At 40.2% G+C, this 144,179-nt stretch overlaps 6 protein-coding genes across 11 annotated transcripts; 4 read left to right on the plus strand and 2 right to left on the minus strand.

The window, feature by feature from the left end:
• The first annotated feature begins 2,994 nt into the window (after window positions 1-2,994).
• Window positions 2,995-30,822, plus strand: prickle1b (prickle homolog 1b). 2 transcript variants are annotated; one of them, XM_055054609.1, is made up of 8 exons: window positions 2,995-3,231; window positions 22,293-22,493; window positions 23,138-23,251; window positions 25,329-25,466; window positions 27,401-27,604; window positions 27,686-27,872; window positions 28,154-29,152; window positions 29,246-30,822. In XM_055054609.1, exons 2-8 carry the CDS (start codon window positions 22,305-22,307, stop codon window positions 30,202-30,204), a joined length of 2,790 nt encoding a protein of 929 aa, XP_054910584.1. In that variant the 5' UTR covers window positions 2,995-3,231; window positions 22,293-22,304; the 3' UTR covers window positions 30,205-30,822. The 2 variants fall into 2 exon arrangements, with proteins under 2 accessions (XP_054910584.1, XP_054910583.1); XM_055054608.1 differs by lacking the exon at window positions 2,995-3,231 and adding an exon at window positions 16,970-17,558.
• A 422-nt stretch (window positions 30,823-31,244) lies between these two features.
• pphln1 (periphilin 1) lies at window positions 31,245-94,896 on the minus strand. Of its 4 annotated transcripts, none has more exons than XM_055054612.1 (11): window positions 94,810-94,896; window positions 48,503-48,547; window positions 47,400-47,464; window positions 47,052-47,264; window positions 46,777-46,838; window positions 46,043-46,159; window positions 45,551-45,729; window positions 44,895-44,978; window positions 43,356-43,411; window positions 38,562-38,699; window positions 31,245-32,983 (listed from the first exon to the last, which is right to left on the minus strand). In XM_055054612.1, coding segments are annotated over exons 2-11 (1,182 nt in total). In that variant the 5' UTR covers window positions 48,504-48,547; window positions 94,810-94,896; the 3' UTR covers window positions 31,245-32,716. The 4 variants fall into 4 exon arrangements, with proteins under 4 accessions (XP_054910587.1, XP_054910588.1, XP_054910586.1 ...); XM_055054613.1 differs by lacking the exon at window positions 94,810-94,896 and adding an exon at window positions 73,264-73,285; XM_055054611.1 differs by lacking the exon at window positions 94,810-94,896 and adding an exon at window positions 49,093-49,146.
• zcrb1 (zinc finger CCHC-type and RNA binding motif 1) lies at window positions 49,165-52,081 on the plus strand. The gene is made up of 8 exons (XM_055054615.1): window positions 49,165-49,281; window positions 49,389-49,482; window positions 49,605-49,633; window positions 50,466-50,577; window positions 50,670-50,777; window positions 50,853-50,962; window positions 51,039-51,114; window positions 51,827-52,081. Exons 2-8 carry the CDS (start codon window positions 49,399-49,401, stop codon window positions 51,968-51,970), a joined length of 663 nt encoding a protein of 220 aa, XP_054910590.1. The 5' UTR covers window positions 49,165-49,281; window positions 49,389-49,398; the 3' UTR covers window positions 51,971-52,081.
• yaf2 (YY1 associated factor 2) lies at window positions 53,367-67,414 on the plus strand. 2 transcript variants are annotated; one of them, XM_055054617.1, is made up of 4 exons: window positions 53,367-53,509; window positions 53,873-53,998; window positions 64,602-64,757; window positions 64,835-67,414. In XM_055054617.1, the coding sequence occupies exons 1-4, from the start codon at window positions 53,484-53,486 to the stop codon at window positions 65,085-65,087; spliced, it is 561 nt and encodes a 186-aa protein (XP_054910592.1). In that variant the 5' UTR covers window positions 53,367-53,483; the 3' UTR covers window positions 65,088-67,414. The 2 variants fall into 2 exon arrangements, with proteins under 2 accessions (XP_054910592.1, XP_054910591.1); XM_055054616.1 differs by lacking the exon at window positions 53,367-53,509 and adding an exon at window positions 53,628-53,759.
• Window positions 68,648-75,287, plus strand: gxylt1b (glucoside xylosyltransferase 1b). The gene is made up of 7 exons (XM_055054610.1): window positions 68,648-68,918; window positions 69,669-69,882; window positions 69,965-70,096; window positions 70,183-70,434; window positions 70,524-70,647; window positions 70,785-70,957; window positions 73,385-75,287. Exons 1-7 carry the CDS (start codon window positions 68,716-68,718, stop codon window positions 73,544-73,546), a joined length of 1,260 nt encoding a protein of 419 aa, XP_054910585.1. The 5' UTR covers window positions 68,648-68,715; the 3' UTR covers window positions 73,547-75,287.
• Window positions 94,897-99,647: 4,751 nt separating the features above from the next.
• pdzrn4 (PDZ domain containing ring finger 4) lies at window positions 99,648-130,949 on the minus strand. Its single transcript, XM_055054900.1, has 9 exons — window positions 130,522-130,949; window positions 112,072-112,337; window positions 111,511-111,613; window positions 107,400-107,498; window positions 105,311-105,373; window positions 103,458-103,559; window positions 103,122-103,241; window positions 101,381-102,445; window positions 99,648-101,292 (listed from the first exon to the last, which is right to left on the minus strand). Exons 1-9 carry the CDS (start codon window positions 130,588-130,590, stop codon window positions 100,720-100,722), a joined length of 2,460 nt encoding a protein of 819 aa, XP_054910875.1. The 5' UTR covers window positions 130,591-130,949; the 3' UTR covers window positions 99,648-100,719.
• Between the last annotated feature and the right edge of the window lie 13,230 nt (window positions 130,950-144,179).

The raw sequence follows: 144,179 nt of genomic DNA on the forward strand, positions 1-144,179 counted from the left end.
AATGTCAGTTAAATACCCAAATTCATTAGTCACATTAATGACCCAGTGTCTAGTTTTGTAGTGTTTTTAATGTCCAGATATCAATTTTCAGAGCTCTTCTGAACCCCTTGGCTGACGTTTTCATGTATTACCGCAGCTACTTCACATTTGTCTGCCGCAAATTAATCACCAAAGGTGAGCTGTGATGCAAAAGTCCAACAGCTTTTTAATCCCCAAAAACATGAAAAATCTGGGATAACCATGCCGGCCGCTGAACGACAGATGGCGTGGATGCCTTTTATCCATGAAAGCCAGATATGCTGATAGGAAGATAACCCGCCTTACGTTGCAGTTTGCCATTCACTGCACATGACACCTAAGCCAGCATCACAAAGTGTGCAGACCCACATCAATCTGGATTGTTTTCAAAGCAGTGTTCCATAAAGATGATGGAGAGAAAGCGAGATCAGAGATCTACAAACCCGCCGTGCCCGACTCTGTGGCTTTTATCAACCAGGCTGCGGTTCCAAACTCCAGAAGGTTGCAGGGTCAGGATTTACTGACCCGGAGGCCGCTTTTGTGCTCTCTACACAGCACTGATCCTCGCTTCCTTTCCAGCTGCATGCGTAGGCCTATAGGCTTACCTTTCATGCCCTACTCCCCTTTACTGTGTCTGCTGTAAATAGGCTTACAATGTCACAGATGTCTGTGAGAGGGAACACAAAGAGCTAAGGGGAAGCACAGAGAGTGGCTCTATGCTACAGTGAGGTAAGGAGAACAGGAGAGTCACCTGGACGCAGAAGATGATCCAATTTCCCAAGAAAAAGCTAAGGTGCTGTACGCAAGACCGCATGAAGTTCGCACAACACTCTCGGTAAGTTAAGTGTAAGAGTAAACAAGCAAAAGTATTCCTAAAGTATGATCTGTAAACTGCAAATCAAGCCGTCAGGACGTTGGAGCTGCCGCCAGCAGGGTGAACGAGGGCGTTCCGTGCGGTTCTTACTGTGTGGGCTCGCTGGCTGGCAGGGACAATGAGCCATACTGTTTGACCTGCCCCAGTCTGTCTCACTGCCAGCTTTACGGACATTCAAAAAGACCCACGCTCGCTCTCCCGAATTCAAAGCCTGGAATGAAAACTCAATCCAAAAGCTGAGCCCTGTAGATCAGCATCTAAGGCTCCGACTTCATCTTTGGCAACACAGCTAGGGTGGACCCTTTGACCTGTGGAGATAGGCACAAGCCCCTTGTAAAAAAATAAATAAAAATGGAAAGACATTCCTATACATCTGCAACCGTCCATACTCTAGATGCATAGGACCAAATCTTCAGGTGGGCATCTGAGCCTGGTCGACCATATGAGTCACCTTTGATTCTTATGTAGATTTCCTGAGGTCTCAGTAAGTCACTGTGCTTTCTCAAAGGAAATCAGTGTTGGGTAACAACAACCAGTGCTGCTCTGCATCCCCACTGAAGCACCTTCTTTGGATGAAATTTTTTTTAAAGCCAATCACTTCCTCCAGTTAACAAGTCCACAGAGTAAAATCACTTAATAACCTACTCTGAACCTATGAAGTTTAGTAACTTGCTCTTACTAAACTGCATGCGAAGCAGATTTTCTTTAAGAGAATCACTTTTCTAATGTACGTTTTCCACCACAGTGGTTGGCAGCGCCGCTCACACCGAGTCCAACTTTCAATGTGGCCACATGTTTTCGATAGGGGAAAATATTCCCACAATTGTTCCACACAGGGAACAATTGTGAATTCTTTAACTGGGACCCTGTTCTTGCTTATACTGTATGCATCTTATATTCACCTGGAACAACAATTGGTCTTCTCATTTGACACTTTATAAGGTGACAGTAAACATAGAGGAATATTTGCTCAAGAAAATGTTAAGTCTCTAGCTTTTCCAGAGTTCTAGCTCCTCTCTTATAGTCCATTTTCCTCAGCTCAAAGGATTTATGGCTTTGGGTTGATATGGTCATGGAAGACGGTCTAGCAAGGCTTCTAGAGCTGGAAGGCCAAAATGCCAATGGTCAGATGTGTGGTACGGCATTGCCAGCTAGTACTGACAACATCTCATTTGTGAAGTAAAAGTAGCAGTACTGACGTTCACATTTGTTTGGACAAATCATTTTAGTTCACGGATTCAATGCTTTTAGAGGTATTTGGTGCAGATTTCAGCCTTTCCTAATCGCATTTTCAATCCCACTCTTGGAGAAATATGCAAATCATTGCTGCCGTTTCATCCTCACTCGCCTACACATTCCTACCGGAGTGAAACCACGTAAATTAACTTTGGAAAAACCACAGCTGAGCACTGAAATGCAACAGTAAATGATGCAGGAAACACAGTTTGACATTTTCTTTCCAAGAAAAGAGCAGGCGGTCTTGTGACTCAAGTTCACTCGGATGTCAATTAACGGCTCATTAAACCTGCAAGCAAAGGAGTGTGCGTTGTTTTACAAAATGTGCTGGGCGTACTGGTTTTTCTTTTATAGTTGCTCATACAGATCATAACCAGCAGTGTTTGTCTGTATAAACCATGTGCACCACTGACCTTAACTTATTAGGACTGAATTTGAGGAGGCGTTTAGTGTCATGTTGTAGGATTGTGTCAGTGAAAACGGATAGGAAAGAACAGCTTTTCATTCCTTCATTCAAACTAATTTATCAGTCAGTCTTGTTTATCCAATCTAAAACTAAATTTGCATACTCACTGAATAACTGAAGCCAAGAGCATTTTCTGATTTAATTGCGGCAATTTTACTATTAGTTTGAACTTCTCTTCTCAACTTTCCTAAAAGTGCATGCAAGGCATAAATGTTTTTCTTTTTCTTTCTACACCTCTAAAACATATGGGCTCATGAATTGGAACCATACAAAATGTTTAGGTGCCATGCGTGCGTATGAGTGGGAGGGAAACAGAGGCGTGGGGATCTGCGCGTCTCAGCCAATTGGCGCACAGCTCCACAAATGTGTTTTCTGGGCGCCAGAGCTGCGCATCACTCTAACCCCGTGGTGCGCCCCTCACTCAACCTCTCCCCGGTTCTGCGCATCGTCATGCACCGAGACACTTCGTTCCTGAGTCCTTCCATGACTTGAATTGTAATTTTTATTATTTTTCATACTTTCATTCTGTTCTTTTTCTTTTTTTTTGCCTCCCCTATTTGCCCGGATGCGTCAATAGTTGTGATTTCTACACTTTGATTTACGGATTACTGCGCCAGAGTTGTTCGCGTCTTTGGAGGTGAGTGTTTCTTCTATGAGGTCTTGTGAAATTTAGCGGTAATTTCAACTTTTTTTTTTTTTTGTTAACTGTCTCTGCTTATTGATCGACTTTAGTTTTAAAATGCATGCTGGAAAAGTCTTGCAGGGGAAGGCTGCAGTTTACGTTATCTTTACCAAGAATACTTTTCGACGTGAATGTGAGCGTAAAGGTGCACTAAATGTCGGGTTCCGTGCAAGTTTCCAGATGTGTGGACTCAGCTGTTGCTTGTCACTCAGGTGAGCTCGTCCCTCTCTCCCCGCCCCTCTTTTTTTTTTTTTTATTCTTGGCGGTGTGTTTTGAACTCTTGAGAGACCCCATCGGTGTCGAAAGAACGCATTACGAAATCCACAGAAACTCTACGAGCTCCATCTCTGCAACAGCACCGTGCAAAAAAAAAAAAAAAAAACGTCTTCCTCCTCTCTCCACGCTACAATTTAAAAAAATATTTTACTGTTAGATTACCAGAAAATCGATTATTTATTTGTCTTTTTTAAATTGTATTAATTTATTAATATCTACATTTTTCCTTGTTGTGAAAAAAAGAATTTAGATTAACTTTTCTCTTAAAAAAAATAAAAAAAATGAGTCCAGTGGTGGCACCTAGTGGTGGCAAATATGCTGTACCAATGTTTGGTGCTTTCTATGTTGTAGAAATATTCCCAACTTTTTTTTTTTTTTTTTTGCTTTATAAATAAAAAAAACTATTTAAAGCGCAGCAACACTTTCCATGCAGCATGTAACCTGCCTCGCAGTTCGCAGGTCTGGAGGTGTCACCCCCATCCTACCCACCCCTCCCCGCTGTGGGAGGCAGGCTGTGCTGGGGGTATACACTCTCTGCAACGCTGAGCCTTTGTTAATGAGTATGTATCCCTGTCCCTTCTCTGTGTGTGGCACCGGCTCCAAGTGCACGTGGATCCAGGTGTCCATTACGTCTACTGTTCGTGCGCGCAGCGAGTGTGTTTATGCGCGCGCGGTAGACATAAGGTGCTTGGACTCACGAGTTAAGCTGCTGTTAATTGGTTAGCCATTTGGACCACAGGGGAGACTGGAGTCAGGATGACGTCAGAGGGATGTTTGTCATGACCACTAGTCTGCTTGCTGCTAATATAGATTCCCAAAAGACCCCATCATAACACTCCCATCCATAATTATTATTATTTTTTAATACAGGAAGTTAAAAACTGGATGCCAAAGTAATGGAGTAATAATAACTTCCAATGAAAATGTTTTACGCACCACCAGACACTGTTAAAAATGATTTAGTGTGATATATATTGTTGCTGCTGTGGTTGGTCAATTTCAACCCCCATTTCGGGAAAATGTGCAGCGACTTGAAATACTTCCAAGTTTGAAGTAATTTGTTGAAACAGTTCGAAAGGAAGTAGTCCTATAAGTGCTGAAAATTGTGCTCTACATGAACTATAACAAATAAACACTACTGAGAGATTTATCTCAACATTGTCACCACACACTAAGCCTCAAAATCAAGAATTCCACACTAAAATTTTCAACACACTACAAATTATTTGGCACACCAATGGTGTCTGTTTTTTTCCCCAAATCACCTTCTTGCCTCCCAGTCTGGTTTTCAGCATCGTGCATCCTGGGCAACGGTTTCTGGTGAACCAGAAAGTTGCTCTTTGCCCATCTGACAGCCGAACAATCCGAGTTTTATTTACAATTTCCACACCTGAGAGGTTGCGATTCTGTTTCAAAGGTCCATTAAAGAGCTTTGAGAAGATTTGGAGTCATTTTGCTGCTCATAAAATCACTTTAAAGAAGTAGTTAAATATTAACAGACTGATTATTAGTGCTTCCCTGTCTTGCCAAGAAAGTTAAGAATGATTTCCAAAAATCAGCACACTTAGTTTTTTTCTTAATGTGGGAAGTTTAGCCCAGGAGCTTTTTATTGGTTTAACAAATAGTAAGTTGGGTGAAAAGCTGAACGTGCCAAAGGAAGGAAGGCAGAAGGATGTGATGCAGATCTTGTTGAGATGACCCAAGAGTCCCAACTGTAGCTGGAGAAGCGCTTAGACTTCTGAAGGCCTCATTGAAATTTTATTACAGTGCTTTTATGACAGAACTGCTTGTGTTGTGTTGGTGGACAGTTTTCAACCGGCAAACTTGTTTTACAGGAGCTTCACCAACAGCTCTCCTCTTTTTTTTTTTTTTTCTATAAAACCCAAAAAGTCACAGAGGAAATCCAGCTTGGAGATTGTTTTGATATTGTTGGACACTTTCCTGGAAAACCTTTTTTTTTATTGCTCTGCAACCAAGCATGCCTGATTTAGCACAATAAGGTCTTGTGGAAAAACACATCGTCTGATCGCAGATGTAACACCGAAGAGTTCAATATGGACCCGGATTCTGCCGAGAACTGCAGAAATCAAGTCAGAAAGAAATTTAAAAATCAATTTTTCTCTGTTTCTACTTTGACTTCAAGAACATTCTGTTCCATAGATTTTGGCTTTTTGAGCAAAATTGCATCAGGATAAAAAAAAAGGAAAAAGAAATACACTAATAAGAACCATGAGCTCAGATTGGAAGCCTGAGTGAATTTATTTGTGTTAAAGTAGAAAAAGAGAAGCACAAGAGACTTCCCTTTAATAGCAAGTCTGCACGGTTCTGTACAGAGTACGGTACACCATGTGTGTGTACAAGACAGTTTGTTCTGTCATACTGCAAAACAATCCACTCCATAAATCATTCTAAACCTTCACTTCCATCTTCTGTCCAGCACAAACTCATGTACACACGCACACACAGCTTCGCAAACAACTCACCATAGTCAGTGCAAAGGGCCAAAAATTAAGGGGCCAATCGGGGGAAAAAAGTGAAGGTGACATAAATACGATGAGATTACCCGGTTTATGAGGTAATTAGTTCTAAAATTGTTCAAGCTAAAAATAAGTAGGTGCTTTTCAGGTAAATAGAAAAGCAAATACGTACTCTACGTTCGCAGAGTTTCTAGAGAGACAGTGTTTTAGGCATTCTTGAAGGAAGTTGTTGTAAAGTGGTGCATCACTTCCACACGCTCAGTTTGGCCCTGAAACACTCGGGGACCTTGCTGCGGTACGTCGCATACATAGGCACAAACCGGTATGAGATCCGCACGTTTCAACAAATCCAAAAAAATAGAGCCGTCCTACACAATTTAGACGTAAATACACTTTTCCAAACAACTTTCTGGAGCACGCCGTCCATCAGTTCGTTTTAAAAGTGTAAAATAGTAAAGTTCATGACAACATTTGGGTGATATTTTTCTGCAGTTGGTTGGGTGTTACGTAGGAAGGAAAGAATAAAAGTTCAGGTTGGGATTAAAATCTGGAAATATGAACGTTTCTCTTATTACCTTGCACACACTTAGAAGAATGCACAAGATCTCTCATGCATGTAACAAAACCTAAAGGCCCAATTTGAAAACTGATTGTTAAAGTCACAATAATATCGATACTATTTACTTTGCTACTCATATTTATATAGAAATCCTCAATAAACAACTATTAAAATTACTAATCATTTCTTAATTACCACTAACCACTTTATGCTTGTCAGGCATCAGACTTGGTCAGGGATTTTCATGTGTGTGGGAGGGCTTGGTCAGTAGTCCTTCATGTACAAACACTTAGTGTAATCTTTGTGCTCATTGAGTGGTTTCAGACCAAACCCTTCAAGCCGCATTGGCTCCAGAAACCTAGTATTATGGTTAGTTTGTGGGTTGGAAGAGTAATCCAAGGCTTAGCAGACTAGGAGACACTGAGTAATGGAGTCGGAGGAAGAGTTACGCTAAATCCTGTGTCAGAAGTCGCAGCAGGAGTTGAGATGAAGTTGAGACGAAGTTGAGACGAAGTTGCCCGCAGCGCTTTCCGGAGCAACACAAAAACGGCGATGCTGTGAGGAGAAGGGCTGCCGTCTCGTGCCCGCGAGTGAGAGTTGACACGGCACCACCTTAATTACCTATACACACAGCTCTATTTGATGATGATTAAAGCCGGCCTCACATGTCTGCTCAGACAGTGCAGAGACGGAGACATTAAAGACAGCGATCATTAGATGGTGATAATTAAAAGACTTTAAAGTTCAAGTACAAGTATAAGGTATAGATAGAAGTAGAGCATTGTATAGGGAGGCAAAACTGCTTCGAAGAGAACGTGTAATTATTTCTTATCAAATGGCCACCCTGGGGGGAAAACACAAATGATAACTTTCTGTTTTGTTTTTGATTGGGGACAGAGATAAAACGGTCCCCAGAGCAGATTCTGGGTTGATGAGTTTTACTTCCAGCCAAACAACATTGCTCTTGTGGTGGGAAAACTAGTTTTATTTTTCCTTTTGCTTGTTTTCTTGATCATGCTTTGAGTTTTGAGCTTCCCAATAGGAACCACTGCTTTGCCAGAATTATTCTCTTGAACTTTTTCACATTTTGTCACATAAACCTCAATGCAGATTATTGGGATTTGTGTATGAATACATCAGACATGATTACAATTTAGAACAAAGTATTTTTATGAGTTGACATTGTCCAATCAAAGATCAGATCTACATCCACTCTACTTTTACAAAGCACTGTATTTCACACCTCAGGGTGTTATTTAGCCGTAGCCGACTAAATAACATCATGGGGAAACGTTGCCTTTTGCAAGAAAGCCGTAATTGAGCCAAAATACATGAGGTGTGCTTGTTATTATAGGATTGAAACATGACTCAGCTTCTGCCTCTTCTTAAATTTGTTTCATGTGTTAGACATTTTCCTCTTCAGGCAAGGACAGACCCTTTCAGTGAATGTCTCAAGACAGCTCCGATAAAAGACGGTTTGTTGCTCACTCTCTTCGTTTTACCATTTTCTCTTTGTTTTAATAAGTGCTTCAATTGTCTGTAGGGACAAAATGACATCATGAATTGTGAATTTTGTTCTTTAAACGTTAGAAACATGTTTTCGAAGATATTTAAGTACTTGTGAGAAATGTTAAGTGGAACCTGTTTATCTTTAGAGGGGGTGGCTGCGTCTCTCGAGTCGTTCCCTGCCTGTCACAGTTTCTCCACATCTCTTTACAATCATCCCAGAGGAATAGTGGGTCTTTAATTCATTCAGAGAGGAAATGACTCCCTCGAATCTGATGCCACCCGGAGTCAGGAAATGGACCGGTGTGATAAATGCAGCATAATGAGGGTGGAGAAAATTACAGGATTTTCACAGAAATTTGCTGAAAGCTACACATTTTTCCTTTACTTGTCCAGAAGGGAGATTAGTTATTTTTTCTTTCTTTAAAACATTGGCTCAAGCTAAAGGAGAAGTCTTTCCACTGCCAGAAGGTAACGCAGTAAATGTTTCAGTTTTCAACGCAAGGCTGAAAACAACTTTTAAAGTGACGGAATACAAAATCGAACTTGTAATCAACTCAGTTGTATTAAAACAAATGAGCATGTATGGCTTACTTAGTCCTGTACTGTCAATACATGTTTGAAATATTGAATTCGAAATATTGAATTTGAAAACCTCAGTGACATGTAGCGCTCATCAGCCATGATTATATTCAAACGCTAGTAGTACTGAAAGAACTACCCCTGGCTGAAGTCTTGGAGCTTCACTTTTCCTATTAGCGTTAATGTCGAGAAACTGGGCATGTAATACATTGATACAGTCTGGATTTTTTTATTTTGACCGCCACACTTTCTTCTGGCCTGAAACTCATTTGTTTTGCCTTACTTCTTTCTGATTCATAGATCTCAGCAAAATCTTTGACATGCCTTATAAATTATTAATGCTTAGCAGCAGGCAATGGTGGTAATAGTTAACAATAATAATAATAATTATTATTATTATTATTATAAATGTTTCGGTGAACACAATTCATAATGTTCCTATAATTTCTACAAGCTCTCTGCTGCCCCCAAGTGATAAAAAATATTGCTAAGATTCCTTCATTTACAAGAGAACGTAGTTATATTCAATAAACTAGAAAGTGAGAATTGCTTGCCAGATTTTAAGGACTTTCTGAAAACAACCTTCTGTATTAAAGAGTTTTTAGTAAGCCCACATTTCTGTGCTAATATTTTTTTAGTTGTCTGATGCAATAATCCAATTTAAAATCTTATGTTTTCATTTGCTGTAAGTGGAAAGTCATAATAAAGGTTTTCAAGAATATTGTAATAATTTCTGTGCACAACATCTTTATCTTACAGCGATATCTTCCCTATAGATGTGTTTTGCTACCCTTTACCTCTAATTAATTAATTCAGTCTAAATTTGAAATTCTGCACCTTGCTATTCATGAAAACATATTTCAGATAGGAGAATAAAATAAAAAAAAAGTTTGGGACTTTCCAGTTACACTTTGCAAAACCTAAGAAACAGTAATTTGTCTATTATCTCCGCTTCACTGCTGTTAGACGCTAACATTTAATTCAACTTTGGTTTTGTTTGTTGTGAAAAGGTGATTAAATGGCCGCTTGCATTAATGAGTTGGTACATAAATGTCTTAGGTGTTCACACAAATGATCTCCAAACCCCAACAGTAAAGTAGGGGCTGAGGGGAATCATTATCTCCAACCAGCCACCCATGAAATAACAACATGTGGGGCCCTGTTTGTGTGTGTGCGGAGCTGATCTGCATTTGTGGGCCGGCATGTGTTTTTTGTTTATTCTATAATTTGCATGTGTGTATTTTAGTGTTTTGGTGGTGTCCTCTTTAAAGAATATCCCCTGTATTCCACAAGTTAACAAAAATGCAGACTGATGGGTTACATCTTGAACTAAAATGCACTTTTCGGCCACATGGGAGTCTCTGATTTGCACATCGTTGCAACAATGCTCAGGCTCTGCTCTGAACTTGGTTGAAACCCTATCGTTTGGTTCAGAGGGACACAAATATGTTGTATATCCCTCTTATACTACTTCCTTCCCGTAGTTGTTTCCCATCTGTTGCAGATTAGTTTCAGTGTGTTTAGAGAGAAAAGCCTGTCACCGAGCAGGACTGATAGTAAACCCACAAGTCAGAACTGTCAGGTAGGTCCGAATTAACAGAGGCCAGCTGAGGATATGGCAATCGGAGAGGTTGGGGGGAAGGGGGCACTGCAGGAAAGAGACGGACAGAGAGAGGGAATGGGGAGTCTGAAATTACACGGCGAGACCACCAAACGGTTCATCTGTTTACCCACTAAGCTGGACCATTACTTGAGGGCCAGTGTGGAATGCCAACGCCGATTTCCTGGCCAGATTTAAGGGCGGAGGACAAACACCCTACAAGACATGCTACGTCGGCTCTTATGATGGGGTTTATTCAAGCATCGCAAGATGCTCAAAGCAGTTGTCCCATTACACATAGCTTTGAAGACCCTCTTGGCATTTAAATTTTAAATGTTTGCTGGGCCTTGAGGCGGCTTTACTCTCACCTTCTAAAATGTCTTTCAGTCTAAGGTGAGAAAAAAAAGTGTTTAGGAAAGGGTTTGTGGTTCCACACACACCCTTCGCTGACACTACGGCATATTGAGAATTGTGCAAGCACATGCTGTCCCAGCTTTAGTAACGAGTGTGACAAAGTGCCTCAGGGCTGCAAACTTGGTCCGACCTGTCGTCTTTCCCAGCCCTTGTTGTGTTTGTAATGTTAAATCGTGGAGGGCGGGGGGAATAAAAATTTAAAAAAATACGGTGTCGGTTGGGTAATACACAAATATATAAGTGTGTGTGTCTGTAAGTGATGTGTTTGTCTGGTCTGGTTGAGTGATGTACCAAACCTCTGGGGTCCTATTATTAAGGCTATGTGTACACAACCCCCCAAACCATGCCCAATATCTATCTTTATCCCTCTGTCAGAGAGGAATTCACAGATACACCAATTTACAAACAAGCTTTTCCCTAAAAATGTGATGCAATGATACTCCTTGATTTGCCTCACTTATCAAACACTTCTTGTTTTTCATGCAGTCAGTTTCTCACGATAGCAAACTTCATGGATCTGCATTGAGTGGCATAGTTCATTAAAGGTCCTGTTTGACATTGCGTAAATCACTGGGACTGACGCTCACAGCGGTAGAGGGACTAAATAAATCACTCCTAGATAAATCAGAGTGATAATGTTGGCCAGCGAAAACAAAAACAGACTGAATTTTGACAGGTGCACGTAAAGTCGGCCATTTCTCTTCATCTGTCAAGACAAACAAGACAATTTAGTTTCTTATCTTTTGCTGTCATCTGTTAGTTTCAAATACATAAAGTCATGGCAAGTTTCTTTTGTGATTCTTACCAAGCAGCTCATGTGAAATGTGTCCCAATAGTCTCATTACCGAAAGTGATGTCAAAGTGTGGGCTGGATGATGTGAATTTGCTAGTTCCCACATGACATTTCCAAAGAAGTGAGTTTACTTTCCTTGTGAATAGCAACACCTGCATTTGTGAAAATAAAGTCTTACCAATTGTTTGTCCTTTTATTGAGATGCAAAAGAAAGCGTCCAACAGACCAGATTTTTGTCCATCTGCAAAGTAGCGTAGTGTTGCGTCATGCATCCTGATCACCCAACGGCTGTGGCTACTTTTTTAATTTGACGACATGGAAAGCAATTTTAGCCTCACTTTTAATGTAAAACGATTTTAAAACTGCAGTAGCCAACCATGGTTATCAGAGCTAATAGCTCAACTACCAGTTGTTAGTCTAAAAAGCATAACAAAAGCTCAATAAGATCTTACAAACCACCATCGCTGTCCATATTTTTTTTTCTTTATGACTGGAAATATCTTCAAACAGCTAAGCTTATTCTTTATGCAAGTTGGGGATTAGTGCCGCAGCCTTCTTTCCTTCTTTCACTCAACTGACTGACACCGACTGGCCAACACACCACAAAAGCTCATTTTTCTTTTTAAAGGAACATCATGGTGCAGCATTTTCATCATTTTGAAACCCTCACTTGTCACAATTTGAAATATACTTTAATTACAGCAATTGGACCGTGTCAACTCCAGTCTGTTCTAGAGAATGCAACTTAGTTTTAGGTTGAAGCAGGCAAAATGATTTCAAAATGCATAAATCCCCCCAATCCCCACATGCACAATTACACACACACACAAAAACACCCCTTTCAAAGCAAAGGGTAATTGACCCTATGGCTTTTATTAAAGAAGGAATGCAATGATCAAATTAGAGTTGGATAGGAGGCACAAGACTGTTGTCCCGCACGTCTATGACAGTTATGCATTTCCATAGGTCTCCGTTTTATTTGGTCTGGTTAGTCTGTAGGTTTCTCTTCATTTTGCTCTTTATTAGACAAAGTCTTCAGCCTCAGGTATTGCTTGCCAAAATTCAAAGTGAAGAAGTATAACTGATCTAAAAGCTGATTAACAATGCTGCATTCTTTCGGTATACATGCATGCTGCACTATTGATCGTTCTGAAAATTATTAATACATGTATTCTGTTGCCGCTTCACAATAACTACAGCAACAGTTTTGATTTTGTCAGCCATTCTTTCTCTGAAAACTGATATCCACCCAAGGCAATAAAGAACATCATCTTCTGAAAGGTGGCTCTAGTCGCTGAATTTCTTACCACTATTGCGGTTTCAAAAGAAGTTCAATGCAAAGTTTTAAAACCCAATTCCTGCCCGTGCTTCCTTCGCAGTTGACGATTTCCTGCGTTTTATAGTTCTTTTATTGCCACTTCTGTCATCCTGGAGGTGTGCGGCTAACACCCTGCCACGGTTAACAAATCACGGCAGAAAGTTTTACAGCTCGAAAGTTAAACCACACTTGGAGAATGAGTGTCAACGAATATTAACACTGACCCGACGGGACGAACTACAAAGAAGCTCCGCAGACCTGATACGGCTGTGGAAGAAGGCAAGTTGAGCCGGCGGGCCTTGTTAGGAAGAACTGAAGGTCTACTTTCTTGCCGTGAAAGGCCGCCGAGAGGCGTCTGTCAGCATGGAAAAGTATGAATGGGTTGAAAAAAGAAAGAAAAAGAACGGAATCAAAGTGGATGTGAATTGAGATGTTGCTCTGAGGGTTTTATGTGAATAAAACATAAAAGCCTCGAATACACTTCAACTGTCAGATAAAAACTCTTCCTCATAGAGATGTCTGTTTATTTTCACTGTGTCAGCGACAACGGCGTGTTGATCTCACGCCCTTGCTTTTAGAATCATGGGTCTACATCGCACATATTTGTGACTTCGACAGAGTGCGACCACTTCAGTCACTTTTAATTGTGCGGAGCGGTATGCACAGTCCTGCATACACCATTGCGTCTTCGGACTTTATTCAGCTTCTGGAACAGTCTCTGCTCCGTTTGAGTCGGGCTTTTATGACAAACTGCCCCACGACACGTTGAGACATGCAACTGTCCTGGTTGATCTCCGTTTCGAACCACCAAACAAATCTCTTCGATGTCTTCTTCAAATGGCCGAGTAAATCTATCCTGACAGATTCCAGGTGTGAATATCTGGTTGAATGTGAAAGTAGAGTACAATGGAAGAGGAGCATGTTTTCTTAGTAAGCCATCCCTCCACAATACCAACCAAAAGAAAAAAAAAGAAGAAGCAAAGGCCAAATTATCAGGTAGGCTCAGTTCCTAAAGGCAGATAAAAGGTGCAGTCATGAAGTGTATGGAAGTGTGCCGGGTGTCTGCCTCCAGTCGGTGTCTAGTTTCAACTTGGATTTCAGGTGCAGAAAGCAGCAACTAGGTCTTGTCTGAACTGCCAGACTTTAGCTTTTGCCAGGGGAAGATAGCTTTCCTTGGAAAGCTACTGAGGAAACTTGATCAAAACATGTCACCCCCAACTATTTTCCAATTTGACTACGTTTAAGATTAAAAGTATACTTGGGTCCAAAAAAAGCTTGGTTGGAGTCGAGCCCTTGGTAAAGAATGTGGAAAAAGTTTTTATCATCTGAAAATCTAAACAGCGTTCTGTTAGTAAAAGTGAAAGAAATTTATAATTTTATCCATGTATAATTACATAAGGTTATTGTAAAAAAAGCCAATCTACATGTATTTTTAAAAAATGTTTTTCCCAAAAACCAAACACTTCTCCTCTCTACTCAGCACTTCCAGACGTCTCATAACAATCACTGAAACATCAGAACTTGCAGACAACTTTGTCTCACTACAGAACGGTCAAAAAATGTGGCTTAGAAAGGAATGTTATAAAATGATATTTTTAATGACAAATGCCACAGAGTAGCTATACTCTTAAAAATATAACTGGAGATTATCACTTCCTTTTCCCTGCCTTTTGCCAAGAACTTAGAACTTAAGGGGAAAATGATTTTACTCTAGCTGCATGCAATACTAGCCTGGTTCCGAACAGCCCTTTGGCTACACTTTTTCTTCATAAATTGCCAAATGTATGAAGACTTCAACTCTCAAACAGCGCAGAAAGTTGAAGTTCAATATTCCTCCCCCTCCTCATTGCTGATTGGCCGGTTGAAATTCTTCCTGAGAAATCCAGCTCAATGGGAGAAAGCCCAGACGGGGCACCATAGGAAGATGAGAATCGAGAAAAATTCCATGAGAAGGAAATGGCTAAGCTAATGCAAAGCATTCGTGTCCTGATACTTGAAGGAACGGCTGCGACTGTTTTCTTGCTTCTTGGTGTTAGTACACCACTGAACCTACTTTAAAAATGCACAATGTTTCCATCTGGTATGACAAATGACACCACATTTACCGCTACAGTTTGTCTCAACCTCTTAGATATTGATTAAATACAAATGCTGGATCCTCACGCTATAAAAAATAACAGAAATAAGGACAAAATTACTTCATTCTTAACACATAAAAGGTTTGGGATGTTTTGGATATTTCAGTATTGCAGAACTATTCACCTGGTTAGCAAGTGCATGATATTCTAATAAGTGGTACTCTGACTGTTGACCTTGCTGCTAGAATTTAGGAGTTTAACTTCAAAAAGGAAAACAGATTATTTAATGTATTATGTCCTTATTTTTGCACTGTTTGCACTCTTTATATTTTTTTAGGAGGAAGCCAAAGAGATGGGAAGGTCAGTTGTGTTTTATAAAGAACCATAGGTCTCTGGCCAAGAGCCCAGACCAAGTCAGAGAGACAGATTTCTGTCCATTGTCTGCCATAAAGCCACTCGTCCTCGGCCCTGTCGTCTATTCATGCAGGAGCATTCTTCTCCCACTCGTTCCCTGTTTTCATTATTAGGATTAAGCACCTCGCTGTCAGAAAGAAAAACAGAAGTTGTCTTCTCCCTACCCATCTGCCCAAATAAGATCTGCAGAGTTTCTGAAATGCATATCCAGATGAGTATCTCTGGAAACCCAATGCGAAACCGCTCTGAGTGGGGGGAACAATGAGAAGCTTTTGCACAGCACTGCCAAGAGCATAGGAGAACCTTGGAGCTTTTCTGAAAAGTTTAGCCTGCGATGTAACATGACTTTCTAAAAATATAAATCGGAAGACCAGAAAAAAAAGAAAAGAAAGAACTTATCGCTCTCACACTCTCCCAAGCTAATTAGCAAAGTGAGTCATTTCTCATTTCCAGCAGGTTGTGGCATGCGACAAACAGCTCCGCTGCCCTGTTCGGGAACCGATTTTGTTGGCTTGTCAGAGAAGAAGGCATCATTGTCCGCCAGACAATTGAGTCAACTCATTTCTCATCTTTGACTGTTTAAATTGTGAGAGGCTTTTCAACCTCTCACAATGATGGATGGTGCCGAACCTGATCAAATAATCACAACAAACATCTCCAGGGCTCATCTGGAAACTTTGCTTTAACTCGTGCGGCGGTCTCGTGGACAATCCCGAGTGATTCCTTCGGAATGATTTTCTCCGCTGCAAAATATGCCAAATCGTTGAGTTTCCTGAAGCGAAGTGGTCCGTGACAATAACTTCATTGTGATTGTCTGAAGTGAGAGATGAGAGCGGGGGACCCCTCTCCTCTACATCATTCAGACCTCTAAAGGAAGAAGAAGCGCAGAAGGACGTCTGCATGGGGAGGGTGTGACTGGACGGAGGACCGACCATGAGAATTTCCCGAGATGGATGAGACTGGCTTGAGAGGAAGCGGGGTTAATATTTAACTCCTGACTCACCAACAAGACATGAGGGATTTTTAGCTGCTTTTTAAATGCAGCTAAGCTGTAAGCTAGGTGTGGAAATGATGCCAGTGAGTTTGGTCAAATTATTCTCTGCACAAACCAAATATCTGGGAACATATACCACAATAAAGTTTACTATAAAGCTGTTGTTGCGAGTTCGGAGACAGTTGCCACCTGCTATCATTAGTGCTAGCATTGCAAGGGGATAGTAGCAAATATTCTATGGTGTCAGGCTTTAAATCAATCATGCCGTCTTTGTGAAAAAAAGATCTATGCTAGAAGTCTTTGAGTATTCCTTGCACGCAGAACCATGAGTAAACAATCTGTTTCTGTTCCTGAGATAATGGAGCAGATGGGCTAAACGCACCATAAAACGTTTATTATGACCCTAATATAATCAGCAGCTGAATACAAATTAATGGAAAACTGGGAGAAGAAATTGTCTCTAATGGATTAGTCTGGACTCCCACAGAGACAGAGAAAACCACAACATGCAACCGTTTGGCATCAGGACGAGGAGTTTCATGCAAATGAATGTGTCGAGGAAAGACGATAAAATAGAGATAAAGTTTCCTGTACGCAGCACAAAATACTGCACATTCAAGCACTTAAGCTGGTATGACGAAAGTGGACATTTGTCTACTAAAAGATTTTAAAACGGAGACAAAAAGAGAAGACATGTCATCAGCAATCATGCAGCCCAATGCGGTGCTGCTGGCTGCAGGGCCCGGTGTTATGCCGGTGGAGGAAGGGAATGTGGAGATAGAGACGATGGGTGAAGGGGGTGTTGATTCTGAAGAGTGTTTTCGTGTGTGTGTGTCTGCGAGAGAGACTGAAGTGCAGAGACAGGCGATTTGCTTTTTAGGGCAGGAATAAGGGAGGGGCTGACGAGGCTTGGCTGCCCCAAGAGCACACAGTCACAGTGGGATCAGAGATACAGCAGATAGAGACGTCACCTCTGCCCTCCCTGCTCCCCTACTGGACTTGAAAGTATTTAGACTGCCGAACGGGTTTTCTCCTCTGACTGCTTCGGAGCTGCTCTTTGAGACCGCTATGATAGCTGAATTTGACTTTTAAAAGCCTTCTGAAGGCGGCTGGAAGGAAGAATTGTTTTCTGACTGATCTGCATCCGATTAGAGCATGAATCCGTGCTGCAGAAAGGTGGCCAGAGCTGGGAAACTGAATGACTGGGGGATTTTTTGAAGTTTGTTTCGATTTTGTGCAACGGTGGAGAGAGACAGATGCTTTTAGCAGAGGTAAGACTAAGCAAGAGTGTAAATCAGTCATGGAAAAAAAAGCATTTTCTCAGATTCAAGTGGCCTCATTTAAGCTGTGTCAAGTCTCCTGTGCATCTCCTGAAATCGTTGGTCTTTTAGTTAACTCCCACAAACTGTCAAAAAGAAATGTCTTCCATCTTTGAGCTAATATAATAAACTAATAGACTTCTATCAGTAGATCCCAGCACATTTAGACAATATGAAAGTGATTTTGTTTTTCATCAACTCTTTCTTGCTCGCTGAAGCTTTGACGGATAGATACTTTTATGCTTATCTGCCCACTCAGGGTATGTGACGCACGTATGTGCGTACAAGCTCAGATCAGAACAGCAGCACAGCTAGCCTATAATGGAGCTTAGAAAAGCAGTCGAAAACACAGCATTTTGTTTTGTAATTTTGTCATGTGGCAATGTTTTCTTGTTGTTAAAGACTAAAGTAAAACACTCCATACATGTTTTTGGGACCTCAGTTATTTTGTCACCTGTCAACTAACTTTGTTCCGGTTTATTGTGTCGGTTCAGCTTGGAGTTCGTGTTATTACAGCTTATTGCTCCTGAAAGCCACAAAAGTGGAAGTTTATAACTTTTATGAAACACTGTTAAATGGGTTGAAATTGTCCATGATTTGTTTACCTATTTATTTTTTGGTTATGTGGCAACTAATTTTGTATGTATGTATGTATTCTGTGTCTGTAAAAGCTAGTGGTAGCACAGCTAACTCCTACAGAAACTTAGAAAAGTGGCAGTTTAAAACAAATGAATTGTTGCTTCAAAAGTCATTGAGTTGTATAGTATGTATTTATTCTTTTGTCATCTGGCAACAGGTTTTCTCTATGCCTATTGATTTTATTGAGGTGCAAGCAAGCACTGAAGCACAGCCATCTGCTAAAGGAAGTTAGAAAAGTAGGATGTTTGAAAAAGTAGCAGTTTAATACAGTTGCTAGTTATTACTTGAAGGTGTTTATTTTATTTTTTATGCTGTTGCTACTTTGTGCATACTATAAACATCCACATTTTCTTTAACCTGCTTTTGGACATTAGCATAGTGAACAGTTCCAGGTATTTTCCAAATAACTGACCTGAAATGCAATACAGAAATGCTGACCAAGGTTATTATGATTTAAAACTATATTACCCAATCGAAGTTATATAAACACATTTTTTTGGGGCATAGTATTAGGATTTAAATTTGTCCCCCGCCAAAACAGGGGAATGTGATGTATTTTCTTGATGTGCTTTAAGTTTGCCAGCAAGGTTGGGGGAAAAAAAAGAAAAAAAACTTACATCTGGCCTGTGTTTACGCCAACACGATGTTGTGACTCTAAATGGCTGTTTGAAAAAAGAAAGAAAAGAACTTTCTCTTTATAAACTCCTCGACCTCATTCTCTGTCTCTGCAGTTCCCCACATCTTGAAGAGGAATACCTTTTTTGTTTGTGTTTTTTTTTTTTGACAAAGACAACCATTGTGTTATTGCCAAGTGGTGACATGGTGAAATGTGAGTTGCTGTGTATATTGGCTCAGGAACCCATAGTCACCTTTTCCTCGTTGTTCGCGCGACGAGAGGCAGGGGAGCTGATTGGCAGACGCACATTATGACAGTGATGAACGAGGGCGCAGCAGCTCAACTTCAAAGTGAAGTAATGAGGGATTGCTTTTTTTTTTTGATAACTTTTGTATAAAGTACATAGGATGGAAAATACTAAATAGTTTTGGTAACTCAAAAAAAATGTTTTCATGAGAAATAGACATTTTTCCGCCTCCCAAAATTATTGGCGTGTAGATAGGTTCAAAAGCCTTACAATAAATCACCAAGTGACTCATCCTTGCAGCAGCTCTGAGATTTGGAGATTTTTTCCACAGATAAATGTGGCCATAATATACTGTGGCATTACATTGACATAAAACATACGGTCCAGTGATTTGCATTTTCACTCTAGGCTTTTTATTTAAATTGTCAAGGTGACTTGGGTCCTAATCCAGCCCTACTGTTATAATATAATTTTGGTTGTTTTATATATATATATATATATTGTTATTTCTCTGTGGTTTAGAGTGATAGCTGGTATTTTTCATTGTATTCAAAGTAATTCAATATAGCTTTTGTTACATCTTTTTTTTAGAAGGTAATTGTTTTTCATCTCTGGAAATTTGCTCATTTCATGTTGGACAAAGTACTGTGTAAGTAATGTCATCTGCATAGCATGCCACACTAACTGGGTTTCATGCCATTTATTTATCACTTATCACACTTATTTCCTCTTGTGTCATTGTCTTTCTTCAAGTGAACACAACCCTCAAATTAAAAGTTGGATTTGTTACACTGTCAGTTTATGCAATGAATTTGATTATTGCCAGCTTTGCACCAAATTAATGACACAAACCTATTTTTATAATTTTATTTCTTTTACGTTTTTCATCTAATCTCGTCGTTTGTTGGGCTTAACTGGTTAAGAAGAGCTGATATAGGACGAGCAAAGACAAAAGCTTCTGCTTGACAACACTATCTCACGATTACGGATTAGCCACCGAGGAACAAAGCAGTGATCACATTCCTTTTAGTTCTGTGATAAGAGCTGCAGGCTTGCTTTAAACTACGACTCTTATCTGCAAGTTCTACGTTCTGCCGCCTTGTATGCTAATTGGAGGAATGCTTTTTATGCCCCGAGTGTTGTTCCTGAAAGCCTGGGAGTGATATTTTATGTGAAACAGGCCTCTAGAGTTGTTAAGTGTAGGTCATTTTTATAGCTTCAAAAATGTTTGTTACTTTAGCACAAAATAAGGTAAAATGTTTATTACCTAAAAGTGTGTGTCTGGAGATTTCTACAGATGTGATTCATTTACACTTACAATCTTGGAAGTGGCACTAGTTGCTGTAATAAACGTATGAGAGAAAAACATGCTCAACAAAACCACATGACATAAAAATCCTCACAATTTGAAATTTACATGCGTTTGTCCCTGTCTGTCGACACGCAGCGCATTCATCCAAAGAGACTCGCCGGCGAGGAATTTTACAAGTGTAATTAGAGGTATTGAAATTTCACACTGATAATTATAGCTCAACGCAAACTACCAAGACGTGGATGTCCCTCAAAATTCTGTTCTTATGTAAAGCATCTAATCTCCACACAGTTTTGAGGAGGGTGTATGAAATTTGTTTTTCAACCCAAACAGACAACTCTGGTCTTTATTTGCATGTGAAAGATGCAGAGTTTGGGTCCTGTCTGCACTGGAAAGTGGCTTTTTCGACACCTTTAGTTCTTGTTATCGGGCCGAGGGACCTGGAGAACATAACCGCTGCGAGATAAGAAAGCTACTGCTGAAGGTGGAGGAGGGTGAGACGGAGTTGGGGAAAGACTTGACGGGCCTCCAAGCAATAGCTGGTCCAACCGTTCTTTTTGTTTTTTCCCCATAGAACAAAATACGTTTGCAATTTTCCTGCATGTATATTCCTGCTGCAGTTTGAATGTGTGTTGTCTTGTAAACTGTTGCGTCTGAATAGCTTCACGGGATTCAGTGCAGACTGTTGGATTTTGCGTCGAATGAAGCTGTTCACGGCTGTGTTCACGTCAGGCTCTAAACAGTAGATTTGTTTACATTGTGTGCATATTAATGGAAACTACGTTTTATGAGAAAGATTTGTCTGATAGTTTCTTTGTCCAACTTTGATCTACAATTGATAAACTGCATAGTAGACTGGGAGTGGCATCTTTTTTCTTTTTTTCAGACTTAGAGTTTCAGGTTTTATAACTGAGTGTCATATCTAAAAGGAATCGCTGTGTGTAGAATTATAAGGCTCTTTTTGCTGTAAATGTTTTTTTACTCTTTGCACATAACGGCTAGTCAATATGGTATTCTCACAGTGGTTATACATTGTTTGTATTTACTTGTTTGTATGTCATTTACTTTAGTGAATATTTATTGTGGAAAATGTCATATTCCAATTCCTTGAAGACATAGGTAAATAGAAGTCCCTGTAAAACTCCACTTAAAGTCATGTTAGGTTGTAGAGGGTCTTTGAATTATTAGATAATCTGCAGATTATCTAAATTTAACAGCATTTTCACTCAAACGTAGTAATTTAGAATCACTCAATTTTATTACTCTGACTCGTTAATTCTTATCTTAATTTATATATTTATTAGGTTTTCTTTATCATGTTTTGTGACAAACCGACTTTTTTAAACGTTGTAAAATATGTTATTTGTTCCCTTTGTGCCAATTCAATAATTAAAGTAGCTTTCTAATCTACCCTAATCCAATTATAGTCCAAGGTTCTTGTGGCCGTGGCCACCAGTTGGCCACCTCTGCACTACGCCCCTGCAAATGTTATTCTTGTGTTTAACAAGTGAACTGACTTGGCGCTAAATTGAGGAGAAACTGTTTTTATTTCACTGTTTGTTCTTTGCTCTTGGAATGTTTTGTTTCCAGCCAGAATGTTAAACCCTCACAACGCTGCCAGGGCAAAGGCACTTAGCTCATTGAGACACTCAAACAAACAATGCAAATTGACCGATTGCGAGTAATTGAAAAATAATAATTGCGAGAAAATCCAATATCAGCAATATTTCAGCCAAAATGGATGACGAAACGGCAAAACACAGACATTTGTGTATAATTAGGTTAAAAACGTGACGGAAGCAGAGTTTGACAAATAAAGGGCCCCACTTCCGCAAATATTCAATCGCCACTCTATTCTGTTTGTCTTCACAGCACCTGGGCGCAATGAACCCGGAGCGCAGCGACAGAAGGGAGCGAGCCGCACCCAGAGGGCCAGAGACGGAGGCTCGTTCGGGGGGTAAAGCGGGGAAGATTGTGTCCGTGGGCTTCCAGAGGAGCTCCACCTCAGATGACGACTCTGGCTGTGTGCTTGAGGAGTACGCCTGGGTGCCGCCAGGACTCAGGCCTGAACAGGTAACAGCCTTCCAAAGGGATTTAATTTGACCATTTGGAGAGACGTACATATAATCTTTGTCTTTAAGGGTATGTTCTAGAATACCAATCTAATTTTAGTGTAAGATAATTTGCTGACAAAGCCCAAAGACATCAACACACGTAAGTAGAGTTAAATGTTTAAAATTGGTTCCTATAAGCAGGTGGTTTAGTTCAAGTAAGGATATTTTGCGCCGACATGCCCCGACACTGAGCATCTGCTCATCCATATTTAGCTGTGTTTACAGGGGATAAAGACTTCACTTCAACTCAGTCAGAAAATACTTTGCCATGTTTCCTTTTGCCTCCAAGGACATGCAATCACCTTTTGCACTGGCTTCCGCTTCTCCTGTCAAGGGAAATTAACTGAGGCAAACATTAACATTTACAGTCCCTCACTGTCTGCTTTTGTGTGAAGAGATTTCACAGTCGGGCGCCTGTGACTAGATGTAGATTGTCATGTTTGGCCCGTGGAGTCACAAAGGGAAGACACACACCGATATGCCCTCCTGACAGCCTAAGACTCTCCTCTCTTTGATGCCTTTAAGCAATCAAAACAAAGGAGTTCCCGTACGGCCTGGCAACGGTTCAGAACTGCTCATGCATGCGCCTCTCTCCTTCTCCAGGTCCAGATGTATTTCGCCTGTCTGCCAGAAGACAAAGTGCCGTACGTGAACAGCCCAGGAGAGAAGCACCGGATCAGACAGCTCCTCTACCAGCTCCCGCCACACGACAACGAGGTACAAAGACTTCTTGTTCAGCGTGCGACAAGAAAAACAGTTATTCAGAAAAGAAGCAGAGCAAATGTTCCCATGACACATTGAATACTTAATTAGGCAACAATAAAACTAACTTTTCATATTGTTCTGTTTGTTATGACCGATATTTCTTTTTGTATCAGGCTCCTTTTAGCTTTTCACTTACAAAATGCAGACTTTGTTGTCCAACTTTGCATGTGCAAGTTAATCCCAAGTACATAGAATATTACAAAAAAGTATTTTTATTTTGTTGCGCAAAATATAAAATAAGACTGCAATGGCCAAAGGCGCAAAAACGGAGAAGAAAACCCAAACCTAAAGAATGTAAAGTTGGGCAGTGATGCCCCTGCATCTAAAACTGCTGGCAAAAGAGTGAAGAAGGCGGTGTAAAATAAGGAAACTTTAATTTCCTTATTTTAACGTAGACTTTATGTTGATTAAAGAGTGGCATCTCAACCATTAATTTTTGTTATCCTTTATGATCATGGCTTAATGAAAACATCAATTGAATCATCCACAAATAGGATCAGTCACAAAGAGTCTTTGCAATTCAAGCTGGCTATCCATAGATTAATCTATCCAAGAATATTGATGGAAAGTTGAACGGAAGGAAAAAGTGCTTCAGATGTTTGGTAGGTCCAAAATTAAGGATTTCTCATCACAACAACCAATATAAACCAAGAACAAAACGACCCAAATGACCAAAGAAGGGTCACATTTTAAGCAGAAAGTCAAGGTTATATTTTGTAAACCCTTTGAAATTACTTGCAGAACTGCCGGGAAGCCTAGTAAAGAATTATACGAGTATATCCTCCATCGAAAGATTTCACAGTGCTGCTCCAAATCTTCCTGAAGTTCTTAAGAAAAACAAAACAAAAGAGCTTCATCCTCCTGGTTTTATGTTGTAGCTGTTTTTGTCAAAGCAATCAGTGACAACTAAAGATCCAAAATCTTCTAAGTTTCATACAGGAGTGAATCAATAAAGGTTAAGGATCTCCCCATGCAAAAGGCTGCACATTGAAGCGCCTACTCATACACAATCAACAGCTTAGTTGCCCCTAGATGTGTGAGGAGAGTCCTGGCACACAACAGGAACATGACACAGGAGTTGAGCAGACAATACACCAGACTGGGTGGTGAATTAATGAATGAACTGGCTGAAAATTTCTAACAAAAATAAACTTTACATCACAGATGCTATCCCTCAAACGCAGCAAAATACAAACGTGTGAACAGTAAAGCAAATCTCTTTTGTTTTCTCCGCTTATGACGTTCAAACCAGCTCCCCTCTTTCTCACTGACGACACGAGAGTTGATATTAGGTGATATGATGGAGGGTTAATCACCAGCTGACTAACAAGAGGGGCTGGCAGGGGGTGCTCTGTGTGTGCACATTTGGAAGAGAGAACAACTTCTTCCAGTGTTTGGGCAGTTTTATGATGTTTGCTCGCAGCGCTGGCAGCCTGGGGAGGCGCAGTGATGCTGGCTTGAAGGGGATAAGACGTGTGCGTGCGTGTGGGAGGAGAAAGAGACAGAGACAGCATCGCTAGCTGTTGTTTAGAGATCAACTGAGCTGGTTGTTAGGACAGCCCTGCTCTTTTATCTGAGCCTTCATCCTCCTCTATAAATACAGAGGAAGCGTTTGTATATTGTTAATGCCATCCTTTCAAAGCAGCCTTGGGCAGAGAATTAGCTTCAATTAAACGCTTTCTACAACCATATTTGGAGCTGCTTCACCCAAGCACAGAGATGAAAGCAATGCTCTCTGCTGGACTTGCTGCTCATTTAGCTTTGCACTTAAAAAGTGTACAGTGTGACCCATATATTTATATTTCACCCCTTTTTACTAATCTAAAAAGCCAGTAGATGACAGAAAACCTGCTCTCTAAACATCCCATCCTCACTCTGAAACATGGTGGTGACGGCGTCATACTTTGAGAATGATTACGAGAGTTAATGGGAAAATGGATAGGCTTTTTGGTTGTAACATAAAATGTAAACAATTGACCATTATTTCTTGTAATGCCTTTTAATTCTTTTCTTTTGTCGTTTTCTCCAGTTGCGGTACTGCCAGTCGTTAACGGAGGAGGAGAAGAGGGAGCTTCAAATGTTCAGCACCCAAAGAAAGAGGGAGGCGCTGGGCAGAGGGATGCCAAAGATCCTCCCGAGAGCCCTGCAACACACTCGCTGTGAAAACGTATGAACCTCCCCCACACACACACACACACACACACACACACACTCACACACTGGCATATTACTGTGCACATATGCGCTGAGGTGAGATAGTCACAAAGAAACCAACCGGAGGGCCTTCAGCCATTTAAATCACGTCAAGCCGGTCCACTATCCTTTTCTGGTCCTGACTGGCTAATATAGTCGTTTTAATCACTGACATAAACTTCCTCATTAGGGCGGGAGAGGAAAAAGGGAAATTGGAGGGCTCATGTTTAAACCAAGTGGAGAGGCCATTTTCCTCATGAGGAGCTCAGCCAATTTCCTGCCAGCCATCTATAACCCAGCATGAGAGACTGCAAATAAGTGACCAGATTAATTAGTAATTCTCGAACAGAGTCCTAAAATCAGGTTTTTATCCAAACGAGTCACAGTATGAAGCAGGCAATTCCACATTAAGTGCTGTAATTAGAGCATGTGGAGCATCTTGACATTTTGAATGGAGTCGGGTTGAGCTCAGGACAAGAAGCAGTTGTGTTTGCAGATACAGTAAACAGAAACATTAAGTGCTGCTGATCATATTTCTGAAAAAAATAAATAAATGCCTTCCTTTGTTTCTCGGAACGTAAATATTGGTGTTATGCAGCTTCCGATGCGAAGAGTGACTCAACCACATCCTCTTCCAGGCGTCCTGGAGGGAGCAGATGAAGCTAATTTCCCCTCCCCGAACATTCAGATGCAGTCTGTCACCACTCAGACACAGAAGCTAAAATGGAGGGGGGGATGCAAGGTCACACACATGCTCCCAGGATTCCAACGGACGCCATACACACACGTTGGACCGGACATGCATATCTTTACGGCAGCTCTGCAAACATATGCTATTGTCAACCACAGGCCTTTTAATGACAACACTAACCTCATCGCTTTGCTAGGCTTGGCTTGTGGTGATATGCAACACCACAGTTTTCAAGGCCCCAGTCTGTCCAAAGTGGTCATAATGGCTAACAGCTGGGCATGCTGTCCCACAGTACCCTATGAATGCCTTATAAATATGCCTAGTTATATAAAGACTGCATGTTCAGGCAGGCTTTAACGATCTCAATGGAGTCATGAGACCTTTTGTCAGAAGGCCAAGGCCACTTTACAGACTAGAGGTTCTTTCCTACGAATTACTGACAATTGGACGAGGCAAGAAAAAAAAATAGTATAGGTCCCCAAATAATCTTTAGCTTCAGTATGTTCAAAATACGTTTTTGCTGTCTTTGCGAAAATTAAAACTTAGCAGATATACAAGTGTATGTCAATGAAAAGTGAAGTTCTAATATAAGAATGCCACCGAGCTGCAGGTATGTCTTTGTACCGTACTGTAAACGCTCCCAAGTTCTTCGCCTGCAGTTGCTTTTCTTTGGATAAATCACTCCCTTCGTACAGAGTGGCATGAAGGCGGACAGCCGACCCCGCTGCTGAGGTGTGAAGGAAGTCGATCTTGCTTTATTAAAGGCTCAGCTGCATTGCTGGATCTGGTGTCTAACACAAGGAATGCCGCAGCTGTAGATGCATCCGTCTTTGGTGGCTCTTGAAGCACTCACTTAAGCCGCAGTTCGCACCTTGTAAATCTCTACAAAGACTTTGGCTTGGATGGGGTTCGCTTCATAATCCACTCAAGCCTGCTGTTTTTAATTCATTTTACCTTCCACTAAACCTTTCGGGAATATGCTTGTGAATAGTCATCTTCCTTGCAATATCCTTTTGTCACCTACCCCACTTGTGGAGGGTTTTGAGTGACGATGATTGGATTGGCAATAGAGGGAGAATTTCTTTATTGTTATACTCTAATAGAATAAAAACTTACTGATTTAATCCATTCAACATGCCTATTTTGAGGTTTATTTCGCAATCTGCCTTACTTAGATTTGCAAGGAAGAGTAATTACCTCCTGTTTGTGTTTGACAGTGTTGTGGTGGCATTAGTGGAGGGGAGATGGCCATTTTTGCCTCCAGAGCAGGGCCAGGTCCCTGTTGGCACCCAGCATGCTTTGCATGCTCCATGTGCCAGGAGCTTCTGGTGGATCTCATCTATTTCTATCAAAATGGCAAGATCTTCTGCGGGAGACACCATGCAGAGCTCATGAAACCTCGATGCTCTTCTTGTGACGAGGTAATTGGCCCGATTATGTAACTAGCAACTGTTGTATTTTAAGTTGATGCAAACTAACAATGGTTTTGCAAATATACATAGATCATCTTTGCAGATGAATGCACCGAGGCCGAGGGACGTCACTGGCACATGAAGCACTTTGCCTGTTTTGAGTGTGGGACTATGCTAGGTGGACAGCGGTACATCATGAAAAATGGACGGCCCTACTGCTGTGGGTGCTTTGAGTCGCTGTATGCAGAGTACTGTGAGGCCTGTGGTGAAAACATTGGTAAGTCATATTTAAAATCTTGAGAAAAATTTTGTGACAAACATATATCTATGCATGAATTTGAGTGTTAAAACATGAAACTTGTGGCAGCATTTGTGTTCATTCCAAAGCTCAATCTACCAAGTAGCACCTTGAGTACAAATTACTCGTTAAAAATAAAAAAATTACAGCTTTAATGTAACAAAATGTGGAACATATTGAAAAAAGATTCCATATCAATGCCTGGACAGACACATGAAAACAAGATCACGGTAACACGATTCTTACTTTAATTTCTCTAGGTGTTGACCATGCCCAGATGACCTATGAAGGCGTCCACTGGCACGCCACAGACCAGTGCTTCTGTTGTGCTCAGTGCAAGACATCTTTGCTGGGTTGTCCCTTCTTACCCAAGCAAGGGCGCATCTATTGCTCAAAGGCCTGCAGCCAGGGGGAAGATGTACATGCCTCAGACTCATCAGATTCCGCTTTCCAGTCAGCCCGCTCTCGTGAATCCCGACGGAGCGTCCGCATGGGGAAAAGCAGTAGGCCCGCTGAACAGTGGCGACAGTCACAGCTATTTAGCCCTCCTACTACAGGGAGGGATTACGAGCACAGGTTTGGGGAGGGTGAAGAGGACAGAGATGGCGATGGTGACATTGATATAGTGGGGAGCAAACTAACCCGTCTCAGTCTGGAGGAGGAGAGGTTCTGGAGGGAGCGGGAGGAACAGGATGCTGGTGGAGAGGAGGATCCAGAGGAGTGGGCTCAGCATGAGGACTATATGACTCAACTCTTGCTCAAGTTTGGTGATCGTGGCATGCTGCACCAACATCAGCCACCGTCCTTAAAATCACCAAGCCCCAACAGTGACTCAACGCAGGTAATAAGTATGACAGATCCCTGGCTGAAGTCTGATTCAAAACCTGTGGGTCTTAACCCCTCGTCCCCCGCCCCCAACAGTCCCACACAGAGCCAGACTTCTGATCAGTCTCGAGCCAACAGCCTCAGTCCAGGCTTGATGGACAAGAAGCATCTACCTGAAATGTACTGGGCCCAGTCACAGGACGGCCTCGGAGACTCGGCATATGGAAGCCATCCAGGTCCTGCCAGTGCCAGAAAGATCCAAGAGCTAGAGTATGACCAAGAACAGGATCAGTCTGGAGTAGGAAAGCAGGCTTTTTGGCCAGATACAAGGGAGTGGTACGAGGACTCCCTGGAGTGTATTGCTGACGAGCTAAGGAAGGCTGAGAAGGGTGTTGGAGACTCCATGGATTCCCTTGCTTTGTCAAACATCACTGGTATCTATAATGCTTTACGTCCTCATTCGGTTCTTCTTCTTTTTGATCTCAAAAACACATTCTAACAAATATTCCTTTTTCACTCTATTTCAGGTGCATCACTGGATGGAGATGCACCCACAGTCTACAACCTTCATGGCATCCAAGATTCTTCCATGACTGTTGAGTGCGAGAAAATGAGCAACATGGGAACATTTAATTCATCCCACATACACCACAGTGCAAAGTCCCTAAGTCTTAACATGGAAAAGAGAGTCGAGGAGGCTGAGAATGGGATAGGGCTTGGAATGAGGGTTGGTGCTCCCACAGGACTTCACGCAATATCTCCACGTTCAGAAGGCCTCCCCGGATCTTTTGTTCAAGCTCCGGCTCTAAGGAGGAGCAAGTCACAATCCAGGCCTCCTCAAATGGTCAAGTTCTCAGAGGACACAGTGGACAATGGATATAATGATGGATTTGAGGTTAGTGTTATGAAACATCCCATGAGTGAGAAGCCACAAAGGAGGGCGTACTGCCCAGAGGAACCTGGCAGAGCAAGAAGCCACTCGACAAGCCACCACAGCAGAAGCAGGCCCCAACACCGCCGTCGGAGTCGGCGCCACAGGAGCCGCAAAACTCGCTCGGACAATGCGCTTCACATGGTACCTGTAGAGAGGGCGCAGAGGCTGTTTGAGCCTCAGCAGCAGGGTATGGTAAGTCCACCATATGGTGCGATGCATCTTCAGAACCCTGCACACATGCTGCCGCTGGCCTACTCCCAAACCCGATCTGACTATATGCTCCGTAGCTCCAACCAGAATGACCCGCAGTTTGAACATTTCATGGGTCTCCACAGAGATGAGGACGACTGGTGCTCAACTTGCTCTTCCTCATCATCAGACTCTGAGGAAGAGGGTTATTTTCTTGGCCAACCAATCCCACAACCCCGAGCGGTTGGGCGCTACTATGCAGAAGACTACCCAACAAGGGTGACCGCACTCACGGCCCTCAGCCATGGCTCACAGACTGGTTGCAGAAAGGGCCATAGCTCCAAAAACTGTATCATTTCTTAGCGAACCAGGCCATTAATCTTATGAGGTGCACTACACAAAGCAATATGGTGAAGATTTTTAATTAGGTCTGTCATATTCTGTAAAGAGGCCATTACTGAGCTGTTTAGACACTTGTTACGTGCATGCAAAGCCGGTTAAAATGTTCGACATTGATAGGATTTGAAAACCAGTGGAAGTTTGGAATTTCACCGAGAGGATTTTATGTTCAGTGAATAGTTTTGCAATGGTAAATATGGCATATGGTAAAAACATTTTTGCCCCCCCAGAGGTTAACAATGCAAGTAGAGCCAAGAAGCTAACCAAATAACTATTTAATGTTTAACTAAGACAACATAAAAATGTAAATAAGTTAAAATTTCAGCTCTAGTATTTTATACTCATTTAAAAGTGTAAAAAGCGTTTTGCTTGAGTGGGAGGAATCACCAAGTTGTCCGCAGAAAAAGGCCACATTGTTCCCTGTTTGATGTTTGCAACACCTTCCATATTATGTAATCACAAACCATGTACAGAACTGGCAGCAACACACCCGTATTTGCACCTGACCACCAGCATTGCTCTAAGATAACCAGCGTACGCTCTGTGATGTGAAGGTGCTTGCAATAAATATTTTTTCTCCAATTGTTCAAGAATGCTCTGCTTGAATCGGATTACACAATTTGTAACACAATGGTTTTTGTTTTTTTTTTCTAATTTTGATGTCAAGTCGACAAACTTCATAAATACTGAAACAAGAAGGGAAAACAAGAAAATATGAAAGCAATGCAAGCTAGGTAGTCTTGACATTCAAAAGCCAGCAAATGGCTACAATACAAAAAGCTACTCAAATATGTCTATAGACAGAAAAAGTAAAAAACAAAAAACTGACCAGGTTTTACCGGGTTGCCATTTTTCCCTAATATTTGCACTTGATCCCACGAAAATTGCGCAAATGTTTTTTTTTTCTATACAAAAACGTACTATTGATCTTTCTAAGTTGAAGGACAGCCAAGTTATTTCCGGTTTTAAAGTAACTTTTGCAAAAACATAACCAATAACTTCACTTCAATGGAGTGTTTCCAAGTTAGTAACTTGGTAACAAAAAAATTGTTTATTCTAGAAACTTCTCCAGCAACAACTTTCGAGTCATCTTTTTTTAAAGATTCTTTTCCATTTTGAAACACTGCCAAACAAAAAATGGAAAAGACAAGAAAAAAAAATCTCAAACTGCTCGTTGTCTAGGGGCATGGATACATGACAAAAAGACATACTTCTCTTGCTCTTCAAAAGGGGAAACCGATAAGAGTTCAAAGCCAAGCAGTCCTTGTTTCTTATAAGTCAAGACATGGTGACAAAAACATAGAGGCTTGCTAACATTAGCCACATCTACACTTGCAGCCTTTTTTAAGCTGTCAAAACTGAAACTGTTGGGTGAGGAATTATAAAAACCACCAAGTGACGGTGAATGATAATTTCTTTAACAAAAGTCGTTTCAATAAAAGTTAAATACCTCTCCTTTTAAATACAACTGAAGTACCGTCTTTAATTTCTATGGTTTTTTTAAGCTGATCAGGTTTGTCAAAAAAAAATAAAAAATCTTTACGAGTGATCCATGAATTCTTGTGTCGCTGAGTTACAAACAAGACAAAGAAAATATAAAAATAAACAAAAATAAACGGGCAACTTCTCCTCGTCACTTCAAAATGGCAGAGACATCCCTGACTTTCTATTCTGCAAACATATGGGACATAATTTGCTTAGAAAGTCCTTAAAATGGGAAAAAACCCTCCCCCAAAAAACATGCAGTCATTCTGGTAAATGTGTGATAATATTCATAACTGCATGAGGATTTTTACAATGTAACTTCTTTAGCCCAATTACTTGAAGTCGGCCTATCTATACACTTTTGATTTAGTAATGTATAACTTCTGGTTTTCCTGAAGTATGAATCTTAAAGGCCTTTTTCCTTTTCAGCCACTTTTCAATAATGGGAAAGAACATTATATCTTTGCAAGACATAAGGATGGATTTGACTCTTAATATTTTGGGAATATCTAAAAATGGTAAAATTTTGTGCATTTTGGTTTTTAAGAAATGTCAGATTGAGAAAGGCAATTTCAAATATTTTAACAGTACAAACTTTTACGACGACTTGATTTCTGTCTATTGCAGCACCGAGTGATACATATTTATTCAAGTTACATATCAGAAAACAAAACTTTCATGCTTCAAAACTGAAAGCCATATTAAACATCATAAGAGTCATGGAGACTTGTAGTTTTTAAATATTTAAACAACAACAAAAAAAAAAACAATCTTAATGTTTTTACATTTTTTCATAGAAAACCTGAAGGTAAAAATGGTCCATTCAAAAATAACACTGTTCGCTCCTGCGACGAGTTCCTCAGGTTGCTGTGACCTGCAGTATGTTCAAGTCCAGCAATCCTAAATCTGAGCTGTTAATAATAAAAAAAAAAAGTAATAAAATAAAAATCCTCAGTCTCACATTAATCGGAATGGATGTAGACGAAGCACATCAGAAAGAAGACGAGCTGTGGTTCACGCTGGTTTTTAAGAGTTTCTGGGTCATGGCAGGAGTGACAGAGTCAGAGACGGATGGTTCTGGAAACCGGACGTCCTCATCCAGCTCTTTGATGAAGTGCTTGAGGTCCTCCAGGCAGCGCTCGCGTATCTCCCCGAGGTTCTCTCTGAGCGGGACTTGCAGCTGCTTCTCCAAGCTGGGATCCTTTGCCACCAACATTTTGACCACCATTCCAAACGTCTCGCAATCCTGCCTGTAGATCTGAAGGACAGGGAAGTGTGATTACTTTCTTTTTGCTATAATAAAAAACTGAAGTTTTCACATATTATTTATAGATTATTAAGCCTCTAATTTGGGGGTGAGGAACCGCCTCCATCCTTCTCTACCAGTCTGGATGCAAACACTTCACAGCACTACACTTGAGCTTACAAAGCAGTGTCAGAACATAAAAGACTTATTCTTCTCTTGTATTTAATGAGCCCACTTGAAACAAGCTGAGAAACAATAGTAATAATAATTTTTAAAAAAACATTTAATTGGTGTTTAGAGGTTTCGTCTGGCGTTAAATGAGCAAAGGACATTTCTGTGCTTCAAAATTCTCCACAGTGAAGTGACTATCATTTCTACACGTGTTGGAGTGGTAAAACAAAAACGTTGCATTGGAAAAGCATTAGACTGTTTACGACTTTTCACATTTGAACAAAGTGCAACCGCAAACTATTTTAGTGGGATGTAGCAAACGGTCTGTGTGCAGTTTAATCTCAGTATAAATTTAGCAGCTGTGTGAAGGTTTTATTAAAAAGGATATTACCCCAGAGCGAAATACGATGTCTTTCTGTAGCAGGAGGCTGTCCCAAGTTGATGGTAAAATGGAGGACAATCCCGAAAGCAAAAGGCTTTTAGATGCTGCAGAAGACTTTAGACTGCGGCTGAGATTTAACACCCAGCTGGATTGGTCAAGACACAGCCAGAGCAACGATGGAATTATTCAGATAGATAAAAAGAATGTATCTTTTTATTGATCTGAATTACAGATTCAGATTTGGTCCAGTCAAAGACCAGACTAAATCAATACTTATGCACACTCAGTTTCCAGATTTTTGTATCCAAATTTATTTAGAAAACGTCTGAACTTGTCAATTGAAGAATGGGCTATTCTAGACTGAAATCCAATATTTTAAAAATAGTTTTGAACTTCATTTATTTTTATTTATTTTTTTTTAAATAGTAGGTTTTGTTAGTGTTCTTTGTTGGAATTTTAGAGCAGATTCAAGAACCATGGGTCTGAATTTAAAGTCGTCTTGAGGGCAAACACATCCTTACCCAACAGATCCACACCTGGAAAGTAGCAAAAGCTATACAGTTTAAAACTGCACAGAAAATAAGAATCAGCAGAAAGATGGGCAAAAAAACCAAACAAACAAACAAACAAAAAAAAACATAAAACAAAGAAGGCATATCTAAAATACACTCCATCCAATCTGATTGAAACACATTCCAGAAGAAACATTGGTTATAACTGACAAAATGTGAAAAATACAGAATCGACATGTATGAATATACGTTGCAATTTTCCAAGATATAAGCATTTGCGTGTGCCAACAGGTTATCCAGGTTAAAAAATTGCATTTATGGGCCAAAAAACTGACACCATTTCACAACATGACATTTAATTAGCTAGTCAGCCTCATCTATCCCCGAGTTTTCTTTTTCTTGAGTCAGAACAAAATTAATTCACAGACACTGATGAGGTTACACAAGTAAATGAGCTAGAGGGCTGATTCACAAACACAACTCATGTAAAAATGCATAAATACAAGTATGTGCCCATCAGGCTGTGTGTTGTAAATTAGGCCAGGCAAGACAGAGTTTCAGTCATTCACCAACAGCGGCGTCTGCACCGCGGGGCGCACTGACTCACCAACATATTTATAGATTTTCACGTCGTTCCTAGAACACAACGCGCGCTCGCAAGAGAAGAAAGTTCCAGAACGGAGAACTGCTGCTGTCAAACAGGGTTTTATCTATTTGTAACATTAGGATAGGCTTTAAAAAGTAACCCACAATCGGAAAACAGAAGCAAGTATCTAATATATTCTATGATGAATGGAACGTTAGCAAGAGTTGGACAAAACCTGAAGGCTCATCGGTCAATATTTATAACCCATTAATACATCAAAAGTGATAATCCTCAAAATAATAATAATAATAAAGGTGTGTTAAAAAGCCTTCACATGCATATGTTTGTTAAAAGAAATCATGGGCGTAAAAGAAATAAAATTTTGTTTCTCTTCCCCAGATAGACAGATTAGGGTAAAAATGAATTTTCACTATTTACATTTCAAAATTCCATTCTTGTGTACAGTAGAGGTTGTGTGTGCAACTCAAGAGTGAAAAAGAAGTAAATAAATCAATGAGTTTCATTTAAACACATTTTGTTGCAGCAAATATAGAACAAAAGTAGTAATTTGAATGTCAGATAGACAACCTGTTATTTACCAGAGGTTATTTGCATAATAACTTCACTTAGTGGAATAATCAAGTCTAGAATTTAAAGATTTCTCTTAGACTGTGTAAGACACTGGTTGGATTAGTTTACATGTACTGTGGATTTCTCTTTCACCCTTTCCTGATCAAAATGACCAGAGAACAGTAACTAAGTAATAAATACTAAGTAACTAAGTGTTTCAGGTTAGTATTAAGCTCTTTGCTTAATATGACCTGGACCCAATAAGTCAAAACCTTCTGCAAATACTTGCAGAGGGAGGGGACAAAAATTGGAGTTGGTTTTTAAATGATTTACTTTAACAATAGGAAGAAACAGTCACATCAATCACTTCAGAGGAAACGTACACTGGTCATCAGGATACAGTTTCCAAACCAGATGGTGACATCCTGTCCTTTAAACTGGGTGTGTTCCATACACACCTTGTGTATGTATAACATGAGTTGGGATGTTATTCACACAACGTCTGCTGGTCTTACTCAGCAGCTAACTATTCATACTATTCTCTCAGGATGTGTTCAATCAAGTGTGCGGACAGCGGCTTCTATGAATACAGGAAGAAGCCGTTCCTACAAAACAATGTGCTGAAAATGAGTCCCACTTCCTAAAATCCATCCGGTTATCCAATCAGGAATAAAAAAGAAGTAGTTCTTGACAGAATAAGAGCTTCTTTCTTAAGAGTCCTTGTGTATTTACGCTCCTCAAGTCACCCAAAAATCAGACAAAATTATTGGAAAAATGTATCCAGATTTAATATGAAAGGTTTGGTAAAATTAGAATTAAAAAGAAAAAAACATTTTTAAAATGTATTTTTAAAAAGTTGCAAAAAAAATCTTCATGACTAGAATTAATTTCAATACAATCCAAAATCTACCAAGTAAGGTTTTCTATTGCAGTATGTAAATGCGCAGTATGAAAAAAATGACACCATGACTGTATCTAAATTTACAAGAGATATCAGTTTAACATTAGCAAAAGTATAACTATTACAATTAGTAACATTCGCTTTATGTACTTTATACATACATAAGGTTCTCATATTTACCTCACTTCTTTATTAACACTATAAAAAGGCATAAACTCATCTGTCATTGTTTTGGCAGCTTTGCAGAGAATAATCAGATGCTTAGAATGCCAGTTCAATAAGTCTTTATGATTCTGCTGATCATCGGAAACCTTTCCGCAACCATCAGTAAAATCCTAACAGTAATAAGCTATTCGGATTCGTAACAATGTAAGAGTCTGAACTCAAGAAGACATGCTATCAGAAGAGCTATAAACCAAAGTATTTATACATGTGCACACTTAAAAATTATTGGAGCCGTTTTATGTTTATATGACAACAAGCATGGTATTTTGAAGGCGGGCATAAACGTTTTAGGTTGTGTGTTTGTATCTCCCCTTCGCCAAAGAATGTAGATTAAGACAGACTGAAAAACAGGACAACCATCCCCATCCAGCTCTGCAATCTTTTTAACAAAAACAGACAAAGCGCTCAGCAGTTCTTCTGCGGCCAAATCTATTTATACTCCTAACCCAACGACATAAAACTGCCTTTGTTCCACAGCCTGGGCAGTCAGGAGTAAAACTAACCCCTTTTATAGCCTGCATGCCTCGTCACTCACGCCAACCACTACGGCCGGGTTTCAGATCAAGCTAGCTTCAAGATCGAGGTGGCCCGTTAAGGTTTCAAAGTCAGAAGGTTGCCGAGTGTTTTTAGGAGCTGCTTGATTCTGTGCGTTTGTGTCTGTGAGGGCACTAAATCAAAACGGAGAGCAGAAAACCAAACATGTGGCCTCACATGACAACTGGCCCACAGTTGTCATGTGAGGAGGAATACTGCTTTGACTCACTGCAAAAGTGAGGGTAATTGTGTTATTACAGCGTAAAATAAACAAAGTCCCTTTACCTGAATGTTAAAGGGATGATGGCAAATTATGGCCAGCAAACCTGACGAGTGCTCTCAGACATTTTATAGCTGCTGGTGGAAAGTCGGTGTGAAAGCAGCTCTTAGGTTTTAGTTACTGAACTGAGTTGCCAACTGTTCAAAAATTAATTCACCAACTACGAGGAAAAGGAAGAACGCAGTAGAGATGTGTACCTTATGAGAAATGTTGATTAAATTACTTTTGTCTGGCAGGATTATGTCCAAACAGTCTGTTCTCTTATGGAAAACTAAATGACAAACAACCTTCAAAATCTGGAAATTATAAAAGCTTCAGAGAGCAACGACAGAACAGAAAGCTGGAGTTGCAGAAGTAAAAAAAACAAAAAAAGACTAAGTAAATATTTAATTCCCTCCCCAGGCTCCCCCTTTCTAATTTGTTGATATTTGACAAAGAGCTCTGATAACATAAAGCAGGACACATTCTGAAACAAAATCTTGCATTAAAATGAAAAATCTGACCTACAGAGTCAGCCACATGTATCAGTATAGAAACATTTAACGAAGATAGCATAATGACACATTGAAACGTGTTAATTAACTCTATGCTTTGGGTTCATTTTTCTCCCCGAAAAATCTTCCAATGTGAGATTATGTTGCTTACCAGTGAGAGGAGGCGATTAAAGTGGCCCGTCACGTGAGTTAGAACGAGACCACAAGGCCTAAACAGTTGGGCTGTAAAGCAGGAGGGAAGCCCCGGCGTCAGCAACAACACTGCGACAAAGCTGCAGGCTCACTGGTGCAGCTCGACGTGAGAGAGTGAAATGTGTCCTCCAGGGCAGAGTTAGCTCAGGATTTAATGGTTTCAAGTAAACCAACGGTAGCGTTCACTGGTCCGGGAACGGCCTTCATCAGACAAGTGAGCACGTCTGGAACCTTTAGCCTGGGGTGCTGCAAGCTCTGTTAAACTTTGCGTTTATTGTGCATGAACAGCTAGACCCAAACTTTGTTCAGTTGCAAGCATATCAGAACTGTTCCAAGAGCTACAACACAACTTGACACTTTTATAAGGAGCAAAAGCAAAATAGAAAAAAAAAAATTCTGAGCTTCAGAACATTATAGCAGCGTTTGCAGCAAAACCAAATCACAAAATCTCAAAGTGTAATCTTGAGTTTCTACACAGTATTAGCAGAATACATGGGCTTCATTAGCAGTGTTATTTTTTTTTATTTAGTTTATCCTAAGTAGTAGTATTTTCATTTGCAAATCAGATCAAAAAAATTTGAGATCAGCTCTAAAAACGTCCTGGAAAGATTGTTATTAGCCTTATCGGTGCAATGTAAATGCTTCCATCTCAGCACCTTTCAAGTGCAGCACAATAAATTAAAATGTGATATTTAAAAATGGCAGATCACTAGTTATAAGTAGAATCATTGCACTACAAGTACCTTTTCTATCTCCTTGGCTTTGGCTGCGATGGCCATGGTTCGCCTCTCTTCTAGGTTCTCTGTAGACTTTTTGCCGTCTTCAGTGACCGAAGCCACGATTGGTTCCTCCTTTTCTGCCTCTGGAGGATTACTTTCCTCCTGTAGGGAGAGGAGAAGAGAGCTTTATGTGAATCCTGGCTTTAAAGGATGCTAAGAAACAGAAAAGCAGATTTAAAAACAAGACTTTGAAGCAAAGGAAGACTTGGAGTGTGGTGGGTCAGTAACCTGAAGCCCAGCATCAGTGGATCACCACGACCTGACCTACTGTTACTTCTTTTATAGGAAGCCGAAGTTGATGAAGCATAGCGGAAAAGGCTTTGGCTTTACAGCAGTTTTTCCAACATGAAAAGTCAGAGTCACTTATGACAAATGAGTAAGCTCAACTTTGAACTACAACTACAAAGAAAAGCAAAAGGGAACATTAGGATTCCTGTTGATGTTTTCATTGTGTATCAAAGTTAATCTAATAATACTCGAGCGGTTTCTATTTACTGACTTGTCAAGTTTTGGACAGGAACTTCAGAAACTGGGAAGCATCACAACAAAAATCAAGCTTTCTAATGAGCATACTGGAAATTGTGCATAAATTGGGACGCATTTCTGCTCATTTCCTGATTCTACGAGAGTTTGACAGCCAAGGAGCAGAACTGCCCAACCAGGACTAAAGTTCACTCATTCATCCAGGGGAAACGGGCAACGAAACAAGTCATCTTTCATTCCTAGAAGTTCAAGTAAAGACATTACAAGCGACGGAGCATCAAGTCCGGCTGCGGTCTAAAAATGAAAAGCACAACTCATAAGGAATCATCCAATTATTCCTTCCTATTCAGTGCTGAGCGTAGCTCCAGGGAGAAGACCTACGTACACGCTTGTGCACATATGAAAGATCACATTTGTCAGGCTTTGGCCTCCTTTGCTCGAGTTAATAATGAAAGCAACCATAACCGAGCCTTATTTTAAGTGGCTGGAAAAAAAGCTCAACTGGGTTTGCTCTCAAGTCAAAGCTTATTTTTTCCACATATAGGGAACAACGTGAATGTGGTCCTTTTTAGAGTATACGTGACAAAAAAACACGTAAGAACAAAAAGACATTTTCATTCCAAGATATTTTTAGCTTAGACAAACATAAATGCCTGCATGGTCTAAAATTAAATAAGGATTTATGTTTCCAATGTTCTAACAGTCTGCATTCATCGGAGATGTATTGCTGCCATTGCCAGGGATTTTCTAAACATGAGACTCCAAGCACTAGTACTGACTGAGAAAGTAGTGCTTTACAATAAGGTGATATTGTAGGAATAATTGCTACAATGCAGAAGCTATTGCTTTATATATCGAAAATGAAACAGATAAAGCTTATGATACCTCGTAAATATAGAAACAAACTTTTCCCCAATTTTAACCACAAACTTTCTTCATTTTTATAGGAGTTTTCTGTGAAAGATCAACATGAAGTAGTTGTGAAGTGAAAACAAACAGGTGAACCTTTAAAAAACAGCGGCATTTCGTTTTCAGACCCCTTTCCTCAAATACCCTGAAATAAAATCCCACGCAAACTATTCAGCACTGCTTTTCTAAGTCCTGTTAATTTAATCTCAGTAGAAATAAGAGACATTCTGTGAAGCTCTCAGAGGCTTTTCAGAAGACGTTAGTGAACAAACATTGTCAAGAAGAAGAAGAAACACAGCAGACAAATCAGGGATACCGCTGCGGTGAAGTTCAACGCAGGGTTCGGTTATGAAACAATACCCTCGGCTTTGAACATGTCACATAGAATCAATCCATCTCCCAAAAATGAACAGAATATGGCACAACTCTAAACCCACCAAGACGAGGCCGCCCACCTAAACCAGACAAGGGGAGCATAAATCAGAGAAGCAGCAAAGAGGTCAGGAGAAAAAGCGGGAGAATTTGGCAATGGAACAAACTAAACGTCCAGAGAAACCTTTGTTGGAAAAATAAGCGGTAAGAAATCCTGTTTAGAGTTTGCTGTGGAAAATAGCTGCACTGATCATATTAGAGCTCAAACCTTCACCCTGAACACAGCTTCCCCACCATGAAACGTGATGGAATCTGTGGAAAGCTCTGAACACGGGTTCAGACTCTCTCTATCCGGTCGGACTCGGCTAGAGACATCTTACAACAAAGAATGAACAGAGTTTTCAAAAATGGGCAGAACGGACTGAGTTACCCTGTAAGACTTGCAGCTTTAATTGCAGAAAAGGTGGTTATACAAATAACTGATTCAGGGTAATTAAATAGAAGCGCTCATGGCAGTTCAGTTCTTTATTTCTGAAACTGTGAAAAACAATTCATCCTTTTCATTCACCTTCACATGTCTGCACAGATTTCCATTGGCCTACCCCAAAAAATAGTACTGAAGTTCATTTGTGATTGTAAAATAATAATTAAAAAAAGTTCAAAGGTTAAGAATACTTCTGCAAGATGCAAAAATCCACGTATCTTGTTATTTTACGTGGTCAAATATGACGTGGCAACAAAGAGGATTTTTGTGCAGAGATGAACCTCCTGGTGACCTTTCCTTTGTTCCAAATCCAGCTCTCCACCCATAGACCACCTTGGCTCACAGCCAGAGGTGGAGCTGCTCTATAGTTACCCTCTTTGGTCTCTTCAGTCAGAGATGGCTCCAGAAAGCCTGCCTATGTCTGTGTGCGTGTGTGTGCGTGTGTGTGTGTAGAATGGCCACAGCAGGCAGTGACCCAGTCTATTAGAACAAGCTTTACTGAATGTGCACAGCAAAAGGCTTTCATCTCTGCCAACTTTATGGGCATGTGCCCCAGGAATGGATCAACAATGCACCGCAGCACAGATCAAACCCAGCAGAACCACGTGTTTGTGTGTGTGTGGAGAGGTGGGAGAGTAACAAACTTATCACAGCATTGATTGAACGGGACATGCGTCAGACAGAGGCATGTCTGTATCTTGCAACAACTCGTTCGTTACCCCGCTGTTTGTGTTTGTGTGTGTTTCTTTTTTTTTTTATACTTCCAACTAAATACATTCTTGCAAAATGCACACCGTCCTCTCAGTTTTTAAAACTCTCTCTCTTTGTCCCCAACATAAAAAAGCAGCTTTTGATTGTGGCTGTGGTAGACCAGACCTCTTCTGAACTGGTTCAGTGAAACCACAACACCATTGTGACCATAATTTAGCCGTTTCATTGGGTTTTTGATTAAAGTAAACTCACCACAGACTTGTAAAATGCTGCAAGTCAACTGCTCTCAGCTTCACTTTAGGGAAATGAGGTCGGCGCTACAAAAGCAGTCTGGGATAACGTTTTCGGAATGTCAAAAAGAGACTAAATGACTAAATGCCAACCAGTATGAGTCCCCATTGCAGATGTTTTTTTTTACCTATAAAATTATTTTTTCTTCTACTGTACCTGGAATATTGTTTAACTGAGATTAGAAAAACTTGTCTTTCTGTTAATCTAGTGATGCAGATATTTGAGCCATCTACTTCATAACCCATTAACAATACTCTGTTATAGTCAAAGTAGTTGGAAATGCTGAAAAAATTTGCTTGTTTTTGAGATGAAGCACAATTACACAAAAGTTTTCCTCTCTGAATAATTGCATTTCATTTTAGAATAGTATTTTTAAAAAAGTGTTTTGCTAAAATTTCCACTACAAAAGCTACAAGGAGAAGATCACGGTGGGATACAAACAATAAATGGAATAGTTTGAGTGCTTTTGCACATATTGTTATCCATCCACGGATTTTTCTCACTTTATTATTTATGGCATAAATTCTGTCTACAATCCCCAAGTATTTTAATTCCCTTCGAATTTGTTTAAAAATAAAAGTCAAGTACACCTACAAAATAACAGAAGACCGAATCAATATTGGAGTAGCAAAAATCGTTCAATTCCAACACTCAAAAACATATATAACTTACAGGATTACACAATTCTTTCAGAACATTTAATTTTTTTGCTCCGAATCTGAATGAGGCGTGAAATACAGAAGCCTCTCAAATTCAAGTCCAAACGTTGTTTGCGAGACTTGTGTGGCACGTCAACGTCTCAAAAAAAATTAAACGTCCAACAGACTCTTGATCAGAATAAGGAAACGATTGTTCAGTGTAATCAGCATAAACACATCTTAATGAGCTCTGTTGGGACTCCGCTGTCTTTGCGGTCAAGATCATGTGATAAAGTTATGACTCGGGCTACTGACTTAACCCTTTGCTTCTGGGTGGCCTCTGCTGCACACACAGGCACACACAGACACACACACAGCTCCCTAATCACAATCACATCTGATCTTATTTACCCTTTTCTGTGCAGCTGAAGATGGATGACATGAGCAAAACAAACTACTATTTACAATTTGGGCAGGAGAGTTACACTAAAAGTAGTTTTTTAAAACTTGGTCAACATTTGAGCCACTTTCCTTTACCGTTATCAGTCCATCTGACTGAAGTCTGCTTATACCACAGATAAACAGAGTGCGGGCCTGATGGCTTTTTATGCTGCAGCTGAACGCTGCTTTAAAAGCCATTAGCATGCTTCGGTGGGACTGAACGCTCACAGCGAGGATGGGATTTAAGAAGTTCCAGATGCACCCTGCTGGACGGCGTCGAAGGCAGAGAGCATGGTAACCGATTAATAAAGTTGTTTTGCATAAGAAAATTTAAACCCAAGTTGTTTGTTTGTTAAAAACAAAGGGTCCTTATGCTCCACTTCCCTCAGAATATCTTTAAATTTAAGCAACCGTTCCTTTGTTGCTCACCTTGTTTGATGTCGCACTCTGTGGGGAGCCTTCTCGTGACAAGCCAGGAATTTTGTCTGTAATTTGAGGAAAACAAAGAAGAAAGAGAACAAAGGACTGATACATCAAGCTTTAAAACAGCAGCAAACATGAAACATTATCCACCACAAAAAGGAGACTCAGGAAAGCGGTTGAAAAAAAGTGATGAGAAGCTGGGATTCGATGATGAAACTGGAGAACAAGAAAGAGGCGCTTAGCTTTCATAGCTAAAACACAGCAACGCGTTAATTGTGGTCTTTAACATAGTTTTTCTTTCTTTTCCCGCATTTAAATTGTTTAGGTTTTCTGGGTCAATTAAAAAAACTAAAGTAAACCCTTGGTGCCCAGGAAAGAAACATAAAAATACGCCAGTGAAAACACAGGCTTCATGAATATCCATCAGGCACTCTACAGTTTCTTCCTACTACTTCCCCCGAGCATTAGCTGGTGGCATCTTTACGATCCCTGACAGACGGGACGACAGCAATGAGGAGAGGGGTTTCCTGCAGGACACGTTTCTGTCAACTCAAGTTACTCAGACTTAACCGTTTCATTTTCCATTCATTTGTCCTGGAAACCGCATCTTTTACTTCCTAGAATTGGTACGACTGATTAGAGAAGTATAGTGGGATGAAAAGAAATGTGTGTTTTGTTTTAGTTATGCTTTCTTTCCAACAATTGCTTTTGCGAGAATAATTGTATTCTTTCAGAGCTTTTGCCCTTTTTTTTGTGGCGGTTAAGAAACATGTGATGGACAGTGTATTGGTCAGAAGAATTTGAACTAAACTCAAAACTATGACCCGGTCCCTTTAATGAAAGGTTTAGTCACGTTTCTCGGTCTTAAGGCCATTTTATCATGCACCCACTGCCAGTTGAATCATTACCAAAACACACCATTACTGTTCTGAAATGTAAAGAAAGCACCTATACTAATCAAATACTTATTCTACAGGACAAAAGCTCAAAGTGAGATGAAAAGCACAGGATAGCACCAGCTCTCAGAGCAAATTGGAAAGTTAAAGGTTTGAAGGCAACAATAAATAAATAAATCATGCAGCACTTGAAGAGATACTTTAGCACTTTCATGTGTTTTTAATTACATCTGTCAGTGAATTTTGACAAAACAAATATATAAAAAAATTGAATTCTACTATAAATTAAAACTATTGTAACGACAGTGAATGAGAGGGAACAATGAAATGTGCTAATGTACCTCACAACAACAAGATGAGGTGACTTCCTTATTCTAATTAATGATTACCCCCCACTAGGTTATTGTATGTTTAAAACTCATGAGATAACTTGCTTAAGACCTGGGTGAAAAATATACTAAAGTGAAAAACAGCTGAAGTTTCTGGGCTGGCGTCTTAACTTGAAATGTTTACAGTAAATATCCCAAGTCCAGAATGTCTCAATCCGTTTAACTTTGCTGCAATCCTCGTCATGTTTTGTGCACTATAATAATGCAAAAAAAGAACATCACCCAGGTCCAAGCTCGCTCACGTGAGTTGGTGTACAGACCCAAAATGTCATGTCCGCTCTGAGGAAAGAGCGCCCCCCAGAGGTGCTCAGAAACACCTGTGTGACTCTCTGGACCGTCCAAATCTGGAAAAGCCAATCAGCCAGATTGTCAGTCGAAGACACAGAATGAGGTAAGGCAAACAAAGATATGGAAAACAATGGATGTACATTTTTTGACAAAACATTTGTTTTTGGGTTTGTTTTTTTTTTCTGTTGAACGATGCCTACATGTATTCAATCTTTTGGAAAATGTAATTCGATCTCTCATGAAAATGCTTGACATGCTTATGTTGAATGGACTTTTTGAAGGACTTGGTCCAATAACTAAATAATTAGTAGCTTGAGGTCCACAGAACAAAATATCAAAGCAAAGTAATGAATTACTGGGAAGTAGAAAGGAAATCTCAGTTTCAATACTTTTACAAAGAAACTGAAATAAAATCTGAAAACAATGTTGAATTTTCTTTTCACAGTAGTTTTGGATCATCCCAAAAAACCCAACAAACTGTTGTAAAATATTAAAACATTCAAGATTTATTAATATCTGAAATAGAATTGTAAATGGTTCCTCAAGCTATTTATAACCCTGATTTCAGAAAGTTTTAAAATATATATATATATATATAAAAAAATAATAATGCATGTTTTGTACATACTCTTGCCTTGCTGCGTGGAAAAAGGCAGGTTCTTTGCCCTGTCTGGCGAGTAGCCTCTGCTGCTCACGCTGGAGCCAGAGCGACTGTGAGGGGAGCGGGCCACCTCGCGGCGGACTGGGGAGCGTTCTCTTAGGGGTGGAAACAGGGCTGCCTTCCTCCTGTAAGGATCCCTTTCCTCCCTGGAAAGATGAGAGACATTAATTAGTCTTATATTTGTCATATTCCAACATTTCCAGCAGAAAATTATTCTCATTTGAGGTTAGATCCAGTAATTTGCCACAATTTCTATTCAGGGTTCCAGTTATTCTAAAAAGCAGAGCAAAGTCACCATCTAGCGTTCACTATGATGTACTGAACTTCATTTTGGATGAAAATATTGAATTATCTATCCAATATGTTGTATCTTCAGCCTCTAATGACTTTCTAATATTAGCTTGAGACAGTGCTAAGAAAGGGATTCCCAGGTCGGTGATCAGCAAGTCCTTTTCATACCCTCTGTCCAGGTTACGGATGGCTTGCACTAATGTGTCTTCCCCGCTTTCTGGGAGCGATCTGGCAGCTGGATAAACACCCTGGCTTCTCACATTGGGAGGTGGAGGTACGCGAGCACTGAGAGGAGAAAAAATAAATTACAACTGCATGGCGTTCGAGGAACAATGCAAACAGTTTTTCTGCATTGCCAGTTCATTCACTTGTATTTTTTTTTTTATCTTCTCTGTTATTACAAAGTATAAATATCTTTTTTCATTAAAACAGTAATAGAAGCTGTTGTGCTGGAGGCTGAAAGGAATGTTTGGGGTTCCCTCCTGTTCCTGTTGCCCTTATCAATTTGATCTTGAATAAAAGGAGAACAATTAAAGAAATTTTAGATTCTCCAACTCCAAACTAAAGTTTCCTAAATTATATGACCATCATCTAAGCCAATGTGTAACAATGGGTGATCAATGAAATATTAAAGCTTTGGTATTTACGACTAACTCACCACTGTGGTGCAAGAATGAGGTTTTCCGATGGAAATTTACAAAATGTGTTCACCATGTCATGATGCACAATACTCTAAAAAAAGAGTATTGTGCATCAATACTCTGCCTTAGAGTATTGATTCACAATATTAGAGACATTAATTAGTCTCTAATACTCTAAGAAAGAGTATTGTGCATAAAATCCTGGCAAGCAATCTCAGACTTTAGCAAAAAAAAGAAAAAAAAAGAAAGAGAAATAATTACCCAAACTCCAAGGATCGTCCCGCATGAGGGTCTTCTCTCGGTACTCTGTAGGGAAAGTCTTCCTACAAAAATTTTTTTGAAAAACACAAATAATTAAAAAACGAAATGCAGTAGATTAAGGTATTCTTTGTATGCAATTTAATTTTCATCAACACTTAAAAGGTAGAACGACTGCACATAAACAACGCCAAACTCAATAATGCAACATTTCATCAAAGGAAACATTGATATAGCAAAGCAAAAAAGAATGGACAAAGGGATCGTTTTATTTTTACCCTTCGTGCTGGTGGGATCGCTCTGCGCTCAGGAAAGTGGTGGCCTTCCACTTGGTAGCCCCTCTGCTCGTCATGGAAACCTCGAGGGCCGCCTCCATTCGGGTAAAAACGGGGACCTCCTTCATATTCATACCCGCCTCGACCGTACTCATCCTCTGGTCTGCCAAACGGGCCTCTCCTCTCGACGGCTCCGGCTGCCCTTGGATATGGACCCTAAGCAAAAGCATGGAAAGTAAGAATTCTTGGAAAAATAATTGTCTAAAAAATGGTTTTGTAGGAATAAACAAAGCTTGCAGCTTGTGCTCCGAATGACAAGGGCAAAACAATAGATAATCTCTACACACTTACTGGTCTTTCTTGCATAAAGCGGTCTTCATACACCTCCCGTATACTTCTGTCTCTTCTGTACGTCACTGTGAAGAGACAATCATATAAAAACATTGCAGAAAGGAAACTGAGTGACATATGTCAGGCATTTAATTCTTGTAATTTTAATGATGATGGCTTAGAGATAATGAAAATAATAATAAAAATAAATTAGCAGCTCCTGAAATTAAGACATTACTTAAGATCAACAAAAACGGATAATTTACTGCATCAGTGGTGGAGGATATGGCATGCGTTTCTAATATAGAGTCGACAAATGCTTTTTTTTAAATAGACATTAAAACACTTGTGTTACTTTAAAAATCACTGAAAGGCTCAGCACCATCTTCCAGACCACCAGGATCTTCTGTTTCTGGACTGCTCTGCGTCTCCAGAACCAAAAACAATCATGGAGAAGCAACATTCAGATTGTAAGCACCACAAATCTGGAACAAACTTCCAGAAAACTGCAAAAGAACTGAAGTTGCTTTAAATCGAGCCCAAAATCCCACCTGCTTAAAGTTGCTTTTGAACCATAATAAACAAAAAACTGAGCAACATATTTGACATGTATTATTTTGGTGATGGGACTCATCAAAATGCAATGCTTGTTCAATTGTTGACTGCATGGTGTTTTCCTCAACACTTTGCGTTTTTTGCATGCAAAGCACCTTGAACCGCATTGCTGCTGAAAATAATCTGCAAATAAACTTGATTAATTGAACTTCTCCACAATATTCTAATCATCTAACATAGCATTGATTTTTCACTATTAGTTTGCCATAATCATCAAAAGTACAAAAATAAACACTTGACACAATTCTCTCCATGTGTATTCAATCCATATAACTTATGAGTTGTACTTTCTGAATGATGTGACAAAATACAGACATTTATTACACCACCACCACTTGTAGTTGTACTGTTGCCAGATTCCCTAGCCTGCTCCACAATACATAGAGTAGAATTTACATGTGCACATGTTTGTAGTAGTATTGTGGTTGGGATTGTGAAATGCAACCCTTGTTGTGTTTACTTGTCCCTTAAATGGCGCCTCTACTATAAAGGCTTGGTTGGTTACTTACTTTTCAGGTTAAATGCTTTTCGGGAAATGCGACCTTCAAATCAATCTGTGGAGAGATTTCCAATTGCATAAATAGAACAGGTAACATTTCTGAAGAAAGCTTGCACAATTTTTTTTATCTGAAAACATACGTTGATAGAAAGATTTACAACACAACATAAAGCTGGAATGCAAGATAGCTCAACGTGAAGCTTCTAAAATGTTATTTTACCACCAAAACAACTAGTTTCTGTTTAACTTGACCGTATTGGTTTGGGCTTGTTGTCCTAGAATATCATAATGAACACCTCGCCTCTACCCTGTTAGCTGGGACAGCCACTTATTATCACAACACCGTTGGTTTTAATCTATTAAATACACCAACTCAATGCAGAATAAAAAAGAAAGACGAGCTAACTGGGCTAACCCGTCTGTGCAGCAAACAGTCTCACGTTTTGTTTAACGTAAGTGCAGGTTAGCTTTCACTCACTAGCGCATAAATTACCCACAACAAACCTGTATAGCACTTCTGGTCGTGCACAGCCAACCGTATTTTAAAAAGAAAGTTAAAAAAGCAATTTCTCTGAGCGGAAAATATCAAAACAATCTCACCTCTTACTATCGTTGAGCTAGCCTAGCCTTTCAGAGTTGCTACACGAGACGTAGTTATCAGAATGAATGCGTCATCAAGCTGCGACGAGCAGGCAGCGTCTCGTTTCTGTTAGCTTCGTTATTTTGAAACACAATCTTTTTCTTGTTTTGACATCACCAAACTGCGGTTTATTAGTGGAATCCACATAGGTAAGTCCTGTATTGAACTCACTTGCGTAAACCAAAGCAACATTACAACACTGAATTGAAATTGATAAGTGATCTTGCTCTTTTTTATTATTGTTTTGAATCAATAGCCTGTCCACTATGAGTGGTGGATTAGCTCCAAGCAAAAGCACAGTTTATGTATCAAATCTACCATTCTCTCTGACAAACAGCGACCTGCACAAGGTAATATGGCTTTTTTGAAAATCATTCTATGCAAAGAGTCTTAGTACAGTTAATATCGACATATCTTAGTCAATTAATATGTCAGTTTTTGCACACCAACATACATATTTGGGTCTTTGCAGTTATTCACCAAGTATGGAAAAGTCGTGAAGTAAGTATTGTCATTTTTGTATCTTGTTTTATAACCATTCCTCACATGAATTGAAATGTTATGTTAATTAAAAAAACAATAATAATTATTATTATTATTAAATATAGGGCACTTAGATGTAGATTTGCCCTGCAGAAATTTACCAAATGCAAAGTTTTTAAAAAAGCTATCCTGAAGAAAAACCAAATTAATAATAATTGTGTTTTGCTTGCACTTGGTAGTACCATAGGTTTTGAGCCAAACGCCTAGCAACACAAGGCACCTCAAAGAAACCAGAAAATTGGGTTGGCTATGAAAGCCTGGTCTGTTCATCTCTACTTTTTTGACTGCCAAGTGGTTAGATATTTATTTTTTGTACTTGTGTACATAAGCTGTTCTGCATCCATTATTAATGGGGATAATTATTAATTTATTCATGTGGTCAATTTTGGTGGGAGTAATGAACAAAGCAGCAGTCCTGAAGTACTACAAAAAAATGTCCATGTGTATTTTTTGTTTTGTTTAGGTTTTTTATTTTTGTTGGGGTTTTTTCAGTAACTTTAATGTTATTTTGATTAATACAGGCTTCCCTGACCTCCTTTGTTACTTATTTGATGTCACCAGATGCATTTACACTTGGACGCTTTTAGAAAAAAAATTAAGTTAGTGTTTAGCCTTGAATACATCACAACTTACATAATTGTAGCAAAAGAGAAACAAAAACATTTCTATGTAATATTACTCTCATTCTTGAATTCAAGTTGGATTGATTTTTATTTTATTTTATAAAAGTCTGGCTTGTTGCATTAGAAAACATTTGATCTGCTCACAATTTCTGTGCTGTTTATTCCAGGGTTACAATAGTGAAGGATAAATTCACCCGACAGAGTAAAGGAGTGGCGTTTGTCCTCTTCTTGGACAGAGAAGCAGCTCACAATTGTGCAAGAGCAGTGAACAACAAACAGGTAAGCAATACTGAATGACTGCTTGCATAAACTACAGATTTCTGTCAGTGTTTCTTTAATCTAAGTTAGAAGAAATTTCTTTATCCACCCAGTTGTTTGGCAGAACAGTTAAAGCCAGTATAGCTATAGACAACGGGCGAGCAACAGAGTTTATAAGGAGACGGAACTACACAGACAAGACCAGATGTTATGAATGTGGGGTGAGTGAACACCCCGACTTTGGGAAAGGCAGACTTGTAGGGATGCACGTTGTAAATTCAATCTATGCATTACAGGAAACGGGACATCTGAGCTATGCATGTCCTAAAAACCTTCTTGGAGAGAGGGAGCCACCAAAAAAGAAAGAAAAGAAGAAGAAGAAAAGGCTGCAACAACCTCAGCATATGTAGGAATTGTATTATAGTGAATAACAGACCGTATTTTTGTATAACTTGATATATATACATATATATTTCTTTTAGTGAGGAAGATGAAGAAAGTGAAGAGGAAGGAGAAGACCCTGCCCTGGATAGCTTGAGCCAAGCCATAGCTTTTCAGGTAATTCTCTGCATTGCCATATGTGTGACCTACAGTATTTATATTTAGCATGTATATAAGAAACATCTCTTGCTAGATTCGCTTCTGTTAAAATCTTGCCATAAAAAAGAGAAAAATATCCAGAAAGTTTTAAGAAGTTCCATTTGCAGATTACCACAACCTATGTGGCAAACATATGGAACAAGGTTTTCTTGTCAGATCAGACCAAAATTTAACTATCTTGCCTACATACAAAGCAATTGGTGCAGAAAAATGAACACTGTGTCTCACCCTCAAAGTACCGTTCGTACAGGAAAACAGGATGGATACTTTTGTTCGAAAAGTTGGAATAATGGACGGTGCCAAGAACTGGTCAATCTCAGAAGGAAACTATATTTAGGGACAGCAAAAACTTTAAATGCCAAAAATCATGTCACATTGCCTCAAAGTCACCAATCAACCATTTAAGCATACCAGCATTTATAGTGCAAGAATTACAAAACTATTGATGAAAATAAAGTTCTTCAACTTTTCATGAGCCAATTTGTTCAAATGGCCAAAGTGACCCTCTGAAAAATTGCAATCAGAACAAATAAAAGAAAAAAATATCTGTTCTCCCTCTTTCATGTACAGTCTAATGACTTGTCTCTTTGACACATTTTGTTTTCCAGCATGTCTAATATGGTAGAGTTTATATCAGCTAACAAACTGTCTTTCTGGGGTGTCTCTCCAGCAAGCCCACATGGAGGAAGAGGAGAAGAAAAAGAAAAGGCAAGCGGAAGAGGACAATGCCCATGCCTCGACATCCTCAGACTCTAAGAAACCAAGGATTAAAAAGAGTGCATACTTCAGTGATGAGGAGGAACTGAGCGACTAATGCACAGACTTTTACACCGCATACATATATATTTATCAAATTGTTTTCTGGTGAAGTCATGTTTTATATTCTTCAGATATTTTCTTAATAAAATTAGCTTTCTGATGTGTGTGTGTGTGTACTGTACATATTTATTGCTGAAGGCCGGTGCTAATTAAAAGTTTAATTCATATGGGGAATAGAAGAAAGATATATTTCCTAACACTTTGGCAAAACCGACTGTGAAGAAAAAAAAAATTAAATGCTTTTCAGTTGGCAAATTAGTTCAGTTGTTTTAGAACCTGAAACAGGAACAAAGTAAAGAATTTAATTCAGAAGAAAGTTGAACGGGCCGTTGTCAGTTTTCAATTATTTATTTCTGTTAATTATGAGGACATCTAATAAAAACATATTTAAGATTAGAATATCATTACATCACCCCAATAATGAAAAGCAAAACCTTAAAGGTTGTTGTCAAAAGGCATTTTTAATCCAACAACTCATATTCTAATTTATTGAATATGGATCACAGATGCAGAGTGACATCAATGTTTTGTTACTTGTCATGAATTACACACATAGAAAATAAAACAAATCACTTTCTTAGAAGATTTAACTATTACATAAAGACAATAAGATAGGATGGAGACATGTCTCACTTCTTTAAGAATTACCCACTACGTCTGCAAACTCAGTGTTATAAAGCACTGAGTTAGCAGAGTCCTGAGTCCATCCATTTTGCCATTTATTGGAAAGTTTAGTGGAAGCCAGTAATCACTGTATACTTGAAGGGACTATGAAGCATGGCCGGTTCAGGAGATTTCTGCTGCTGGAATCGGTGGTTCAACTCCACACACCGATGTGCCAAGGACAAGTTGTAATGGTTCCATTTCTTGTTTTCAGCATTGAACCAGAGACAATATCTGACGCATCTCATCTGATCTAAAGAGAAAAGTGACTGAACTGTTTAGCTGTTCTGTGTTTCCAGATGAAAGAAAATCCCGCATTTTAAGTTGGAAATCAACCCAATCTCCTCCATAGCACGCTTTATTGTTGCAGTAAAACCAAGCATTGAAAGGATATAAAGGACATATTTTACAATAGGAAGACATTCCACATTTTAGGTTTTAATTTTCTGTAAGCGCTGACCGGAAACATTGAAACATATCAATCTGTGCACAGTGATTCTGTAATAATTATGAACTTAACTTTTATAATGCGATTAATTAAATTCTCATCAATGTAGATGCACCTGCAATTCGTTTCCGGTACAATTTAACAAGGACGATTCACTATCAGGAGTTTCCACGGTGTCCCTGAACGCAGCATTATTCATCAAGAAGCGGAATGTCAGCCTCAGGAAATAACCGCACGCTGATTGGCCGTTTCGAGTCACGTGGCGATTTCCCAAGCGGAGTTTCCACGACAGCTGGAAGCCGAGCGGGTAAAAGGCGCATCGCTTCTTTCCTGGGATAATCGGAAAATAACACGACTTCTGCTCGTCCCAGCTCCTCCAGATAAACCCTGGTCTGGCATGGGCGACAAGCGGAGCCCCACAAGGTAAATATTTTAACCAGGGGAGGGGAGCGGACACAGAGGCAAGCCCACGGTCCACGGAGGGGGGGGGGGGAGGAGGAGAAGGAGGAAAAATGGGCTTTTCTCTTTCGGTCTCTCCCTCTCCTTCTCGTGTATGAGCGCGTGCCATGTATCCTCGCTCGGGTGTTAAAAAAAACCTCATCGCAATTACAGTGTCAGATCACGGCGCGCGTGCAGATGATGGTTTCCTGAATCCTTTAGGCTTTTACCAGAGGTTTGTTTCGCTATCCGAAGTCACTCTTACCCCCCTCATTTTTGCTTATAAACTCATTATTTTATATTATTATTATTATTTCTCCTTCATTTCCACATTTATTGTCTTCAAAGGCCGAAGCGTCAACCGAAGCCCTCCTCCGACGAGGGGTTTTGGGACTGCAGCGTGTGCACCTACAAGAACACGGCAGAGGCTTTTAAGTGCATGATGTGTGATGTGAGGAAGGGGACGTCAACAAGGTAAGGCGATGGATATGGCATGAGGTTTTATGCGTTCGGGTGGGCATTAGTGGGTCCCCTGGGAGGGAGGGATGGCTGGGCTGCCCTCCACCCCCTTACATCAAAACGACACTTAGTCACGATCACCTCTCTCTTTTGCTGCCTTTGCATAGTTCAGAAAATGCTTTATTAAGCATTAGTAACACATTCAGACCTTCTTCCAAATACAATTATGGCTTAAAAACTGTTAACAGTTGTGGGCCACGTGCTTATTTTTTAAAGTTGTTTTTGTTTGTATAAATGGTGGGTTTGATTATTTGGCAGTCTACAAAATAAGAAACATTTTGATTTTTTTTCTTTTTTTTGTGACGTTTTTATATCTTGATTTGTTTCTATTTGACATTGCTTAACCCGATTACAGACTGTTGCTGCAAAATGAAATCAAATCTTTTTTTAATGCATAGTGATGTACAAAAGTGATGTTTCTGGTAACCTTTGTTATTAAATATTGTACAGCATATCCAAAACTGTTCAGAAATATCAGTTTTGTCAAATAATAGCTTTAGGATTAAGATGGATTTTTTTTTTCTTTTCTTCAGGCTTAATTTTAGCTGGACGAGGATGCTAGGAGTCAGACAAATAGCTAAAAGATGGATAATTCACTGCTCTTACAGCTTAATCCATTGACCATTTTGGATGTGCACTGGTGGTTATCTGTCTAAAAGAAGGCTTTTGTACTTACTGCTAGTCAAGTTAAGGCAATTTTGGCTGCATGGTAACATTTCCAGTTGAAGAAAATGAGCAAGACATGAAACACCTCTTCCTGAGGTTCAAGACAACAATCGGAACGCTTGTTTAATAGCGCAACCATTTCACTAAAACATTAATGTACCTTGCAACTCGCCCATGCCTATAGGGGGGAACCAACTTCTTTCAAAACAATATATACACCCTCGATAGATGGGTAATTACCCACACGTTGATGGCATTAAGGTGCAGAGTTCACACTAGAAATTGGAAGCAGGAAATTGGAGTTATTCCTGAGCGGCTCTCTTTGAGAAGGAAAAACAATACCGAGGAATAAAGGAGAGGAAGTGTAGCAGTGCACTCCTGCCGTGGGACACGGTGTGTGTGTTGTTCCATGATCTCCCTCTTGAGTGAATTACTAATTCTCCTTCTGCATTAGCACAACTTTCTCAGTGATTATACTATCTAAAACAATGGATCTTTGATGGCCTTTGTGGTTATTTTTTTCCCCTGCGTGTGTAATGATTCCGTTTATTTCTTTGTATGTGCGAGTGGGAGGCTTTGTTGTAAAAAGAGCAGCTGCCAGACAGACAGCCATAGCTCATTACTATGCAACAGCTTAATCAGCCTGCTGTCGGAGGGACACACACATGCACGCTCTTGAGCCCAGATGCGCCCATCATGCAAATTTTCAACATGACTGCATGCATATTCGCAGGGTAATACACATACACACACACAGGCAAAAAAAAAAGGAAAAACTGGAGTTCAGTTGTTGAAAGTGGTTGAAGCAGCGGACATACTGCTGTCGCCATGTAGAGGACACTTCATCGACTCATCAAAAGTAGCTTTCAGCGCTGCCAAGAACTTGTCTAGATCCTTATAAAAACAAATGTGACATTATTTGCCTTCCCCATCTTTTTGTTTTGGTCCTTCAGGATGTTGGCAAGGACACAACTCAGAATTCCCCTCCAAACCACAAATTCCAAAAACATCTCCTGTGTTTTGGAAGACATGCATCTGTAATCTCTTCTTTTTGCACATCCTCAGGTCTTTCACAGTGTTGCCTTCAAAGTGTATTTGGAGTGAGTGCCAGTATTTGGGTTTGGGAACTGAAAGAAGGTTGTGTTTCTATGTTGATTCATATGTTTTGGACTCTAGTACAGATTTCTCCTGGTACAGTACTCTAGATTCTAAAAAAATCTTGATACTTCAAAGTCTATGAGCCATGCACTTTAACAAGGGTCTTATGTCCTGTAGAAATGACCCAGCCATATAGCATCAAAGATGTTCTTGTTCTTCCTGGGCTTCACACTGAACCCACATGGAGTGTTTGTTCAATTTAAAGCTCAGTCCTAGTCCCAACCGACCAAATCAGTTTCTGTTGAAACTCTCAGTTGGTTTAAGCAAACTGCATGTTAGCATTTGTGAAGGGAGGAACGGAACCAAACTTTTCTGTTTAGTGATCTGAAATGTCACATCTCGCCAAGAGAAACAGAAAGTTTTCTCGTTAGAAGTTTCAAGAAACTCTCTTTTCAATTCATATTTTGGCTAAATATATGTGCAGATATATATTTAGAGGCATTCACTTTAAATAGATTGCTGCTAAGGGTCTCTTTGAAGGTCATTATTTTGCAACCAAAGTATTGAAATACGGTGACACTAATGTGAAAAGGCTGCGCAGATATTAGTGACCAAACGCTTCTCTTTGAGCTCTTTGAAGGTAAGCAGATTTTTATGCTTGGTACTTAACAAGAATGACTGAGCCGTAGTTGTGAAGCAATGAATTCCTGTCTGACAGAGGCATAGCGTGTGCACATGTCAGGAGAAGCCTCTCACAACAGCATCTAATGGGACTTTAAATCAGCCTATCACACAGTAACAGCACAGGGTTGACATGTGAAATATCACGAAAAAAGATATGAAAGCATTTGCTTGTAGACTTTAGTCCAGACGTCAGGATAAATGTTTTATGCAAGCAAAGCTCAGCACATCTTGTAGAGTTTAGCGCATCTTGCAGCCTGGATTCCAGTGGCGTGGGAAGATGATCTGCTGCAGGGGGTCCAAAGCCGCATGCTGACTGAAAGCAGCGAGACGAGCCTGTGATTTTGATTGCATCCAAGCAAGCGCACATCAGCAGAACTGGACTCTTATCGGAGGTAATGGTGTCTGCCGACGACAGTTTGACAAAGTGGGAACTGGCTGATGCTTCACTAATGCTGTCAGCAACTCAGAAGTCAGATTTAACGAAGCACAACCTGCAACACGCAGAACGTTTTGGTATGTAGTGACTTTGCAAGAGCATTTTTACCCCTTGCATACTCTATTTTGTGTTGATTTCTATAAAATACGACACGACTTGTTTCTGTAACGTAACAAAACAGGAGAAAATCTAAGGGGTTATGAATACTATTGCAAGGCACTGTAATCGTGTTTCTAAATTTGAAGAGGTAGAGAAATGACTTTCTTGCTGCAAACCGAATGCAGTCATTTGTGCAAATTAATACAGCAACATGGTTGCTCCTCTACTGCTTGCTTCTCATTTACAGTATTTAATCAAAGGAGCCGTAGAGGAGGCAGCGGATGAGGCACTCATTAAATTACCAGTTTGCTGAGAAAAAGCGGGCCAGATTTTTATCTTCCTGGAAGTGCTTGGGCTCAGTCCCAGTTTTTTGAAAACAGATGCTGAATATGGAGGTCATGGAGTGGTAGTATTGTTGTGCTATTTGATAAATGAGGGACAAAGAAACAAGTTACATGGTTACACAGGTTCTTGAGCAAGGCACAAGACCTTCATGCAGCCAGGATGACTCGTTCCAAAGCTCTTGAGTATTCATGGAAAGCTACTAAGCAACTTAAAGTCGGTCTGATGTTTGGAATCAAAGCAAAATATGGAATAAATGCTTCCGACAGGGAGCGTTAAGGCCTAAAGACTCTTAACAAAACATTAACGTGGCGTAATAACCTTCTCTGGCATCGACTTCACCTGTAACATTTCTGAGCTGACGAGTCAGAGCCACCAGCGATGCACTGAGCGTTTCAGATCTTGTTTTGCAACATTACAGACTCATTCTGCAGGTCAGAACAGTGAGCCTGCTCCTGTTTGTGCTCATCCCTCTCTCTTTGCATTTGCCGTTTGCTCTTTTATTTTTTCTTCTCCTCTCCCCCAGAGTCGAACTGAACCTCGGGCACCTTTCTGACAGAATGACTGATGTGCAGGTTTTTCGAGAGCTCCACCTAAACAAGCACAAACTATTCTGGCTGACTGGGAGCCTGTCAGTATTTGGCTTTTTTTTTTTTTGGTTAGATGTTTTTTTTCCCCTAAAGCTCACCCACACAGTGAAGGTGCAAAAGCAAAAAAGTTAAGAAAAAAAACAGTTGTTTTTCTGTTTTCCCCTTATTAAGGTTGGTAATATGTTTTTTTTGTTGAAACATCTGACAAAATCTCTAAATATTTTTTGCAGGGTTGATTTAACTGCCCAAAAACCAAATGGCAACTGTTTAGCTCAGCCTTTTTTCAGCTTCTCCAATGAGGTAAAATCAAGGGTTGGTAGAAACTTCCTAAGTATTTATAGCACCAGGAACAAAATCATGTTGTTAGGACATAACAGAGTTCCACTGTAATATTCTTGTCAATTTTTTTCTACTGATCTATAAATAAGCAATGAACATGTGAACTGCATCATATCATCAACTTATACTAAACAAAATACCAGCTGACCATAAATTTTTATGGTCCAATCAAAAGCTCATTATTTCCCAGGTGGAAAAGTTTCGTTTCATATCAACTTCCTGCTGCATAAAATGGAGGGGAAATTATGGGTGGAGTTTGTTGCATTTTTTAGGAGAGGTAGTGGCAAGGTGGAAGTGAAGCCTATTTTAGTGTAAAGAACTAAATCAGAGGACTGCAAATATGCTTTTGTTACCTCTGATTCTACCATGCTGTAAGTATTTGAACACGCACAAGGATTCTGTCCTGAGGCTCACTGTTTTGCTTAGTTTGAAAGTGTAAATGTGAGCAAAAGTGGTGGATTTATGTCAAAATTTTTGTGAAAAGGCCTATGGATTTTTATCAGATGGAAAAATGTGTAAAATAAGTTGGAGATTAATGCATCTGTTGTCTGCTTTCCTATTGGGATAGATTCTTTTTCAGACTGATTTTGTTGTTTATGGCTTTCAGCTAATTTCTTTTCCCAGAAAGCTTGAATATTACATAAGCTCAATAAGATGTATTCTGTTTTAATGAGATGCCTCTGCACATGTTGTCTTTTCTCATGAGAAACGCTGCATGCAAGCCACAGTTTTCCCCATTTTCCTGCTTTTATAGTGCCTGTGTGTGTGTGTTTTTCTCTCTAATTACTCAGAACTGTGATGTTAGCGGAGAATAACGCCTCAGACAGTCGCATGTTTTCATCCCCTTAGGTGCTGATAAATTCCTTGGTTTTCTTTCATTGTCCTGCCGAGCTTTTGAGGCTCAAGTCATTGAGGAATGAGTGTTATTAAACACATCCACTTCTCTTTTGTGCTGGCTTTCTCTGAATATAAATGGATGCCATGATTACATTTTCTGCTAAGTGTCGCAGATGAGTCGTTAGTGTGGGTTGCCGGTATTAGCGCTCACGCATTGCACAGACAGAAAGTGTACACCTCGGACAACGATGCTAGCTGTTATCACATCAGCGCAGCTCAAAAATTATAGCTGCCCGATAAGCCTGTAATCACTGATTATGACACCGATGCATGACGCATTGTGTGTGAAGGCAGGGGATTGTGTGCAGCACAGTGTGGTCAGTGGGCTGCAGAAGGTGTCATAAACCAAAGGACAGAGAGAGCCATCTGTCTCTGTATTACACACACACACACAAAATGGTAGCATGTACAGGCAGGAAAAGACATTAATCATCGGGTTGGAGGAGCTCCCAGGAGCAGCAAGCAACCTGCTGCTAAAAAGACAAAACACACACACGCCATCATTGAAGGTAATCAACAGGGTGGAAAATATGCTATTTCACAATCACCACTGAATAGCGAGATGAGATTTCCTTATAGCTGCCCACCACCGTACTGGATACGTACATGCAGACCAACAGCTGTTCCCAGGGCTGTTTGCCTGTCACAGTGTGCTCGACAAATTATGGCTCGTAGTTGAAACATCTGCAGAGCCATGCTTTAGATCCAAATCATTAAAAGATCAACAGTTCAGCAGAAAAAAAAGATCAAAGTTTCCGTGCTGTGTAGAAAGATTCCTTTCTAGCCCTTGAAAAGGGATCATATGTGCTGCTCCCTATTACAGTTTAGATAATGAATGGTGTTTTTGTGGAGATCTGTTTTCATCCATTTCCTGTTACTCTTTGTTTGCTTTTTCATAAAGTTTATTTTCAAAGGCATAAGTGAGCTAACTCCAGTTAAATCACTGACGCAAACCTACATAGATGAAGAATTTTTAGTCTATACAATAGAGGGAATCTCCCTTATTTATGTCCTCTCGCTTACAAATAAAAGAACGGCCTCTGAAATGATGAAAAACAATAAAATATGTGCTCTACAAAAAGCAAATTAACCTGTAAAGATATGGGAATAATTCAATGTGGAACTACCAGGTTCACATCCTCCTCCAGTTATAGTCCAGACCTTGAACCTCACTGGAGGGCCTGGAAATGCAAGGTATTCAGTTGTTACTGACATTGCTGAGAAGTCCAATGCTCATATGGGCTGGTTATAATGAAGGTTTTGGGCCGAAGATTACCTCAAATTTAACCGTCACTCCTACTGCTAGTTTTTGAAATACATTTTCATCCAACTGTAGTGCAAAACACATCTGCATCTCTCAGGAGGACGACTGTGTAGGGTTAGCTACACGTCTCAGAGCAGCACCTGCAAGGTTCAATCAATCTCCTACATTCCAACCTTTTCACCCTCAGGCAAATTTCAGAAAGCTATTAAAGAACATTATGTGCAAGATGATAAGGAGGCCTTTTTTCATACATCTACTTAAATTGTAAGGGGGCTTATTCTTGGTTCAGTACATTATGATTTAAGATTTTGTTGCTCAATTTAGTTTTTGAACACACACTTTTTCCCAAAAAAAAAGGCAGATCAATTTTGGCCTTTCTAAATTATTTTTGAAAATAATATTCAACAGGACAATTCCTTTACTTCTGGTTCTTAAACAGGGTTTAGTTGATGTGCCAAATAAAACAGCGACATTTTTGCGGATTAAGAAAATTTAATTTAAGGGATCCACTAAATCTAGCATATTCTATTCCACAGTTGTCTGTGTTTTGTACACTTTCACTAACATTAGATTGTCCAGATGCCAAAAAACTATAAATTACATACGAGTACCACTTCAGCACTGTTTAGTGGGGAGAAGAGATGTTATGAAACTCAGAAAGACCTAATAATTGCATCAGAACGTTTCAAAGATCACAATAGACACTTAAAAATGTGTTGTGCCAGGTAAATGTGCACACACACTGTTTATAAGTCTGTCGGCAGCAATAAAGTTACCATCTGTTTCCAGCCCAGGCCATTAGTGGAGGAAGAGTGTGAGGTCAGTGAGTGCATCGGAAGGAGGGAGAGGAGTGTGAAAACCCACACTGAGATAGTGATAGATAGCATGTGTGTTTGTGCACAACATATTCAGGATAAGGTCACCCAGAGTTCCCGGTCAGTAAAATGTGAGGGTTCAGGTTTTTTGTTTTAACTGTGCACGGTACAGGATAAAGCAAGTTAGTCTCCAACCATCTCCTTATTCTACAATGAACCCTTGTTTCAGTCTTTTGGAGGAGACTTTTCTTTTTTTTTCCTTTCTCAGACTGTGTGGTTTTGTTTGGAAAACTTTTGTCATCCAGCTTTCCCTTCTGAAATCCATGTCTTTGGTTTCGCCTCATAACATCTCAATTTTTCCACATGTGTAACTGTTGCAGAATTGATTGCCTGAGAAGAGCAGATATTGACTTCCAGCTACTCATCCAACACTAGCGATGGGCCCAGCAACACCGGCCGGTCGGCGCATACATCAAGCCCATAGACAAAACCCCGTCTCGGTGCGCGTATTGCTTTCAGCAAGTCATGTGACCGATACAGGAACCGTTTCAAAATGACGCCGGCGCACCAAACTGTGTTTATGAGGAAGCGAATCTGTCAACAGGATGCATTTGCCAAAAGAATTATTGATTTTTTACGGTACAGTGTCAACGATGGAGCAGCCTTAAGGCAAACGAAAGGTTTTGTAGTTTGGGACCATTTTGTTCTTACATGAGACAGTAAGGTGTTGTTTATCACTTTGTCGTTGTTTCATCCAGTTCTTTTCAGTTTCTACTTGAGCTATCTGACTCCAAATTCAGCTGAAATTAACTCTTAGTTTACTTTCAGATTATGTTCTGCAGATTAAGTGTTGCATATGTTTGACAGAAATGTCTTATTTAAATAAATCCACCTCCTCAATGCTGAGGCATTATCGGGCCAGCCATTAGAATGAAGTCCCAGATACACCTTGGATAAACTCAGGTATAGAGCCACTATACAAATTACTGAGTTGCTTTTTATAAATCATTTCATAGAAATATATTGTTTACTTCCTTTTTTCTACAACAGGAAAAATTTTGTCAAAAAAAGCATAACAGCCTAAATTTCAAAATGTTGGAAAAATTAATTTTTTTAAAATAAAAATGTGTGTGTGGCGGTCCATAAGCATCCTCTTTCCAAACATGTTCACTGAAATTTTCACTTTATGGTACATGTTCACATTATTTATTGACTGTATCTAAGAATATCAAATATATTTTGAATTTAACTGAAGATATGACATCATATATAATATACAACAGAATACAATGACTTAAATCTTATTATATAGACGAGGTAATCAAATCAGTCTGTCAACCACGTTGCCTGTAGGGATTTTTAATGTCCAGCAGGTGTCAGTATTCAGTGACACAGTATCAATACAGTTTTGCTGTGGGTCAAAATGCTTCATGACGCTTCATGACTATCCAACACCCAATATTGTCGAAGCTTTTGGTATTATGTGCTGAAATTATTTTAGGAATCAATAAATTCTCTCTCTCTCAGACTCCTAGTCAGCAGCCAGAGAGCTCAGGGAAGGGCCTAAGTGGTAAGATAAACACTGTTTGATTGGGTTACCAGAGCCAGTCCTGTTTATACTGGCTGCCTTCCTTCATTCTAATAATACATCAGCTGATTGCATTGAGGTTTGACTTCACAGTAACCCCTCCCTCCATTTACTTATAGCAACCGTCTCAGAGTTGATATAAAGGCAAGCAGACGCAAACCCTTTTAACAAAATACTTCAAGCCAGACAATAAAAAAACCATCTCTATGTGTCCTTGCTTGTTTTCTTTAAAAGAACTGCGGCAGCCAAAGTGTCAGTGAGTTCACCACCATCATGTTGGAGTTGCCACAACAGAGCTAGCGGCAACCCTGAAAAGGCTTGCGGGCTTTGTCACAAAGTGACACAGCTCAACATAGATTCATTGGCCCAGGCGTACTTTCTGTGGCAACAAAGAAAAAAAAAATCATTTAGCTTAGTCAGGAAAAATAGGCAACGGTGGCAGAAAGTGCAAGTTAATTACTTTGTACTGGGTGTCAAATGTTTGCTGTGTTTCTGAAAATGGCTTTTCAACAATATTAAAGGGGAGTAACTCTTTGTTGTCCAAATGGCAATTATTATGCTCATTTTATTTTATTATGCGATTGATTTAGTGCTTATTGTGACAGCCTTAAGTATGTCCTTCTGTAGCAGGTACAGGCTGGTAGAGCACGGTTTGGTGTTCTCTGATTTATTGTATTAATGAGGAGTAATAGACTTAATGGGTCTGTAATGACAGTAAATTACATTGTTGAACAAAAGATTTCCTTACAATCACACTCTTTTGTACCGTCTTTCATTGTTGCAGGAATATTTAACATAAAGGAAGCTTCTAGCTCTTCACAGCTCTGAAGACTTGAAGGCATCTATCTTTAGTTTAACAAGGATGTCAGCAGTTTTGCTGCATCTTGCTGACAAGACAGACATATTAAAGCATCCCACTATCTCCTCTCTATCAGAGAGTTATGTAGGCCAAGAGACCCATTTGCATTTCACTCTACCCTTGCTTGTACCAAATGTGATTCTGTAAAGACACTGATAAGTCTGAAAAAAGGCAGACAAGAGACTTTTTGAAGCTGTGCCCAAATTTAGGTCACCCCAGAATCGCTAAACAACCATTTCCCCCCTCTGAAGAAGACAGCTGACCGCATATTCCCTCCTTTTGGGGAAAATGGCCAAAAGCTGCTGCATTAAGCCGAACGGGCCATAGAGACTCATTTTGGTTAAAATCTGGCCCAGGGTTCTGCAATACTTGTCCAAATGGGCCGACACTGCAGATGGTTTCGGCTACTTTGTGTTACCAGCCTTATGATTAAATTTGGCAGCTACAAACGTTCATTTAATTTTCATAAAGCCAAAGTCTGCAGCTTGCTTCTGGTAGAGCTGCTCTGGTAGAGACTACATGAGCTTAAATCAGATACATATTTTGATACATGTACGCTACCAATTCTCTCTCTCTCTATATATGTATATATAATAATACCCTACATGTATCTTTCCTGCGAGAGTTTTAAAGTACCTCTGCAGAAATATTATGTGAAATGTGTGCACTCGTGCATTTTTAATATGCCATTGTGAACCAATATTAAAACTCAGCAGTACAATCCTTTCTAGTACCAACAGGCTTTTTTAGCTCTTCATTACAGCAGTAGGCCAGCGAGAGGTCATGTGCTCTCAGTGATTTTCCCTCTCATTAATCTGCCACACATCTCTCTTCTCTCTGACGCTTCATGTATCTCTTCACTGCTCTTTCCGCACCACCAGGAAGCCTCGTCCCGTCTCCCAGCTCGTCTCCCAGCAGCAAGTAACGCAGCAGTTTGTTTTACCATCACAGCCCAAAAAGGAAAAGAAGGAGAGGGTCGAGAGGGACAAGAGTGAAAGAGAGCCAGCACCCAAGAAGAACAGCCACAAGAAGATGAGGTAAACAAGTCAATTCTGCACCAGAATGTTAATCAGTGCAGGATTATACATTGTTTGCGCTTTGGTCCCCCATTTAGGCCAAGATTAAAAAATATTGACCGGAGCAGCGCCCAGCATCTGGAGGTGACAGTCGGAGACCTCACGGTCATCATAACAGACTTTAAGGAGAAGGCCAAGCCCTCGTCCACATCCACTCCTTCCTCCAGCTCTGCCTCACTGGCCGACCATCACAGCCAAAACGGCTCCGGCTCAGAAAACACGGAAAAGAGCTTCTCCCACTCTTCCCTATCCCGAGGAGAGGGAAGCTCAGTAAACGGGGAGTCCCTCTGATTCTCCCCACTCAACACCTCACAGGAAACCTGCGTCTCCGGGGCCCTCGCTATTGTCACTAGTGGAAAAACATTTTGGGGGAAGGGGCGATGTTTTGAAGATTCTGTTTTTGAAAGGTAAGATTTGTTGTTCAGCCACCCAAAAGATTCTCCACAACATTATGAAGACATGTTTTGCTGAACTGACTAAAGTCTGCTGCTAGAATATGGACTTCTAAAAAGTTTGGTCCTAGTGAGGAACTTCTTATTAAAACTTGGGACAAACTTTGGACAGAGCACTCAATCACCTTGAGTTGAGATTTAAAGTTTCCTGTAAGAACTGCACAGTCCTACTGTTATCATCATCATCGTGGTCAGCAGTTTCTTCTATCCCTACCTGGAGGTGTCCAGTTTAAAAACTGAAAGCATGACCTTTCTCTGTTTCACCAGCGACTCTCGAACTCTACAGCGAACCTCTACAGCTGATCTGGAAGCTTCTTGCAACAGCTTATTGCAAAAATATCTACAGGAAATTTGTAGTGAAAGCATTAAGTCATCTGGCTGAAACTCACACTGATATGAAAGGTAAAACCTGGAGTTGAACGATGTTGCAAACAGTCTGCTTTTTTCCTCTCTCCAGAGAGAGAAAGTCAATACAAGGTGTTGTGCTGTGGAATACAATATTAACCAAGGGACTCCCTTCACTAGACACATCAAGACCTAAAGTACATTTGTACTTCTAATCTCAGAGTAGAAACATTCCATCAGGATGCCTATTATGCTGCCACTTTTGTTTTTTTTTGTTTTTTAAACGTTGCTGTAGTTCCAGTAAGAAGTCAACGTCCACTCATGAATATCACATTCATTTTGGGCTTTGTGGTTAAAATACAAATAGAGGTTTTAAGCCTGTATAGTTTTCGATTTTGTCCTTTTGTTCCAGTCCCACTCACAGCAAAACATAAACGAAGCCTCAACATGATGCTTCCTCCACGCTTCTTGACAATTGGTGCTGTATTTTTCCTCCAAACTAAAAAGTTTCTCATTTCTCTAGGACTAAAAAGCTTTCCCAAACATCATTTTGGAAAGGTTACCGCGACATTTCTGAGCAATGACCCCAAAGCCTTGATTTCTACCTTAGTAAACATATCTAGATTAAGCTTGAACCTCCAACATTCACACTTGGCCTGTGATAAGTGGATGTAAACTTCTTACTGCGGAGCCGGCATAAATTGTGCATCATAGCGAAGGCACTCCCTGATGTCAGCCTCTTTCAGCACCATGACGGTGCTTGTGAATCTCCTGGGGAATGTGGCGAGTGGTCGAGGTGCTGAGTCAGCCTCTGATTCCACTCGTTTTTGGCCAGCTGCCTCCACCTTGATGCACTACACCAGTCTAAAACTCAGTCCGTGCTTTTTTTAATTTTATTTCCCTCAACCTTTTCTCTACAAAACGTAAATAAACTGTTAACGTTCATAATGATACACCAGGGATCCTACTTGTCAAATTCCCTCAGATGGAGATTTATATTTATAGACGCATATTCTAAAGGCTGGAGATGTGCAAATATGCAACATTTTTGTGCTTTTCTTGGACTGGAACTCATTTCAAACCAGGGTTACTGTTAAAAGTTGCTGATCGCACAAGAAGAGGAAGATATCTCAGCTACATATAAAAGGTGGTAAAGTGACTGAAGCTGTAAATGACTCTGGGACACTTCTTGCAACCTGTGTGATCTGCAGAGAGGGCCCAAGTCCTTGTGAAAAAGCACAAGAAGCCCATTTTTACCACTCGACGCAAGACGTGGGAGGAAAAAAAAAAAGTGGGCTTCTCAACATGAACTTTGAGAAAGCGAGGACTTCAGAAACGGAGAAGCTCTAGAAGACAACAACCTCCAGCAGAATCACAACAGATGAACTCCACCGTAACCTCTAAGACCCGTAGAACAGTTGTATAGAGAAAATAGCTTTCTATAATATTCTACTACAATGTTTGGATGTGGTTATATTCATCATATCAGTGTTGTCAAGATTTTGACATTTTAGCGCACAGAGAAGTGTCACAGCATGATATTATTAAAGTCTTGATATATTGTGGAAAAGGCGGCGTCTCTTAGTTGTTAGGACTGTTTCATGTGTCCATTGCGTTCACCGCTCTAGCTGGGACTAAGTGTGTGAACTCAAAAGATTCATTTGTGGCAAAAATGGAAAAAAATTGCAACTTTATCACTTATTGGTAGTTTTTTTTAAATCATTATCATTTGTCATGCTTTACCATGCTCCTTTGTTTAAACTGTGTTGTTTATTATGCGTCTAAATAAGAAACCTACCAAATTAAAAACAAGAAAAACTCGTCCTGCTTATTGTACACACACCCAGCTATTATTTCAGACGTGCAAGTGCCTGTAGGACCCAGCTTGCTTTCTTTTCTTTTTTTTTTTCTTAATCTTGGATTAACTATTACTGGTTCTGTTTCCCTCACAACACAAGGAAGATTAGCTTTCATCCAAACAAACATTGCTCAGTCTCAGGGCAGACGAGAGAACTCCAGAGCAAGATCAAGGAAACATTCATGTTTTTTTATATATGTTCTTGTGTAGTTCCTTACATTTTCACAACTTTTCATCGAAACACCAAAGTGTTTTTTCTTTTTTTTTTTATCCCCCACACTTAATGATAATTCAATTGACCTTCAGGTCTGTCTGTCAAACCTGCCCCACTCACTGAGAGCAACTCTCTTAAAGCCAGACTGAATGGGTCCTTTCAGGGACCCCTATTCATTTTTCGCTCCCACCCTTCCCCCTACGGAGGGTCTCCGCCTGCTGCTTGCTGCGGGATCAGGTTAAACACCGGGAGGACAGATGAACTTCTGTCCCCTTTCAGAATAAAAGCATGCGAGCCAAAAGGTGAAGGGAGTTTTAGATGAGTATTATAATAGTAAAGATCAAACTTTGCAAGCTGTTCAAAATGGACTATTTCTGATCACTTTGTCAATAACCACCAATAAGAGAATCAAGAGATTCTGACTTTTTTTCTTTTTCTTTTTTTTTTTTTACTTGCATTGAAATTAAAACCAATGCAAGTAAAATATCTAACAATTTAAAAGGATGAGCAACAGAGGGTTAGTAATTGAACGTTTGCGATAAGGAAAATTAAAATCTTTAAACAGAGCAAATTATGATAGAATCATTTTTAATGTTTATTAAAATTAAGATAGTAACTAATACAGTGTAATGGGTGATATGTTGTGCTTAGTGTTTGTAGATTGTATTATTGTTTTTATGTTTTTGTGATGTAACAGATACCTCTTGTAAATTAACGTATCAAAAAGAATCCTGCACAAAATAAAGGATTATATGAATAAAATCTAGAAATGCAAAAGAATAATAAGGTCCACTTAATGCTTCATGAAATAAACGATTAAAACAGCTCGGCTGAAAAAAACAAAAGGTTAATGAAGGGAGTTGTTGATCTTCAAGATCACCACCAGAGGGCGACATTGTCTCGGTTCGATTCAGCCAAAAAGGGTCTTATTTTTTAAAGCGCGACAGGAAGCGCTTCCACAATTGGTCTCACTTCACGGCCAACCAAAAACAGAAAACGTTAGTTTCTGTGTCATGACTTTAGCTCGGAGATGCGTTTTCCAACACCATAATGCGGCGTTACATACGCGCGCTGCTGCTGTGCACGGTGTTCGCCGTGTTTTCGGGCTTGTACGTTTACAGCAAGCTGTTTAACACGGACGCCTCGGCCGGAGGACCCGGCGCGAGGAGGGCTTTCATCCCGCAGAGAGGCACCGGAGGCAGGCGGGGCTCCGCGGCCAGAGCCGGGCCCCAGAAACCCCACTGGTACAATAGGTAGGTCGGGGTTTTATTACTCGGGCTGAATTTAAAAACGTGTTCAAATTGCATGCTTGAAAGAGAAGTTTGAGATCAAAAAGTTCAGTCCGAGAGATGTATAGGAATGTGGCAGTGATTAAGCAACAGTTGCAGAAACATCAACTTGATCAATGTCTATATATTTTTTTTCTTTTTGTAACATTTACATCTTACCTAATGAATGTTTCTTTTACTGCACCCATTTATTTTGTTATAACACTGGTATATATATAGTTAGAGGCCTGTAGGGGTCGCTGTTATTGTTCTTTAAGTCATAATCTGAAATCATTCATTTCTTAAGTAATTTATTGATCTTTATTGAAAGACCAATCAAACTACAAAGCGTGGTTTTCAAGTGAAAAATGAAAAGTGTTTCTTTGGAGAGGACATGTCTGCAGATCTGGAGTGAAATTCTTCTCCGTTCTTTTTGGTATATTAGCTGAAATTCAGCCAGATTGGCTGGAGAGCCTCCATGAGATCTAACCCACACCATGATGCTGCCACCACCATGTTTCATTGCGGGGATGGTGCATTCAGTGGACATATTAATTTTCAGTCACATATAGGGGTGTTGCATGCCGGCCAAAAAGTTAAATTTCGGTCTCATTGGATGAGGGTTCTTTCTCCATGTCGCCATATTTGTTTGCTTGTTGACCTTTTTTGTGAACAACCAAAAATTTCTTTAGAATACCTCTTTCTGTACTATAAAGCTCAAGTCTTTCCCCTCAGGTATATCATGCGTCAAAGCGGGCATACAGAAGGTGCGGCGGGGAGCGGCGTTCGAAGGGGACCCGAGCCCACAATGCACCTGGCCGTGGTGGCCTGCGGCGAGAGGCTTGAGGAGACCCTCACCATGATCAAATCCGCTGTGCTTTTCAGCGTCAAGCTCCTCCACTTGCACATCTTCGCTGAAGATCAGCTCCATGCCAGCTTCGTAGAGACTGTGAGTTGCGTTCCGTGCTACTATCGGGAATTTTCCCTTTCCCCACTGCTCATCGTCAGCACTTTGTACCGGTGCGTTTCAGCTGGAGTCGTGGCCCGATTCGTTCCGCTCGAGGTTCAACTACACCGTGTACTCCATCAGCTTCCCCAGCGAGAACGCCGGCGAGTGGAAGAAGCTCTTTAAACCCTGTGCTTCTCAGAGGCTCTTCCTACCCGTGAGTTGCTCAGAGGAGAAAATGTACCTTGATCAGCCTCGAGGTCAACATCTTTGTGATCGGATTTGTGGTTTGTAATTTTGCAGCTGATCTTAAAGGACATCGACTCGATCATGTACGTCGACTCCGACATCCTCTTCCTTCAGCCTGTCGATGGCTTATGGGAGTTCCTGTCCCAGTTTAGTCCTTCCCAGCTGGCGGCCATGTCCCCTGAGCACGAGGAGCCCCGCATTGCCTGGTACAGCCGCTTCGCAAGGCACCCTTTCTACGGGAGGACGGGTATCAACTCTGGGGTCATGCTTATGAACATGACAAGAATGAGAAGCACCTTTTTCAAGGTGAACTTCCTTCTTTTGACCACAAGAGGGCCCCATTCTCCTGTGCCTGACGTCCTCGAATGTCTGAAAAAGCTCGTTTGTGTTGACAGAACGATATGACCCGCGTGGGACTGCGCTGGGAGGAGCTGCTGATGCCTCTCCTTCAGAAATACAAACTGAATATAACCTGGGGAGACCAGGACCTTCTCAATATTATTTTTCATCATAATCCCGGTAAGCATCACGTCCTTGTGGCACTTTCAGATGAGATATTTCAATTAAAAGCTTCAAAATTGAACACATACTTTGGTAATATCATAGATTTAACTAGTGAGTCTTACCTCAAAGTTTTTCTCTCTGTCTGCTCTTAGAGTTTCTGCTGGAGTTTCCATGCAAGTGGAACTACCGCCCTGATCATTGCATATACGGCAGCAACTGTGCCTCCGCTGAGGAGGACGGTATCTACGTCTTGCACGGAAACAGGGGGGTTTACCACGACTACAAACAACCGGCTTTCAGAGCCGTTTACGAGGCAATAAAAAAGGTTTGTATAGTCGTCATCAAGGGCCTGAGATTGCCAATGAACGGGTTTTTTTTGCATTTCTGTGTTGATTCTGAAGTTACTTTTTACAGTATTTTCGAGCTCCAAGATGTTTTCCCGTGCGCTTCAGACTCCCCAGGAGACTCTTTTGCTCGTTTTCAGAATGCGTTTCAATTCAAATCATCAGATTTTATATCACTAGGCATTTACCATCTAACCTTGCATTTCAAGGTTGTATAACATTTATTCAAAAGTAGATAAAACATAGCTAATTCAACAAACGTATTAGCTATATGGAAAGGAATCAAAGAAATATCTTAATAGTGTCAGACAACAGAATTAATAGATATCAAACATCACTATACTTGAGGAGGGGTGGACATTTATTGAAGTGTTTATTATTTATTGTGAAAAATTTCTTATAAAAAATGTTGATTTCAATTACTGATAATTAACAAAACTAAACTGGGAGTTTTATTTGAAATATTTTTACCATTTTCTCTACTATTTATTCCACAATAGAATCAGTAAATATCTGTAAATAAAAAAATTATCAAATTTTTTCATTTAAATTGGACCTCTTTAAGAAGAATCCCATTCCAAATGGAAATGTTTTACAAGAACTGCATTTTAAAAAAAGTTAGAAAAGTAGTACTAAAGTTTTTTTAATCATAATTTCTATTTTCACAAAGTGCCATGTTAAGATTCTAAATACAACTATTATGTTTTGAGAGTGTTTTTCTATTCCAAGTTTGCCTTCCTGCAGAAGTAAAAGAAAAAGTGCCTCTCTTGTAAAACAACAAAAGAAAGTCTCCTGGGTCCATCAAAGTTTAAAGAGCGGATTTGACAAGGCCGCTCTAAGTCTTGTTGGTTTAATTTAGCTCGACAACTGATGAAAGCCGTTTCCAGCCTCGGTGACCCAGCTGCTGTCCTCCGCCGCCTCCTGCTTCTCTCTCGGATGAGATTTTGGATTGCTGCTGACCCCAAAGAGCAAAAGGGCTTTAGAGTTCGCAATTGCCTTGTGCAGGCAAACACCAATCTTCATCTTTGGCAGATGCTCGGATTGAAAGCTAATTTGCCCCATGAGGATGTTTATGGGTTGCTTACCCGCTGTTTAATGATATCGACGACACAAGTGGCATTTACTTAATGAAGCCATCAACACTGCTGGTCTCATTGCTTTCCCATTGAACGTAGATCAAACTGATGGTTTATCCATACCTTACCCATAGCCTGGAGTTAAGACTGTAGCTTTATAGGACGGGATCAATGACACTACTGGACACGTGTACTACCGGCTGTTCACATGCACATTTTTTTCCCCCACTCCAAACGATGCTTTTTATAGATTTGTGATCAACTCTTGATTTGCCAGGAGGTTCTGAGCAAATTGGTTAATCTTCTGTGTGGTTAAAACGTCTGGACAGACCATTTAATCCATTTCAGTTTGTTTAGATGCAGCAGCGCATGTCTTTTGTTTTTTGCGCCTCATAATTGATCAGAAAGTGGTGGAAGAACATCATTACAGAGTTCCTGCTTGACAGCGGAGAAATATTTCCACATTTATTTATATCTCCGTCAATATCTACTTTCCTCCCTCCGTCATCGATCTGTAATTCCATCCATTCCAAGTTTGAGCCAAGTTTCCACTGTAACCATTCAACTATGTTTAGTTGTATCCTATTGCATGCATTGCTATGTGCTTTACAAATAAGAACATAGCAATGCAGGTAGTGTTTCTTAGGTAATTCCAACATTGTGGAATGACAAATGATTTTCTGTAGCGTGGTATTGTCACCGCTGGCCGTCAGTCCCTCAACCAGGTCGCGGCTCTTGTGAATGTCAGCAATAATAATTAAAAGAAGGTGATAATAATAAAGCCAAAGGTTTAAATAAATAAAATTTAGGTCATGCTGATGAACCCCTACTTGTTGTCTGCAACACAGCCCTCTTTCCCTTCCCTTCATAGCAAAAAGTCAGAGAAGCAGCTATTAATTTTTTTTTTTTTACCACTGGCGATGCATTCGGAGCGTGATTCCATGCACAGACAGCCACACAAAATCAATAACACCAACTGTAAATGCAACTTTATGAGCAACGAGCCTGTCTGGCTTCGGGCTCGTAAAAACGCCGATCTCTTTGCGACCCAATATCAAGGAACCCAACCGCAAGTAAATGAGCTGGCATAAAAAATGTTAATTCCCCTTTGATTTCCTCGGAGCATTGTAAAGAGCCCTTCATTATCGGGAAATCGTGAAACCTCTACTGCCATCTCTGGTTATTACTGGACACTAAGCGTATAGAATTACCTGGAGACCGACGGTGTAGAGCAGTTTATGTTTAGCCAGGATTACCGGTCACGTTTATGGGCCCCAGAGGACACGAGTTCGCCTCAAACCTGACAACAAACGCATTCTTTTGTCTTTCCAGTATTCTTTTGGATCAGACCCGGTCCCCTCTCTGTTGGATCCTTTGACGGAGGAACTACTGAAGACGACTCACACCTACTGTGGCAAATCCAATGCACTCTTTACCAAGAGACTAGCACTCAGTCTGGAGAACATAAACAGGAAAGCTCCACGTGGACGATGACGTCTGTGGTAAAGTTGAGTTGCAACGCGGTTTGGTGAACCAGCTGACAGAACTCTCAAATCACACAACTTTGTGATGACAGGCGATGATGCAGTGAAGATTTGACATTCTATTGGAGAACAGCTCCTTGGAGCTCCGAAAGCCAGCTACGATTATGACAAATATGTTACAGTGGTATCTTACTTCTTGTAAGATTCTCTGGATAAGCGTATGGAGTAAAACCACTGCTGCAAACAGAACAGTCCAGAACAAATATGTTACAGATGTATAAATACTTGATTAGCTGTCTAATCAAGTATTTGTTTTAGTGGCAGTATTTTGGAAAATTGACACCTCAAAAGCATTTTTTGATGTGGCAAGCCTCTTCCATGGAGGAAATGGAAATCTACTTGATGTACTTAGTTCTAAATCTGATTGAAAGTGTAAAAACTAAGAAGAAGAAAGGCACTGGGATTTCCATACTGGAGAATTTATTGAACTTTTATTAAAAGAACATTGGAACCACTGGAGAAGTGGATAAAAGATTTTGATATCAGTGTGCAATGGACCACTTTTTTTTCTTTTTTTTTTTATAGCTTTCAGAAATTACTTAAACAAGGAACCAACTAAGTTTTAGTTTAGTTTTTTTTCTTTTTTTTCTTTTTTTTTCAAAAGGTTGAAGGATAATTGAAGAAAGAGCGAGTTGCAGCGGCTGAAACATTAAAATTACAATTTTTGATACTCAAAGCAAAGCAAAACGTTTTGAAAGTTTGTGAATATTCTCTGTAAGTTCCGTCTATTCGGAGAGTCGCAACCGTCTGTCATTATCAGAGCAAACATGCTGGCATTAGCCTCTCGCTTCAAAATTCACTAGCATTAAAAATGGAATAAAACACAAGTTTATTTAGGACTGTAGCTGTGGAGTCAGTTGTATTTCTAAAATATAAATGCTTAAGCTAATCATACTTCCAGTGACACAATGTTAGAATATTACAACATTGTGTCTAAATAATCTATGTCGGAGATGCTTGAGGCTGTCTTGTAATGAATAAGAGAAACTTCAGTGTCTGGAACATCATTTTACGAGTGAGTTAAGCGCTATGCTGTTGGAATACTAATGTATGCCAGATAATACTGACAAAACTGTTACTTTACCGCTTATAAATTGATTTTAATTATATGTCGGTCTGAGTCTAGGGCTGGTATCAGGGACAGATTATCCTGATCTTGACATGCCAATCTTAAATACATGTCTCTTAGAGAATGTCTTAGCAAAAGTGACTGTACGTTGAAAATGTTTGAATATTTAGCAGCTCTTTACTTGTTGGTGTCACATTACCAAATCAGATGTTTTATATATATCTTTATATGCTGAAAATGTGGGCAAAGTACCAAAATGGAAATTCTACCCCTTCAAAGTTTTCGTTTGCAATGTGATTTAAAAAAAATTTTTTTTTACAGTTTTAAAAGAAATGTATATATATATATATATATATATATATATATATATATTCATAGCTATTGTGTTAATAATGTGTTTTATAAATAATGTCTTAATTAGCATTCAGGTGTAAAATAAGAAGACAGTTGAATGTGTGTGCGAACAACCCACTTCTGATACCAAAGACTTGCTTCTGTAATGAAAGTTTGTGCACCACTGAATGTATTTCATGTTGTAAGGGGTTAAATGTGTTTTATTCAATGTTTCTGGGTCTCCAATGTCAGATTTTTTGTGATTTCATAAACATTTGAATTTTTTTTATATCTATATTTCGACAGTACTTCATGCGGCCACCAGGGGGAGGCATTTTTCCAAACGTTTATTAGCGTTCAGTACTTGTGCATCAAAAAATGGAACCTATTATTTTCAGATTAAGTTAAATTAAGAAGGTACACCATCCTGCAAAAAATATTCATCATTGAAGCATCATGTTTTAGATGCGAGGTGAAAGGAAAGTAGATATGATTTTTTTTAACTTCATTTAGAGATGATCGCGATTGTCCTTACACATTTGCCTGGTATTGTGCAGCCATAGCAAAACCTCAAACTATAATCGTGCTAGAATGGCTTAAACCCAAATATCATTGGGAATTTTTGGTAAGACAAGAAATTCACTTCACTGATTCATGACAAATATGCGAGAAGGGCGTCTTCTGCATTGCATTATGAATTCCACTTTTAAAGCAAAACTTTTATTTAAGTTGCCTGTTTTTTTTTTTTTTGTTTTTTTTGGAAAAACGACATGTTCTGTTGGCCCTGTAAAAGTTCTAGGTTGAAGCCTGATGCCATGTTTCAGACGCCATCTCTGACAGATCAATGACTTCGCCAATAATCTATGACTCGGCCACCCAATTCAACACTCCTTGCGCCTCGGCTCCGAGCCGCTCATAAAGTGTAAGTGATGGACCAATAACACAGCCGCCCTATAGGTGCCCTGTCTGTGATATCCCATTGACTACAGCGGATGAGTTTACGCTTATTCCCGTTATGGCGGGCCATACCATTGTCTATTTATGGCTCCAGAGTTAGTTTGATTCATTACGCCATAAACGTCCCCCATTCATCACTATATATCTATATGAAAGCTTATCAATTACTTTTATTGACCTGTGCGCTTTAAAGCAACGTGTAGCACTCTGGGTCCCTTTTGGGTGGGGGAGGGCTTGAATGGAGCCCGACGCTCAATAGTTCATCTTCCAAGGTTTAATTTCCCTGAAACCACATGCTTTATATTGCGATAAATTACTCAGATTGGATTTCTTTTTTCCACTGCGAGAGAACCTAAAATAAATACATGACCTCCAGCTCTCGGAGCGAGCGGGTCGAGTGGAAGATGCTTGAAAACCCCCCCCCAAAAAGAACGGGAACATTGTACAACTGCTGAACGCAAGTGTGTGTGTGTTTGTTTGCGACGGACAAAAGGAAGAAATAATGCGAAGGGTTGTGGGATCCAGGTGAGGTTGGACATTTTTCGCCATTGTCAGTGGAGAGCAAGGATGAGCGAGTAGTGGGAGGACAGAGAAAAGGCTGATGGAGAGTGTTAGTGATGAAAGAAAAAGGCCGTCATAGCCGATACAGCAATTAAGGTGCTTTCTGGCTTCGGAGCTCGATCTTTCGGAGGCCTGACTGAAAACAGAGTTGAGCTCTCAAAATTATATCATCAAAAGGAAAAAGAGAAACGGGTCTTTCTCTCTCTTTTTTTTTTTTTTTTTGGTAGGAGCAGCAAACATGTTCTTTGATGGTCCCATTCATGGCACAAAAACAAACACGGGGAAAAAGGACCTTCTTTTAGAGAAACAGACTCTCTCTGTGGTAAATTACATGTGGATGAGAGCAGCATCATCAGGCTGCTTTAATATTAAGGTGGAAATGAACCCATTGCTGGACCAGAGTTGAGTTATAGTAAAAAGAATACACACTTTCCTTTCAGGTCTAAAGTAAATGGCAATCATTCAGTTTCCCTGACATCATGAGTTTCCCATAATTCAACAGCTATATATTATAATTTCTACTGATAGACTGATAGATCGTGGTACTTGTCTTCATTTTCATGTCAAGAAATCAAAAATAAAGCAGGTACTACAAGGCAGTCAAGCTGTTTAAAATCCTTTTAAATAACTAATATGAAGCATAATTATCAATTTCAAATGCATATGCTCTCTGATAAATGAATGCTCTTAGAATAACGCTGCAATGGTACAATTAAATTAAAAACATTCGAAAATACAGACCGGTCTCCATGGTTTCATCACACTGTCATTATTTCAGAAAAATAATATTAATTAGAACAATAGCAGCTCTGCCAGAGATCCAAAGGTTTTAATGACTCACTTCTGGCCCATAAGACAATAAATTAGGAATCAAACCACGTTGAAACAATTTCACTCAGCAAACTAAGCGTGTCTAGGCAGTATTTGTAATGTTTTTTGTTTTTTTTCCCCCCCATGTGCACTTTTATGTTTCCCATAAGAAAAAAAAGAGAAAAAAAGGGAAAGAAAAACATGACACCTGCCCAATTTCTGACAGCACGAGCTTCATGCAGGCGCAGGTAAAGGACGCACAACTCACACACAACTCTGCAAATGCGGGCATGTTTGTCACACTGTACCTCAAGATCGCACAGCGGGGGGGCGGGTCATTTACATGCTGTAATAGGGTCTGCATGTCACAAAGCTACAGGAGATGAGAGGCCCAAACACCCCCTCCTCACCTCCAATAAGCAGGACGCCATGTTCTGTACTCGTTTTGTACACGTTTGCACCTCTGGGGGAAGGTTTGATGCCGGAAAGCGCAACTTTGCTCCAACTGAAACTGACTTTGCTGCAGCGTTTTTTTGTTGTTGTTTTTCTCGCAGAGCGCAAAGACTGACAGAGGAACCGACAGTCGTCACGAGCAGATTGCTTTATTTACCTCTGCTGACGGTTTACTGTGCATGTTTGACAGGCTCTCTCCACTGCAAATGCCACGAGATGCCGGGCCAGGCGATGCCCGTCCAGCTCCGGAAGAAGATCAGTGTTTGCCGTCCTCCCTCGAATTTCTGCCAAAGCTTTAAGTTTTCATTCTACCCCATGCTGCCTCTTCTGCTGTAGTCTCTGACCCAATTTCTCATCCTGAGCTGCAGAAGAACCTTTCCATGCTACTCCAAACACACGCACAAACAAAATCTCTTCCGTGGACCTCAATCAGAGACTATTTGGGATCTTGACTTGGATAAATGCAGTGTTTTCAAAAAAGAAAGAAAAAAAAAAGGCTGATTCAAGGACTTACGCCGCTCTACAAGCCATTCGTTTTTGGAAATTAGGTTGTTACAATGCGACAAACATTTCCAAGTACATGGTTAAGTACTTTCAAGTATGTCGGGTCGCATAGAAGCCGCATGCAACAAAATTAAGGTTCGAAAAGGTCGGGTATGTTTTGAGGGGCCGTATTGGATAAACAGGAAAACATGCAAGTGGGGAACAAAGGACAGACCTTCCTTCATGTTACCTTCAGGCGATGATTGTCCTACCGATATATATGAAGTTTCCCCCAAAATTTGGCCTGAGGATCTTAAAGCAGCACAACAGCAACATTGAACCCGGTCTTATTTCTGTAAAACACGTCTGGCACTCTGAAGTCTGCAGAGGACCATTGTAGATTAATTAGCTGTCAAAATTAGACATACCAATCCTAATATTTTGTTTTCTTTGTACAACACACAGTAAAAATACTGCAGATACCTTGATAAAGATAGTTTTTAAAAAACAGATAATGATGAAAGAGCTCTTTGAACGTCTTAAAATCAGGAAGCAGGGACCATAAATTGGTGATTATGTGTTGTCTGCAGATTCTCATGGACTACAGTTTTCTTGAATGGAAATTTGTTAAAGGGTCAGTCATTGAGCTGCAGAGCCACAATTCCCCCAAACAGTGACTTAAAGTAAGCTGATATGTTTTTTCATTTTATTTTTTAAATCTTCTGATTTAACGACCCAAGTTCAAAGCTCTGCTATATCTTCAAGACCCTATGTGTTATTTGACACTATTTTTGACCAGTGGGATTATTTGAGGCTCCAAGAACTGATTAAAAAAAAAAAAAAAAAGGGAGAAGAAGAATTGAACCGGGGACAAAGCTTTTCCCTAACAAGCCATTTTCCTGTAAAACCAGCTCCCAGTTCAGGTTTAAAAGCCAAAAGTCCACTCTGCTCACAAAACTTTACCTTTTGACGAAACTTAAACCTTCTACTCACTCGGGGACCCATTATGGTGCCGTTGGCCCAGAGTGACAGGATTACGATCGTACATTCTCCCTGTATTCTTCTCATCCACACTCTGTGAGCTGTGTGTCATTATCTTTCTGTGTCTCTCATCCAGAGTTTGTTTTTTTTTTTTTTTGTCTCTCCATGTACCTTTCTGAAGATATTTCTGTTTCCGAGTCGTATTTTTCCGAGACTCGGTGCCAGCTTGACGGCATGCCAGGATTTTTTTTTTTCGATTTTGTTTTGTTGCCGCCTGACTCTTTCTTGCTGACTTGAGATTTTCACTTTTGTCTTTATCAATTCTATTCAGCAGTTATCAAAGAAAAAAAAAAACTCTTAAGACTGTCTTACAATTAGACCAGCATGAAAAAATACACAGCATTGTCACTGATTGCAGATCCTTTTAAAATTTGCTTTTGTAATTTGTTAAAGCTTTAATCATAAAACAGGGAAAAAAATAGAATTTTTTGACCTTTAAAATTTACACCACAGCGTTCCGAACTCCATCATTCCTTGAATCGTCCCTGAACTCAACGCTATGCTCTCCCTCTGACTCCTCTGCAACGCCTTGCATCTGTACCTGAAGCTGGACTAACCAACCAGAAGCCTGTTTCGGTTTTCTTCTTTTATGTCACTTAGAGTGCAACGTCAACATTAAAAATGCTTGTTTTTTTCTTTTAGATTTGTCTGGTGTTCATGCCCACCACCCCCTTTTCAAAGCCACCCTGGGCAGCTGCCCATGCTGCTCATATAAAACAGCACCAATAATCCCCTACTTAAGCCACACCTTTCAGCCAAACAGACAGTGACAGCTGGTTTGTTATTACAGAGCTGCGGAGGGAGCTTAGCGTTCATGATGATGGGGTTAGGGCTTCAAACTCAGAAACGACATGATGCAACTGACCAGAAAGTGGAACCAAAGAGCAGTACTTTTCCAGCCATCTATATTCTGTGTCATCATGGAGAAGTGGATAGCTCAGGTGTGCATTGACATGCATGCGTCTTTCAATATGTGTATTTATGCACACACAGACACACTCTTGCATCACTCGTGCTCCAGCTCCTCTATAGATGTGAAAGAAACTTGAAGCCAAAGCAGAGAGGCTGCTGAGACAGGAGAATCTGTCATCAGAAATGAGTGAACCCGCTGCTTTGATATGTCTGCCTCTCCGGACCCCTCTTCTACTTCCTCTTCCCCGCCTCCCTGTTTCCTTTTCTTTTTTCTAATCCTCATAGCACAACAATAGATTCCCTGTTACTGCCCTCACCGTCCACTCCGGAGATAATCGGCCCCCGGAGTGAGACGACTCCGAAAAGATGTGAGGCTCCCTGCGCGTGTATGTATGTGAATGGTCATGTGCATATTTATCCTTTTGTGCAAAAAAATGTCATAGAAAGCAGATGTGCTTTCGTAGTCATCTGAAGTGTGTGTGTGAGTGTGTGTGAGTGTGTGTGTGCGTGCGCGTGTGCCGCTTTATTGTAAGCTTATCTTCTCCTTTCCCCACTTTTTACTCTCTTCTCAACACACCTTTTTTCTCCCCCTCTCTCTTACTCTCTCTCTCTCTCTCACACACACACACACACGCACACATATCCTCTCTCCCTTCCCTTGTGGGCTTTTCAATTAGGTAATTACAGTGGCAGTGAATAGAGCCTGTCTGGACACTGGCGCTCCATTGTAGAGGCACCTGTCCCCCCGTAGACAGCAATTACCTGCCAGGCTGGAGGGGAGTTGGAGGCTATTGTCTGCGTTCGTTCGTTCGTGTATGTTTGCAAGTGTGTCGTATTTTTTTCCCCGTGACACGTCTGCGTATGTATTTGCGTCAACACACAGGTCTGTTTGTGCTCACACACGTTTAGGCTCTAAAGACTCCATTGTGTGTTTGCCCAAGACGCTCTCCATATTTATATCCTGCAATAAAGGAAGTTTGGGGATGTAATTTTATCTGAGCTCATGCTTACCCAGGCAACCATCAGCTTTATCTTTAATTATAAATTTTCCACAATGCCAGCGAGACTTCGGGTGGTATGTGATCAGAGTACAGCGGGAGGTCAGCTGCAGGATTTTTTCTTTTTTTGCCTGCGGGGCACACCGCTCACATAAGGCTACCACCTATGAGCAACATATTAAAAAAGCGCTGTTAGACATTTTGTTACGATTTTTGCCAATTTAGCGAGTTTTCTACCAAAGGCAGCAGCAATTAAATGCAATAAAAAATAAAAAATAAAATAAAATAAAAATAATTCATTAGGCTAATAGAGACTGTTGAGTTATTAGGCGCAGGACTTGAGAAGGAGCAACAGCTTGAGCTCAAATTTACATCCAGAGCAGCTCAAACATGATTCTGCAATGGACCGCTAAATTATTTTTTATTATATTTTTGCCGAATGTCAGCTTTTTGTGCACGTGGTGCTAAAAAAAAAAAAAAATAGACATGCAAATTTCCAAAGTAGAAATTTTAATATGAAAGACAGGCTTAGTGGATAGCCAGCAACTGGTTGCTGTAGCAAAACGTACCTAAAAATGTTTGATACTTTTCGAATTGTTTTTGTTGTGAAAATTAAAATAAACGATCACATTAAAAAAAAGCTGAAACGCCACAAAAAATAAAAGAAATTGTTACATATATATATATATATATATATATATATATATATATATATATATATATTCGCCAGCAAAAGTTGGTCCATATTAGCTAAAGCTAAAAATGTGAAGCAAAACTCACAGTGGATGCTTTAAATGCTATTTATTTTTTTATTGAAGTCCTATTTAAGCATGGATGATTCTGATAATCTGTTAGTATTATAACTGTCATCAACATTTGGATTCTAGCTTTTAGCTTTCCACCGATTACTGTGAACCGCTAAGATAGCTAATCTCAGTCAACCCCGGGGGGTCCACTATATATAAAATATGCTTAAATACTGCTTTGAAAACACTTTCCAACACACACACACAGGCATAAAAACATGTATTAAATTACACCACTAACTACTTGTCTACTCATGCAGCAGCACTCAGGCAGAAGAAGTGTGTTTGTCCAAATTACACACCGATGGGTCTTGCGCTGCTGTGTTGCTCCCCGGTGTGTTAATTCACACTTGGGTTCGTTTTATGGTGAGCGCCTATTGATCTGCCTGGCCACACATGTGAGCCCGTAAAGCTCTGCTGAAGCCAAGCAAAAAATGTCTACTTTCAAACAGGCGGCGGAAGGGCAAGCAGTGTGATTCTCTGTCATTTCAGAGCTCAAAGCCCATCAGCGGGGCATTTTCCCAAAGCCCCGCTGTCACCAAATGAACGTTTTTGAAATGTTCATCATGTGAACAGGTTGTGAGCGTTTTTCATTAGCTCATGCTCATAACACACATGAGCGCGTCGCGTTTTAATGACATGTCTCTGTAAAAAGCCGTTTGCAGCCAGAGTTGAGGCGACAAAGTGTGAAGATTTACCGCCAGACGTGTTCCAATGTCGGCTGCTTTGTGGTTGTTAAGTGACATTGATGAGAACAATGAAAAAACTAGTCCTGGCTGGGTTCCCAGCTACGGCAACCCGGTGGGTTCTTATCAGCGCTGTTTATCGAGCTTCTGCTCTCCCTGTTGTTCCGAGTGGAGGAAGCGAGGCAGGATATGAGGCTGACGGTTCAGATCAGTCGCCGATAAGCATCGCGCCGGACTAACGAAAGGAAATCTGACAAGGAATATAATTAGAAAAGCCATAATCACATCCCTCAAAGATGGATTCATGCTGTGTGAAAATGTTTTATTTTGCTTTTAAGTCTCCATCAGACTGCTTGATATTTATTTTCCAGTAGTTGTTCGTCATTGCGCTTCGGCAGAGGTCAAGGTGAGTGACTTTGGTGCTAGTGCTCCAAAGTCACTCCTAGCACCCATCTATCCTCACTAGGATAATCCTCCCTGGACTCCGACGGAATTTGCTTTCGGCCTTCCTATCCCGGTCTTCTCGCAAAGCAAGACGCAACCGATCGCAGCCCTTTACCTCTGTCAGAGGTTTAATTTATTGCTTCTTCCAACAGCAACGTGGAGTTATTCTGTAGGGCGTTTGAAGAAATCAGCAAGATTAGGACAGTGATTTATGCACAGACTATTTACCTTTCGCGATCAATTAATTGCTATGTGTAAGATTAAGTGTTTTCCCCAGATTTGATGCATTGCTGGCACTTCTATTTCTTTAGACTGCTTTAATTTGCACTTGATCAAATGGGGAGTGGGACTCTGCGCTCCCCCCACCCCAGCAACATGCTTATTCACTCCACATGGTCCGAGTATCCAGTTCTCTTAGGACCTGAGGATAATTTGACCCGAAGATGTACTGCGGCGCATTACGAACATCTGGCAATAAATCGGCTTCCGCTTGTTTGATCTGCCAGCGTTGGACCCATTAGACGCCGAAAACACGTCGACAAATTTGAAAGCGGCTGGTATCACTCACGGAAGCGGCCGTGCTCCGCGGTGACAGCTTAATCTCAGGGCCGAGACGACGCATCAGCCGTTATCAAAATTTAAGGTTTTAATCAGCACTGGCTATCATAACTGGATGACGACTGAAATAGGGCTCCCACTTGCGGAGAGAGTCTGGTTTTCCCCCCTTTTTTATGGTGACTCTCAATCAGAACAGAATGAAACACTTTGAAAGCACAACTTTACTGTCACTGACCTTATGGGGAGTTACTGACATTGTCTACGTTAAATTGTGTTTGGTTTTACGTTCTCCTTTGGGGGAAAAAAAGCACATAAATATGTTACTTATAAATGTTATTTTCATTATTATTATTGTTAGGCTTTGACAATCTACTGCTGTCCTTGCGTCATTTATGATCGCCCCCAAGTTTCCATTTTTTGTCCGATGACTTCGTTGAAAACGGCTCAGTCCAGAGAGTCTTTTTGAAGCGAAATTTTAATTAAATCATAAATTGAATCTCACCGAAGGAAATGAAATTCCCTGAAAAAGTGGGCGGTGAGTCTCCATCTATCTTGAGGAACATTAGGCTAATTGCTGAACCCTGTCCAACCCTCTAATACACATTTTATTGGAAGGTCTTGCAGTGGCTATTAAATTAATTTAGCATTTCGAGTTATTAACCTCCTAATTAATGAATCCTTCTGAACACAGGATCCTCTCATTGGATAATGAAAACGGAGGGTGTCGCTGTAGCTGTGATACCATGGAAAGAGCAAGAAGTTGACATTCAGGATGACCTTGAGAACGTTCACGAACCTCTGTTGTGACTTTCATGCGTCTTCTTGTCTTGGTGTGTAACCATGTCACAATTGCTGTTGAGAGCAACTTCTTTTCTCCATATGCTTGTGAACTAATTCCCAGTTCATCAGTGTTTCAAGACACAAGTCTAAAAAAGTATGAAATCTGATTTCAGATTTCCCCCTCAAATCTAGATAAGTATCTTGTTCCTCCCTTCCCTTCATCCCCGTTTGTATGCGGTACTTTGTGTCCATAGTTCAATTAGTTTTTTTATCCCTTCTTCGTTCCTAGTGCCATTCATCCTTCCTTTTCTCTTTTCATTGTGTCTGTCATGCAACTCTTCCTCCTTCTGCTCTCGTCTCCTTTCTGTCTCTCTCTTCCGCTCTCTGTGCCTCACATCCCTTCCTCGTATTATCCTACCTCGCTATCTGCACTGCTTTTTTCCGGGCTCCGCATTTAAAGCTCGTCCACCGTGGAAAGATCTGGCTTGCATGCAGTGAACTCGAATAACCTTCAAATCAAAGTCACCCAGGCAAACAGCTTATAATAATTTTGCAGGGAGCTGCACATAGCTACTATACAAGTTTATTCAAACTTTTATTTGTAAATAGTGTCCCGACTCAGGCTGCAATCAAGATACAAAAAGAAACAGATTTGTAGAGACAGGAAAATATTAAACTTTATTTGACCATCATTTGGCTTATATACATCCAAATCTTTGGACATCTAAAGTCTTGGATGTCCAAATCCAAGTTTTGGGGATTTGGACATCACAAGTGTCTGACGGACGCCGCAAACTGTTTCCTGAGCATCTGACGGCACGTCGTAGCGGCGAGTGAAGCGACAAAAATCAATAGACATCTTAGATGTTTTACAGTGAATTACCAAACTTTGACAGAGCCTGGCAGGGATTACAGTCTTTGCCTTTTTATGTTTTGTGTGTCTGAATGTATTGTATTTTTGCACATGTACATTTTGAAAAGCAATCGGCATCCAAAGGCTCGCGGCATCACCAGTCCCTTCCTTGTATGCTTCGAGCAGACACTCAGATATAGATTGTTTAGATCTACAGCTCTACAGAGAAGTAATTACAGCTTCTAATTGCATCAACTCGGAGCTCTCCCGGGAGCAACACAGCTCCAAAACAAAGACGAGATTAATAATGAAATGATGAGACATGAACTATCAGAGGATGATGCTCTGGGAGGGGAAGCTGCAAATTTAAAGATGTGGACAAGCGAGGCCTTAATCACTTTATCTGATTGGTATTTGGAGTCATGAATCTCAATTAGCAGGCCTTTAGGATCTTTCCTTGGCAGCTACGCTGAGTCCACCTCCCTGATTGGACGTTCGCCGCTCGTCGGGCGGAGTTATTAATGGACTCGCAGAAGAAAGCAAGCGATTGCGAGTGGACAAACAAACATCCGCTTTTTAATGTTTTCGCATCATCTCATTCGATTCAGTTTCTCTTTTTCTCAGGTCACCTCAAAACCGACAATGTGCTTTTGTCTCCACATGCTCACCGACGTTGCCAGGTCGGTGAGCATGCGGAGTAATTATGTAATTATGTCTACCATAATTACTGCTGAGTAGGAGAAATTGGGCTTTTTAGCAGCACCTCCTTCCCTCAGCAAACCATATCTTTCATCTTTATTCACGCAGCTTTACAAAACGGTCGCCTTTGTACCTGCTCAAGCTATTTTCAATTGGTAAGAAACCAAGTCGTTATCTGGGTTATCTGTGCACAGACATTTAAGTTTGCTAGAATATGGTTTGGACATGTATAATTAAGCAAAATCATGTCAAAAGTATTCATAATCAACATTTTTCAAACTCATGAATAAATGCAAACATGAAAAATTTGTTTTTGTGGTTTGCCACAATCCATGCAGGAGTTATAGTAAACTTATGCGACAAGATGCTCTTCAGAGACTGGACCGAAGTTGACCGTTTTTGGCCTGCTTGCAAAAAAGTTGCAAGTAGTGCAAAATTAACGCTGCACATCACCTCGAGTAAATCGTCAGGATGGTGACGGCGTCGTGCCGAGAGGACACGTTCACTCAGCAGGAACACGGTAGACGCTCAGAGTTCACAGGAAGTCGGATGGAGGTAAACAGAGAGCAATACTGGAAGGAAAGTGGCTACACTACAAAATAGAAAAAAAATTAAGGACAGCAACCATAAAGATGAAAACAGAGACGCAATGGAATAATTTAAATTCATCTGATTGAACTTTAAAAAAAAAGAAAAAAAAGTTAGAGATCAATCTTTAGAGACACCCCAACAGAGCTGTAGTTACAAAGTATGAATCTGGATTCTTGGCACACTTTCTGGATTTCTATTTGCAAATAAATCTTTTAACCTCATCCAGCTCAATTATCTACCCAACCGTTTTGGTCAATCACATAAAATCCTAAGGAAAGACATTAAATTTTGTGATGGTAATGTGACAACATCAAAATGTTCAACCGGTATGAATGACTTAGCCAGTATCTACCGTCACTAAGCAGGCGATGCTCTTGAAAAGTGGAATCAAGGAATAACAGAAGTGATTTGATCATTATTTCCATTCTAGTCCCCCTTTCTTCTGCTCTCTAGGTGAAATAAATTGCAGGCAACTCATTGCACGGCGCCTCCCTGACATCACCTGGGGTAATTCTGAGGGAATGCTAATCTGTGATTCAGTTTGATAATATGCCTATGAAATATTCACACCTCTCCGCTTCTCTCAGCATTGATTTTAGCATCCTGAGAGCGGCTTCTTTGTGGAACACGTGTCTGATATTGGCGGAGGCGCTGTAGAGGACTGAGTGTGTGTGTGTGGATGACATGTGGGAATCACTCAGATCAGCATCCTACTTGACAGTTGCTCTCCACCATCCAACGCCTCTCACCTAAGGCACAGGCGCTGACATCCTTCAAAACCGGTCCTGCTGTTGTTCGCCGCTAATTGATTTGTCCTTGGATAGAGGTGTCTGCAGAACACTTTTGGGAGGATATGCATTTTGACAAACGTGTTCTGAAAAACCATGTACTGAACAACAAGAATAAAGGGGGCGGGACCTCGACAACACAATGCTTTCAGTGCCTTGAGGTGAATTATTAGCTTTGTGACGTGTCGGATTGCTCCATGGAGCTTCTTTATAAAGTGGAACGGGAGCAACTTAATAGCAAATCTGGCTATTATGAATTGCACACTCAATATGTTGCAGGCAACTCATCGCCTGCAATATGTTCCTTAAAGTCATGTCGATGTTCCAATTTAGTTCGGCTTCATTTGACATGTGCATGCCAGAGTGAGAGGTATGATATTGTATGTCATGTTGTAAGCAAAAACAACAGAAGCTATAAAAACACTGGAGTGGTGGAGGAAAAAGGACAAGAGAAAAACAGTGACTAGCTATTGAGAAGAGATGCGTCACTCTGTGCACATTTTGAAGTTTGTTTTGTTTTTCAAGTTTACAGCCTAATTAATTGCACATTAAATGAGACCAGAATAGCAGTGGACATATTCCTAACATAAAATAAATAAATAAAGAATTGGAATTTGATGTTTTCGTTCTGTGAGGTTACCATCATGTTTGGAACTTCTTTACTTTTTTTCTTCCATCTTCCTGCTTCTTGCTGTGATTGAAATTCAGTAAAAAAACTCTTAGCGGGTTGCATCCCTAGTCAAAATTTGTCGTGCTAAAAAATAATTGAGCCGTTTAATAAATTTTTTTTAAAAAAATGAACGTAATTAAAGGTATGCGACATCTTCCAAACATGTCAAGACAGATTGCAAAATTAGCATTTTTTTTTACCACAGTAAAAAAATGCTAATTTTAGGAATGCAAAATGGTTTAAAAAAAAACAAAAAATGAAACGAGCAGCTGGTTGTTATAATAAATGGCCGCCATCCATAAAAGCAGTACTAAATTTTGACAATTATGCATCATTTATTTATAGATCCATTAGCATTAGCTGATGTGTGCTGGTAAGCTCTACAATAATTCAGAATTATGAAAGATAACCCACTCTTTACTATACTGTATACATTTAGATGGGAGAAAAAAAAAATCCAAATTGATTCTGTAATAGCACTTAGCTAAGCTCTGGGACTGCTGTGGTGGAAAGCCTTGTTCTTCATGGAGTATTATTCGTGAAAGAACTCATGCAAGACCGGGAAAGGAAAAGGCCACACACAGGTGGAAGTGACCTCTCCGACTTGTGAATACGGATTCAGAAACAGCTACTGTCCACCGCCCACCATGCCTGAAGCTCCGACGTGAATTCATTGTCTTTTCTGACACCGAAAGCGTCGGGTTTCTTTGGGAGCGTGACCGCGGAGGATACCGTGAATGCAGAAATCGGGCAATTATTCAAAAAGACAACGCACGAAGCCTCGAGCTGAATTGTTGTAGCCTTTCGAGCTCAAGTTCACTCATCACAGGGGGATTGCTTAAGAGATTCATCTCTCACCGAATAATAATTGCGTACCTTATGGCCCCTCCTTTCCAAAAAAAAAAAGAATCCTTTAATACCATTCAGTTCTCTCTTGTATTGTAAAGCTGAGTCAGACGACTCATTTAGATATTCGTCTCGTCGTCCGCTTTACGGCGCGTGATCCGTCATTGTCAGAGCACATCTAAAAACACTTTCCTATTCAATATTTATGAGTCAGCTTTCAGTGTGAAAAAGAGGATATTTAAGGTAATAATAAACAAAAGTTGACCTCTAAATACGAGAGGCATCTCGATACAAGAGCCATAAAAAATGCAACATTCTGCTCTGCTTATTACCATGTACAGTAGCTCCCAGTGTGATTTACTTTCTTCTGTCTCCCCCAGCTGTCTGGGAAGGCAGAGGAGGCTTCACACAGGACCAGTAATTGGTGTGGCTCCGAGGATCCATTCCCCTGTGTTTACACCGAACAAGGAGAGCGACTAATGCATCGGAGTCGGAAAAGGTTAAATGCCTACGCTGGCATTAAAATGTAATTTAGGTGGAAAAATGAAAAAGTATTGCATCTATAATACTTATACATATATAAAGATATATTCTTTATATATGTATACATATATAAAGATATATTCTTAATATTCCACAACTCCGATAACAACAAGCTCCGGAGATCATTACAGACATACCCTCTCTGACGTTGGGTTCTGTTTCAAATCACTACTGGAGCGTGGGTCTGCGTGGAAACCAAGCAAACATTACTCTTGGGCACATAAAGATGCGAATGTAATTATTTGATTGTAGTTGCGCCGAGTTCCCTGCATACCTGATAACAGAATGAATGTCTGATTCCTGTGAAGCTTTGGGCTGGAGGGGGTGATTAGCCATTTGCATTTAAATTATGTGTGGACACATGATGCTGGCGTACGGCTCAGGTGATTCTGAGGCCAGGGGGAGAAGCCAAGACGGATCTACAGACGGCACAGCTTTAAAAAGCAAAAACATTTTAATCCCCCACCTCTTCTTACCATAGGTGATTCCTCTCCTCCCTCCATCACCAATGAAGGGATTAAAGGTCTTAGCTCAACTGTACTTTATTGCTTGTTAACAGGGAATCAGCACCCTGAGGAAACTTCTAGGGTTATTGAAAAGGACTTTTAGGAAGGTGAATGAGTTGATTACCTGATAATGGAGGACCCAACAGGGAAGGGATGGTGTTACCAGACAACAAATAAGGAATGACATCAAATAAGTGGGGTTATTTTATTTTTCCACACACAGAATAATAAGATGGTATCTAGTTTTATTTTTGTCGTGGCTCTTTGGGCGTCAAGTTTGCCTTTGGGTGTAGCATAATGTGCGACTTCAACACCGATGTTGGTGAAATTGGTGTTTGCTAATTTTTCGCAAATCAGCCATTACCGATTCATGAAAAGTGAACAACTGAACAGAGAAAGGTGGCATTTCTTCACTAAGCAAAAGCAAACATGAGAAATGGAATCGTGTGGATGCGGCAGGGAAAGATTGAGGTAAACTATTAATACGTTTTGCTTCCATTATTGTTAGGTAAAAACCAGCCCCTTGTTCCACACTGACCTCTGATCTGTTGAGAAACAGTTGCTTCCTGGAGCTTTAGACTTTGTTGAGGTTTTAAATTTTGCCCGTGTCGTATGTACTGCAGCAGTTAAACACCAAGAAGCTTAGCGATTATTGCCTGCGCCGTTAACAATCATTTTCCTCTGCAAAGAGATAAACACCCATCTGAACGAGGCGGCTGTCATGTTCACTTAGTATTTTTAAGCGTGGTCAACACGGACCGAAAGGCTTTGTTAATATCCTCTGCAAACTACTGACAGACTACGATTCTAAAATGATGCAGACAACCCATGTCATCACTCACCACTTCTTCTGCTCACTGATAGGCCAGGTCAAAAATTGTCTGGAGACAATCCAAGTCAAGGGAGGGAAGCCCAGAAAGAGAAAATGAGAATTAGGACATTTAGAAGCCGAGTTACTTTGAGCGGAAAGGCCTCTGATGTGTGTGAGAGACGGCCAATGACCACTACATAACTCAAACGTCTAAAGAAGATAAAAGCACATGATCACTATATTGCTCTTGCTAGTCATTCTAAAACTATTCTGGCGTTGCAGTTTGTGGGAGCAGAGATTATTCAAAAGGTAAGGTTCACTCAACTTTACTTTTCTCAACTTTTAAGACCACTGCGAATTATAATGCTTGTTCCAGCGATAAGCAAAATGTGAGTGTTGCAGCAAATCACAACAACTTGTTTTATTGATAAATGACACGATGAGAGCCCAAAGCAAAACATAAAGTGTACGGATTTGGCCTGTATCGACTGGCCATGAGGTGGAGATTCAGAAAGCTCTGCTAATTAGCAGAATCAATTCCAAAATATACAACTCTCTGTCATGTTGTCAAACAGCTTGCTATGTATTTAGGCGTTTTCCACAAGCACATTTTCTTCTCTTTTTACTCCTCACTGTATTGTATTTTCCTCTCTGCCGAGTTTGAACGTTGTCTTGAGCTGTGCGAAACCAAACCGATTCGTGCCACAAAGGGAAAAAAGTGATCAGTCTTTGCTCAGAGTGACCCGTTCACAAAAGCGTTTTCTCGCTTTTCTTTCAGAGAGGGCAAACGCTTCAGCGTCTACGGCCGACAGAAGTACACCGAGAAGAGTTCCTGATTCTTGTCCCTCTTCCCGGTGGTTGATGCTTTCTGCACCCAGCAAGGCTTTGTTGGCCATTATTATTTCTGCTTTCTGTTGCTAACCTGTCTCTTTCTGCAGCTCTGGAATCATTACAAACCTGCTCCTTCACTTGTCAGACTGCCAAAAAGAAACAGAAGGAAAAAAAAAACCCATCTTGGACGTTTCGAGCTACTGCAGCCTGTCAGCCTCAATGGCTTTGAAGTAAAAAGGCCTATCATTAGCGAACACCTTCCCTGTCCTGAGTTTGGACCTAACCTTTTATCTGGAACACAGGGCTCAAGGGTTTCCTACCTATAGACGACATGCATTTCAGAAAGTTTGGCTTTCATCTCTTTCTACAGACCCTGACAAAGATCGATGTGTGAAAAGACAGAACTTTTTTTTCTTTTATTGTCCATCATAGTCAAGGTAGCAAATTTAACTGGCTGGAAAACAGAGATTTATTTATAAGTAATGCATAAAGTATCTGTTTCCCCAGTGCTATCAATTGAATGTATACTATTGGCAAATAACTCTCTTAGTTCACAGTAGCGGACGATCCTGATGGATAAATATTGATTTGACAAGCACCAAACCAATCACATCTCGACTTGTTCAGAAGCATTTCATGCAACTTATAGTTCTAGAAAGGTCAAATTGAGCTTTTCAAGTACAAACATCCCACCCAAGGTCAAGCATGGTGGACAGACAACCTAAGATGCTGTGGGCCCGTCTCTCCTCCAAGCATCCTGCAAAAGTCGTTTGAGCTCACGACATAATCAGGACTTAAAAATAAATTGACATCCGAGGTAAATTATGGGAACGTACAGCAGGAAATGGGTCGATAAACATCTAGGAGACACGGTCAAAGCAACGGCGTATGAAACGAGACTCCATTTTTATAAATTCAAAAAGTGGCGGCAGACGTGACCTTCATGGAAACGGCGAGCCAAATCAGGAGAAGCTAAGCGCTTGTTTTTTCTGTGGACACATCATCTTTAAAATTGATTGTTTATATGTCTAGACCCACAAAGAACACAAATAACTGCAGTGGAACCTCTATTTTTTTCTTCTCAGTTCTTGAATCGAGGATTATCCATGAATCTCAGTGGCTTATATGAAAAATACAAGATCCTGTCAGAAAGATGGAGTTCCTGTATGAAGTATTACATTCTGTGTGTGTTTTTATGTGGTTACTTTTTTAACATGGAACCGTTTTCCTATTTTTCCCCCTCAATGAGTAGATCTACGTCAATTAAACGCTGAATTTTCTCAATCTTTCTAAATGAGCCTGTTTCCTCCTCTCCACTAGCTGGAGCCGATAACAGTGGAGAAAAAACCCGAAGATTAGCTTCTCTGGGCGGATCTTGAGCTCTATTAGGACCATCAGGAAATCTGCACCGAGATAAGCTTCTCATTATGCAGACAGCAGCAGATCAGATCTCGGAGCTTTAATTGTGCAATAGGCCTGGAGTTGTAGAGGAGAAAATTCTGGAAGCTTAGATAAACCCTCTTGCTTTTATCAGGTCTCGACCTTTTGGAGTCGCGAGATTTCTGGACTTCCATGCTGTTCTGTTTTCTGCCTGTCACATAATAACCAAACTCAGCACTGAAGTTTCGACAAATTCACAATATTGACAGAATGACTTGAACACAGCTGCTTTTAACCACATTTCCCCCCCAAACATAAACCGACTCTCTTTCACTCCCGGTGAGATTCAACCACATCGGTTTGCCTGCTTCTTGTAAAATCTGCAGCAACTGTGTCAAGTTTCTGGACTTATTGGTTTTAATTTACCATGTTCTTCCTTCTGCGCTGCTTCGAAGGGACTGTGAGAGACGGAAGCGCCATCTGCGCTCCTGCTGTCTGGTCATATAAAATGTATTAAAAATAATATCAACATGTCTTCTCAGTGGCTGAGGTAATCTCTCGAAGACGCCTCTCATTCTGAAAATCAATTTGCTTTCATCAAGTCTAATGGCTCTTGGTTATAGGGATCCACTTGGAGGGAACTATCCATTACTTTTGTGGGAATAAACTTTTCAAAAACACTTCAGCGTCTAGGGAAACGTACTGAAATAACCACTAGAACTCTTTCTAAATGCCAGAGCTTTTACTTGGACGCCACGTTTATTTACTTCAATTTGCACCTTTTTGGATTTACGGCTGCGCCGTCTTGTAATTTCGCTAAGAGGTTTGTACCTCACCGCGACATTTTTGCAGCTTTCCTGGCTTATAGTAAATCATAATTGGATTCCTGCAAGTGTAAATCAAAATAAACATAAAGTTGCATCAGCTAATTAGAGTCAGGTACAAGTCAGCAGGGTGAATCGCGGCACACGATCCTCGCAGACTTCAAGGACTGCGGTGCATCCAGTGCTATAGAGGCCCAACTTTGTGCAAGCTTTCAGAATGTTCCTCTCAACATGCAACGTTACTGGACTTAATTATCCTGTAAGTGACATCATGACATGCCGAAAACACGATGCAAGTGATCGGAAAGCATTACCTCTCGTTACATCACGGTTCCTTCCCTGAGCTGAATACTGATTTTTTTTTTTTTTTCTTCGTGCGTCTCTTTCCTCAAAAACTCAGCTGTCAGTCATTGGTGGAGCTGAACATCAGTTCATGCTTAAGTTTAAAACAAAAGCTGGTGATTAATAGAGCCACGTCGATAAAGTTTATTGGTCTCGGGAAAGATTAAAAAGAAAAAAAATAAGCTGAATTATCTTTATCGGGGAGCTGGATTACACAATTAAAGAAAGTGAAAAATCTGATTCTGAAGAAAGTTCTATTTTAAATATACCAGTGATGATGCTTTCTTTTAGAATGCAGTCATTTCTTTGCAGATAGATCCCAATACAAAGGAGAATCACTAACTCTAATATGCGTTTTTTTTGACTAAAGAAAGATTTAAAGACAACACAAAAGCTAATAAAAACTGGCAAATAAATTTGTATAAAACATTTACAGTATCAAATTAAAGTCAAACTTAATTAATGTACCAAGCTTAAATGGAAAGTAAAAAGGAGAAAGACCTCTAACAACCACAGATCACAAGCAGCCTGACATAAATTGAGTCAGGTGCTATTTTATCCTCACAGCTGAAATACATAGAACTGAAAGAGGTAAAAAAAATAAAAAAATAAAAAAAGGGGAACACGAGAAAACTTACCTGCTTCCTGGAAAATGTTCTTAAAGTTGAAACGAAGCCTCAGGTTCCTCCTGCCATGGGAGTTGAGTTACTGCTGCTGTTGTTCTTCTTATTTCTGTCAATCCTGTAATAATGATAACATGTTGCTTCAGGAGTTTCAAACTTAACCAACCTGGTCACAATCTTTGTGTGACAAAAGGCAATTTGGGCGTGTTGTGCTTCATATGCTTCATGTGCTTCGAAATAAGCAAGACTTTCATTTGGGTCATTTTACTGGATTGTTGGACGACCAAACCTGCAGCTGGGCTTTCAGAGTGGCCTCTCCTAACGGCACCATACAGTTGGACTTCTATTCTTTTTGCCTATTTTCCTTTTTTACAACTTTGTTGGGATTTTTTGTGTGTGTTTGTGTGTCTAGAATAAAAAGGTTTTTCTGATGTTTGCTGCTAAAAGAGCAACAGAGAAAAGCGAATGGAGGGAAAAAAAAAACAAAAAAACCCAAACAAAAATAACAGCTTTCTTAACGTCTCGCTCAGAGTGCGGCGAACTCTCTCCAAGCGGAGCAGAGCCGGCATTCTCAGCAAAGCACTCTAAAACCAGCGAGCCCGTAATGATGCTTTCAGTGAAGCAGCGAGATCAGACGCAGTCAGCTGGATCAATAGTTGAGCACATCGCTGTTCAATCAAAGCCTTCAGCCCACAGGATGAACCATGCTTCAGATCCACCGCGCGACAAAACCACATGGAAGCTCTTTCTATCGTCACTGAGACAAAAAAAAAAAAAGATATCTTTAAATAAACAATTAGATTTGTTTCATATACTGCATTGTAGTACCAACTGGCAAAAAGAAGGAGGATGTTACACAGGAAAACCCCCCTAACATCTCCTTCCAACATCCCATGAAAGGATAGTTGGTGTTTTTTTTTTTTTTTGCCTCCTGCTCTTTCTATGTATTCTGGCCCAATTATCTCAAGTGTTAAATCTGCAGTGGTGCTGGGCCTCTGAATATTTCATAATTCTCATTAGGCAGAAGTTGAGCCGTCTTTATTGAGAATCTTACAACTCTGCATGACTGTGCGCTCGGAAAGAAGAAGAAAAAACTAAAACATCCATTAGTGCTTCCTGGTATGTCTTTGAAAGATATCAGTGGCTGATCTGGTCAACTCTTTAAAGTTTTTTTTTTTTTTTTTTTTTTACAAGGAATGATAGACAAGACCAACTGGTTAACATTTTCATTTCTCGTGTGTCATCATAAATACATTATCGTGAGACAAATACATTTGTTTGTTGCATATTCCCAACAAAAGGGCAGATTTGCCTCCGTTTTCTCCAACAGATCTTATGCTGCCGTTTTATCTTTGTTCTCGAGCTCCTAAATGTGTTTCCAAAATCAGACAGAGCTTCACTCTTTACACATTTTCTTACATTACAGTCTTATCCTAACATCAAAATACCGCAAATTTCAGCAAACAATCTGTTACCTGAGGAGAGTCCTGTTTGTCTTGTCAAGCTGTGATTTGATGAGCTGATGAGGAACTGCTGAGCTTGCAGGTTGGCCCATCAGTAAGGCAGAGTCAGCTGGTGCAAATGCAACGTTCAAAGACTGCAAATAAACGTGTTGCTAAATGAATTGAGGCTGTTGGTGTTTTTTGTTTTTGTTTTTAAGTTGCTCATCACTATGAAGAACCACACCAGGAGTTAGCATTGAGTGACCGACCAAATCAAACATTCAAAGCGTTTAATAAGGTTGAGCAACAGAGATACAGGTTCGCTGACTTGTCCTTCATGACAACGAGACAGCAAAGAAAATACCGTTAATTAGGACCCTGAATCAGTCATTAGTGTATAATTGGGGCCATGAATAGACGTTTAATGAATGGAAAATTAACCGTCATCTCCCAGCTCTAATCAGTCGTTTATTCTAGATGGAGTCCTGATTGTGTTGCACAGAGAATGTACAATGGCGCCAGCAAAACAGCAACAGATAATATTTAAATGCGCATGTCTTTCCAGATATATTTTGTAATCAGGAGACCCTTTTTTTTCTTTCCACCTTATCAGGTTGTTATGAAGTTGATCCCCTGCAAGTACAAGTCAGTTCACCTGTAACAGCAGCCAAGGCTAATTTAAATAATTGGTAGAAATGACTAGAAGCGTTACACATTTACCTCCTTTTGACCAGTCATGACTGTCATCAAACCAGTTTTAAATGTCTGATGACATTTGACGTATTTTTTTCTGGCTTTATTATTTCTTCTTCTTTTCTTTTTTTTTCTTTTGTCTGACAGTGTTTGCTATTTCTATTTGCTTTTTTTTTTTTTTTTCAGGAATCAGTGGAACTAGACGGCGGAAAATCTGTAAAACTTTTCACTTTTACAAAATTAATATGAAAATAAAAGACATTGGTTCACTTTGTGGTCAGATAACAAAAGCTAAGCAAATTAGAACATAGCATATTTATTATGTCAGACATAACTGGACTCAACTTAATGGAAGTTTCTTTACTGTTGTCTGACTGATTCAAAGAAGAAAGTTTGTGTTTGGAGGTATATTTCTCTTTCCTTTAAAACACTATTCAATATTTTAACAAGATAAAGAGGGAAAACATAAAAGTAAAAAAACAACAACCATGTTATCATGTTGTGTAGTGGATAAGTTGACCCAAAGGCAGATGAAGAATGTTTCATAAACAATGATGAAGAAAACGTACAAAAATCACCAGGAGTCTTAGCAAAACAAAAACAGTAACAGCAGGGAAATAACAGGACATAACAAAAGGAACCAGCAAGGAGTGACTGAGAATGAGTGGTGAACTTAATTATGGAAGAAGGAACAAAGCAAAGAATAGACACAAAAATAATATGAAACTAAAATCAAATAAAAACAAAACCCCAAAACAACCCTGACACATTTATCTCTGTCCTGTTTTTATCGCCTTTGGTCTTTGATTTCGCTACCTTGAACAATCAAATTGATATGTCACATTTTGATAATGTCCTTTTTTTCATTACAATGCAGCTTCAGTCGACTCCCTCCACGTATAAACACCATATAATCACCTTCAAGGACTCAGAGTCATGCACAACGTGTCACCTGTTTCTCATCACAACGTTTAAGCTTCAGTCTGAGCAAAGAACGCCCGACTTTGTTCTGGTTCCCCTGCGAGCTTCAAAGGCATCGTTAGATTAAAAGGCTTGTTTTCTCCGTCTCTGCTGCCTTCACTGCTCCACTTTAACTATGGAATCAGGCAGATTCAGATGAAGAGAAATCATTCACAACCTCAGCAACAAACCTTGTTTTATTCAGTTAATTGTACTGACGTGCAGAAGGTGAGGTCTTTTTTTAAAATTATAAATTAAATCAATATTTAAAAGCCACATTTATGGTTTCACCCTGAAACGTTTAAGACAAAAACACAAACTGATTAAATCCATAAGGTTGGAAAATCTCTTTCACATCTCTGTACCTCGTTGGGTCTTAATAAAGAATCGTGATTATGATAAAACTGAGGCCATCTCATAATTTTGTTAAACCCTCTTATAATTTTGATTTCATAATCAAAGCTGTGCAAAGCCTTTTTCATGATTAAGCAATTATACACCTGAAAATTGTAATAAAACACTTAAAGGATAGTAAAAAAAAAAAAAATCTGTACTCAGGAATGAGAGGCTGTATCTCTTATAGATTCTGACCAATCTTATTAACATTATTTCTGTCTTTTGCTTTTGTTTTTTTTTTCCCCTTTAGCTCTCCTACCAGCATGTGTGCACTCATCTTGTCCAGCTGCGTTTTTGGTAACATCAAAGTAAAGTCAAGTCTCACTTTAACCAAACGGCTGCAATCAGCATGTGTGTCAGAACTGTGGATATTTTGGACATGTTGTTAATGTACTCATCGACCAGCAGTGCTTTCTGCAAGTGGATTTGTCACTCCTTCATCCACAAACAACAAAATGTCCTTTCATGTAGATTAAAAAAGAGGATCGTGATGATCCACGCTCTCAACTCACCTTTAACAAAAACATAATAAAACTTTTACGCTGTTTTTCTTTTATGATTTTTTTAGATGTTGATTTTCTGTGATATCTGCTGCCATGAAACATTAAAGAAAAGTTGTGCTACTTTGAAGCTTATTCCAAAGCATCGCTGCCTCACAACCACAGCTATTTTCCTGTTATGGATGAAAATGTAAGCCAGTTTGTGATTAGGAAACAACTGGGGTGTAACATAACATTCAAATGCACCCAATTACTTTTTCTTTGCACCTTAGAAACTGATTGCAATGTTTTTTCTTAGTACCTCCCCCACTTATTGCCACTAGGATACTAGTGCCCCGGATATAATACGGGGAAGGGAGGCAAGGTTCGAGGGAGGCGGATGTGTTGCTTACCTGATTTAATATTATGCATAAAGGCCCCGGTGATGAGGATGCCAGTCTGAAGTGTCTCATTAATTCCTCAGCTCACTGGGCTGTGGAGACTTCACCACCGTCTCTTCAATGCATTGAAATGGGAGGATAGTTTAGCTTTAATGCCATCACAGGGCAGCCATGCTATTGCTCCTCACACGCACATGTCCTAGCTTTCCACACCGTCAGTCATGTCCAATATGAATACATGAATACAGTGAAAGTCAACAACAGGGTGAATCACCATTCATGCCATTAGGCCATGAATGGTCTAATCTTGTGTCCTAATCCAAGACTCCTAGGTTTTGATTGCCTGTGAGCCTTGGAATGAAATTTCAGTTGTTTGATGCGGTAAATGAGGCTGAAGATTCATCTAAAAAAAACAAGCAAACATGAACATAAATCAAGGTTAATAACTTTGGGCAAGAGGACAATGCTTTTTGTTGCTTTCTTTATTCAGTTTTACAAACATTATCAACAGTTACTCAATTTGAGGCCTCTTCTGCAGTGAAAACAGCAGCGCCGAAAGGCTGAAAATATGATACAAAGTCTTCCCGGCGCATTGAAAAGTGTTGCTTTCCCCGGGACACCCCACGGTAAGAGAACCGGGGGAGACGATTAACTTAATTTACAATAAATACAATTAGCAAGTAAACAATATAAATTAAACTAAAAGGATTTAAACTTATCTCACAGGTTCAAACTTTAAAGTATCAGGTGATGATTTTATTTGCAAAGTATTGGATTTCTTGATAGTTCAGTTTTAACTGCAAGCTGAGGTAAAATTGTTTCAAAGAACCCTTCGAACTCATGTCCAAAATGTCTCCTTATCATGGCATGTTGACATTTCTAGTGGCGTAAACTGACAACTGTCTCCTGCAGGGTTTTTCTTTTGAGATTTCTTATTTCCTGTGTCGCTGGTCTTGCGTACAGCGTTAGCTTCGGTACAATCAAATAGTCTCCCCTCGACAGTGGCGGGTTTGGTGATACAAATATAAATAAGAAATTATGATAATCGCTTACAATACATCGACACTGTGCGTAAAAAAAAAACTCGTACAAAATTTGAGATTACAAAGTGTAAAAAATACTGCAATCTTCCCCATATAAAAGGCCAGCTCGAATGAGGCAAGTAAAACTGCTTCATATATTATGAAACGTAAAAACGACAGATATTAAGACACAAAACAGAGCATACAAAAGGTTGTCGGTCCGTTCACGTTTTATGAACTGATTGAACCGACATGCTACGAGGCACCACCTTATCATTGAAAGAACAAAACAAAAACGTTGGTCCGGTTTAAAAGCATCTTGCGCCGTGTTTTAAATGACTGATGTGTGGTACTGAAGGCTGAACATTCTTCAACGGTTTGCAAAAGAGTTGCTCAGGAAATGCTACAGAGTTTCTCGCCTATGACATTTCTCCATTTGCAGTGGTTACACAGAGTGACGACTTCCAAAAACAAAGCAACGATGCACCTGATTTTAAAAAATATGCCTGCAGCAAATATTTAGACACGTCTCTCAAACAGTGGTGACAGAAAGAAAGGCATTGTGAACAGTGGACCCCTCTGGGACTCTTGCCCCGTGGCTCATCAGCTCTTGGATGGTCATCCAGTTGTCCAGAATCTTTTTGTTTCGCTTCTTCATCATCTTTTTGTGACTGAGCTCCAGGATGTTGATCTCCTTTTTGCCCTCGGCTCCGCTCGCCGGTCCCTCCTTTAGGCATTCGAGGCGGCTTTTCTGCATGAACTCCCTCCTCTTTCTTTGCTCTCTGGCTCTTGCCAAATGCTGCTTCCTCTCCTCCTTGCTCCAGTAGCGGCCCATCTTCATCTCGCTCATTGCGTCATCATCGGTGGTCATGCCTCCGCTCCTCTCTTCTCTGATTCTAAGTGCCCGCTCCCTAAGTATGCGGTCGCGAGCGGGTCTCCTGGCGACGTAGCGTGTCCCATCTGCACGGACTTTGACTTTCCACTCCAGGCGAGGCTCCCCCCCACGACCGTTGCGGTGCATGGGATCTCGACACACGCTAAGGAGACTCAGCTGGCTCTGTGAATACTCCAGGGACGAGTGCTGCTGGAGCAGCTGCATATAGCTCTGCAAAAAAGATGATGTTGGCCACAATGTTATTCAGAAATGGTTTATGTAGACTTGCGCTTCATAGATATGTTTTCATAATACAAACCTGAAGTTGCTTGGATCCTCCCTGGCCGTGATAGGTGCCCATCTGACATGACGCGCCATAAGGAAGAGCTCTTCTCGAGTCTCTGCTCCTCCCCTTTTTGTCGCACCTTTCATCGTCCGCTGGTAGTGCTGGGTCCGACTCAGACCGCGAAGGATTGCTCTGGTCGGGGCTGCTGGAGATAACTGGGCCGTGATCGGCTGGCCTGCAAGGCCTATGTGTGCCTTGAGGCTTGGGGATAGGAATGGGATTGGATGGTGCAGAAGAGGCAAGTCTGAGGTTTTTCTGGTTGGTAATGCTGATCTGTCTCTGCAGCGAGTGATCAGGGGATCTCTCCATGCCTAGAGGCGTTGACCGGGCACTCTCTGCTGTGTTGTAGGCACTGGAACTGTCCTTCTCACGAACTCTATCGCTGTCAGACCTCTCGGGGTACTCATGAATGTCGGCCAGCCTCCCGGGTCGCTTTTGTCCATTTTTGTGGTTCATTGCTGGTGAGCAGGGCGCAGACTGCGATTGCTCCAGCTGCTGGGACTTGCGTAGTTGATGGGCTTGCATGATGCTCTGGCACTCCAACTCAATGCTGCGCAGCTCTTCGTTCAGCATTTTCAACTCCTGCTCTACTCCTCCCCCTGCACCAGCATCGCCTTCACTGTCTCCATCCCCTCCACCTTGCCCAGTGAGACTACATTCTATACTGTGTCTAATGGAGTACACTCCACATTCGCCCCCATTTCGTATTTGGCACTTGAGCTCTAAAAGTTGCTGGAAGCAGTTCTCTAAACCTCGAACTCCACATCCACTATTACGAATACTCACTACGCTTCCGTTGCCTTGGCTCGTTGAATGGGTTTTTGTGCTGTGGGTGTCTTGCGGTACAACAGTCCCTCGTCTGGTGTGTGGATGTTCTGGCTGCCATCGGTCCCTCAGGCACTGCGCGGGGCTCCTCCTGTAAAGTCTTGCCAATAAGGGCTGGTGCTCGGTACTGTCTGTGCTGCGCCCAAATCCACTGTCTTGATTGTTGGAAGAACAGGTGGCCGTGTCTGTCGTGACGTCCTCACCGCCTTGAAGCTTTAAATGGAGAAACAGAACACTCTTTACTCTGCTTACAAGAGCTGCGGCGTCATTCCGGAGATGGCCAAAAGTAAAACAATGGAAATTCAGTATATTGCATGTTGAAACTAAAGGAGAGGTTGAAGCCTTTCCTTCATTATAAAGAAATGAAGGCTGGCTGGGAAGGATGCAAAAAATAATTTATTTAGGGAGCCCTAATAGTGTGGCAATTTGATTGTCTTCCTACTGAAATAAAAGCTTTCAAATCACCTTTGTTCAGTGACATTCAAATAGCAGTGGAGTCCTTTAATTCATGGAGTAGTTTTAAGCCCATGTGAAATGGGTCTTAATAATAATGACAGAGGAACAGCAAAAGAAGTTGTATTTGTTTTTGATATTTAAGTCCTTTAGCTGTGTCCCAGTGAGATTTAATCACAATCAATTAGAAACAAAGGTAAAGAAACACTTAAAATATATTACAAATATTTGAAATGGAAAGATAACATAAATTACAGCTTGAATTAATCAATACAACATTCAAGTGATCTGTGGGTAACACGCCCGTCTCCTCCGACTTCCCACCGCCTTGGTAAGAATGATGCTGCGGTCGCATACATCAACTGTAGCGTCGTCGCCGACCTTTCTCCGCTGTCTCTCTTTTTTTTTGTGTCGTGTTTTGATTTGTTTTACTCACCCCATCTGCCATCTCAAAGCTCTGTTCTCTCTGCTTCCTCTTCTCCTCCAGAATCTCCATCTTCAGCTCCTCGACAAGCCGCTGTTGCTCGTCATCCAGCCACGCGGCCTCCTCTTCCAGCTGTAATCACAAGATCTTGTCAAGAGTCCTCTCTGAGGTTTCGCGCCCGTGACTGTGTGCGTTTGCGACTGTGCGCGCGCGCGCGGGAACTCTAAACAATCACCTTGACAGGAAAGAAAAGCGAAAGGCTCTCAAGCAGCAGTCGCTTTCATCTGACATGACACAGGTTGTCAAAGATGGGGCAGGAGGGCTGCGTGGGTGTGTGCGCGTGTTTACCTGGATCTCTGGCCTTGTCACCAGGAGTCTGATGCTCTTTGCTTCTTCGCTTGACAACAAGGCAACAGCTTTCTCCCGGTCTTGCACTTCAAAGCCATTTATCTGCACACCAAAGACCAACATTGTACATGAGAAGGAAAATTAGCATAATGTACATATGTCGTTTAAATTACACGCAATTACGCTGTGAGAAAAGATGGATTAGGCTTTTTTTTTTCTTGTGTGGATCATTGATCTTTCTTGACTCTAAGCCTCTTTACTTTCTTCCCCCTATCCATATATTTTCACTCTCCATTAGTCTTCGTTTCCACACACTTCTTTTTTTAATCTCTCCGCACGTCTCATCCGCCGTCCGCCTTCTTTCCTCTCTGCTGCCACTTGCTCCTAATACGAATACACAAGAGAGGCTACACACTCTGCAGAGGGGAGTCAATAGTGGAACTCGGCTCTCACCAGACCATCCAGACATACAATTAACTGTTCTTTGACAGGTGGCGTTCATCTTTTCCACACTAGAGTAATGGGGCTGTCAGAGGAAGATAATAGGGCCAGCAGCATAGCAGGTCGCATCCCACCCAATCATTCATAGGACAAGGAAACAAGCAACACACTGCGAGAAGGGAGATACTCAGAGGTCAATATACAATTAATAAAGAGGATTCAAAGTCTTCTACTTGGACTGCAAGCTACTTAAAATGTCACTTTACCGAGATGAAGCAAGGGATCTGACTTAAACAACCGTAAGTACAAGGGGATTCCTAGACAGTAGGTAACACTTTTATTTATTTGGGAGTACAGCTTTGATATTTATGATACACAAATCTGGTTTTTGATGATGATCTCCTTTGTTTCCCAAATTAAAACATTTATTTTAATAATAATCCCAAAGTGAAATCAATGCAAATCCAGCTCCACGTCACCTGAAGACACCTTTGTTTTCCAACATCAGAGACCAAGAGACAGTTAAGAGTCAAGATGGTGGACAGTGACCAGAATCTGTCCGTTTTCAGTTTGCAGGGCCAAAATCAATTTTTCTTTTAATATCAATGAGCACATTGTGAGACACGCTGAAACATAGGTAAGTAATTGTCATCAATATTGATCGGTCAATATCTGGCTTTTTCCTTCCCCACTCAGTGACGACACGTCTTTGTGTTAAAACATTTTCTGAAGCACAATTCTTCATTTTTATTTTATTTTTCCAGAATAGCAGGAGGCAAACATTCAGCTAATAAATAAATAAATAAACAAAACAAGTTGAAAGTTGTCAGGCCATGAAAAGAGTGAGCCGCTTATAGGCAAGTCTGGGGTCAGGGGTCATTCATTTTCAAGTTTGCTACTCCATTGTTTCAGTGCGAAAACACTGGCAAAATGATCTGGTAAAATATGTTTAAAAAAAAAAGATTCATGTTCATGAACGTTATCACAGATCTGCTTCAGACTAGATATAAAAACTGAGATAACCTTTTTGCTTTAAACGGCAACTATTAGCCCACGTTTCTGTTCGCAAAGAAAGAACGACCTTTTGTTGAAACTGAAGCAATTCGCAGAGCAAGAACGAGTCCTAACAGATGATGTAGTGCCTGCGAAACTGCAACTGAGGACTTTAATTTCCCTGATAAAACGAGGTCATTAAATATACATATCCCTACCCAGACTCGAGACACCAGCAGCTCAGTTATTCTCTTACAAGAACATCATATAAGAATAGAGAAGCTGTTGAGGTTTTTCTTCTTTTTTCCCTTCTAGGCAGCCTTTGCTTTTTGTTAACTAAAAGGTCATTTGAAGAGGACTGGAAAAACACCTGATATTTCTGAGAACATGACATAACCTGATGTTCGTGAATAATTCACCTGCAGAATGCGGTCTCCTTCCTTGATGCGTCCGTCTCTCGCTGCTATGCTGTTCGGCTCCACCTGCACAAAAGGACGCAGAAATCAATGCCGGCAGCAAGTCATCGAGCGTGTCTGCATTCTCCCGAATGCAGCTCGCGATGCCTCGCGCTCTGACTGCGCTTTGATGTCCGCCTCTTGCAGAGAACACTTTTGATACATTTTTGTCTCACCTCACTCTTAAGCCTGTGTTTTTCTCATGTTAAAGAGGGGTTTTTGCAGACTGAGTCGGCGCTGAGGTTGATTCATGTCCAAGTTTCAGAAGATGGTTACAAATAACAGCAGATTTAACTTTTTTTGTGTGCATAAATAGAGAGCATCACTCGCGTTGGAGACGCAACAAAAACAAAAGTGGGGCTGGGGGGGAGCGAGAAAATAAAAATGGAAAAAGTGCAAAACAAAATCTTGCAAATTTTAGGCTGAATATCTTAATTCATCCTCTTCATCAAAAGGGTCCCGGTGGATATGCATGCCGACGCCGCACAATCATAAACTTTGTTGTTTCCCCCCTGCGTGCAACATCTATAGTCTTAGTGAGGTGTGCGAAACATAAAAAAAAAAAAAAAAGTAGACAAGTCAAAATAAGATTGCGCATTTCCCGAAAGGCACGTCAGTGATATCCATGCATGCATTTTAATGAGAGACAAATATATGTGTTCTGTGGGTGGAAGGCAGTTTCAATAGTTTTGGAGCTTTTTGTCTGGTTCAAGAGAAACAACTGAAAAAGCAGAACAACAGCAGGATATGGTGCCTTACAAAAGGATTCATTCCTCTTTCAATTTTTGCATAAAAAAAAAAAAAAAGAAGGAAATTTTAGACTGGACTAAAAGGTAACCATTTGGTTTTATGTCACCGGAGCTCCGTCCTCCACAGGTTTGCTGTCTCAGATCCGTGGTTTACTGAATGATGAGAATAGCAGCTGCATTGGAAAAGATGTTACCTCTGACACAGACTTACTGACAGGTCAACACTCAGTGGTACATTTAAATCTCAAGGACAAGGGTCTCTCTTCAGAACACAAAAAATTGACAAATTTGAGAGATTGAAGTGAGGTGAAAGAGAAGTAGAATACGTAATCTAAGTGAATCATGAAACAGCAACATTAACGGGACTCTAATAACAGACAGAATCACTTACAGTGATGTTTGTGGTTGCAATTTGACAAAATGGGTCAAATTTTGATATATCTTTTGCAGGAAACGACACAGCAAGCATGTAACTGATTCTAGCTAAATTTACTGCTGTAATTCTCCCATCTGTGCCTTTGTGCTGGAAAACTAATCCTCATTGCAGCTCTTACTTTTCCTTTCCGCCTGTCTTTGTCTTCATAACAGGATTGAAACAGCACCTGCAGTCAGACCGAAGGATTTCCTAATTTATTTCCCGTCGCCCAAGCTCCCCAGAATCCCGTCATTCATTTGGTTTTCTCTTGGATGGCTCAATAATTAGTTTTCATTCCATCTTATCAACACTGTTGCAATAAGGGATCTTTTTTTTTTTTTTTTCTGAGCTGACAATCATGTGAATTAGGAGAATCTCTGTAATATATTCCTGTCTGGTGTTGCATGTTTGGTATTTAGATGAGTGGCAGTAAATGGCAGAAGAAGTCATTTCAAACTACGAGAAAAAACGGAGGAGAGAGCCGCCGCCGCTGTGAGCTAATTAAAAGAATAACAACATGTTAAAAGGTGAAAAACGAGAAGGAAAGCAAGTGAATCATATTTCAAACATGACTTCCTTTTAGGCCATGCATATCTCATTTCCCGTTGGTGTTTGGCTGCAAAGCATTTTTCTTTTCCGTCTTCCTTCATAATTCAGTTCAACTCACTCTCCACTTTAGAACACAGATATGGGAATGGGTCTGGGCTTTCATAAACTCCTCGTAATAACTTCTCGCCCCAAAATGACTATTAACGAGTCCCAAAACTAAGACTTGTTCTCTGGCATTTCGGAGTGTTTCTGTGTGACTTTTAAAATGTCTACTTTAATAAAAAACCAAACAGGAGAGAGTTTTATGTTGCACAAAGCTGTAGCAGTGGTTTCTAAGTACCTGACTGACATAAATACCGGTGTCCTCCTCATCGTCAGTCCGGTAGCATAATGTCAGACCGAGCTTATCCTCTCTGTTCAGCCGACACAGCTCCACTTCCTGTTAAACGCAAGCAAAACAAATGTTTTTTTAAAAGACAGTGAAGAGACAGTTGGTGACTGAATGGTGCAACTGAAGAAGAAACACATCTGTTAATATCAGTTGAAAGTTGCCTGACTTCCAATATTATCGGTGTGGCAAAATTTGGATGAGTCATGCAGACTAAAAGAGCTCAACTTTTATGACATACTTCTAGCTTGCATGAAGATCATCCATTAGCTTTGGGTTTGCAAAAATGACAAAAAATAAAAATAAAACATGCAAGGAGCTTCGTGTGAAAGAGCTTTAGTTGTTCTCTGAACAGGCTCTGCTTTTACAGAGTCATTGTTTTCCTTGACGACATCATTTTAATGGCGTTTCAACCGTTTTGTTGGTTTGAGGTTGCAGGTTTTGAGGGAGCCAATTCGGTGTCGCTGTAAAATTCGCACTGCGCAACCGAACACTTTCGATCCAAGCCTAAACCTCCTCACACCGCTTAATATATCACACAGCTTTTAACCCAACTCAGGTGGTAAAAGCCGTATTGAGCGTAAAGTGTCAAATTCCACCGTTTTATCATGTAAAAAATACGACAGAGATAAAACAGGCTTCACAAGGACATCTGTTATGGCAATAAGAAACGGGTTATGGACTTCTATATGCTGTAAAACTTTGTCTTACTGAAGGAGAAGTGCTCAGTCCCTGAAACACAACCCAACGTCATATTTGTCCCTCCGCCAAACTATATATTCATCAGAATGCAGTAAGTACATAGTGTGGTCCTGGCAGCTACCAAAACCAACTGGACTGGATTGAGTGCAAGTATCATTTGTTAAAGTCAAGAACGCGTCTCCAATGCTCTACAGCTGAGTGGTGTTGCGCTTTGACACAACACTTGACATTTTACTTGGTATTGTAAGATAACTCATGGCCGTAGAAGCCCAAAACATGACTGTCTCTGTTTTCTATGCTTCAACTGACCTGAAAGCCAGATATAAAAAAAAAATTCCCCTTGTCTATATAATAAATGTTTTATCGACATTGACTTTGGGGTGAACCCTTTGTTTTAGACAGCAACATTCTACTACGAGTGGGTATGAGAATAATCCGGCAGCTTCTCGTTCCCTGCAGGCCTGTTTTTCAGAGATTATACAGTTATTCTCTTTCAAGAAGCCTTTCCTCTTTGCTGTTACTGATTTCTCAGGTCTTTCACTAAACTTTGACAGAGCAGAAGCAAAACAACAAACTGGTTCTGTGCAAAGGTCGATGAATACATGTTTGTGTGGAAACGTCGCCTACATTTCTATGCCTCTAATAAAAACGAAGACACGAAATACACGTTGAAGTAGAGGCACTCTTAATTTGCATATTGTTGCAGTCCATCTTGGGACAAAGGATATTAATTAAGTCAAGGGACACAAAACTCTGAGCCAATATGGTACAGCCATGCAGGCCGGGTCTTTCATGTCTTTGCACAGCGCCCCCTCCAGGAAGTTTCCCCAAATTTAGTCAAGGTTCTTTTTGATCTCTGCTGTGTATTAAGGTAATCACATAAAGATAACTCTGGGGGTAATCTTTATTAACCTCACACTGCCAAATCCATTTCTCCTCTGTGATGAAATGAAAGAAGGGTGGTGGGATAGAGCGATGAGTGAAGAGAGGGGGCTGCTGGGGAGGACAGAGGGGAGGCAGGAGTTAAACCCCCGTCCCGGGTTTCTACTGTCAGGGGAAACAAGGAGAGCAGAGATTGACAGGGGAAGAAATTAATTTCTGTGGCATTTAACCCCCTGTGCAAACAGCCCTGACCTTCAAAGGTTGGGTTGTGGAAGGAGTTTATGATTTTGTAACAACACACTGCTTCGTACTAGGCATACTCCTCACCAGTATGATGAACTGGTTGATTTGTGCCTTGATATTGCCTGCAATGAGATTAAACACGTAATCTCTTAGAAAATTGGATGGTGTCAAAGGCTACGAGAGATTACTTAATAGTCACAGAAGGATTATGGTTTATTCTGATTGGGAGTTTAACTGAAAATTTTCACAACACCACAGGAAATCATGCTTTTTGACACCTTTGTTTGAGAGAAAATACGTTCAGAAAACTGAAGTTGGATTGACAACAGCGCTGTTCCTGTTGGCGAAGCATTAAACATCTGGAAGATATTTAATGTCAAGTGAATACCCATTTCGATCGGGCTTTCACTTAACCACCACCTCATGTTTCGCTCAGTTGTAATTAGTGCTGAGCACAACGTTCACTGGCTTATTGTTCCCTCATTTCAGACGATGACAGCCGTTCCGTTGTCAGCAGCTTTAAGTGTAAGAGAGATAATTCGACCGATCGAGGTACTAAATTTGTTTTACCTCCTGCTAATCTGTTGTGGCAGGCACAAGCCTTTAATCTACATAAAAGAAAAAGATGAGGGGAGAATATTTATTTTGCAGAATATGCAAAGGTATTCACAGCCCGCGTTCGAATCCACAGGTGTGTAATCGTGCCTGGCTCGACAGGTAAAACTTACCCAAAAAGTGGGATTAAACTAAATCAAATTGTCTTTGCTTGAGACAATTTGAGCAAAGACAATTATATAGTGGATTTGCTATACTTTTAGCTTTTACGCCTGTGACGCGTTTTGTTTTATACTTGGCTGAATGCAAATGTAATTTCGCTGCACTGTGCAAGCATGGTGAAAGTGTGTGAAGTAGCCTTACTTAACCTTTCTTCAAACTTATTTAATATATCTTAAAAATAGGTTTGCCTGAAATACTTTTTTTTCTCATTTGTGGTTTTTAGCATGAGAACGTGGCACCTGCGACAAACCAAAATAAGATTTAATAATTTGGCAAACAGAAAACTGACTTCTGCAACACCCCACTGCTTCCACTTCATCAATTACATGGTGTAAGTGATGAAAATCTGTCATTATTAAAATATTTCTTGCCTCCGAGGCAAGAAATATTCCAGTACATAAATGTGTTGGAAACAAATTCATTCCGAATCGAAACCTGTTCGATCTGTCAAATTCATAACCCTGAAACTGGGCAGGCGCCTGGTAATATTATGGTGTGCTAGATTTGGCAGAACTACCAGGTATATTATGACAGCTGTACCCAGGTGGGCAATCAGTTTGAAGCGAAGCAAAAGCTGTCAGTTAGAAGTCATTTTTTTTCCTGGGAATGGCAGCCATGTTCTGTCTCCTGCAAGGGGAAAGCTATTCTTGTTTCAGTTAGATACACATGGATAGGCTGGGGAAAGTGAGGACACCTGATTTGGTGTGTGCAACAGTCTGGCAGGTGAGGATGGAAGGGCGTGTGATTAAATGGGCGAACGTTGTACGGTCCAAGTTGTTCTGATAGCCCTGCTATTACCAAACAGAACCCCTCCGTCACCGTCCCGCCGCCGACCCGAGCTGGGGGAGGAGGGGTGCTAAAAGGCCACAGCTACCAGCAAAGGGATCCTATTAACCAAGGAAACTGTGCACTGAACCAGGAAGGGCCTATTAAACCACACAGGAAAACAGACAAAGCAAATAATACCCATCACTTTCAACCTGGGAGAACCTCAAGGTGACATCATCTAAACAGCACAATGCATCGGCTAAACACTGTGCAAAAGGTCAACTTTCTCCTCGAAGGGATACATTTTTTAAAATAAATAATTGATCTGCTCTACTTGGGTTATAACGTTATAACCAGAGAACTTTAGACTAGCCAAAAAAAAGTAGCACTAAATCAATATTTCTACCCAAGTAGAAGTAGAAAGTGATCATCCAAAAAATGATTTAAATGTAAAAAATATTTGGTGAAAAGTCAACCTAGGAATTAAGTACTTGTGCAAAACTTATTAATCTTATGTTTTTAAAATGATGTGCAGGTACTAAGAAGACTCATTAAATGTAAATAAATAGGTGACGTCACTACAAAACAGCAAATTCGGAGAAGAAAAATGGCCCACAAATTTCCATAAAATACACTGAGGTTCGCGGTTGTTATGCGACAAAATGTAAAAAATGATGATGAGAGGCCCTACCTCGTACTCATACTCTTCGGGCCTTTCCCCTTCTCCTGGAGTATTGGACATGTACTCTGGACATTCATAAAAGTCGTGTTCCATGGTGTGTATGGATTGACAGCTAAAGAAAAGAAAATGAACCATGATAAAGATCATTTACATAATGTTGTGTTCTTTATACTTCGTCTCATTTTGCGACAGATATAAACAATTTCCCCCATTAAAGCCACGAACTCTGAAAATTGTCCCTGTGACTGCCTCACTGTAATTACTGACCGAGGCTGGAAGATTTTCAGTTTTACGAGGCAAAATGAATTCATTTCCTGTCCAGCAAAGCTCCATAAACAGCATCAGAATGGGTGCCGTGTCAGGCCGCCTACTATATCAGTCCATTGGATTTTAATCGCCTAGCAAAAGCCTTCATTAAGGAAAATGGATGTAGCAAACCAAAGCAATTACTGTTTGCCAGTTCGCCTGTGCATAATCGTATCACAGCGTTTGGCTTTGCTTGGGGTTTCCACTCTGACAGAGCTGCTTAATAGCTATTATAAAAGGAATGCAATAAGTGCTTTCCCTCACCTGTCGGAGAGCAAGAAGGGGCAGATGTCTGGGACTGGCGGGGTGGCGGGCCGGAGCTTGGCCAGCGCCATGATGTGCTCGAATGTGATGTCCGTCTGTGTGCAGACGTCGACCACACACACATCCCGTGCCGAGCCGCAGTTCTTTTGCACGGCGGTGGCTCTGGCGGGGGTTCGCCGGAGAACCTGGACAACGATGGGGTCTCGCCTGATGGCCTCCACCACTGATTCGTCATGTTCGACTTTGGAGAAGTCACGCCCGTTGACCTTGGGTGAGAAAAAACAAAAAGGTCTCATGAGGCAAAACTCACTCTGAATAAGAGCAGCTGAAAAACTTACAATTGGCTTGTGTTGACCTTCACGTTGGAAAAAACTTCACAGTATGTTTCCCAGTTGGCTATAAAGTCAGCTCACCAGCTGACTTTATGTTTTCCAGTTTCATGCAAGTTCAGAAATATATTTTTCTAGAGAGCACATTTTATCTCCTTCTAATTCAAATGCGAGTCTACATTCTTAATTCTTACTCCAATCCATCTAAGCGAGATGCATTATTTACACTGAAATTTTACTATTAAGCCCATTAAGTGCGTAACAGCAATGCTGATTGAGACAAATGAGCAATAAAATGGGAACGAGCGCCATCGAGTACACCATGCATTATCAGAGACACAAGTTTTAGCGAACATTGCATTTATAATTCACATAATCAGCCACAGTTGTGCAACACTGGGAGGGGTATAGCAGTGGCTATTTGTGCAACACATCACAGTGACTGCTTTTGAAAACATGCATATTGATCTGCACATTTATTCAAACAGCTTATTTGTACTGATCCGGAGGATGTGCAAATATCAATTTGCTTGAAAAAGGTTTAATGGACATGCGTGTCAGTCGTGAGCATCGATATAACTCAAACGCGACTGCACAATTGTCAGCAACATCCAGGTCGTCTTTATTCTGGGTGATATTTTGTTGTTGGGCCGAGACGTCAAACTTTACAGTGTCACAATGAATTTGCGTCAAAGTGTTTTCTTTTTGCAGTGGCGATCCCCGTTATCCTCAAGAGTGGATTCTTGAGTACCAAAGCAAACAGAAATAAATTCAAAATAAAACCAAGCAAAGTTCAAAACAACTTAAATGTTTTACTGAGTCTAATTAATCAAGGCATTAACTGGAAGGTAATTGTTACCTGACAGATGAGGCAATGAGAAAGCTTACTGGCTTTGAACAGGTTTGAACAGCAGATGTTTCTGTGCATCATATACTTCATCAAATTACACATACCTTGGCAACAAGTAAAAACCAGAAAAGAAAGACATTTTTGGGTGAATTTAGATTTTGCTATTTAACTGAATTAGAAAAATCTTGCCCATCAATTTATATATAAAACAATATAAATGTTTTTGGCTAAAAAAAAATGACATTTTCAAGCAAACATTTTACATTTTAGCAGACACATTTAGACTCCCAATCGCTACAATAATGAAATTAGCTTCAGCTCAAAGACAGATTGAAGTGTGTGGTGTAGATTCCTATGTTTCGCTCCATTTGTGTCTCGTTCCTTTGTTCTCGTTCCCTTCACCTGCTGTGTGAATTCTGTGTCATTTGGCCATTTTTCCTCAGCTCCACCAGTCGTGCACCCCACACAGTTCCAGCACATTCAGTTAATTACACTCTCATCTTCTTTGTTCCAAAGCCACCCTCATGTTTACTTGGTTATTTGTCAGGTTCATCTACTTCCTCCAAATGGTTCTTCTCTTTTTTTTTCTTGCTTTTTTTCTGGGTCAGTCACAGTTCTCTGATTTTGCTTGGTTTATTATTAAATTCCAACTTGAGCCTTCATGTAGAATACATGTAATTGCTGCTTAATATAAAATTAAGCAGCAATTTTCACATTCTAATTGCCTACAATATTAACCGGTTTTAATTCTTCTAAATAAGTCAAACTTTTAAATTGGATATTTCTACTCTAAATTTGTCAACCACTCAAATACCAGAGAAAACTAAAGTAACCCTGGCATTTCCTCTGAAGTTTCACTACAGTCACCACCTTACATCACTACTCTGTCGCCTTGAAAGATGCCTGCTCCTGGCAGGGCTTCTGAGTTCCGGTCGTCTGCCCCCACCGCCTGCCTTGCACATGTTACAAGCGTTTTTTCTCTTCTGCCACACACCTGGCTTGAATCTGTGGGTGATTAACAGGCGTCTGCGGCGCTCGATGGCCGCCGAAGAGGTCATGCAACCATTTGAAACAGGTGTTCTGGAACAAGAGCACACCCAAAACACGAAGGGCGGGGAGAGGGGGGCGAGGACGGGAATAGAGAAACACTTGCTGCTGGGACCTCCCATACATCTATGTGACTTCAGAGAGATTGCTTTAAAGTCGGACGAAAGGAAGGAAAGAAGGAAGGAAGGAAGCAAGCAAGAATAAAACAAAGAAAGAAAGAAACAAAGAAATAAAACAGTCTCCTACTTGCATATGTACACTTGAAAACCAATTCAGTTGGTTTGCTATTATATACGTTTATGCAAATGACTGTAATATGATGCTGACTTTTTTAGGGTGGAGTGATGTCAGTATTTAGATGGCAGGACACTTTGTGACTGATCATTAACTCACTAATAATTGGATCCCAGCTTTCTGCAACCAGGGGCCAACTGCTGGATTTGTTGAAAACGGCTATCGTTCCATCACCGCTTCGCTTGAAGCTTTCAACGTACACAAAGCATATTGCACGTGTCAGCCTTTAAACGTGACAGGGTTTCTATCAGCTTGTCACTTCAGATGGTTTAATGTTATTTCCAGCCCTCAATACAAACAGCATGAGATAACAAAATCCCTAAGATAAAGGGCGCGAGTGCGGGCGTGTGCGCACGCGCGTGCGTGCATGCGAGTGTGTTTGCACTCGTGAATGGATGTGTTTGCTGAACTGAGATAAGAGCGAAAGCACTCAACCTCACAGCTAAATCTGACAGATATGGTGTCACTGTGAACAAATGGAAGCAAACACAGAATGCACAGAAAGTTTTCACGCACAATTTAAGCGTTATATCATCCCCTAGAAAGACTTGAAGCATCTATACGTTTGCATTTACAATGTTTGACTGAATAACTCCTGTCTCATGCTGAAAAGGGTTACAATGAACTATGAAAGAATGAGCTGCCCTCATCCATTCAGGGCTGACCTTGTCTTCCCCCTGCGGCAGTCGAACCCCTTGCCACCATCTTTTGTTTTACTCCAACATTTTGATTTCCGTAAACTTTTGCTCCGCTCACAAAAAGGCAGTTTTGATATTCACGGAGGCGCAATGTCACGAGGAGGCAGGAAACGCAGGTGGCATGCCGCTTTAACCTTCCAAATCTCATTTCCTTTCCCTCTTCTGACTGCATTGTGAGGATTCAGAAGGGCTCACTGTTCATAAATGTCTCATTTCAATAATAAAAGTGTCTTACAGACAATATCATCCAGTGCAACAATGGGAAAAATTACCATGTTTTCGCAAGTTCGAGTGACAGGTGTGCACATCGTGTGGTTATAAGATCGGTCAATTGAATCAGACTCGACATGCGATGAGGATACTGTGGGGATATTGACATGCATCTTACAAGCCATCAGGGGGGAAAGAAAATATGAAAAATAGCGAGAGCTGAGCTGAATGTTTGATTTATTCATTTTTGTTTAGAGATGTGCTTCCGAAGAAATCTAATATTTGAAATATGCCGGGTAAGAGAGATTTTGGTGGAGGTTTTTCAGTATATAATTTATCTATTTTGATCATCTTTGGGTTATCTTATTGTAACCTTGTATTCCTGACTATATAATATAATAAAATAAAAAGTTATTGGAAAAGCGGCAGAACTAGAATAGAATAGAATAGAATACTATGGGTAAATATAGTCGATGCATAGTAGGTTTTCCACATCATGACTCCGAAGAAAAGCTACTTAAATGTAAGGGGGCTAACAGTGGTCGGAAATCATTTCTGAAACCGGTTTCTCCAGTTCATAATTACAATCTCTTATGATTTGGTTTTACAGCACAAGATCCCATCGCCTCAAATAAGAAACTCAACAAAACTCTCGCAGCAACATCCTTTAATTTTTCTTGATGTTTAAGTTTTTGGTTCTTTTCTGGAGAAGGAAACCGAGGACGAAAACAAACGGCCGACCCTTGTTCACAGATTTTAAAACTTTTACCACCTCAGGGCCACAACAAAAAAGAAAACCCTGACTCAAATGTATTTACTTTGTTTATCCTTAATTACATGAATAACATTTCACCCTGATTTGCATTTTTTTTAAGGCAGGCTTGATCATCTTTTCCAATCAGGAACCGCTTGCCGCGCATCATGGTGCTCTGCTGTTTTACATTTCTGCATCACACCAATTAATCAAAGTGACAAGGTATTTAATGAGAGGCAATTAGAGTGTTAACCAAAATGCAAATCAGACAAGGACAGAGAGAGAGAGAGTACTGGTGGAGTGGGGAGGGAGAGACTTTGTGCTGCGAGCTCTGCATGTTGGTTTGTATGCATGTGTGTGATTAGCTATGGCAACAGGTTCAAGGAGATTTCACTCAGGGCTCTAACTGAGTGAAATTTAGTCCACTTCTTTCCACCTGTGCTCCTCCACACCCCTGATATCATCCATGTGCATGCATGTGGATATGCGCACAAGTTGCTACGAGTGTCCTTGAATTGTTGTTTTTTTTTTAAGCACACAGCGGCTCCGACACAACAGGCGAAAACAACCAATTAGTTCTGCATGAGAAAGTCAGCACGACAAGATGAAACATGGACTTAACAGCTGCTGTCGAGACGGATGTTAAGTAGCGCGCTTAGGTCAGTCTCTTCTGCATCACACGGTGTCTGTGAGCAGCAGATTAGAGCGCGCTTCCTCCAGGAATCGCTCTCCGTAGAGCCGCCTGGCTTCAGATGTCAGATCTTGCAGTCAGAAGGAGCCCAAAGATAAGGCCGTACCTTTTAGTTAAAGACTGGCAGATGTCAAGGAGTTTCACAGCTACGGCTGGCCTGCCAGTCCCATATGTCCACGCTCAGTGATACTTGCTAAAAGTAGCATAGTTGTGTATCGTCCCTCAACTGGTTGTTCTGTATTCAAAATTCCCATCATGAAACATGAGTGACACATAAGTGTCCTTTAATCTGATTGATTTTGCTTCTCTCCAGCTGATGCTTTAGCATCTCTGCAAACTGGTGTTTGAGCACTCGGGAGTTTCATTCTTAAAACTACGTGACAATGTAAAAGATAAACCAAGTTTTTACAATTCGCAGCTGTTATGTTTACTTTTTTTGGATATGCGCAGTTGCTCAGATTTTATTTTGAGATTGAGAAAGCTACAAAAAACTGGTGAAAATCTACAGAATACTTATGTCTGTGGCAGGGGTTCACCTTCCAGCAAGACAACAATTGCAAACATACTGCCAGCGCTACAAAGCCTTGGTTTAGATACAAGCACATTTAGTGTTGGAATGGCCTAGACAAAGTCCCAATGTTAATAAGGATGAAAATCCAAGTGTATTTAGCAAATCCGTTCTATCCTGAGCTTGAGGTGTTTTACAGAAGAATCAGTTGCTGGAATTTCAAATTATAATTACAGTGAAATTTTGTCCCACAAAGTGTTGGATCAGAATAAAAATGCATTGTGTGATTTTGAACTGGGATAGTGAAAACCTCAGACAGAGGGTCAGGGATTAAATTTTTTTCCTCTGGCCAACATGAAGCCAGCATGAAGTATGCTTATTCAACAGTAATGTTCTTAGTTTCATTTTATAATAAAAATGGCTCATATGCCCGTATTTTAACATTTTTTTTGCACTAGCAAAGGGCCTCTTTATGGTCTCGCCAGTAAATTCCATGTTTTGTGTTATTCGTGTTATTCTTTTCCTGCCACTCTCATCATTTGTCAACACATTTGAACCAGCTTGAATATTGTGTTGTATGTGGCCAAAGAAGTCCATAAAGAAGACATTTCTTCTTCACATGTCTGTGGCATTACATGGGCAGTTCAGGCATGCGCAACGGCGTCAGAAACTGTTGTCTTGTGATTGTCATTCCAAGCAGCTATTTCTGATGCAAGTGAAGGGAAATCAAAGGTTATCTGTCAGTGAATGCATTAGGAACCCTCTTATTTCCTCCTCTTTGTCCCACTTCTTTATGCAAGACAGCCTTTCTTTCAATTAGGCTTCATGAATACAGATACAACTCACTGTTTTACTCCTGTAAAGAAACACATTTTGCCTTGCTGTCCCTTTCCTTTTTTTGTTTTGGAAACAGGATGCATTGATTAGTTCAAGGTGAAAACAACTTTGTCTAAGGACTACAAATCTCTTGACAACATTCAAGAGGCCTTCAACAGATTCAGTAATGTAATCCTCAATTTGCTTTGCTTTCTGTGAATTGCATCTTAGATTTCTTAATTTACTCTCATAAATGAGCAATGCTTTCTTCTTTGTGCTGCCATACATCATGTGCTGCCATTTAACTAATAGGTTGTGTGTCTTTGAGCAGCCATGGATGCCACGGGTTATGACAGACTGCATCAGCAAGACATTCATTACCCTTCGCCATCCTAGCAACCAAATCACAATAACCGCAATCCAAATGTGGACACCCAGACTCGCTGCCACACACTCCTTATTTCTTGTCACCGACGCATAAATTAGCCTCTCTTTTGTCACATCAGGAGGCTGGCAGGTTGAGAATTGGCTCAGTTTGTTTTCCTCCTCGTGACACGTGAAGCATTAATGTTGGGACGGGAGCAAGAAAGAAAAAAAACTCTTCATTGAGAAATCAATAAATGCCACTTTGATTCCCTCATTTGTACATATGCAGGTATTTTGTGTCTGCGGAATGTCTGAATGTGTTTTATTAACATTTGGACCGCATATAATTGGGTGTATTCTCGCTGATGCAGATAGTTGCCTTGACTGACTAATGTAATTGGCCCGTGCTGTAGCAGGACTCTATTGTTGCGCCGTGTCCTCCCCAAACTCATTATATCACCATTAATCTCTCATCTGCCATTAGAGCAACAGCCAGTGAGCCGAGCGTAACAATAGAGTGTCCCGTCTTTGAGCCCCACAGCCCATACTGGCAATGAGTTTGAATTAGGCTCTCTGGGGTCACCGATTAGACCCTCATAATTCATCCAGATGGCTGAGTTCACAAAGAGGTTATATTTTACTCCCCTATTTGAAAGCTGAGCAACACAGAATCTCCATTTGATTACATCAGTTGCTTTGCTATTTTGGTATCAATTTTTCTTTTTCTTGAGGTGGATATTTTCTTTTTGTCAGGATTTATGTTGAATTTTTTTACATAAACAAAGACAAAAAAGTTGCAAAATTGCAGATGCTTTACAGCACAAAGAGGGATAACTCAAGACAGAAGAACTGTCAACCAGCTGTTGTTTGTGAGCATAAAGTTAAATAAAAAAACAAACATGCTTTTTTAAAAGAAATTTTAATTTAAATGCTAGCACATTACATTTAATAAGATCCCTCTCCAAACATTTCTCCTACATATTTAGCAGAATAATTCACTTCAAAGGCATTTTTTCCTTATGACTGAGCAAGATGACTAATAAATTGTTTAACTTTGAACCCCGAATTTAAATGTTTTTTAATCTCAATTTTGTTGCCAATAAACTCACCGATTAATGGATTTTCTCATGCTACATGAGTTCTTAAATGTTACAAAAAAGCAGTAGTTTCAGCAATTGTGCTAATCATGCCTAGTGTTGTTTTGCATTTTAACTGCAACTTTTGTCCTTTCCTTGCTTCCTTCTAGAAGCTCTACTTTTAAACTGAAGGAATAAAATTCAGAGTGTGCAGCAGGGACACACTAAAAGCTGAGCAACAACCGGATATCGTGCATACTTTTACAACAGATGATCTTAGAGACAGCTGTTAAACGCTAGCTGTAAAATCAAGATATTAAAATACTAAGAGAATGTGTCACTTTCCACTGTACTCCCTTCACAATAGAAACTGTGGACCAAAACTAACTTGCAACCTTAGAAGTAAGGAAATAGAGGCATCACAAGAGGTCAAAGCAACCCAAACATTTCAGCTACTTTTAACGCATATCTGACATTCAGGATGCTCATTTGTTACCCCATTTATTTCAGCTTTCTTAGATCATCATCGCACACAGACATATTCTTCTTCACACGAGCCAAAAAAAATAAAAAATGGCTCATGGCAAAAAGTCAACTCTAAATGCAACCAGGAGCGTAATTAGTAGAAAAGTAGCAGCCTGGGAAGAGAAAAACCCCACTAAAGAGCGGAATAAAATTAAAGATTTATGTGCTGCTTTTTGCATAAATATAAATCTTATTTTCCAGAAAAGCCTAGAGTGTGTGAAGTTTTCTCTCCTCCCATAAAACTTTACCCTTTTTTCTAGTGATGCGTGTTTATGTTCACTGGAAGCACCAAACACATTAGCATTATTCATAACGTGCAGTTCCCTCAGTCTGCCCTTTGGTGGAGAAGAGGAACGACTTTACACTTCATTTACACTTCACACTAGATGTGAGCAGGAGGAGAGCCTGTAAAGAAAAATGCCTTCATCTAAACAGACACCTGGTTGCTTAAATGAGGGATTTGCTGTTGTCCAATTTGTTCCTAATTCAACCAGATTCAGTCGATTTAACAATATTTCAGTGTGACTGCAAATCTTTACATCTGAACACTCAAATTTGTGCGTTTGCGCGTAACAAAGTTGTCTGCAAATATAGATAAAGCAGTAAAAAGGTTGTCTTTTTTTTTCTTTTTACAACCGAACATTTGCAGAAAATAGAAAAACACAAGTTTATTTTTTCATCTGAAAAAATACATTCCTCTGCCATAAACAACCAATCAAAGCCAGGAGGAGGGTCTTAGCGCTGTCAGTAAGGCTTGTGTACACACTCCCCATCTCCCATTCCATCACCCTACCATCTCCGCTATGATGCATCTCCTTCACCACAAAGGAGCCAACCATGAATGCTCAGGCTAGTTAGCATAGCCGCTGATGACAACAGATAAATGGTTTCCTTATTATGGTAAGTTAGCAAATTGAGCTTTATCAAAATTCTGGCCATTTTAAGTTTCGGCTGGAAAGATCCGAATTCAGAAATTGTCTGCCATGGAAAAATCTGAAATGGGTCACATATGGGCAAAAAACATGGATTTGGGTCACAACTGCCTGCTGTGTGAACATAACCTAACTACCATTGTTATTAGGTCGCTGGTACAATATTTGCGGGGCATTTGCATACATTTCTTAGCAATAGTTTTCTCACTGGCACATATGTGCAATATGTATTGTGTCTCAAAAACCATACTACACCTAGGTGTATAGAAAAGCATAGCAGATCCTAAAGTTGCACAAAAATGGAAGGAAAGACACAAAACAGTGAGGCAGGGTTGCTCCTCATTAAAAGTGTGTCGCATGTTTCCACGTAGAACCAAGCAGGGCTTCAACCGTTCTCCACCCTCAGGACATTTCCCATATCAGCATAAGGCTTACGGTTACACCTCCCACTAAATGTAATCACCCCCCTGCTATGCAGATGGTTTAGTGTTATTCTATCTGTAACTGGACTCGAAGCCAGGCTCTGAGTGGGCCTAATGACTTCTAAACCCAAGCTGGTTAAGCGAGAAAGCAACACTTGCCTCTCTGGTGCAACCTGATCTCCCTTTGGACCACCTGGTCCGAGGGTGTGCACAGAAGCTACAAACTACAATTGACCGCGACGTAAAAATATTTCAGTGCGTTTAAGCGCTTTTGTAACATTTCACATGTAGAATCTTTTGGCTTCAAAAACAGGCTATAATAAATATGCCAGAGCTTCAAAATTCAAACAATCTGCTGTGAGTCTCAAGGAAATCTGAGATAAAACTATTATTTATGTTTGTCGCCCCAAACAATTGCACATAACAGAGATGTTCTTGGCAAAAAAACAACTACTCCAAAACAAAAGATTAAAAAAGAGATTTCACCTGTTTCATCTGATCTAACAATTGGTCTCAGAAGAAAAAGCAAAAAAAAATAAAATAAAATAAATCAAAGATCTAATCTCCAGATCTTTGATTTGGAGATTTCTTCCACATTTTCTGGAAGAAATATGTAAACGTGGAGAGTGCTGGAGATTCTCAACATCTTCAAAATTATGCCTCAGTATTTCCCTCCACTCCTGTAACTGCTCCATGTCGAGGGAATTCTTTGTGCATATTTCATGTGTATGTGTGCTCTTCTGTTGCAAGCAAATGCCTCCACTGCATCCATAACTGCTCCAGATGGTTTATCTTAGCATCTGTCTAACCTGACAAAACATACCCTGCAGCATGTGGCCATAAGGTGTGTTATTTGGTTATTCTGGCAGAAGGTTGACTTCAAGCTGTATAACAGTAATCATCTGAAAGCGGAGAGCAACAACGGACAAAAATGACCATATTTCCGGGTAGGATCGGCACTTCTGTGACTTCAATTGATATCTTTTTCTCTGCAGGGTCATACTAACAAAACAAATCTGTGGCACCGCGGAAGCCGAGGTCGTGCCCAACTATTTTAATGAGTGGAAGAGAGGAGAAGAAACAACAGACAGGGGAAGTGAGGTGGAACAGACCTGATGCTGTTTGAAGACTGGCAGGCAGTCAGCCTATCTGTTTTGAAACGGTTTAGAAGAGAATGTGAGGATTTTACAGAACTACTGGTGGTAAGCAACTCATCTTTCAGAGCTTCCATTGACTTATTTTATGCTTTAAACTCCATTCAAATCTCTGAGGACATTTTCTCCTCATTTCGTGACCATGATGTGCCTTGGAAAAAGTAGCTGCACCCCTAAAAAAATTCGAGCCAGATTTTCTCTGAATTTATCAATACAAGGTAAGTCGTACCTATTAATAGGAAGAGCATGTGACTCTCAAAATGTTTAACCACTAACATGTAAATTGTAGCTGCAATTTTTATTTGTACTTTGTAGAATCTCTGGTCACTGCGCTAAGCTTTTGAGTATGTTTCTACCATGTTTGTTCATTTAGAGACTGAATATTTTGCCAGTTTTATGTATCTCTTCCTAAAACAAAAACATACGTCTTAGTCACATTCCTTTTATGTGACTCTTGTCACAGATTTTGAACTGCTTGTGGGTCTGGACTTTGACTGGGCCATTCTCATACATTAACAATTTGACCGTCAACGCTGACCAGATTCTCTTTCCCTGTAAAAGAGTCACATGCCCACCGCCATGGTTAATGAGGATGGTGCATTCAGGTGGTTCAGTGTCAAAGTAACGGAGTCTGAATATAAATCTGGACCACAATTTTTGAATTTTGTAATTATCTGCTGCTTTACTTTAGTCTTTCATTCAAAATCTCAATGAAATACATAGAACATTGTGGCTACATAATTGCAATATGTTGCAAAAAAATTCCCTGCCTTTCTAACATCCCATTGTATTGATCTTTGACATAATTCATAATCACCGGCGGGTTGAAAAGTGCTGATCAATCCTTGAAGTGGATTTTTACACTGTCCAAAAGAGCGGAAAAAGGCAGTAAAACTGACGGATGACCCGACCCTTTGCAATTATCATTCTGTGTCATAAATCGAAAGTGCAAATATGCGTATCTGCTTTTGTATTGTTCAGTGGATTCCACAGGCATCACATGTCCATCCTTTGCCTCGTCTGAAAGGAGTTAGAGAAGAGGCAGCGAGGAGAGTGACTGTGCCCAGGGAAAGGGCTTTTATCCCAGGCTTATCAGAGCCAGCGCAGAGGGAGATTGTTGGCCAGTGGAGCAAGACGCCGATTGTTGCTGCCTTCCCCTACCCCCCGTACTCCAATCAACACTGGACATCCCTTTCTCCCCCCACTAACACACAGAGGAACAAAGTGTATGTTTGCTCACGGGTAGGCAGATTGGAAGATAAAGAAACATCGCATAAACACTGGGCAGAACCATTTAGTCTTTGTTGACCATCCTGTCGCTTTCTCTCAGTTTTTCGCAACTCAAGTAAAAAGTCTTAGCTTACATAGTATGCACTTCTATATATCCTTGTGTTACTGGCAATGGATATTCACCCTTTTGCCCAGTTCTTGGCGAGCAACCAGAAGACAATCTACCCACGGTGCCAGCGACGAGGACATATGCACCTCTAAATCATGTGGTATTATCACCATGCTGAGCTCCAATGAGCAGCTATAAACATGATGGAAGACACCAGATGACCAGTGTTAAGCAGCAGAAATCATTTCCATTATGTGTCATTAATTCTTGTATATTTTATGAGGAGAACATATTTCACCTAGATAAATCTAACAGTTTGGTGAAAACGAAGATTGAAAATGTTTTGTAAAAAAAAAAAAAAAAAAAAAGAAAAAAGGCATGCACGACTGTCAAGACGATTTACAGCGACAGGTAAAAAGGTCATCCTTGTCGACCCACGTCGACAGGCGAACAACGTACTTGTTAGGATGAAAAACGCAAGAAAGATGGAAAGGTCAGCACAATGAATGGCTCAAAACCCCGTCAGAAAGATTGAAAAAGACAGAAACAGAAGAAGAGTGTTTCTTTGATTTGTAGCATGTTTTACAACCTCAGCAGATGAGATCATTTATATTATGCTGTAGCTTTAAGAAAAAAAAAGAGCCATTGCCTCTCTGGCGAGAAGCTACACTTCCCAACAAATAAAGTTCAGCTTCAGGTCTGATTTGGGCATATGGATGTGCCGGCTGTGCGGGTCTGACCCCAGCCTCCCCTGCTCTGCGTGGCGCTTGCAGGACACCTCGGGTGGTGGCGGGGGTGAGGGGCTGGTTGTCTAGCCTCCTCTGTTCTGTCTAACAGGCTGGACATGGGGCACGGCATCTGTCTCTAGAGGAAATGCTCACACCAGAGATTGGCCTGGTTCGCAACAAGAGCAGAACGGTATACATAAGGCATGCAACGGGGGGAAGGTGGATATTTGCAGAAAAAGATCTCCAATAGTAATGTAGAGCATGTGCGTAATACACAATTAAAAATCAATTTGGAACCACTTCCGTTCCTCCTCACTGTCCTGATGAAGCATCATTGCAAACCAAAGAATTTCCTCAAAAAAGGACACCCCGATTATTTCGACGACTTCAAAGATAATCTTAGGAGATATTCCTGCCGCCTGTGTTCGCTCAGAAAGATGTTGGGGATGCTCCAGTCTAAAATTGGGGATATTCAGCATGTTGGGTTGTCTTGGCACAATATACACAACATGTGGAATTATCCCCAAGAAAAAAAAAGTACAACACAGCCTGTTGAATGTGATGGGTAGTGAATCAGAAGTCAATCACTGGTGCATTAAAGTGACTTGAAAACGTATTTTTGGACTCTGAATTATTTTCAATCATAACACTTTTTAAAATATATTAAAATGCTATAAAATCACAACCGGATGCTGGTGCTATAGATAACAGACAACAGAATAATAGAAAATAATGTACATTTGTCCCATAAGTTGAGTAATTAATATTTTTTCTTAGGTCCAAATGAGTATAATAATTAATATGAGGCATGCATAATATCGATATAGTGCTGCAATTTTTTTGCACTACTGTTTTAAATAAAAGCAATTAGATTATGCAAACTGTTTTTATTTTATATGCCAATAACCATACAGGGCATCAAAGTTTCAACCCTGTTACACTCATACAATTTGCTGTCTTCTGCGCTGTTGTTTGACACAATAGTGCTGATTTTGGTCAAACATGTGGGCCCAGTGAGACACTAAAGGCCAGAGGCTGTGGGACAATTTAACACAGCCACGAGCAAAAAACACCGAATAGCATTTGCTTCACCCTGAATGGAGTCCCGCAGAGTGAGTTTGCAGAGCAACACGCGCGCACACACCCACAGACCAGGCCACGCACGCCATCACAAATGCAATGTTGAATGTAAATGGTCTGACGAGAGTTATAAATCTCTCAGTGGCCGCTGGGCAGCTGGGGTCGAGCACCCAGCGCTCCTGTCAGAATACTGCAGCTGTGTGTGCAAAGATAGCTGGTAGTGTGGAGAACAGGCCTGCAGGGTGAAAACTCAAATTGGTCTCTGAAAAGCTCAGTTACTTTTTCTAACAGTTAGAGGTCTGTTCACAATATAACATGTCAGTTATAGAGGGAAAACCAATACCCTAACTCCAAATGGCTGCCATTTCACCTGCCATTGTTTCAGCCTCTAAATATGTTTTACATCCTTGAAAAGAAACTCTCCCAAAGGGCGTCATCACTCAAATTGTATAATTCATCTGTACCGGTGTGAAACATTTAGCTGTATGAGAGTTTAGCTTTCCGGTGTCGACCCACGGGGAGAGTTTATGAACTGCAACTGGCAGGCGAAATGCTGACACTGTCAAGAACGAAAGCAGCTATTTCAGCACTTTCCTCCCTGGCTAATAAATGTCTTTAATTAATTAAATGAAGTACTGTCCTGAGAGCAATACTCCTGAGATGAGAACTGGTACAATAACGCAGAAACATTACACAAACTACAACATTTGCTGCAAAATGCAGATTGGTTTATGGTGAACTATTAAGCCCTTTAGCAAATGTGCAAAGGGAAAGTTTGTGTTCATTCTGTCAGTCTGTGGCTCTTACCAGTTCAGTTTTTTGTTTTTTTTATTGAAGAGGACCATTATGTTGACTTTGAATTATTTTAGGTTTTCTTTTCCTTCGAGTCAGTCACAGATGGAGTTCCTGGTGTGCTTTGAAACACTGTACTACGGCAACGTAGGATTACGCGAGATCATCTGCTCATGAACGTCCTAAAAGCCACAGGCCATAATATGATGAGGAAAACCACACATAACAGATGAGCCTCTATACAAGTGTTAATAGGATACCCTTTGCACCTGTCCCCACCTGGCTTTTGGGGATATTATCAGCTTCCCGGAGTAGTTCACAAGCATAATTAGCCAAGACTATCCCGCTGTATTTCTATGTCGAGTGTAAAAGATGGGAAACACATTTATCACGTGTCTGCTGAAACTGAATTGAGAGGCAGCAGAAAGTGAATACCGAAATGGAAAGGAGAGCAAAATTAATGAAGGTTATAGAGAAGGGGAATTACACAAAAAAAGGAAAGAGGACAAAATGACGAAAGTGAAATGAGAAGGAGGGATCGCTGGGGAGTCTCCCTGGATTTGCAGAATCCCCCTTTCAGGCCAAAGTCACACTGACACACTTGCAGCCTGATGAGCGTTTCTCTTCTTCCTCTTTCTTCAACACTAAAAATGAGTACAGTTGGTGTCCTCTGGCAGTCACAAAGAACATTTGACTGTAGTGTGGTGACTTGTACACAGACAAATAATGCTCACTAGGACATTTGCCAAGTGTAATTAGGGATTGAAACACATCATCATGGCCATTTTAGTGTTTGTTTCTGCCAATCTTGATGTGAACCCAATGTTTTATGGCTCATCTGCTGTTATTTTACACCATAAAAACTGCAAAAGGCTCTTCTGTTGCTTTGGCTCTTTTTGAGTACCCTATAAAATCTAGTTTACTTGTAGAACCTCACTGAACACAGGCACCACAAAAAATGCCACATGTTTCACATGTAATTTCTTACTGTGACTGTTATTCGTAACCTCTTACTGACATGGTGACATAATAATTGCTTCAAGTTTATTTGAAGATCGTCTTGTCAAACTGAAGCCAGGGAAGTCATTAAGTCATTCCTCATTCAATTTGTACGTGCATAACGCGTCCGACGGTCCAACACAGCTTTCACACTCACAACCAATAAGGTTTTCTGTCCTTCATTCTTCCTCTGACTGCGAAGGCCTTGGTGTTCAACGCTGATTTGTCCATTTGTTTAGTGCAAATAACCTTACAGACTTGACGTTGGACTCCAATTTTGTTGCCTCTTCTCTTTGCCTCAGTGTTGGCTTACAAGACAAAAATGACACAAAACATGAAAACTTAAAACACCTAAAAAAGTTAGTTTTTAAAAACATAGCTAGCTGCCAAGGAAAGACCAACTTGTCATCAAAGACATTAAAGAAAAAAAAGTACAAGCACATTTTTTTAAAAATCAGCTTTTCTTTACTTTGGTTGATGTATTTAAAACAAAATAATAAAGGATAAGCCTGTAAATACAACAACTGCAACCCTGAATCTCTTTGAATACATTTTCAGCTAGATGAACAATTGCTGCTTTTCCATTTCAAATACAATTTATGAAAGACTCAAAGGCATCATACATTGAGAATCAAATAATGCCAACTCAGGAGTTATGCCATTGTGAGTTTGTTTAACAAAGTGTTTATTTACAAATAAATTAGAGCTGTAAGCACAGCAGAAAATATATAGAAATATTAATATTCATGTGCACATGGCTTATGAAAATAGGCTGTTGCTTGTATAGACGGATAGGTGATATATAAGGATTTTTTGTGGAAATGTGATATAATTTTTGCTTTGAACCTTATAATACTTAAGCTTTTGTTCAGTTTACTGTATGTTTAAACGGCTTAAGAGGCTTTGACTTCACAGCTGGTCACATGACGCACCTTCTGCTTTTGGTTACGTGAGTAAATTCCCTTTTACATCAACAACAAAATATAGGACCTCCTAGAGTTTTCTATAATTGGCATGGCTTAACTTGCTTATCTGCTTCCAAGGCGTCCAACATAAACAGCACAATCCAATTAGTACATGGGGATAAGAATAAACATAAAAATTATATGATTTTCAGATTGCAGGTTTCTGAATTACATTCATTAGTTTAAGCTTTTCAACACTAATGGAGGATGATAGAATTGATAATATTTTTATTACTTTAGAGAGAGAGAGAAACAGAAAAGAAATCATTAAGATTCACCATAAACATACTTCACATCAGCAGCTAAGAGCACATTCTGATGTACTTGTATCCATAGCTATGTGAAAGCACCGACATGGTTTGTAATTTGATGCCTTAGATTGTGCCCTACTGAGTTTCCCCGCTGTCTGTAACAGTGTAAGACACTAAATGATGAATGAAAGCTGGCACTGATGTTTGCCTGTGCTACAATCAGAAGACCAAAAGCATGCACGTCACCAACAATCTGTCCGTTTGTCCCACATCAACACAGTCCAGTTATCCACAGAGCAAAAGTAAGAAATGTGGCATCATCGCACTTAACTGAATCATAATTAACGTTTCCAAACAAATCGGTTTCGATGATCAACTTGACCTTTCCATCAAGCAAGATTTCAGAATTCTCTGTAATTCCCGGCATTAGACTTAAATAGAATCAGCACTTAGAAAACATGGTTGAGAGCAAATTATAAATGTGAACCAAAATAAAAGAAAATATTAAGCAAATAGTAGCTACTGCTTTGTATCTGTGGTATGTTTGTTAATTAAGCAGTGGAAACATGAAAAGAAAAATGCTACATGAATGAAACTGACATTGATATCATGGTCCACATTCTAAGCATCTAATAAATATTTTCTACTTGGGGTCCTTTTGGAACATATTAATCAACAGAGGGTCATATTAATAGATAAAAGTTAATAGATAAAAGTGAGTTGTCACTATAAAAGTAATTTGAAATGAATTTGAATGTGAATTCCACACACTTGATTCCAACATACATGAACTATTCAGAATGGGTGCCTAATTTTTATGTTTAGACCTGCATAGCACACATTGTTTGAATGAATTTGAAGCAAGATGGCTTTAAATTCATTAGGAGTTCATAGTTTTCTCAGAATTTAAAAGAAAATGGTTTTGCAGCTTATATTTTAGAATCTTGGAATGCTCTGTGGAGGTATAGCAGCTTGTTTCGACCACATCTGATGTCTGATGAGGAAGTTTTGAGAGAAACCTCAAGAAGCAGTACTTTCAATGCACAGCAGTTGGTATTCATAAATTCTGCAAGACTGAAATTGTGTTTGTATAAAAGTATGGGGTTACTAGAAAAAACTAAAATCCATACAAGGCAACAGAAGGAACGTTTTGGTAAAGCATAGAAATAAATCCCAATCGGGTTTTCAAACCAGTAGGAGAACAAAGCCGATTTTACAATGGGTCAGTAAACCGCCCTCCTTGAAAAAAATAATAAAAAGAACCAGCAAGACCTATTTGGAACTGAACTGCTTCTGTAGAGTCATGGGCAGAAGAGATGTGTTGATTTCCCCTGGAGCCAGTGAAGGAAGAAGAGCTGAACTTGTCCTCACATCTTCTGCTGCTATGGAGAGATAACTAGCTCCATTCACTTTGAAGGAGAACGAAAACACGCATGCTCTCAAACTCTGCCTGCCTGTTCCAAAGTGACTAATTTCTCTCCACTTTCCTGCATATTCCACTCACTTCTCAGCACTCACTTTTGGGAAATCCATTTCTCTCCGAATACCCAATTATTTCGACCAGGGAGGGTTCGCATCACCTCACAGAGCTGTCATCCTTCGTTCTGCGCCCGGTCTAACTTACCTGTGCAATCTCGTAGAGCAGTTTGTAGTGTTCCTCTCGTTTCTGCAAGGTGCACAAATTGCAGCCCATCCTAGTTGTCAGGGAAACGGTGCCGAGTGCCCGCCGGAGTGTGTGCGCTTGTCTGCGGCGTGTGCGAGCTCCCCCCAGGGCGATCCACACTCGGGCTCCTCTTCTTCGTCTCCCTCACTCTTCCTTCTCATCCGTGTATCCTCAGAGATCCCTCCCTCTCTCTTTCTCTCGCTCTCACACGCACACACATATGCTACCCAAATTTTAGAGATTTTCTTCTTTGTACTCTTAATGAGTATATAAGTCTCTAATTAACTCAGTAGAATGTACCTGGCTTCCCTTTCCCTCTTGCCTGTCCTTCCTCTCCCGGCTCTCACTTGCATGCCTCCATACACTCTTCTCTCCACCACCTCCTCTCTCAGTGTGAGCGTACTCTCGTCTGTGCACACACTCTTGGCTCACAGAGACGCACCTCCTCCTGTGGCAAGCTGCCTACACATGCCTGCTCCCACTTTCAGTTCATGAATAGACAGCATCCTTATTGGCTGTTTAAGGAAAGGAGGGTGGCTGGCTGAGGGGAGACAGGAGGGGAGTGTTATAGGGAGTGGACCCGTCTCAACTTGTGAAGACTCAATGATTGACCATTGGTTTGAAAGAGCGCCTCTTCCACCATCTCCGTTTCCAAAAGCTCGAACCAGCAGCTAAAACGCAATCTCTGCAGTTCATCAAGTTGGCGAGAGGGCTATTTGTCAGCACGCACATTTAACAAATGGATCTGGCATGGAAATCAATCTCATTTGGATGCAGTCGGATAGCCTTTTGCACTCGGCTCCGTGTTTTCCACGAGTGGTGTTCAGTGGCTGCCATAGATTTACAGTCAGCACGCGACGCTTCCCCCGGCATATGCTTCCTCTCTCCGCCCGCAGTTAGACAAGGGCACCCAACCGGGCTGACACACAGGAAGAAACACAGACTAATATTGATTGGCTTCAAATTAGCTTCCAGCACTGCTGGTTCATCTCTTCAGAGTAGGGGGAGACAGAAAGAAGAGGAGGAAAGAGGATGGATGATATAGAATTGCAGCTATGATTAATTGAAATGGCAGTGATGGCATTTATCACATCCCGGTTCTTTTTACGCATACAAGTAAGAAATCTAGTCCACCAAATGTGCTACTAATAAGCCCTGAGTGAGTGTCTAATTCTCTGCAAGTATAAGATGTTTAAATGGGCATGTATTTGTATTTTTAACTACTTTTCAGCTTAAAACCCAACATATTCCGGAAATATCCAGAAGTTGTTGTCTGAGTGGAGTATCTTGGGAACTGAACAAACCTGCACTCTTTGAACTTTGGAAAATCAAAAACTCAATTCCCAAAACAACTCGTCTGATTCACAAATTGTAACGCTTTTGTCATCAGAAAATACTTTTTTTTTTTAAAGGAAAATATTTCCATTAAAACATTATTTTTTCTTAAACTATTTTTTACCCAAGTCATTTCGACCCTTTCAATTAGCATCTCATCAGATTTGTTTTAAGCTGCTGTTGGACAGTCAAAGACAAAAAATGATAATTGCAATATACTGAAGTTGCTTGAGAAAATTTGCACATTTTTATATAAGTGTAAACAAAAATCTTAAATAAACCCAGTTGGGCAATATGACCTTCGGTCATCATCATCATCTTCCATATACTGTGAAGCCAGGCTGTGTGATACGATGTAACAAAGAACAGTTTTAGCATCCTGTTGGCTTTCATACCAACATGATGACGTAAAAAAAGAAATGCAAAACATTGCAAGTATCGTCAACAGTTTACCATTATTTATCTTTACATGACTGCTGTGCACTGGAGAACTACTTTAGCTCTGGAAGCAGACAAACAGCGTCTGCAAGACAAATTGTTGCAATGGCTAATGAGCAGAGAGCAAAGATGCACCATCCTTCTTATCGCCGCCTTAACAGGAATAAGGCCTATAAAGGGGCAGTCAAGGGTGTCCAGGCAGATCCAGATATAGGTTCCCAGATAAAACCCGACCCTTTGTCTAAACCCACTCTCAAGCCAAGGTGCACAGTGATGAGGTCACTGCTCTTCCCACTGACCTTTGCTAAATAGTTGACGTCACCAACTAATCTCAGAGGCTTTGTTTTTCTTTCACTGGCTCTTCTGCTCAATGTTACTTTCTCGAAAGTGTTGCAGTTTTGGAATGTGGAAATGGATTACCGATATGAACAGATTGCACTTTCATAGGGTCTTTATATATTGTCTTATTGTTTAGCCATTGCAATTAGGTAAACGTCTAAAAATGTTTGCGGAAGAGGTTACCATGCATGGAATCATGAAAGATCTAAAGGTTTCTTTTTCTCGGGATGTTTTAACTATGAAGAATAGACATCCTGTGGGTAAAGGTGTTGTCACAAACGTTTAGCAGCAGACATTAAAAAGCAAATGACACTTTATAAAAAGAGCTATACCAAAGGTTTTTTTTTTATTTAAAAATGTCAAAATAACAATAAAAAAAACATACAAACAAGTAATCGCATAAATCTTTAGAAAAGGTGACATCATAGTAGCCGTTTTTTGTTGTTCTTGTTAGACTCTTTTCATCACACCCTGAAATGAGCTCCCTGTCGAATTTCATCATCCTGTAAACGAGACACTGGACAGGCTTGTGCTCCCTCAACATTTTGAACTGACTCGTGTAACTTTGACAGACGTGGAATTTGGAACCTGTCGAAGAGAAATTGTGGGGTGCCAAAAAAAAAAAAATGGCACTTCATCTTTGATGTCTGGGAGCAGGACTGGCAATAACGGCAGCAAAGTGGTGTCATACATGTAAGCCCTCGTGCTCAATAAATTCTCTGACAGGTAGTTAACTTTCGGGGCAAAGAGGGTAAAGCGGTTTCAAATATTTGCACCAACAATTTTACATTTCATGGTGAAGTCTGTCGTTTGGATCTGCTGGTCTGTCAAAGGTTAACCAGAAATGGCTTGCTAGAGTTGGAAAGTGTGTCACTTCAAAGGAAGCACATTAGCATAATGTCCTGTATGTTTGACGATGACGGAAAATGTGCCACTTAGCTCAGTTTTGTGAGCTCTGAACTGTAGAGACGTGTACAGTTTATGAAGAAATTAAAGAAGTTAGGCTTTCCACTCAGAACTTTGGGGTGATGTTCAAAGGATCCCAATAGCCAATCTGATGTCTTCACTCCGTTTGTAAAAAGGCTTCTAGAAAACCCGTGACCCGTGAAAAGTCTGTGTCGCCGACAAAGCTGGCTCAAAGTGCATTTTGTAAACAGAAAACGGAGACACTGTAAATGCATATCAATTATCCAACCTAGACATTAACCTGTTCCATTATCCCATTCATCCAAGTATCCTCCAAGAGTGATGGCAGGAAGGATCCCTGCAACAGATCTGAAAACGCCTCTGACTGAGTTTCAGTTTATGTATGAGTGTCTCATTTGTGACTGTCATGTTATGCTGCTAACTCAGTATCCTGATCAAATAACCAACTTGACTGACTCCTTTTAAAACCGAGATGCAGCACTGGATTTACTCCAAGATTCCTCCTGTATGATGGAGTGGATGATGGACCCTATTTCCAAAGTTGAGTGTTCCAGGAAAGACGCCAACTTCTTCCCTGGAAACAGGATTCATTTCTTTTGGTGGTGATTAATTTCTCCATGAGCGAGGATTGGAACAAAGACAAACCAAGAAATCACTAGAACTTATCAAGAGCTTATCAACTCAGCTTTTTATTCACTACGATCGACTGCAACAAGCCATCTACCCATTCATTCTAGCGTCGCTCGTGAACAAGACCACAAGATTCTTGAACTTTTCTGACCTCCAGTTTTGGAGAGCATCCACTTTTTTTTGACAAAAGTCGAGTACAGTCGTTAAAATGAAAACATTACACCTTGAGATTCTCAAACCTGACACCTGCCTCGACATGATTAAGTCAGAGATCCTCTCCATGAACGCCACACGCAAGATTGTGGCAAAAGGCAGGGAACATGTTAACAAATCCTGATCAAGGATTGCCCTGTTAACATTTTAGTTTTTGGTTTTAATTGTCAAACATATGATCAACTCTCAATTACCTGAAATGATGAAGTTTGTTGTTCCACCAACTAATTGACATCACTGCGAACATGGAAAGATCAATAAACAGCTAAGCATCTCAAAATCAGCAGTGTGGGAAGTGCGTAAGGGTGACACACGCAGTCCTCTCACCGGTCATAACCCATTCATTATTTAACAGCCTAAACCATTTGTCTACATGAAAACACAATTAGTGCTCACATTATGAATCTGAAGGGCGGGGAGAAATGATGGTGTATGACGGTAATTGAAAAGCAACCGTCCAATTCAATATTTCTCTTCTCTTTTTTTTTGATGTTCTGGTAATCACATTTTAACTATTAATAATTGTCTAATTACTTTTCAGAAGGCCAATTCTGAGTGGCAACATCCATGGTGATTGTCTTTCCTTCGCTGCATTGTCTTTTGACTCGGACCATTGAAGCAAAATGTCTGACTTTGCAAATTAAAAGAACAAGCGATACCAGCCAGTTAATTGTAACGTGAAGACAATCACAGCGCAAACAAAAGGCTGATGATTCACAAAACAGAGAAGATAAAGCAGCTAAACTGGGATGAATTTGGGAACAAATTGTTTTAAATGTGCAAACTAGCAGTTGTAATTTATCTCAACATTGAAGCACATGTATGGTCTCTCTGAACGCCATTTACACACAAAGATAGCCAAATCCTATTTTAATAAAGTAATTTTGCAATGCACAAATAAAAACAGCTATTTAACGAGACATGGTTTTGTTTGAAAAAAGAAAAAACTAAGATAGACGAACGGATGAATTTTATGTTGGTTTTGGAAACAATGTGATAAGGAAGACAAATGTTTAGCACAAAAGGGAGGGCTTCATATAATTATATGGACCAACTAACAACCACAGCTGGGACGTCACCTGGGTGGAATTTAGGATCCAGTGTTTTTGAGAAGCCGAGAGTCAAACTGGCATCTGAACAACTGACCTCACGACGGGGTCAAGCAATCCATAAGAATGGATTTTGTCCTCCAGCAGTGGAAAACAGGTTCAGATCTCCTTAAGCAGTTTCCCTTTAACTATTGAACAGTGGGGCAAAAAGAAAAAAGAAAATACTGACTCTAAATTAACCTTCAACACAGATACTTTTTTCCCTCTTAAAGCTGACTTGTTGCCAAATGCCTGTTAAATTTCAGACTTTTCAAAAAAATATAAATACACTTTTTTCATTCTTTTTCCAGATCTTTTCAATCTAATTCAGAGTTTGATGAGCTGCCTGTCTCCGCAGTTAGTAAGTTGTTAAGAGCTGCAGCTGAGTGTCTGAATAACAACACATGGTACCACAGCAGTGGTTTACAAATCCCTCAGCTGCACCACTTAAGTGACGAGCGTAATGTATTTGGGAAAGCGGTTAATTTCTTAGTTAAGAATTTTGATGGTGTCCAAATATCACCTGTAACCAGAATCAGTTTTTATTTTTTTCCGTCAAGATTTCCCTCTTATCTTAATATATGAAAATGTCATTTAAATCTTGATTAAGTATTTAGAAAATGAGATCCAGAACTCAAAATTTAGTCCACCCATCTAAAATGAGATAATAATCAGAATTTCAGAGTGACCTAAACTCAAGTATCGCAACAAAGTCATGTAAATAAAGTCATGTGAGATGTTAATGGTTTGAAGGAGTCTGACACAAATTCCCTGATAAACTGATTACATATTTCTGACGCATACATTGGCCAAATTTTAAACTAAAAAATGTGTCTAATGTACAAACAATTAGACAAATATAACATCGCATTCATTTATGGCACAATTTCTTGTGTTTTTATAAGCACACCCGCAAAAAATGAGATTGTGCTGCTTTGTTATAGTCTGATCCCATCTACACCAATCAGAGCTCCTGGTCACCCAAATGAGGCCCAATCACCAATGAGAAAAGAGGAGACAGAAAGTAACAACTATCTGTCCTTTAGCGCTGGGGTTTGAGCATACATAGATCTATCTACCCTGTGCGCTCACAACCTCACCTTTACGCTGTAGTGCCGCTGGGCTCTGGGCTTGACCCCGTTGTGTTAACCCAATAGCACGTCTCCAATAAAACTGATTAGAGAAGTCTTCCCCTGCTGCTTCCAAGCCTCACTCCCGGACTAATGGCACAATTGGGCCCCTTAAACTTTCCACAACATCTGTGCCAGTATTGAACTGCGAGGACGAATGCAGCAACATGACCAGCGGAGAGCCATTGTTGACCCGAGGGAGCAAGACAGGAAGACATACAGGAGAAGGGGAGACAGATAGAGGAACACTGTAGATGGGTAGAAAATAAATCTGGAGATAATTAGATTAGTCCATTGTATTGATGCCCCACGGTTGGTTTCCATTCTTATTTCTTCATCTGAATGCAGTACACAGCATCCTCTCCTCAGCTTCATGCTCCAAAGTGCAGGAAGGCCAAACCAGCTGTTCACTTATTGTTCAGGTGCTTAACAGGATTACAGAGGGGCACAAGGCCAATCTTCTCTACTCATGAGATGAACACATGAACACGAAGGGGTGTTCATACTCCGACTTGACCTAAATATTCAGAGACCGGTCGACTATTGACAAGGAGTGGAGTTCAGCTGAGCATGCGGGTCTACAGTTAATGGGGGCCCATTCAAGAATGCTAAGGGGTTGTAAACACACACAAAATGTTGTGAACAAGAAATCTGCACATTCTTGTAAGGACTGCAGCTAATTTATTTCATGAACACTACAGGAAAAATGTAAAATTAAAATTATACAACACATTTTGGCTTTCTCATCATTTTGCCCACCACTAGGGTACTTAAGAAGATTCATTGGAAAATGTATTTCAAGAGAAGCTCACACTCCTCTGATTCAACATCTTTCTATGCGTATACACTCTCCTCTAGAATAAGGGTATTCGGATTTTGAGCACACCGACTCGGTTTGAAAGGACTTCCCTGTTGGGAATTAATGTGTTCTTAATCTGGCTCCCCGCACATGGTGATAAAATAATGTATGTTCAGGAGACTTAAGATTAGTCATACACCGCTGAACTCGAAGTGAGGTTCTTGCTGCCGCATTCTGTCCAACTTTCTTCTTCCAGCTGCTGGTGACACCTTTTCTGTCTAATCCTGACTGAAGGACAAGCCGCTGTCTGTCAGACAGATAAGGAAGTGGCCTTTGTCTCCGTGATCCTCCTTCTGCGTGTGTGTTGGGTCGCTATTCGAGCCTGAATGCCGAGCAGAGGTGCGGCCAAAAGCAAAAAGCTCTGGAAACAATGACTTTTGGCCAGAATAGGCACAAAAAGAGCAGATGCTGAGATGACATGCTACCTTCAATTCATAGAAATCCCTTGCTGCTTGCTGTTCACATTGACATTAAAAACTAAAAGTAGCATTGATTCAGAAACTATCACTGTCTAAGGCGCTCTCACAGTGCCTGGTTGAAGACCAGCTTGAAGAGCACGTGGTAATTTGTTCAATTTTGGAAAGAAAAACCCGAAACCTTCACAGTTCAAATCTAACATCTTGAGATCTAAAGCTGGTAGGCATCCTCCAAAAACTTGCAGTTTTAACTGTACCCAAAGTCTGTAACGTGACAGAAAGTCATCTCATATTGATAATCGTGTAGATTTTTCTTCAACTTTACAATGATGTAGTTTTTGTGCCAGTCTATCACAAAAAAATCCAAATAAACACATTCAAAGTTGGTCGTTTGAATTGTTTTTCTATGCGTAGAACTGAATTAAAATCTCATGAATTTGAGCGAGACGCATCAATGTACCCCAAAATATCCCAAGAGAGTCGGTCTTGCTGAATGAAAGATGTGTTCTTTTCTTTGACTCATAAGAAAATGATCTCATCTGGTAAAACTTTGGGGAAATAGCCTTCTATTGGTTATTCATCCGTTCGTCTATCTTAGTTTTTTCTTTTTTCAAACAAAACCATGTCTCGTTAAAAGAGAGTTGGAAAACAAACAACACCTCTTTTACTTCCAGAAGCTTCTCAAAACACATGATTAGATTGAAAAGTGAAAAACAGAACAAGTGTTAACTTATTTTCTTTTAAGTGTACCACATTAATGATTGCTGAGAGTTTTTGTTTTATTTCATTTGGGCTTAACTAATTAGTCCGCTGGGTTGTAAAAGGAGATTGATCAAACCATTTTGTTGTATTGTCATTGAGGGGAATATAAACTGTCCTGCCTTTAGCTGCTTTTTCACATTAACTTTTACTGTTTATAGTTCACTGAGGGCCTCAGAGCATCTTTTTGGTACGTTTCAAGAATTGGCTTATATTTAACAATATTTATGGAACACTTGTGTATGCATTTGAAACATTCTTTGCACAATGAAGGTATGTGATTGATTGCATAATTGATTCGCTCACTCTGCAATGTGCGGTGTTGACTTGATAAAACATTAAAGGGTAAAAACAGCCAAACAAAAACATGTAACCTCAATGGATGTGACAAAGGATCGGACTAAGAACCAGAAACATGCGAACTGAACAACAACAATACCACCGAAATAAGAAATTCAACCAAATCCACCGACTACATCATACTAAATGTTGGATAAAGCAGCCTGGTTTTGTTTTACATCATAAGGAATATGTTTATATTGAAATAAATTTCACAGAGAGCAAATTGAAGCCAAGCAGGTTGCAGCGTTCACACAAAGCCAGAATACAACTCCATTGTGACCACAGAGGTCAAAGTAGTAGAAGGATCAGATTACCTCAACATTTCCGATGCTAATCAGCGTTGCTTGGTCAGGCCTTTTTTTTTTTTTTTTTTATAAATGGTAGCTAACACAAAGTATTTTTCCCCACCCTCAACTGAATGGACATTTTTCCATCGATAACATTCATTCACTGGCCTTAAATCTAATTTGAATCTGAAATCAATTCTAATTGAGGACTTTCTGCTCAGCTAGCCAAGGCCCATTATGCACCAACAGTTTTGAAAGAGGAGATTCAGATTTACACTCAAATGTTTTGTGTTAAGCTGCCATTCATAGACACTAAAAAAGGTTTAGGGTTTAACCTATTACCAGCTAAGATTTACAACTGACATCAAATTACTGAAAATCAGAGTCACAAGTCTGACCTTGTGATTTCTTCTTATCATTATTCCAATAGGAGATGTTTTGGGTGGAGTTCTACGATGGAAACCTAATCCCTGATATTTGGACGTGGGCGTGATGTGGACACGTCGTATTAGTTTGCAGAGGAAGTGGAGGTTTTGCTGAGGTTTTCTGGCCAGTGGTGTGGTCTGCGCCACATGGCCATCTGGCTCTCCTCATCGATATAGTTTGACTCGTCGTTAATGAGTAATCGGTGGTGCCTGAAAATTTGATAAAAACGTACTTAAATGTTGCTATTCAGCTTTGGCTCAGCAGGATGGAAAGTAGGGGCCCCTGTGGTCAGAATGTAAAAGATGTAAAAGATGAAACGCAACTAAACCTAAATTGATTGCCAATGAGTTAGGAGAGGCAGTAACTGCCGCCTGAACGCAAAGTATAAAGATGATGCAGTCACTGAAAAGGGAAGTTCCTTCTTTAAATCAAAAGCTTATTTTTCTTATAACCTCCAGCTCGCAGGCCAGAAAGCCACTTTTTGAATCTCAATCAAATGCACCAAACAAGAATTCAGGTTATGTTAACTTCTCAATACGGCCTCAACAAACGTTACATGCCCCTTTCAGCACTGGACAGCTCCTGCAAAAAAAATAAAAAATTCACCCCACCAAAACAGACGCAATCACAAAGGAGAACGGTGCAGCGCTTTCTCAACCACATCAACACTGACTGCAGCAAACAACTTCAGCAAACTCATGATATGGTTTTAACATATTGTTTCATCACAGATGGCTCTGCGAGGTGCAACAATGTAATCTCTGTCACTCACACGTCCTGTCACCTTGGATCAACACCTGGGAAGTGAGGAAAATCCAGTTTAACTCCCGATTTTAATTGTTTACTTATTCCGGAAGATGCGTCTACTTAATATTTATTTCTCTGTCTTAACAAGGACTAACTGGGTTATCAGTTGGGCCTTTTTGGATTAAAAAAAATATATATTACTATTCCTACTGACATATTGATTGTGAGTTACGAAGCAATTTTTTTCATTGCTTTGTAACTGGATAAAACTTCATGGGTTTTATCCACCCATAAAGCAGCATAATGCTGCCACCGCATTGCTTTGGAGTGATGTTTTCAGGAAGATGCCCATACTAGTTCCTACTCATGTGACCTTTGAAGTAATTTTTTTTTTTTTTTGCATCTGATTTTTAATAGTACCATCTGAGTCAAATGCTTCTCACAAAGGACACAAAAACAAAGTAATCACCCATTCTTTTTCTTTCATTTCATAATTACACACTATTTTATGCAGGTTTGTACCAATAAATTACATTAAACTTTTTATTCATGTAAGGCTCTATATATGTGCGCATTTCTTAGATTTGACATTTGTTATCACATTTGGTGGATCGCAGTCCTAAGCCCACTTTTACCTGGCAAAGTTGTTTCTTTTTAGCATCAGCCTTGTCAGTACTTTATGAGCCTATATAGAGCCATGTTTTTTACAACCGGACTGTATGGGATCAAAATAAAAAATGGAAGAAAAAAAAAAAAAAAGCACAGAAGGTCAGACGGTAGATTTTGCTGCTGTCAGGAGCTTTTACAGCATTGTTTCCTGGTTGTTAAAATGTCTAAATCCACCCATCAGAGATTACTGGACTTTCCTCATTTCATAATAATAATTAAAAAAAAATAATTTATTTTTAAATTAGCTCTCTTGCATTATCTCCTCGCGTGCCGCGTGTTTGTTCAAATCAGAAACTGATGAAGTAGGGTGCGGCGGGATAACCTGCTTTTCTTTTTTTTTAACCTGCTTTTCTTGAAATCATGTTGTGGTTGTTATGGCAACGAGGCAATATGACAGAGCTGATGACAGAGGAGCGCTAAGCAGAGATCTGTCACTGAAATAGCCTCATATGGTGGAGACACGCTATAATGATGCGTGCACCTGTGAGTGTGTGTGCGAGCGTGCTCAGACGGATCTTCTGCTGCGTCTCCAAATATATATATATATATATATATATATATATATATATATATATCTGTCTGATTTGACCTGGGAGCTCCCTTCTCCCCAGAAACATAAAGCGGCTGTGTCTGACCGGAGCGCCATAGGAGCAAAAGAATGAGTAGTTTCTCTTGTTTTGGTGCTCTCACCGACACTTAAGGTTGCCGGCGGCAGATTAAGCTCCTCAATCAAACTGTCTTCATGCAACGCCGAGACAAATTCGTCTTTGTTCCAACATTTTAGCAAGCGCGAGTGGGCAGGAGGTCAAACCTGATACGCAAACGGATGAAGGAGATCTTCAGTTTGGGCACGCTGAAGGAGAGTCACTGGACTTTCCTGAAAGAAAAATTATCCTTTGATTGGTATTGTTTTGTATTGATTGGTATTGGTGATCGCCAGTGTTTTTGCACAATGCCGTATGAAATTTGTTTGCACACAGATTTTGGCTGAAACGGTTTGTGACGAAAGTAAAAGCTCTGAGGCACATTTATGAGAGAATTTGCATCGCCGCTTACGTTTTATACTGTTGGTACGGTCACATTATGTACTCATGAATATTGGCTGTGAAAATTACCCACAAATGTTTTTTCATGTTTTCTTGCAGCTACAACAGCTTAATCTTAATGTAGGTAAGAAAGGTGACCACAAAAGGGAGTCTTTCCATAAACAAAGGAATGAATTCGCCTGGCATAAAGTTCAAGGACAGCATTGTACAAGTACAAAAAAACCAACATAATATGGCTTCCCTTTCTGCTGTTTGTTGTTGTATGAATAAAGTGAAAAAAACAAAACAAAAAAAACACACCTAGTGTAAAAGAACTAATGTCACTTTACATTGTTAAACTATAAACAGGATAAGAATGGTTGAAACAGAAAAGATTAAGAGAAAGTCATGAGTTTCATTAATTTCCACCTGCGAGATTGTCACAAATTCAAGAAGCTATGGTTCAAAGCAACATGTCACAATTTGCATGCAAATGGGATTAAAGAGATTACAACAATGAAAGATCAGATTAGAGAAAGTGATGCATGAAAAAGAAACTGATTTCAACGCCATCATCAAATCAGTCACAAAATAATGCGACACTGCTTCATTCAAGAATTCATAAAGCGTCCGTTGTTCACTAACAGGCTGACTGGTCACACAGTTTCTCTGTATAGTTCATTATAATGTTTAAAAAATGTAAACTATGCACAGTGCTAATTTGTGCTCCGAAAAACATTAGGAGCACAAATTCTGTGCAAACCTAAAAAAAAAAAAAGTGACTTAAACTGAATTAATGAATTTTCTTGAGTGCATTTCCTTCATCTTCATTTGAAAAATAACGTATTCGTGCTCAAGTCTGGAGATTTTCACACAAATGTAGTTCATCTATTACTTTGGTAATAACTCAAAGATGCGCTACACATTATGAAAGCACTCTGTGTTCTTTTCAGCAGTAGCTGCTTCACAAAAAAGGAAAAAAAATATATATATATATTTTTTTTCTCCACAACTTCACATTTGTGCATAATTTAAATTAGACATAAAATTGACAGCGCTGAAAGCTACAGCTTCTTCTCACTAAACGAAATGTTAATTGTTTGATGGATTTAAGGCTTCCAGCGACAAATCTGTCGCACCTGATGAAGATTTGCGCCAATTGTTGTTTTGAGACATTGTTGCAGCGATGACCGGTTGACCCGTCTGTTCGGCTACTGATTATCTTTTCAATGGCGGAGGAAAAATATGTTGCTCATTAGAAGTAGTGGAGATTGATTGTGGCCTCTTTGCCTGGGCACGGTGTGTCTGATTGGGCTGCAGCAGAGATAATTGCAAGTCTTGTTGTCTGATCAACCGGATCTCATCGCAGTCTTTTCTCTTGTTGCCGCCTGCACCGGAACCCGGCGCTTACATCAGTCAGGGGGTCTCCGGGTCACCGTTTTATTCTTTAGCACTTATGCAAATATCTTCCTGATCACAGTTCCTTCCATCTTTTGCAGAAGCTCAGATTCCAGGCTCGTTATGCAGTATGCCACAGATGAAAAGTTTTGACTCTCTTGCTCCCTCCCGATTGTCTAATCTATGCAATCTTCTTCCTATATGAATCTTGGCAATTAAAAATAAAAGAAAAAAAAAGTAGCCGAACAAAGAGATTATAGAGCTTATTTAAGCAAAATCAGATGCATGAAACAGCTCTGTGTCTCACTGAAAGCCGCGATAAAGTTATTTTGTTGTATTTTCCATCTTTTAAACGTCACCGTCTTTGTTAGTACATGTGGCAGTTTGAAGCAACATGCGGCAATTCGTAGAGCTTTATTTGAATAATCTAAAAACTGTGTAGATCATAGAAAATGTAGGTGTTGGAACAATTGCAAACCTAAACCTAGAATTAAATCCAATCAAAAAACAATGTGCAAAGTTGGTAGAAACTGTTAAAAACTTCCATCTGTCATCGCAGCTAATGGTGATTCATCAAACTATTGGTCTGTT

The sequence above is a fragment of the Poeciliopsis prolifica genome, unplaced genomic scaffold (assembly GCF_027474105.1).
Source record: "Poeciliopsis prolifica strain line A6 unplaced genomic scaffold, Auburn_PproV2 SCAFFOLD040, whole genome shotgun sequence".
Lineage (NCBI taxonomy): Eukaryota > Metazoa > Chordata > Actinopteri > Cyprinodontiformes > Poeciliidae > Poeciliopsis > Poeciliopsis prolifica.

Coding starts and splice junctions, on each gene's coding strand:
- prickle1b (XM_055054608.1), top strand. Junction 22,494..23,137: donor CAGGACTCAGGCCTGAACAG/GTAACAGCCTTC, acceptor CTCCTTCTCCAG/GTCCAGATGTATTTCGCCTG. Junction 25,467..27,400: donor AACACACTCGCTGTGAAAAC/GTATGAACCTCC, acceptor TGTGTTTGACAG/TGTTGTGGTGGCATTAGTGG.
- gxylt1b (XM_055054610.1), top strand. CDS start 68,716: ATGCGGCGTTACATACGCGCGCTGCTGCTGTGCACGGTGTTCGCCGTG. Junction 70,097..70,182: donor CTCAGAGGCTCTTCCTACCC/GTGAGTTGCTCA, acceptor GTAATTTTGCAG/CTGATCTTAAAGGACATCGA. Junction 70,958..73,384: donor TTTACGAGGCAATAAAAAAG/GTTTGTATAGTC, acceptor TTGTCTTTCCAG/TATTCTTTTGGATCAGACCC.
- yaf2 (XM_055054616.1), top strand. CDS start 53,653: ATGTATCCTCGCTCGGGTGTTAAAAAAAACCTCATCGCAATTACAGTG. Junction 53,999..64,601: donor AGGAAGGGGACGTCAACAAG/GTAAGGCGATGG, acceptor CCGCACCACCAG/GAAGCCTCGTCCCGTCTCCC. Junction 64,758..64,834: donor AACAGCCACAAGAAGATGAG/GTAAACAAGTCA, acceptor TCCCCCATTTAG/GCCAAGATTAAAAAATATTG.
- pdzrn4 (XM_055054900.1), bottom strand. CDS start 130,590: ATGGGCTGCAATTTGTGCACCTTGCAGAAACGAGAGGAACACTACAAA. Junction 112,338..130,521: donor TGCTCTACGAGATTGCACAG/GTAAGTTAGACC, acceptor TTCTCACCCAAG/GTCAACGGGCGTGACTTCTC. Junction 101,293..101,380: donor GAGGATCCAAGCAACTTCAG/GTTTGTATTATG, acceptor TCTTTTTTGCAG/AGCTATATGCAGCTGCTCCA.
- pphln1 (XM_055054612.1), bottom strand. Junction 46,160..46,776: donor GGACGATCCTTGGAGTTTGG/GTAATTATTTCT, acceptor TTCTCCTCTCAG/TGCTCGCGTACCTCCACCTC. Junction 32,984..38,561: donor AAGCCAAGGAGATAGAAAAG/GTACTTGTAGTG, acceptor CCTGTCCTTCAG/ATCTACAGGCAGGATTGCGA.
- zcrb1 (XM_055054615.1), top strand. CDS start 49,399: ATGAGTGGTGGATTAGCTCCAAGCAAAAGCACAGTTTATGTATCAAAT. Junction 49,483..49,604: donor CAAACAGCGACCTGCACAAG/GTAATATGGCTT, acceptor GGGTCTTTGCAG/TTATTCACCAAGTATGGAAA. Junction 50,578..50,669: donor GAGCAGTGAACAACAAACAG/GTAAGCAATACT, acceptor TTATCCACCCAG/TTGTTTGGCAGAACAGTTAA.